Source organism: Aulostomus chinensis, chromosome 16, assembly GCF_037954235.1.
Source record: "Aulostomus chinensis isolate RoL2024-O1b breed Wild chromosome 16, RoL_Achi_v1.0, whole genome shotgun sequence".
NCBI classification, from domain to species: Eukaryota; Metazoa; Chordata; class Actinopteri; order Syngnathiformes; family Aulostomidae; genus Aulostomus; species Aulostomus chinensis.
Genome location: NC_141335.1, coordinates 12,520,293 through 12,663,077, shown reverse-complemented (window position 1 = coordinate 12,663,077; position 142,785 = coordinate 12,520,293). Strand labels below are relative to the sequence as shown.

At 41.5% G+C, this 142,785-nt stretch overlaps 8 protein-coding genes across 15 annotated transcripts in view; 6 read left to right on the top strand and 2 right to left on the bottom strand.

Moving 5' to 3' along the window:
- The window catches only part of got1 (glutamic-oxaloacetic transaminase 1, soluble), a 12,685-nt gene extending 7,397 nt beyond the window's left edge, over nt 1-5,288 (bottom strand). Inside the window, exons 1-2 of the mRNA XM_086181247.1 lie at nt 5,088-5,288; nt 667-711 (exon numbers count right to left, since the gene is read on the bottom strand). The gene's annotated coding sequence lies outside the window, so the exon portion shown is untranslated. The remainder of the gene's footprint in view (nt 1-666; nt 712-5,087) is intronic.
- On the top strand, nt 4,697-10,301 carry nkx2-3 (NK2 homeobox 3). 2 transcript variants are annotated; one of them, XM_086181248.1, is made up of 5 exons: nt 4,841-4,863; nt 6,289-6,401; nt 7,091-7,210; nt 7,651-8,223; nt 9,066-10,301. In XM_086181248.1, the coding sequence occupies exons 3-5, from the start codon at nt 7,177-7,179 to the stop codon at nt 9,689-9,691; spliced, it is 1,233 nt and encodes a 410-aa protein (XP_086037374.1). In that variant the 5' UTR covers nt 4,841-4,863; nt 6,289-6,401; nt 7,091-7,176; the 3' UTR covers nt 9,692-10,301. The 2 variants fall into 2 exon arrangements, with proteins under 2 accessions (XP_086037375.1, XP_086037374.1); XM_086181249.1 differs by lacking the exon at nt 7,091-7,210 and having other exon boundaries at nt 4,697-4,863; nt 7,893-8,223.
- A 2,316-nt stretch (nt 10,302-12,617) lies between these two features.
- On the top strand, nt 12,618-17,435 carry nkx3.3 (NK3 homeobox 3). Its single transcript, XM_086180339.1, has 2 exons — nt 12,618-13,074; nt 13,750-17,435. Exons 1-2 carry the CDS (start codon nt 12,858-12,860, stop codon nt 14,283-14,285), a joined length of 753 nt encoding a protein of 250 aa, XP_086036465.1. The 5' UTR covers nt 12,618-12,857; the 3' UTR covers nt 14,286-17,435.
- A 10,119-nt stretch (nt 17,436-27,554) lies between these two features.
- slc25a28 (solute carrier family 25 member 28) lies at nt 27,555-33,207 on the bottom strand. The gene is made up of 4 exons (XM_086180947.1): nt 32,668-33,207; nt 30,298-30,526; nt 29,647-29,703; nt 27,555-29,294 (listed from the first exon to the last, which is right to left on the bottom strand). Exons 1-4 carry the CDS (start codon nt 33,007-33,009, stop codon nt 28,726-28,728), a joined length of 1,197 nt encoding a protein of 398 aa, XP_086037073.1. The 5' UTR covers nt 33,010-33,207; the 3' UTR covers nt 27,555-28,725.
- A 4,532-nt stretch (nt 33,208-37,739) lies between these two features.
- On the top strand, nt 37,740-45,140 carry pyroxd2 (pyridine nucleotide-disulphide oxidoreductase domain 2). Of its 2 annotated transcripts, XM_086180321.1 has the most exons (16): nt 37,740-37,900; nt 38,419-38,438; nt 38,551-38,644; nt 39,126-39,199; nt 39,326-39,481; nt 39,975-40,128; nt 40,216-40,277; nt 40,349-40,446; nt 40,545-40,686; nt 40,781-40,915; nt 40,985-41,057; nt 42,802-42,955; nt 43,233-43,384; nt 43,977-44,083; nt 44,384-44,504; nt 44,681-45,140. In XM_086180321.1, exons 1-16 carry the CDS (start codon nt 37,777-37,779, stop codon nt 44,749-44,751), a joined length of 1,737 nt encoding a protein of 578 aa, XP_086036447.1. In that variant the 5' UTR covers nt 37,740-37,776; the 3' UTR covers nt 44,752-45,140. The 2 variants fall into 2 exon arrangements, with proteins under 2 accessions (XP_086036447.1, XP_086036448.1); XM_086180322.1 differs by lacking the exons at nt 39,975-40,128; nt 40,216-40,277.
- Nucleotides 45,141-46,309: 1,169 nt separating this feature from the next.
- Nucleotides 46,310-59,844, top strand: LOC147247530 (uncharacterized). Of its 4 annotated transcripts, none has more exons than XM_086181021.1 (16): nt 46,310-46,513; nt 50,554-50,636; nt 50,731-50,811; nt 50,910-50,966; nt 51,051-51,242; nt 52,835-52,948; nt 53,805-53,850; nt 54,015-54,105; nt 54,190-54,331; nt 54,420-54,524; nt 54,644-54,737; nt 54,862-54,895; nt 55,453-55,509; nt 56,137-56,239; nt 56,323-56,444; nt 56,589-59,844. In XM_086181021.1, the coding sequence occupies exons 1-16, from the start codon at nt 46,456-46,458 to the stop codon at nt 56,722-56,724; spliced, it is 1,515 nt and encodes a 504-aa protein (XP_086037147.1). In that variant the 5' UTR covers nt 46,310-46,455; the 3' UTR covers nt 56,725-59,844. The 4 variants fall into 4 exon arrangements, with proteins under 4 accessions (XP_086037147.1, XP_086037146.1, XP_086037145.1 ...); XM_086181020.1 differs by having other exon boundaries at nt 55,450-55,509; XM_086181019.1 differs by having other exon boundaries at nt 55,453-55,527; nt 56,589-59,843.
- A 4,154-nt stretch (nt 59,845-63,998) lies between these two features.
- Nucleotides 63,999-89,348, top strand: loxl4 (lysyl oxidase-like 4). Its single transcript, XM_086180518.1, has 15 exons — nt 63,999-64,052; nt 65,186-65,536; nt 67,402-67,676; nt 67,756-67,970; nt 78,255-78,293; nt 78,373-78,586; nt 78,688-78,865; nt 82,811-82,965; nt 83,051-83,218; nt 83,524-83,686; nt 83,770-84,013; nt 84,957-85,072; nt 85,350-85,486; nt 88,623-88,734; nt 88,819-89,348. Exons 2-15 carry the CDS (start codon nt 65,206-65,208, stop codon nt 88,887-88,889), a joined length of 2,418 nt encoding a protein of 805 aa, XP_086036644.1. The 5' UTR covers nt 63,999-64,052; nt 65,186-65,205; the 3' UTR covers nt 88,890-89,348.
- Nucleotides 89,349-106,438: 17,090 nt separating this feature from the next.
- On the top strand, nt 106,439-132,965 carry LOC147247528 (cartilage acidic protein 1-like). 3 transcript variants are annotated; one of them, XM_086180875.1, is made up of 15 exons: nt 106,439-106,517; nt 109,273-109,460; nt 110,321-110,517; nt 110,809-110,945; nt 113,730-113,886; nt 116,397-116,531; nt 117,042-117,184; nt 121,527-121,663; nt 123,336-123,418; nt 123,658-123,758; nt 123,833-124,001; nt 125,426-125,571; nt 126,184-126,226; nt 126,313-126,456; nt 126,734-132,965. In XM_086180875.1, the coding sequence occupies exons 2-15, from the start codon at nt 109,279-109,281 to the stop codon at nt 126,859-126,861; spliced, it is 1,902 nt and encodes a 633-aa protein (XP_086037001.1). In that variant the 5' UTR covers nt 106,439-106,517; nt 109,273-109,278; the 3' UTR covers nt 126,862-132,965. The 3 variants fall into 3 exon arrangements, with proteins under 3 accessions (XP_086037001.1, XP_086037003.1, XP_086037002.1); XM_086180877.1 differs by lacking the exon at nt 126,313-126,456; XM_086180876.1 differs by lacking the exon at nt 106,439-106,517 and having other exon boundaries at nt 109,136-109,460.
- Nucleotides 132,966-142,785: the final 9,820 nt, after the last annotated feature.

Genomic DNA, 142,785 nt, shown 5'->3' with positions numbered 1-142,785 from the left:
TAAACAATTGGAGGGATCCTGGAGGGTTGGTAGGGTGCCACATTTATTCTTTGTAACCTAGCAACCCAAATGTGGCCCTTACCAACATCCTAAGAAGGATATAAACACAAACAAAGGATGTGTTAACATTACACACCTCCCACACTTACAGAATATTACTCGATGACTACTGATACTGGTTATCAGAAAACACTGACTTATTCTTTTCTCCCAGATGTTACTCACTCTCCCCACACTTCTCAGCACCCCTCGTCATCTCCTCGCTTCATTTTGACAGTAGATGTTTTCATTCTTTCCGACCAGGTGAGGGTGTCTCGTATGTTAGCTATCACTGTCAGCCCTGCAATTATGGGATTTGAGCTCCCAGAACAAGGCTCAGGGGCCCCGGACAGGGTGTGATGTGTACGTACTGGGGAGGCCCTGGGGCCGAAGTGTGGGCTTGTGATGTGAAGTATGAGTCAGAGCAAGGAGACAGGAGTAGCCTCTGGCTAGAAAGTGCCCACAGGGAGTGTGTGTCAGGTCCAGATCAAGGAGCTAGTCAGCCAAACATTCACAGGCAACTGCTCACCATTTCCCTGACAATTGATCTGTGGAACATTTATTTTGGCGTCTACCTGTGTAACACAAATATGACAAATGGAGAAGTGCCAGCAAGGTTTCTCTTACCTGCGTTTCCATTTGCTTACAGGTTATCGTTGCTTCTGTGGGACTCTAAAAACACACAAAGGCACACATTCAGGCACAAGACAGACACATTCCAACAGTGGTATCAATGGAACACAAACACACACGCTTACACACACGCGAGCGTGCGCACATGCACGCACGCGCGCGCACACGCACACACACACACACACACACACACACACACACACACCAGCACATTCCAAGAGGGACATTGCAGCATTGCTCACATGTTGCAATGGCCTCTGTGGCTCTGGGTCAGGGAGCTGTGGTGAGTGACCACCTTTTTAGCTGCCCGCCTTGTTTGTTTTCTAAAGACAGTGTCATCAATTCTCTAACAAGCGACTAGACACAGCAACAACAAAGAGCGCAGGGCCTCCCGGTTTCTCCCTGTGCAGTCCCATGACTGACGGAGCATGCATGCAGTACCAGACATCAGCACATTGACTGCCTGTCTTCTGACAAGTGTATTTTGGTGTGTGTCTGTGCACGTCTATGTAAGCAGGCCTTTGTGTGCTGCATTTGAAACAGTGACAATCTGTGTTTGTTCCTGCAATAACTAATGATAAGATACCATACATGCAAATGTGTTTGTGTGTGTGTGTGTGTGTGTGTGCATCTGTGTACACAAAGAACCAAGAACAAAATATAGACATTAGTATTACTACCTGCAAGAATAAAAATTTCAAAAGTTGTTTGGAGCAGTGTATCTAAATAAATGCAAATTTAAAATGAAGATGTCCACGGATAGTATTATAATTACACGGAAAATGTAAATTCTCAGAAGTCCCATCAGTAGCACACCCCTGGACAAGAACTAATATCAGGCATGAAGATAAAAAGTGATTCTACATCTGAGATCCTGACAGAGTTTACACATTTGCCACTGACGAAAATCAACTTAAGGAATAAGTCAACATTTTTGGCACATATTTGCTTTCTGTCTGGGAGTCCGATGAGAAGATCAGTGCACTTGAAAGTGTTCTATCATGTTTGTTGTGCAATCTGTATCCAAAAAAGGACAACTTCACACGTGAAGACGATGCCTCAAGAGCAGAGCAACAGGGGAAACGAGTAAATTTAGGTGATGTTCATATGGAAAGCAGGTCCCTGTGAGAAGAGTTTCATCTGCCTAAGCCCAACCAAAAGCATGGATGCCATAGATATACAATGTATTTTGTATGGTCTGCTCAGCTTAACACAAAGATGGGAAACGTTACCTATTAGAGAATAACTGAGTAGAGACATTGGCCCTAGGATTGCAGCTGATGATTGTGCTTCATCTGCCGATTACTCTTGAGATGAATTCATGAGTCGTTTATGACATGTCAAGTAAAAGTGAAAATTGCACACGGTCATTTTCAAGAGCCCAAAGTGACATTTTCAAATCGTTACTTTTGTACACCCCACAGTCCAAAGGCTTTTTATTTCTGTCATAAATGACAAAAGCCACAAATCCTGATATTTCAGAATCTGGGACCAGCAAATGTTTGACATATTTGCAAGTAAAAAAGACACAAAACTGAATGAATTATCAAATTTTCAATTAATTTTCTGTCAATCTGCTAATCAGTTAAACATTTTGGTGCTTAATCGACATGGTTGTTTTGTGCCTAATCCTTCTGACAGACAGACAAACAAACAAACCAGACAGACACTGGTTAAACGGCAAACCTCCTTGACAGAGGTAATGACATGCTAATTACACGGCTAAAAACCTCAAATGGCATTTCTGATATTTAAGCTTTTTGAATTACAATACATTTCAGAGATCCAATGACATGACTCAAATAAATGTGTTGGGAAATTACTACTTTTACTTATAGGTCACTATTTGACAAGGAAACTACTTTCACTTAAGTGCAGATTTCCATCCATCTTCATGTAATAATAAAATCAACACCTACTAGGCCTGCCACCAAAGCTTCCAATAAATTACAACTTAAGTATAAAAATGACATGTTATGATTTTAAAGGGGATATAATGTTATCAGCCTTTACTGCTAACCTGGCCTTTACCCTGCAAGGCTGAAATAGATCAAGGTCCACAGTTCTGGTGCTCTGTTCTTATTGATGGATGCAGGCTTTTGGCTTACCTCCCCGGACCTCAGCTTTATACAAATATGCATGCGATGAAACAAAGACAGGAAGTGGAAGACTCATGTATGAATTGTTACCCTCACTGCCCATTTTTGTCAGCTACAATGGTTTACAAAAAAAGCAAGAAAAAAAAAAAAGATGGGTGACAAGAGATCTGACTAGATCTGTTGGAACTTGAAGTGAAGGCAATTTTTAATCAATTTTAAACAGGATATTATCTGGTTAATTGCATTTACATAGAGGCCAAAGGTCAGGGTCAAATATAGACAAGGATTCAGGACCGAGAAGAGGGCAGATGCCTGCTACCAATCGAAGGACAGTCTGTTCATTCTGCTTGCTAGCATGCAGCCTGACAATATCAAGGCGGAATATACATCATCTAAAACTTGATGTTTCTAACAGTCAACATTTTAAAAGGAACTGTATTTGGCAAAACAAACTGACACTTTGATAAAGACACCACTCTGGTTGCTGGAGACAAAGTAGCTTTTTCTCAGAAGAATGTTTGCATCTTGCAGCCAGAAGACTTCCAACAACATCGTTTTTTCCCCCCCAGAGAGCCATTAAAGACAAGAGCATGAGTCCTCCAGTCCCTCCAGTAGCAAGCTGAACTTCATTCAACCTTTTGATATTTTTAATACTATTTCACTCACACTGGCCAAGTAGAGCAGAACGAAGACTAGAGAGAGGATACCAAAGGTCTGCACATCCTCCTCTGTGAAAACCCGCCTCTCTCTGCGTGGTCTGTGTGGCAGCAGAGGATAAGCATATTTAGCTTGCATGTTTCCTCCTAAACTACACCGTAGATCATAGACATCACAACCCTTAAATCTCCCTGTTAGCGCTCATGTATACAAACACACACCTGCTGGGGCAAGGCCGTCTGGGAGAGAATTACAGCAGGCTAATTTATGGGACTCTAGGGAGGCCAAAGGGCAGGGGACCCAGACTGGCCTGACCTCACTTCCTCCTCTCATGGTCTTGTAGAACCTTCTAGATACACAGAAAAATGGCTTCACTCAAAAGCATTTTTCGAAATTAGATGTCTTTTTCAAGCCTCACAACAAACCCTAAGGGGTTATTCCAACGTGAACGTGAGCTTTCTTGTGGAATATTTCCGAGCTGAAAGGAAGTTAGAACAGGGTTTAGCTAAAAACCTTGTACCGGGCTCAGCTGTGGCCTCCTCATTTCCTCCAGTGAGAAGGTGCTGTCATCCGTCACTCGGCCCCAGGCAGGGGTACAATAGCACCGTCTAGGTTCAGGCTACTGACACCATCACATGTGCTGCTGATAAGACTCACCTTCCTGAGCCAGTTTGGTTCTTTGCCATAATTACTGATGGCCATGAAATAAAAGGAATTTACATTATGAGCTACATTCTGAAAAGTCCTTCAGCCCCACCACTTCCATATTGCAACATGCTGGAGAAAAGCATCCGATTAACCCGTCCTCACACTAAATATACAACAAGACTAATCACACACTTATCTAGTATTTTCCTAAAGTATTGTTATCCTGTACACTGTATCACAAACTTGTATTATTCATTTCTTCTTGAAACCAGTGTAAAACCTGTAAACATCTAGAGCCTTTGTTAAAAGATGCTAAGGTTCTGTAAAACTCTGTAAATTATAACACACACACACAAGTGTTGATGCTTTTTGAGTTTACATCAGCAGGAGCAGAGACCACAGCAGAAAGATGAATACAGTGATTAGAGGCATCAGACTTCCACCATGTATTCAGTATAAAGCTCTGGGGTACATACAGAATTTCTTTTTCTTTTTAGAGTGCATATAAGAGGGGGAAAGAACTAGTCACACTTCTGGCAAAAAAGAATTACTTTAAGGCATCAAACAATGTTCCTCGGCCTCAAAATGTCTAAATCGAGTGAACAAATTCTATCTCTGGCCTCAATGTAGAAAAAAAAAAAAGTGTTCGCTCTATCTGTCGATGGCCACTCCAGGGCTCCAGAGCTCAGGTGTCAGTGTCTTTAGAAAACACTCAAGGCTGCATCTCCAAGTGGATACTAGCATGCTAGCGTTACACCTGCTAGCCTCCTCCGCACTGCTTCAACAGGTTTGTCTGCCCAAGATATGAAGACGAGGAGGGAACAAGAATAAACTTGTTCAGCACCGCCTGGCAAGCCACCAACTTTAAAGTACTCACCAGAAAGTGAATTAAGAGAAAGGTGGAACTGTTGGATAGGGGAAAAGTATCAATATCCAATCAAAGCAACCACCGGTATAAACTTGTTGGGAGTGTTGCGGCCTGTGCTGACCTCTCAGCGGGACTGACCTTACCCAGCTCAGCTTATCACGGCTTCTCGCAGATGAAGATGATGTATTGGCAAGTCGCATTCAACGCTAAGCAGCTCCTTGACACTCTCCGGGAGTCTGGGTTTTGTTACAGGCAGGAAACAGATTCTTCCGCTCCGTAAACACGCTCCTCTGCTTGGCCACTGATGGCACGCGAAGACCATTGGTGGTGGCGGTCAGTTTAGCCCACGCGCTCGGTTTGCTCGGGGCTGCCAGCTAGCTGATTAGCCTAGCTTCCCCGGGAATGGATGGAATTTCCCATTAGGACGGAAATTTAGATTTTCATTGATAAATTCTTTTCTTGGAAGCAAGAGGCAGGAAGCTATAATCTTTTACAAAATGAGCTTTAATGTACCTACTTCAAAGTTAAAGCCTCGCTCATTCAAAAGTGTGTTTTTGTTCTGGTTCCCTTGCAGTTGAATATTTAAGCTTTTAGAATAATGGATGCGCACAAATGGAGATTAGAAAAAAAACTTTGCTCCTTTACAGTTGAAAAGTCTAATTCTTCTCCGCTATGAAAAAATCATTTTAAGTGGTATTCTCATGAGAAGGATTTGCAACATCACAAATATTTGGGAAGCTGCTCCTGTTCCAATATTCAGCATCCACACAAGGAGCCTCCAGGTCATAAACAGTGAAAATAGACTTCTAGAGAAGTAGACACCTTGACTCTCTTTAGAAAAATATTTGTATGTTCATGGCTTCTTAATATCTATGTATATATTTTAACTAGGTAGAGAAGTGGCAGCGTTCGTTAGGTTTTAATGTGGTACTTATATTTTTTTTCTCCAAAACCATTATTTTTAACCATAAAGCCTGGTATTTATGTTATCCTTTCTACCTCAACATGTGAGGGATCTTTTGACCAGTTTAGAACTATTTTCTTTTTTGCTGTTACGGGATTGTTGAGCCAAGACTTTAAACTCTTCCACTCAATAAACATGACAGAATAAATATTTAGGTCCCATCACAGCTCAAGACTAAATAAATTCCATAAAAAGTGCAAAATCACATTCAACGCCATGGGAATAAATCACCAGCCTGTTGAGTAAATCTTAATGTAAGCTGTTTCAAAACCAGGCACAAACACAAACGTCTACCATTTACCACTCCCATTTGTGTTTTTGCAGGAGCACATTTGGAATTGCTAAACCCTTGTGTACACTAATGTCTATTTTCTCTGCAGAACTAATTCCTCTCCCTGCTTTCCCCCACTCCACTTAAATGGTCCATTTTAAAGACACCGATCTCCAGAGGAGGGGAAGACGCTGGCCTAATCTAAACAGCGCCTTGTTGATGGTGAGCGGATGAGATTATGTCAGCATGCTCGCCTTTTCTTTCCACACGGTTTAGAGGCAATGGGCCTTTCCAGCCTGGCGCCTGCACTTGGCCACAGATAGGCCATCCGAAGACAGGTAGAGAGGTGTCCCCTTTCAGGATAGCTGCCCTTTGACACTCCAGTGACATTAATGACGAAAACAAAAATACTTTTTGCACGTTTCATTGTCTATTGAACATGAACTAAACTATGGGAGGTATTGGAAGAGAAAGATTTGTGAGAAGAGAACTGTCAAAACTCATCCAAACAGGTGGGTAGCCTGTCATTTTTATGAGAAATAGTATTATTTGTTATGATTTTTATTACAGATGTTGTTGATACATTTGTACTAATATCTTACCATAAAACAAAACCACCAATCAAAGAACTAAACTTTTTTTTATATATATATATTGTATTAATTGCTGTGAATTATATAATCCAACTGAGCAAAATCTTTTTTTTTTTCAAGTATTTTGCTCATGGCTATATTTCTCATTTTCCCTCAAAGATAGCCTGCTGACCTTATGTCTCGGGAAAGAATCGTGGAGGAGAAAAAAAGGGAAAAAATCAAACATTCTCAAAAGAAGGATATATAAATAAACGACATATGCCTAAAATATATTCTTTATACCACATCGGGATGACAGTTTTATCTCTTTTCCCACAGTTGCAGCGCACTATCTTATCCAAGGATTGCCGAGACAGGAAGCCGAGATACGTCTAATCTCAAATCCACAGCAGTGATGATGGCTAATGAGGAGTGGGATCATCCAAAAGTTAATACATGGTATATATATATATACTGTATATGTTTAAAAAAAGGGATAATGATTTAAATATTTCCCATCACATCAAGGGTTTTGCTGTAAGAGCCTTCTGGGTTGTAATCGAATATCATTTTAGACGATTTTTTTTTTGATTTGGGAAAAAAAAATGAATGCAAAGAAAACTTTCTTACCTTTTATCACTTACAATGGAGGGGAGTCAGCGGTGTCAATGCTGTTTAATAAATTAGGTTTTAAATTGTCTTCCTGACACACACCCATGAGCACGTAGACAGAGGGAGAGAGAGAAAGGCTGGACCTATCAATCCCTCCGGGACGTCCCTGAAAGGGAGAGGACAGCATCTTGGCTGACCCAGCTCTTTCTCTAGATAACTGAATAGAGCCAACCAAACAGGATCGACCTCCCTCCCTCTCTTTCTCTCTTTCACTCTCACCCTTCCAGTCATAGACGCACCACCAAGAGGAGAGGGATGTCTCAGCAGCCAGTCCTTCTTGGTCTGCGTGAAAAAGAAGCAGCGCGCGGCCATTCTTCACTTTTACGCACGGGGATTTCTGCTCTTCTTTTTTTCGACGAAGTGGTCCAGCTTTGGGCCCGCTGACTGTTTATCTGCCATTTCTCTGCTGGTGGACATAATGCTTCCCAGTCCGATTATAACCTCTTCATCTACGCCTTTCTCTGTGAAGGATATTCTGAAGTTGGAGCTGCAGCAACAATCCCAGCAGCAGCAGCTCCAGCTCATCTCCTGCCTCGGACTCTCCGGTGCGCTCTCCCAACCCGGACCTTTCCCCAGCAAGCCGTTCCGCTCTCATTCACCGCCCTCCTGCATGTTAGCTGGTCGGGATAGTCCAAGTCCTACAAGCTCCGGCCTCTCAGAGAGCGAGGAGAGGATGTCGTACCTCAGCACTCTGACGGTGCAGGACCGGCTGACGGATTCCGGTCTGCCGGTGGAGATGTTCAGCAGTCCGGCTCAGATCTCTGCAGATCTCCGGCTGGAGAGCGAGCAGGAAGATCCCAGTGAGTTCAATCATGACTGCGTTCATTCAGACGTGAGGGAGGAGGACGATGATACTGAAGCATATAAATAACTGCAAGTATATAATAGACCGTTCATATCTTGCAGCGATCTTTGCAACATTTTTAATTCACAGTGTTGCAGATAAGAGATGCAAAGTAAGAGAAGAGATGCATTTATAAAAGTGTAATCAAACAGCTCTATGCGGTTACGGTCATTTAAACCCTTGCTTGTTTTTTTTTAATGGATACATTAATATAGGTTCATTACAAAATAAATTCCTAAATTTTGCTTCAGAATGACAAAACAATAGATAACACTGAAAGAGAAGGTGCCACACCTTGGACAAAGCATCGTCTAATGTGCTCATTAAAATTACAGCTTGCAGGCTTTTAGATGTTTTATTTCTGTTATCTATTTTAAATCGATTTAAGGAAAGCATTGGGCATGTTTTTATTATGTCGTATTATTATATTACACCTTTTACATTAATAAATGGGACTAATCCAGGCACATCAGTGTGAGCTATACTAACAAACTTGCACTTGAAGGGAACTCGCCTGTTTTAATAAATCACATATCTTCTTTATTTACTACTTAGATTAAACTTGCTAAGGAGGAAATATTCTGATTATAAACTGAAAGCGAATTATTTAAAAAGTCGCTCATATAGGAGAATGCTCTTTAAGAGAGATGCATCGGAATTATTTTCGTCTCAGAAGAAAATCATTGAACGACAAAATAAGTGTGAAATAAATAGCGTTGATCATCAAAATCCTTTTTCACAATGGATAATTCCTTATTATTTCAGCAGTGGGTCATTCTTGTCTTGGTGTTTGTGCAGAGGGCTGCGGGTCTTTGCGGGGTGAACGCGAGGAAGCAGAGGAGAAGCCCGCCAGCAAACAGCAGAGGACAAGGAGGAAACCGCGCGTCCTCTTCTCCCAGGCTCAGGTGTTCGAACTGGAGCGGCGCTTCAAGCAGCAACGTTACCTGTCCGCCCCGGAGAGAGAACACCTAGCCAGCTCTCTCAAACTCACCTCCACCCAGGTCAAGATCTGGTTCCAGAACAGAAGGTACAAGTGCAAGAGGCAGCGGCAGGATAAAACCCTGGAGATGGCAGGTCACCACCACCACCACCACCACCCACCACCGCCCAGGAGGGTGGCTGTGCCGGTGCTGGTCCGGGACGGAAGGCCTTGTCTGACTGGATCCCAAAATTATAACACTTCTTACGCTCCAAACCCATACAGCTACAACGGCTATCCCGCCTACAGCTACGGCAACTCGGTGTATACTAACACTTACTCTTGTACTTACTCTAGTTTACCTGCTCTGCCGCCCAGTAACGCCGCTGCAAATGCGTTTATGAACGTGAATTTGGGAAATCTTGGTGCGCAGACGCAAAGTCCAGCAGGTCAAGCACCAGTTCCACCATGCCAGGGGACTCTACAGGGGATCAGAGCCTGGTAGTGCAGCTTTTACGCACAGCTTGGAGGATAAATGGACTCGAGCATGTATTACATGTAAGCACAATTAAAAAAAAAAAAAAACTAACAAAAAACAATACAAAAACTGTAGATTCAAGAAAATACAGACTGGCCTATAAGAAAAGCCTAAACATTGACTGACTGAAGTAGGTAATTTTATTCTCTGAGCCTTTAGAACACGTATTAAACTGCTGTTGGATGTTTGATTGTTGGACGGATTGTTGCCGATGAGCAAAGACTTCGTCATCTGACCACTGAAGTTGAAACATGCTGTAATACACATTGAAAATAAAACAGTATTGTATGTTCATGACAAATACATGCTTTTATCAACAGCCTGCTGAATTGCAGTAAGGTTTTGGTCCATTCCGTTTCCCTCATAAAATAAATCCCAATTGAAAAATAATGACCACAACTGCGATAATGCAGATTTAAAAGTATTAATATGTTCTTGCATTTAAAAAAAAAAAAACATGGTTTTAACATCTTATATGTTTGACTTGGATTTGGTCAGTACATATATAAAACTATTTTGTTGTTGTTTTTACGTGCAAGATAAGTTTTGCGAAAAAGTTAACCGTGTGTGTGTGTGTGTGTGTGTGTAAGTGATTTTTAACTGACTTAGAACAAAACACACATATGCATAAAATAAAGATCAATGTATTTCTTCCTGCCAATGCTCTTGGTGCTGTTTATGGCATTTTTAACATTCACATTATAAATTATTATTGTTAATAACAGATGAAAGCGAGCGAAACTAAAATAAATAAATCGGAGTCTTAATTTTCAAGCCGACGATGATTTCTAAAGCCAACGAAGCCTTTTCTTTCCTGTGAGAAAGCTCGGAGGGGACTTATGCTTGAGACGAGAACCAGAAACATGGAGAATGTAGAGGCGAGCTGATGTCCGGTCAGAGATGGACATTAACCAGACAGCCAGCGTCCTCGGGACCCACAGGGCGCATAAACTCACGGATCCGAGCATAATAAATACTGTTTATGCGTGGGGCTGACTTATACTTCCCATATACATAGATAGTGGTATAATAATAAAGACAATATTAATAAGAATAGAATTAAGTTGTTCATAGTACGTCGTTAATAAGTATAAAACACCCTTAAATCAGTCGCCTACTAGACGCTATTAGTTCCACGGTAATGGAGATGAATGCAAACATAAACAGGGTGTTTGTCTCGAGTGATAGGCTCCTCGCAGGCCACTTCCCCTGGCTACCGCTCTACCGGTGCAGGACATACCTGGTGTCAGCGCTAAGTGCTGCAGTCACTAGAGTAAATAGAGTTGGCGACAGCGCGGCGATGCCTGGGGACGCGGCCTGGACACGGCTGCTCTCTGACAGCCGCTGCATGAGATCGCTATCTGCCGCTTCCAAAGATAGCAGCTCATCGCAGCGCAAGCCGCGGAGTTTCCCTAAACAAAGTCTCCTATAGCAACCACTCAAGGAGCTCACAAGGCCCGGAAAGAGACGGAAAAGCTGCGCGGAGATGAGACGGTGGTAAATAAAGACTTTTACATTGTTGACCCTGGATGTGTTTAGCAGGAAAATTTAATACAGAGTTGATTGCGAACAAATACAAATGACCGGAAGCCAGTTGATCCCAAACTGTGATTTATCTGCTGTATGTTACGGTTGATTCTGATTCAACACATAGAAATGATGTGAAGGTATGCAGAGATTTAATGTAATCGATATTTCTGAATTTATGAGCGTTGAATTTAACGGAATGTTTCTGAATTTCTGAGTGTTGAATTCAGATGATGAATAATGGTGTGTAAAAATCGTGTGTGCGTGCGTGTGTTCATTCAGAAATCATGATCAAAACCATTTACAATAGCGTTTACGTTTAGTACGAACTGTGAAAATGTCCGGGGTTTTGCTGAATTTTTTTTTTCAATTTTGTCTGAGTGATAATGAAGATGAGTTCTCATTTTTGAACACGTTATAAGAGCTGCAATGCTCAAGATATCTTTTAAATCTGGAGAGAGTCGTCTGTTAAGGAAGTGGAAGAAAACAAAACACAGGGGAGGAGGATCAGGGAAGTGGTCTGTCCTTACGAACGAGGGTGTGTTGATTGTGTATGTGAGAAGAAAGTAACATTGGGTGAGGGGTGTTTTCTCTCTCTCTCTCTCTCTCTCTCTCTCTCTCTCTCTCTCGTTGTCTGTCTCTCTGTCTCTCTCACCTTTTTTTTTTAGGTTAGTCAGTTATTATTACCACACGGCGGCGCTACTTACTAGCAACTATCCTCACACTTATTAAATCTCAGTCACATTTCTGTCGTTGGCTATTACTTATTTATAGGTTGAAGCATTGAACGCTCGCTGATATTTAATCATTTTAAGTTTAAGGGTTGGGATGCAACAAGTATGACGAATTCAAAAGGTGTTTTGTTTCTTAAAAGTAAATAATGGATTAAAGCAAGTGTTGCTGATAAACGCGTGCGTAAACACTGAAGAGAAAGGTTAGATATAAATACAAGGTTTTATATAAAGGTTATATACTTAACTTTCCTTTTAACTCATATCAATTTAACAATATTTTCTGCGCAGACGGACATGGAAGGGATGATACTCATAATTCAGAGGGAAAACGTGCTTTTTGTTGCCTTTTACGCGCGTTTGGGAACGTTACGCACCTGGTTATGTCACTTAAATTTACATATAACTCATTACACATTAGCAGAGTTTTACTGGACTATTCACCGCGACCCCTAAAACGCTCTAATGCGCGATCAATATGGATTAATCCACAAGGTTGCCTGGACACTCCTCTGCTCGTATGCGCACTCGATCACACCCGTATGCAAAAGAGAGGGAACATAAAATGATAAAAAGAAAAAAAAAGTCATCAAACCACGTTGCAGAATCGGCCTGTGGAGCAACGGAGCGGGGCGGTGCGAAGGAGGAGGGAGAAACACCCTATCAAAAGTTATCTGGAGCTGCTGGTGCCGCTGCAACTGCTGCTCCTGAGATTATTGGAACAGACTTGACTTCTCGTATAAGCTGTTCATGAGCAGCGAGGACTCGCTGTCAAATCAGAGCAATTCAAGAGAGAGAGAAAATAGAACCCGCGCGTTCAATTTCTTGATGCCTGAAAATAAATGTGAGGCTACAGCCGCGCGCTTATTTCAGCCATGACATTACATTTTTCGTCTTTTTACATCGAGGACATCCTCACTGCCGGACGCGATTCACCGAGAAAAACTGGAACCCGGAATAAAGTCGACTTCAACATTTGTGCCGGGAATGGTGCAGCTCATGAGATCCGCATCAAGACCGAGAGACTTGAGCTCAGTGAGCCTGCCAGGAAGCTCCAAAACAGCGAGAGAGATGAGACAAAGCACCGAGGAGGTGAGCACTTTAATATCTTATGCGGAATTCATCTTCATATATGATGTTTTTCGATTTTTTTGTCCCTTTTTTTTTTTTTTACAACTGGCAACCCGAACAACGAATAAAGAACAAATTTATGATAAAATAAGAAACACAAGAAAATTAAACATTCGTAATAAAAATAGGCTTTGATCATATAATCAAGTGTCTGTTCTCATTTGGTTTTCCATCTTTTTTTTTAGATAAAGTCCGCTTTTAATTGACAACCCTCTTAATCTGTTATAAATAACATTATAATTCATCATATTCTTTAACGATTTTTGCTTTTTGTTGGTGGGCATGTAAATCTTGCCTTTAATTCGCCACAGAGATTTGAAACAAATTAAAAATCACAGCCCTTCCCCTGAGGAAGCTCATCCGGCTGGTTCGAGAGGGAAGTCAATCACGTATCAAGTAAGTAAAGTATCATTTTTTAAATGTGCTGGAGCCGTTTCCAGGTATTGCAGGGAATTACTGCAGTTGTACCAGTATAAATGTTCACATGAAGTCGTCTCAAGAATGTTTCTAGTTCTTTCTGTCAAATGTGTGTCAGCGAAAGAGAATGTTGACCAAAAGCAGCAGCTTGCTGACCTTTAATGGCCTTCTTCATAGACAATCAGCTGATCAATTATCAATACCAATCGTCTCTCCTAGACGGTGCACAGCAGCAAGCACATAATGTGGAGCGAGATAAAGAGGCTGATCAGATGGAGGAGAACGTGGAGGAGAGATACCGCAGCAAGGAGACTGTCAGCTGCTCCTCCAACGAGCGGCAGTTTAGGTCCGACACCTGCAAGAAGCGCTCCAGGGCGGCCTTCTCTCATGCGCAGGTGTACGAGCTGGAGCGTCGCTTCAGGGCGCAGCGGTACCTGTCAGGCCCCGAGCGGGTCGATCTGGCACATACGCTGAAACTCACAGAAACGCAAGTGAAGATCTGGTTTCAGAATCGGAGATATAAAACCAAACGACGCCAGATGGCCTCCGGCTTGGCGGGGTCAGGCTCCCCAAAGACAGCAGCCGTGACAGTGTTAGTGAGGGACGAGCAAAGACAATTCCATCACCAGGGGAACGGAGAACACCCCGCTGTGACTGTGCCGCTGTACCGGACCTACCAGGGGTTTTGCCCTTGCATGCACTGCTGCTGCCCCCCCTGGAGCTTTGTCAGCTTGTCCCCTGGAGGGATGCCATGAGGGCTCTAGGCGCAACTCACTCTGGAAATTACTTCACTTATAACAATTTACGGTACATTTCTGTAAAAATGATGGATCATGCACTTCAAGGGACGTTTATGGTACGAAAAAAGCCGATTCTTCCCCCAGAAAATAGAACATTTTCTATCGTGGGATTTGATTAACAAACTGGAGCATGTTTATATCAAACCCTGGCCTGAAGTTTGGGGTTTATAAAATATAAATGTCTCCGTGATTGCTTGACTTCTGGGATTTTGTGATTTATTAAGATGAATTCAAAGTCTTTCGTGAGGTATATTACGCATTATTTTGGAGGGGAAAAAAATCAATGGAATTCACTTCACATCAAACTAATACAGCTCTTCGGTGAATCCTTCCGTCGAGGGGATTACAAAGTTCGGTGTTATGGACAGTTTGAGGGAGGAGTTGATCTTTTTAATGGACTTTGTGGAAACTGCACTAAACTGAGGGGTGTTCCTGATGTCCTGTCCAACCCATTTTTTTTTTAGAAATTATGGTTAAGGTCATACAAGGAACACTCCTACAAATTACAACTTCTGAAAAGACCATTAAAATAGATGAAAACCTCTGTCAGTCTGTTATTAACATGTTAAACCTCACGATAAAACACATTTGAAACACATTTTTCCTCTTATTTGATCAAGACAAAAGCAATTGAAAAATATCTCATTTAGCTCTCCGAATGATCATATTCTATATTCAGCACAGTACAATATTACATGTTAAAGTCACAGAGCATTTGTAAATATTGCTGCATTTAACAGAAATATGCATGATCTAGCAGTATATGAACACATTTAGAAGAAATGCAAATATAAAGCAACTCTTGATATTAATTCTCGTCAGAACTTATATCTATATATGAGTTATATACATCTGACTGTCCGTATCTGTTCATTCTAAGATGCCAGACTTCTGAAATGATTCCAAGCACAATGAAAGACAATCTAAACGGTGCAGGTATATGGAAGCAGTGTGTTTTCTATAAAAAAAAAAAAAGATTGGAAAACACCCCCAAAAAACAAAAACCTTTGAATATAGAATTTATTTTCAAAAGTAGTTTGTTTCTGCATGAGTCAGAGAAGGTCAATAGACCGTAGAGAGTTGCTTCAGGCTTTACTGTCAAGATGACGCCTTCATCCTAAAGCACTTTGAGGAAAAACCAAAACTGATATAGGACAAATAAAAACATAATGCCAAAATGAGGTGACAACCACAACATGGCACATAACGGGCAGATAAGAAGCGTGTTTTCTATGTCTATGAATAAAACAATCTGCTTTGGCACCTAAGACAAGATCACCACGCTTCATTTATATCTAAACACAACTTCAGGCTAAGCGTTTGGCATCGTGAGCAACAGGTTTCTGGGAGGGAACATATCGCCCATCTGTCCTGTCATAAAGAACCAGGACACATTAAGTTTAACTATTATAATTATAATTCTTAAGGGTGTGTTAGTATCTTTAACAATGAAAGAGCTTTGGGTTTCTAGGTTTGTCACTTTTTGTCTGCCGTGACGCACCCAGTCTGTGATGTCATACTGATGTAAATATGCATAGTGAAAAGGTAACTGGAACACGCCCGATTCTTTTTGATTGCACGTTTTGAACTTTCTGTATTTCAGGTCTTATTTTTGTTATTTTCTTCACCTTGTTTTTCAGTTGTGATAAAATTGTATTCACTCTAAGACATTGCTGAGATCTGGGAACACAGACAGACAGAGCAGTTCGATGACCAGACAAGTTAAGAGAAGCAAAACATGACCGCACCTTCGCAGACAACCGTCTATGCGTGAAATTTAGGTATGAATCATCTTAATCTAGAATCAGCATCGCATCAACTTTATCATTTGGTACAGGATCAAATGAATTGCCTCAGATGTACTTTGAATTGACACACTATGATGAAATTCGAAACATGTGGAACTTATCAATTTATGGAACAAGCTCTTGTTGTTGTTTAGCGGGTAGGAAGTGTTAGCATACCTCTGTGAAAAGTCGTTATGATGCACTTTTCTCCAAAATGGTCCTCGCCTGCATTAATACAACAATAGCCGTGTTGAATATTTGTTACACAATCGCTTCAAATGAGGAGGAACTGTAATTTTACAATGAGATCCTGAATTTCTTTCCTGACTGGCAGCAGTGATTTGACTCAGCACCTCAAAACTTAATTTAATAAAACCAAACAAGACTAGAGGAGCTTTTACTAATCACGGATGACTTTGTAAGAGTGAATGGGGCGGATTACTACGGGATAAACAAGATCCTGAACCTGATCTATTTGATGACTTTTGACAGAGTTGTGCTAACACTTCCCACCCACTACCACTCATTGTGCTAAGCTAACTAGCAAGGGTTTCAGCTTGCTTGCAGTAAAGAGGGAAGAAGGGGATTCGTCTTCTTGACTGGCTCTGGAGAAGATGGACAACATGGGACTTACTCAAAAAGTTGGTGTGTTCCTTAATGACAACATTTACCAAATGTGACCTTGTTATTTGGTAGATGTCAATAACTGGACACTCTTTGATGGAGTTTAAAATCTTCTTTAATTCTATGGCACTATATTCACTGTCTACATTTTAGTTGAATCATACTGAATTCTGAATTCAAAATTGATCATTTTTGAAGCATTACTATTATGCCAGCAGTTGCACAAATAATTTCACAATCCCACTATGAGACTTCTGATATCTGATAGAAAAATGACGATTGAAACTACACTTAAATGCTTTCTTGAGATGAAATTAGAGGTAGATAGAAGAGAATAATTTCAGCCGGGTCAAACAGGGTTACTCACTGTGCTCCATTTATCAAAAGGACAAACATAACAAAATAAGAAACTTTTTTTTTTATCTCCATCACTAAAATAACACCAAAACACTCTTGAGTCGCAGCCATGAAAATGCTCAAACTGCTTTTTACTGGCGGGGAATGTGCCCCAGCCTGAAGCTCATTCAGTCGTCGAGCATTACTTGTTTAAATATGTAATACTCAAGTATGTAAACATTTTGACTTGTGCCTTATTTGTCTGCCTCTGTTTAAAAAGAGAATATAAATGGCAGCATGGCAGAAAAGTGTTCCTCTGCCTCTGTGAACAATTAAAAATCTTCACAAAACATTGAATAGCAGGGTTAAAAGGGATTAATGATAGCTGGTGGAAACAGGTAATTTCCTGTTGTCTTCTGCAGATTTCTAAGCTGAGAGGAATGTAGCAAGGGTGGGGCTGAGTGACAGTGCAGGAATGACAGTCCTCACCTAATCTACGCTTGGCTGCACTTGTAAAGATACACATCTTCTTGTGGAGAATTCCCATAGGGCTTCTAAGCTGTAATTACAAATGCATTTCCGCTGCATCTATTGTAACAAGAATCATTTTCTCAAGGGCCTTGTTGATTTATCATCTTCACATAATGACTGCTGGGCCACATGAGCAGATTTAAAGATTTAAAGAGGCTTTACAAAGCAATCCAAATCAGAGGCACCAACTGTTTTTCTTTTCGGGAAAGTGACTGTGCAGAGAAGCAGAGTGTGTTAATGTGTTGGCCCTCTGCAGACAGAGGGCAGGACTCAGGAAGGAGAGGGGTCATGGTTAATACCTCTGTTTAAAGTTGGGTGTCTCTTCACACACACACACACACACACACACACACACACACACACACACACACACGCACACACGCGCACGCACGCACGCGCACACACACAGAGACACACACACACACAGACGCACACACACACAGACAAAAACACACACACACATGTTCCAGAAACTATTAGCAGATAGCATCAGTACATTTAGGAATGTAAACATTTACAGTAAAGCAATGAGACATCATCTCTCCCCCTGGGGAAGACACATCCATCACAATCGAACCACAGCAGCCATCAGACGCATGCCCCCCCCCCCCCAAGGCATCACACCTTTGCGCACAATTTGAACCAATTCATGTAATTATCCCACATTGTTCTGTTGTGTCAGTTTGATGGACTACTGAAGCAGCATGGTGATCAAACATCCATAAACCAAAATATTTGAGGAGACATGATTCAAACGTCTCTTGACATTTAGTAACTAGACACACTCTTGTCACGTGATGCTGGTTCAGACTCAGCAGGATATTGTAGCGTCATGATACACTGCAAAAAACAGTCTTGCCAAAAAAATCAGTTCATGGTGCATCTCAGCAAGATGAAGGAGGCTGTTTTGACGACAATGTAGACTTGTTCTGACCAATCTCAAAAAGTGAAATAGATTAGTCATTGCAAACTAAAATGATGATAAAATGATTTATTAAATAATTATTCAGATTTGTGTCAAAGGAATACAAAAACATCCATCCATCGTCTTCCGCTTGTTCCTATTAAGCTCGCGGGGGGGCTGGAGCCTATCCCAGCAGCTACGGGCAAGAGGCGGGGTTCACACTGGACTGGTCGCCAGTCCACGGCAGGGCCAACACAAACAACCATTCACACTCACAGTGACATCTATGGTCAATTTAGAGTATCAATCAGCCTCGTCCCCTCTTGATGTCTTTGGACTGTGGGAGGAAGCTGGAGTACCAGAGAGAACCCACGCAGGCACGGGGAGAACATGGAGACTCCACACAGAAAGATCCCGTGCTCAAACCAGAACCCCAAACCACCACTGTGCTGCCCTTATTTCCACCAAACGTCTGGAAGCTGGAGTACCAGGAGAGAACCCACACAGGAACAGGGAGAACATGCAGACTCCACACAGAAAGATCCCCTGCCCGAGCCAGGACTCAAACCCTGCACCTTCTTGCTGTGAGGCGACAGCGCCAACCACTGCACCACCGTGCCGCCCGTCAAAGGAACACAAAACCATTTGGGGAAATACTGCTATTGCCCATCCACTTCAGAGCCATAAAAAGGATAGAGCCACTTCTCTCCCCTGTGCTGAATTAGGAAGCTGAGACCCACAGAGACCAGCTGACTGCTAGCTAGCTTAGCACAAAGAATGGTACTGGATGGGAAGTGTTAGCTTATCTCTGTCAAAAGTCATGAAAAAGTAAGATTAACCATGCTCGCTTTTAAAACTGACATAAGTCAGTGCTATTGTCTTTAAAATGCTACTTTGAGATGCTACTTGTTGAATGATTCTCTCTTCTATTGGAGCCTATCCCAGCGGCTATGGGTGAGAGGCGGGTTCACCCTGGACAGGTCACCAGTCCATCACAGGACCAACACATAGAGACAGACAACCATTCACTCTCACAGTCACACCTACGGTCAATTTAGAGTATCAATCAGCCTCGTCCCCTCTCAATGTCTTTGGACTGTGGGAGGAAGCCGGAGTACCAGAGAGAACCCACACAGGAACAGGGAGAACATGGAGACTCACACAGAAAGATCCCATGCCCGTGCCTTGGCTGGAACTTTCTCGCTATGAGGCGACAGTACTAACCACTACACGACCGTGCTGCCTGTTTTACACAGTAATTTTGAAAAATATACGCTGCAATTTTGTTTTAACAGTATTTAGTGCATGAAAAGAAAGGCAATGATTCCAGCTCTGTGTTTGTCGGAGCAGACGCCGGGGTCATGGAGAGGATTGGAATAGACTGAGAGATGAGCCCACCCACATCCTATAAACAGGTTCATCTTTAGGACGTAGCACAGATCTAGTCAGTGCTGTGTATGTGTGTGTGTGTGTGGGGGGGGGGGTATGTGTGTGTGTATCTCTTGGGATGCAGTGTTAGTTCAAGGTTAGGTCATATAGCTTGCTGTAGTCCTCCCCTGTAATATTTAACGGTTAATATTGGACCTGAAAGTCTTAGAAACAGAGGGAAAGGTACACAGATGGGCCACAAAATACTGGGAAGCTTTTAGGAGTTGAGATGACAAGCAGCCTTGGAAAAAATGCTTTCTGTTTCAGGAGTGGTGAGATGATTCTCCCAACCGGAGGTGTAGACCAGCAGGAGGAGGGCGAGGGGGCTAGTTTGAGAGGCCGTAAGTGGGGCCAGAGTAGTCCTTTTATCAGCCAGCTGATAGGGCTCGTCCGTGCTGCTCAATGTTCTCCTTGTCTCTGCTTATCACTTCTAATTAAAACATTTGGATTCCTGTTCTGTAGGAGTTTGTGTCTGTCTGAGCATGTGTGTGTGGGAGCCCTGAGAGCCGAGAGAGGAGTCAGAGGAAGGAAGAGTAGCAGCTTAGAAGGTCTCCGGTCCATCTATGGACAGAAGCGCTCCAAAATACTTATCCCTAACAAAGAGGCTTCTTCGGCAGATACAGTTGTATATTCTTTATCTGCTTTTTCTATGTTTATTTAACCCTCTTAAACCCACATGGGCAAAGTGGACATTTGTCATTGTCAATTTGGAGGTTATTTAAGTGTTATCAAGAGTTATCAAATAGAGAGCCCAGACTAATCTGATGCAAAAGTTATTTAAGTTTATTCTTTATTTTCCAGTTTTTCTTCTTCTTCTTCCTATAATTAAAGGTGATCATGCCAGTAACTTTAAACCCTGCTTTTGAGATATTGGATAAGGTCGCTAACAGCATTGCACATGTAGCTACCTTCATATTGGAACAGCTAGGAGCAGGAACAGGGAATGGCTACTCCAGATTGAATTCATTCCCAGTTAAGATTCTGGATCTGTTCATGGCCCATAATCCACCATCACTTGTACTTCCTGTCGTTTTTCTTGTAAAGTGTCCTTGGAAGGTGCTATGTAAGTTTTAATTATTACAATAATGTTCATGTGGGAGCAGCAGTGTGTAACAAATAAGTTTGTTAACCATTATAAAAAAAAAGGGCATTTAAAAAAAAAACCTCTTGATTTAAGTTAGTCTGTGGGATGGGAAATTGACACACTTTCCTCCATGTGTTCACACATTTTGGACGATGGAAGGAAAAGGGTCTGAAGGCTCTCGCAGATAAGGACACAAATATGACATATGAATGTTGACTGAGCTCCATATACTTGAGCATTAATACTTTTTTAGCCCTCTACTAGGGTGTTTGAAATGATAGTCTTCCTGGAGCCGACATAGGATAAAGGGACTGCGACTGACATGGTCTGCGCTGTACTTTGTCTTTTGACACCATTCAACTAACCAGACGTTGCATAAGAAGAGGAGTGTAATCTGGATGACCCCAACCTAAATCACAGCGAAACAAAAAAAAGGAAAAAAAAGCTATAGTTTAGGATAGGGATTTTGTATAATGTTCTCTGCCGGACAAACACAACCCAACATATTTCTGGATGTGTTTTGAAATATCCAGGACAACTTAAAAACACGGCATTACCATTAAATTATTCAATGCCAAAATAAAAAAAATTAACAAAATAAAAAGTACATCTTCAGCATAAATCACTGCTGATGCTGTTTCTAAAGTTCTTTTAGACAAGTGCATAATGATAGCTTTTGAATGGGAGTGAATAATGCGCGAATGGTTGCCAGTCTCAGCCAGACCAGTTAGAGCTGACTGGAGCTTGAGGGCATCGCCGATAAGCTTATTTGACAGAAAGGAAAGACAGCTTTCTTTTCAAGATCAAGTTCAAAGGGCAGGAGTGTCCCTGACTGCACCTGTGTTGCTCTTACACACACACACACACACACACACACACACACACACACACACACACACACACACACACACACACACACACACACACAAGGACAGTGTGTTTTTGAAATCCGAGTGTGTGTTTTCAATTGCACACGCGCGGGGTATGCACGGGAGGTGTGTGTTTGTGTCTTGAATTGCGATGGCGGTTGTCTGAAGTGTTTCTGAGGAGAGTTGATGACCTCGCTTACCTTTTTAAAGAATTTGTCACAACATGGGAGACGGAGGGAAGGGTAGTGGAGAGAAAGTGCCGGACACCTGCGTTCATCCATAACAATCCTGTAGTTCAGCAGACCCTGCCAAGGCTTCCATCCTGAAGGCCCAAGGCAATTTAAGTGTCTGCATATGTGTGTGTTTGTGTGTGTTTCTGTGTGTGTGTGAGTGTATGGGTGTGTGTCTTTGATCATGTGGCAGAGAGTGTTTTTCCAAACGTGATCATTCCTCACTGAGCACACTCCTTCCTGAGTCCTTTTCTTTTTTTTTCTTTTTTTAAATTTTCACATTTTGGCTTAATCTCCCGATGAGAATAGCAGCGCCCCCTCCTCTCCCCATCCCCCTGACTCTGGCCCATTAGCGATGGCATTTCATTATAAACACTTGGATTTATCGAGGAGCTTTCTATTCACAGCAAGTCTCGCATGATATTCTTTGATTGCACAAGAAGCGAGACAGCTCCTGTTTCTCACACACACATGCAGGATTACAACAAATCATACCGCTCACATTCAAAGCTCTGTGTGTGTGTGTGTGTGTGTGTGTGTGTGTGTGTGTGTGTGTGTGTGTGTGTGTGTGTGTGTGTTAATGATGGTCATGTATCCTTGGTGGTGGTAGGAAGAATCTCTCCTCCCTAATTTGTTCTTTTAAGTGATGACAGAAGCTGCATCTCCCCCACACCCTAATTCTACTCAGCACAGTGCTTTGGAGAAATTCAAGCTACAACTGGCGCAGTCAGCTTGAATCTTTGTTATTTTAGAATTTTGGCCGTCATCCTAAATTCACATTTTGTTCTGGTTCATATTTTAGTCAGATACTTCCGTCATCATTAGAGTCAATATCAATGCGTGACTACTTGTAAGGATTTGACCGGCAAAATTTTTCCACTTTTCTTTAATTCAAACTATCTCAATCAGCTGTTATGGTTTTTTTTTTATAACAAATAGATATTCTCAGTTAAAACTCATCAAAACTTAAAAGACTTCATAATGAAGGTTTGGCTGTGTCAAAACCCAGTTTGAACACTTGATTCTACGCCTATTTTATAACTTTTAACAAATTACATTTAAAAGGAGGAAGCCTGCATGTTCAGAAACCACAACCATAAGTAAAAAAAAACCTGACAGTCAAAGAAGTTGCTCACAGAAACTGTTCTGAAAAGGGCAGATGCTGTCTGAAATTGTTGGCAGATGATTTGCAGGGATGAACCATCTGTTTATTAGCATCTATTGTGGGCTGACTTCAACCAATCATGTCATCAAACTGATGGAGAAGCTGAATCCAGTTAGTAGAAGAATGAAAACAGCTTTTCCACAGAGAACAGCCTTAAGTATTATTCTTTGATTGTCTTTAAAAGAAATACTCCCCAGTTTTGATTTATCTGATGCCATAGTAGCATCTATGCTAACTTATTAGGAGCTGCACTTATTGTTTGTTATTTCACCTAAACCCCGCCCCTATCTCCTCAAAGGACACAGATGGGTCAGAATCACCAGCAGTTCTGACACAAGACCTTAGCAGCTGCTAATTTAAGGTTACCTGAGTCAGGGTTCGCGTTCAAAAAGTGGAATGGAGTAGAGTGGCGAAGCAATGAGCCTTCATATTAAATCAAATACCAAAACAATGAATGTTAAAACTTGGATGTGTCTAAAGACGACAGCATGAAGCTAGCTGTGGTGATGTGAAGTGGACTTTCGTGGCCTAATGTTAGCTTTGCACTTCTAGCGCTTGCATATACTCAACTAGAATTAAAGTAGTGTTCATTGGTAAATTTGATCCTGATGAACAAAATATGTGAGTCTCATCAACTTTTGATCACAACAGAGCTTATTATGGGCGCTAATTCAAAATCCATTGAACATCTTAATTGGCTTGGAGATGCTGACTTCTGGTTGGACTACAAAAATACCTCACCACTACAGCACTCTATACTGCTTCAGCATCACTTCAGCAAAACACTTAAATACAATTTATATCAAATTGCATCAATTCAATAAGCACTTTGCCAACTCAACAAAATCGGAGACACTACTGCGATTGATAGTGACTGTATTCCTCTTGTCTGCAGAACTATATAGGATCAGGTTTTGCTCTTGTCTGCCTGCTCTCTCTCCTCTCCTCAGCAGCAGCCACAGAAATTACAACCTCCTCCTTCATCTGGCCAACATCACAGCCTCTAGGTGTGTGTGTGTGTGTGTGTGTGTGTGTGTGTGTGTGTGTGTGTGTGTGTAGCACAGGGAACTAGATGAAGGGCCAGTACACCTAATCTGTTAGCTGCTGGCATGGAGAGAGAAGAGTGGACATTAAACTTGTATCAATCTGTAATTCATGCTGAGTGGTCCAGTCATGAGCTCCTTCATACATGAAGAGAGATGTGACAAGGAGAGTCAGAGATATGTAGACAGGGCCATGTTTCCAAAACATGGTCTTACACCAGGACCAGACCGGAAACAAGTCTCTAGAACTAGTTCAACTCTGGAGGAAGCAGCTGAACTGAACCAATTTGATTAGACTGATTATATTAAATACAGCGCAGGTACAACGACGATGCAGTGGTTAGCGCTGTTGCCTCACAGCAAAACTGTTCTGGGTTTGAATCTAGTGGTTGAATGGGGCCTCCATGGGTGGAGTTTTAATGTGCCTGCCTTTTCTGCATTTGACCTCTGTGTTCAAGGGTTTAAACCATTCAGCATTCAAGGATCTCTGCAGAAGCATTTACTCTAGAGGGAAAGACACATTCAACAGCTGTAGAGAACATGAGAACATGTCACCACTGAAAAACTCCAGTATGTGATGGTGCAGCCTTGAGATGTTGTTCAAGTCAAAAGCTACTTAGTGAACTTATGAACGTTTTATCACATACATTGCTTGAGCTGTCACAGAACTCAGGCTAGATAAATGATACAGACCTCTCCTCCTCCTTTTCTGCATGTGAACTGAAGAAATTCAGAGCAAGCAGACTCACCCTTCACCCTAAACCTAATCATCTCAACTGACTGCCTGACCCTAACCTTGACCCTAAACCAGGGGTGGGCAACCATGTTCCATGGAGGGCCTTGTGTATGCAGGTTTTCCTTCCAACCAAACACTTTAACAGCTGATTCCACTGATTAACACACCTTCAGCCACAGAAGAGTGTTAATCAGTGGAATCACCTGTTAAAGTGTTTGGTTGGAAGGAAAACCTGCAATCACACGGCCCTCCATGGCACATGGTTGCCCACCCCTGCCCTAAACCTAACCAGAGCCTAATTCTAACCTCAACCTTAAAACCAAGTCTTGACCTTCAAACGGCCCTTTAAAGATGTGATGACCGGCTAAAATGTCCTCACTTTCCAAAAATGTCCTCACTCTATTTATGTATTATTATGTGTTTGTGTATTCTTGTCCTCAATATGTAGCAAGTACAAGAACACACACACACACAGACACACACACACCTACCCTGTCACACCCAGTTTAATTACAAATGTTTTGTTCTATCAAAACAGGTCAATATGTTTAGCTGGCCTGATATGACCTTTTGAACTTTAGGGTACTTAATTCAAAACACATCCGAGGTCATATACGATTTAATTGAACACTGATTATAAAGACATATTTAGAAAGTGCACGTTTTCTGTTGGCATCTGTCTTTGAAACTGGTTATGACAGTTCAATGTGGGTCAAATATTTGATTGTTGTTCGTCATTACCTTTAATGACTCTGAAGATCTCTTTCATAGGTGGAGATAATGTTCACTTCTGAGAATTATGACAACAAACATAGGAAATATTAAAAAAAACCTGACATTTTGACTGATATTACATTGTGTTCATTCACTATATCAGAATCAATTATCACACTCAATCACATTTCAATTAAAAAATATATTGAACGTAATTGTGGGATTTATTGCAAAGATGTTTTCTGAAGTTTATAGAACACCGTCAGCAGGCTAGGATATCTCTGTGGCACCACAGTACTTCATTTAGAATAGTACTTTTACACATATTTCGCAAATATTGTTTGAATATTGGACAATTGCACTAAGCCATATTACAATCTTATTTAATTGCTCACCCCCATATTGATGTATACAGTACAGAATACCATCTGATATTGTTTTGTAGATTCCATCTTTGTTGTGGAAATCAGTGTTAAACTGCAAAAACTCCAGAGTTCTCTGATTCTGAAATATCAGCTAAAAATCAGTTGCAAGAGTGTCGCATTTCTTGTTACCATGAATTATCAAACGTGTGATTTTCCATACAATTGGTTACAAAGACATGTACAGCATATCTCCATCCACAGATTATCATCATCTGCTTATCTTGTTTCAGGGTTGCGCGCGGGGATGGGGTGGGGGGGTGGAGGCGACCCATAGCTCATGCAACTGTCCCAGCTGTCATCACGCAAGAGGCGGTGGCCATTGCAGGGACTCACATGAACCAGACAACCACTCTCGGGCATTTGAGAGTGACGTGTTAACCTAACCGGCATGTTCTTGGCATGAAAACATGCCATCTCCGCACAGAAGTACTTTAGCCCTTGCGTCGAACCCAGAACCTTCTTGGTTTGAGGAAACAGTGCTAACCACCGTAACACCCATCACATGTGTATTGTACAGATAGTTTATCAAAAAAGGAGCTCTGTTTAAGTCTGCATGGTGGTGCAGTGGTCAGCACTGTTGCCTCACAGCAAGAAGGTTCAGGGTTTGAGTCCCGGCTCGGGCACGGGATCTTTCTGTGTGGAGTTTGTGGGTTCTCCCTGTGCCTGTGTGGGTTCTCTCTGGTACTGCAGCTTCCTCCCACAGTCCAAAGACATGCAATTGGGACTAGGCTGATTGATACTCTAAATTGACCGTAGGTGTGACTGTGAGTGTGAATGGTTGTCTGTCTATGTGATGGACTGGCAACCTGCCCAGGGTGAACCCTGCCTTGCCTGAAAGCTGCTGGGATAGGCTCCAGCCCCCCCATGACCCTTAATCAGGATAAGCGGACTACAATGGATGGATGGATGGAGATGTGTATATCGTGGCTGTTTCTTTCCCTGATGTCACCAAGGTACCATCATAAGTGATGAGACAAAATTAACAAATTGTGTATACAACCCAACACGATCTACACGGGTGTTGACACCTGTTAAGAAATCATTACTTTGACTGGTTCCAAACATCATTCCTGCAGACTTCATCACGCATCATTTGCTGAAGTCTGCGGCTTCTCTCTCAGCTTGGTGTCCATTATATCAACTTTTACTTTCATTCTTGAGGGTCAGAGTTGAGATCTGCACCTGTGCTGAAGACTAAACAACTGTACCTGCCTTCAAATCACAACAAATGAAACTCGACCACCCACCCCCACGCACACAAACACGCACCACCAGATGTGACTTGAAGGGGCTCTTTTTAGACGATCGGGGAACATGCATATTCACGAAGAAATACATCGAAGTTGGCTAACGTCATGTTGGAGGCAGTGAGTGGGAGTCCTCGCTGCTCCATCTTTATTCGATGAGTGCAATTCAGCGTTGGAAACAATCAGACATCAACCTGTAAGAATGACAGCTTCCACTGGACGCGAACACAAGTACAGTGTCAATTTTTCTGGTATACTGAACTCCTGATAAAACTAATTTTCTTTGGAAAAGAGAATTTAAATAACCGCCATCCCTCAAGATTGAGCAGTGAAATGTCACGTAAATGGTTAGTGCATGGGAGAACAAGAAAACTTCAGAAAAAAAAGGGGATCGCTCAATCGGATCCATGGCCTTTGGAAATTGTGGAATCAATATCTCATCATCAACACATATTGGTTAATAAAAATATACATGGGAGGGATTCACTTAAATAACCACATTTGCATAATTCTTATAGATTTCAATTAAATAGTGACTGTTTAATCAACTCAGCAATTTAATATTTTGTATTACGAGGAAAAATCTGATTTTGGGCCAATTTTTTCTCTCTCCAGAGAATTAGAGCAATATGCCAGTTTTTACTTTTAGAAAGATAAAACAAAGTACTTGAATTGTCTGAATAATGTCATAATGGAAAAAAATCTGACTTTTATCTTTAAACTCAGAATTCAAGTAAAAAAAAAAAAAAAAAAATGACCCTAATGCTCTTCCAAAGATTATGAATGGTTAAAATATGTTGAAACTGTAGATTTAGGCAGACAAAACTTTGCATCAGGGACTGGAGAATGTCTAATATTGAGACACCAAAAAGAAAGTTTAATATCAATGGGAGAAAATTCTGTTTAAAAAAATTATTAAAAAGGAGGAGGTCTGTATCAGGAGCCAGTTCACATTTTTATTTGCAATCTTGAGGTAAGGCTGGGTTGAAAATAAGACTTCTGAAACAACCTGGCTACTGCCCTCTGCTGACTACTTTTCCAGCAGTGTATCTTGAATTTTAATCTCCAGTTAAACTAGTTCTAACACTGTATAAATGTTGCCCTGTAGTAGGGAGAAAAAAAAACAGATCAAATCATCACTAGTGTTGAAATGGTGTGGCAGGAACTTCAACTAAAACTGTCGTTCTTATCTGCTGTGTCTGAAAGGAGTGGAACAGCTGAGGTGGGACTCTATGTGCGTTTTTGACTTCATATTAGAGGAACCGTCTACATCTAAGACTCCATTTGCTGTGCCCTCCTCTTCTTGTGCTGGTGCTGGGTGAGTCCATATTTAAAGAACTCATACACGGACCAGCTGATGGCTGTGGAGGGCATCTGGTAGATGACCCTGGCCTGGACTCCCTTGAAGAAGCCCTGCTGGCCGCCCAGCCTGTACACTGTCCGAAAGGCATGGGCCAAGCCTGAGATATGTCTGTGGGCTCCTTGGCCTTGGCCCTGACCGGGACCTTGGCCAGACGACAGGGAGCTGTGGGTGAGAGACTCCTGGGTGTTGAGCAGGGTCTTGCAGACATCCAGAGGTGTGGTGGCTGCAGCTGCGATGGCCCCGGCCAAAGCTCCCGACAACATGTGAGACGTGGGATTGTACTGTCTGTGGGGGTTGAGCAGCTCCTGAAGGTACTCGTAAGTCATAAAGTGGAGTGCTTGGAAGGGCACGTTCATGGTCAGCTGGGTGGTGTAGCTGCGGTAGAATGCTGCGGGGCCCTCTCGCTGCCACACGGCGCGTACACAGTCCAAGACGCCGCGGTAGGGGGAATTATACATCTGCATGCGCTGCTTCACAACTAGGGACACATCGGCGGGTGATGAAGTCAAAATATATCCATGGGTTTGAAGGTGATATAGACAGAAAGAAAGGAATTAGTCTGAGGTGCAAAATGCTTGAAGCCTCACAAACATACAGTATGATGTAAAACACTTCAATAGCAGGCAGCTGCTCCACGCCAACAGCTGCACACAGCGGCTGGGACCAATGTCCTTCTACTGACATGTCTGGGCAGGTGCACAGAGGGCAGCTGTGAGGTGTCACCATGTGGCATGAAGGCCACCTTATACAGATACTTGGCCAGATGTAGCACCTGCACTGAAAGTAGCCACTTTTAAATTCTATTTTGTGATATAAAAGGTTACACTCACCTTCAGCTGGATTCATGACTGCATCATGAAGCAGTGTGGCCACACAACCGGCTGCTCCTGAAATTAACACATCTCAGAAATTACTACACACAGAATAACATAGAATTAAAAGAAAAGGGGAAGAATCTTTTGACGTCATCGCAGCTAAAGACGTCATGCTAAAAAGACCAAAACAGCATATTAGCAGAACTGAGCAGGTTGCACAGATGTGCACCTGACTGGTATCAGGAGGCCAAAATTAAGCAAGCAGAGACACCTTGTGGACGTCATAGTTAATTGCATCTTTGAGAGAGAAGTGCTTTAAAAGACAGAAGAGAGCAGTTTAGATGGGAGAAAGAGGACTTACCCAGCCTCCCACTACACTGGAAAAGAGAGAAGACAAAGAGTAGGGAGTACATGGAATAAGGAAAGGTTTGGTCGTCAGCGGATTCCAAATTGTGGTAGAATCTTCTGACTGTAGCCGAGGTCACTTAGGTGGATTCAAACATGAGTTCACAAAAGTGAGCTAGAGATCTACAACAGTTCCCGTCTCATCTGAGAAGACAGATATATCTGTGGTGCTACCTAATAGTGACGTCAAAATTAAGCCGCCAATTCATTTCATGAATCGTAACACATAACTGCCTTTGTGTATATGCATGTTCATGGTACCATTAGCCACATGACTGTTAGCCCCTGGGTGGATGACATCACTCAGAGTCTTTTTGAGTTTTTCGTAGCTGGCAAAATAGAGAGCATGAGCAGGTCCTGCCCCGATAGCGGTCGCATTCAGCCCCCTCATCGGCCGCCAAATGCCCTCTGTGGCTACAATTCGGCGGAGGGCATCCATCACGTTCCGGTAGCGGGCCGCAGGGTCGGGCTGGAGGCTCTGCATTCTTGTCTGGAAAAGAGGAAGAGGTTGAAAAATGGTTGAGTTCAAAGTCAACACAGCTCTTGTGTCCCACCCCGTAAGGTTTGTCAGATCAAATGTTATTAGAGATAAGAGCAAAGGTGAAAGATTTGGACTACAAGTTGAAATACATGAAGCCCATAAATCAACAGAAGTTATAGCTTTTGTCACAATTAAAGCAAAGAATAACAGTAGTGAAAAGGATCCTGATGGAGTAGAGTGTCAATAAGGGTTCAAATAAAGGAAGTGGGGTGTGTGAGGTGTGTGTTGGTGTACATGCATATTTGAATAGGAGGAAGTGTGAAATTACAAGTTCCAAGGTCACAAGTGGACACAGCTTATTTACGCTTTTCCCTTTGACCCTGAAGCACACCTTTCTCTCTTCCTTTTAACACACACACACACACACAGATAATTACAGATTACGTAAAGTGCAAGGAATCAGAGGTTGAGTCTGCTGTTATTTGATGTGGGTTGACTGAGGACTGTGTGCGCGCAGTGACATATATAAAACTTCCAGCTGAATGGACAAACGCACGCCCCGTTGTGTGTGCATGCAGTGCTCTAGCAATGAATAAACATGGCCTCAAGTTACTCTATACTGTAGCGATTTAACAGTGAAACGGCAACTTGCATCAAGTTACAGGACATAAACTCATCATTAGCACTTCTCTGCAGATATGAGGAAAACCTGTATGTTTCCCATTGGTACTCATTCATTCATAGCTGTTCAAAGGTCTTGCAGCTTTTGCACAGCGCCATGTTTTTGACCGCTTTGGTCAATGTAAACACAGAGTCCACCATTCTTTGTTAAAAAAAACAACAACAAAAAAACCCCACAAAACTCAGAAGACTTCATTCAGTGAGTGGAAATTCCATTCAATGTTGACAGAATAACAAATGCGACACACTTTTAAATCCACGCCTAATTGCTGGGATTTAGGACATATTATGGTAGAATCACACCCACTTCTTCTAAACTATAATTACAACAGTCTCTGAAATACAGGATGGAAAGCAGAGGAACTCGACAGGACAAATATTTGGAATGCATATTAGATGAATTTCAATTTTCGTGGATGCGTTTCTTAGCTTATCTGGTTGGTTACATGTGCTTCATTTAATTTTGCTGAGTCATAATGCCCAGGATTTCCTGCAGCTCACACAGGGAGACGGTGATATGAATTGAGCAGTAACACAGACACAACACAAAACAAAATGAAGCTCTCCAAACATTGATCCAGATTCAGGATTTTGCAGGCTGCATGACTACAGGTGGAGGAGACATGGATGAAGCCTGGGCACATGAGCAGCTTTTCAGTCTGACATGGACAGCTGTCTCTTCTAATCTCATTGTCATTGGTCCCATCTCTCTGGCCCTGAGCCCTGGCATTATTCAATAAGTTCAACAGGTCATGCTCCCTCTCCTATTTGTATTAGGTCATGCATAACAAATAAGAGCACATGATAGGAAGCAGCTCAGTGTAATTGCATGACTCACATGTGATTGAAAGAACTTTGGCGATTAGCTATGCAGTGTATCCTTTCAGAAATAGGCCCACTTTCCAACAACTCCATATGCTGTATTTTAAGACATGAGCTCCAGTGGGAGCTTAGTTGTCTTAAAACTATAGTGTTTCGTGGTAAAAGTGGCAGACGTGGTACTACTACATACAACCTACCAACTGCTTTGATTATACACAGACTTTATCTGAGTCTGTGTTGACGGAGTTGCGTCATAACTTTTTACTCATACCAACTACTTATTTGGCGTCCACTGTCAGCTCCCTATAAACACGTTATAAAAAATGGTTTTACAACATTTAACCATTTACAATTTGGTAGCAAACTGGTATTTTTTTCAACAGAAAATGGCCCAGTAGGCGCCTGTTTGACCTAGCAAAAGGTTACTATAACTAGCAGCTAGCTCACGTTGTTGAACTTATGATAGCATGCTAACAAGTTAGCGATGCGCTAACTGACCTTGTCCTCACAGTCGTCAGCCCTGATGTGTGTTTATGGTGGCGATAAGGCTAATAAGCCATGCTAACAGACACGTTGGCCCTTATTGTAGGAGTATGCTCATTGAATAAACATGGTGCATCAGCGTGTTCGCCATCGAGCTAAGCTACCTTGACACAGTCGATGGGGAACATGAGGCAGTGCTCCATGATCCCAGCAACAGCTCCAGCCAACATGTGGGTGCGAGTGGAAGCTCCCTGGGGTAAACACTCATAGTCCGGTTCAGAATCATCGGTTCGATCTTGTGCACAACGGATACAATCTACAGTCGGTAGCTCGGTCTCGCCTCCTATTCGGGGTGTCAGACTTCCGACAATACTTTCAGAAACTCCCAAGAATCTGCCCCCCAACCATCGAACTTCTGCCCCGGCAGATGCACCAGCAACCCCGGGATCATTGCCTGTAGTCTCCGCTGTCATCCGACGCCTCCTCACAAATCCATCTGCTTCCATGAAAATCCACTTAAGATGGCAAGTCCTCCAACACGGAATCTTGTAGTTTTACGGTGGATAGTATCACATTACAGTTGGGTGGTTGTGCAGCTACTTGTCTGCCACACCATTCCCTCCCCGCTTCTCCTCTTCCCCTCCCCAGCCAGATAGATGGAAGAGCCACGGTTCAGGGGGAGGCCGAGGCGGACAGCACGCACCAAGCCCCAAAACAGGCCGCTACGAAGAAACCCACGCTGATTGGTTACTTTAGCTAAGTCCTAGACAAGCTATTGGATTCTGGACATATCAATCCATGACGTCACACATTGATTTGCGGTGTGCTGTTTGGAAACCTCCAGTACAATTACACATGGAACTCTTATTTCTCTGTTGTCCTCAAGTCGTCGCTCACTTTGAAAGTCCCCGGATATCTGCATATCCACACAAACCATTCTATGTTTTCATTTACAATCTACAGTATTGTTTTAATGCTATAGCAAAACCGGAAGTAGCTTTCCGAGACAGCCATGCCTTCTACTGCACATGCGTGACTCATATCCAGCCTTGGGAAGTGAATCTGGAAACGCGGTGTTTGACCCCGGGGCAATGCTTGTGTATGCGTATGAAGGGATTAGCAAGTCGCCCCTTTGTCTCTGTGGTATCTCTTTTAACCGTTATCATCAACTTTAATCTCAAAATCCAGATAGCCCATCTAAGTTGACAACACACCAAGCTGCTAAATTTGATGAACATTCCCTATCTCTGTCCTGGAGTTTTTAGTTTTATGTTAGAAACCAGAAGTGTAACATATATTACCCTAAAATTTTTAATGTGTGAATTCAGCCTTCCCAACTGGGTCCACGCGGTTTCAGGGGAGGTTTGGTGAATGGAGATTAAAGAATATTATTTATCAAAGGATGTTATGTAGCACATAAGAGATACTGTGGTTTTGGAACAATTTTACAGTTTTTCTTCATTTCCAATCCACAGAGACTTCTAAATGACACAGGGCAGCTCATTAAGCTGTATTAAGTGACTGCGCGATAATTTAAAACACCAATAAAGGTTTGCTTCGATAGATAGTGGAATGTTTCTATAAGTAATTGAAGGAGGGGTGACAAGATTCAAGGATTAAAGGAATCTTTATTATCCCCGAGGGGTAATTTGGTCTGCAGCAGCTTCACACTCCAACAGTCATACCTAACAACAATGACAGCACAACATAGTGAAAAACTAGCTAAGGAACCAAACAAAAAAAAAAAAAAATAGCAGCAAAGGCCAGCAATGAATAAAAGTAAATCTACATATGAAGCAGGGCAATGGCAGCAGGGACAAAAGAGTTTTTAAAATCTGTTTGTCCTGCATTTTGGCAGGACAAACCTCCACCCTGACGGAAGCATCAGGAACTCATGAGCCAGAGGGTGGCTCTGAATCCACCGGACTGAAGGGGGTTTGCAAAGGACTCTGGATTGATAGAGGGCAGAGACATCCTTTAGGTTGATGCCTGCAATTTTTTCACATTGATCAACAATTCCCTGCAGTCTGTTTCTATTTTTTAGTGAAAGAGAACCGTATCGACAAATAAAACAGAGTGTTAAAAGGGATTCAATAAACCATGAGTGAAACATTTTCATAAAAATACTGTCAACATTAAAAATTACGCAGCTTTCGATAAAAATACAAGCGCTTGATGAGCCTTCTTGCACACGGCGTCAACATGAAGCTCAGAGGACAGCTTGTTGTCCAAGTGAGTGCAGAGATCTTTATAATTGTCAACCCTCTCCACGACTCGATTGTCAAAGCTGACAGGACATCTGACGGATTCTTCCACAAGTCAGTTATCATTTCTTTTGTTTTATTTGAACTGATGCTTAAAAAAGAAGATTTACACCACTCATTGAAATCATTCACTCCAGGTCCATGATCAGGATCGTCACTGCTCAGCAAGGACACAATAACTGAATCGTCTGCAAATTTCAGGATATTTCGACCGATGTGTTGACAGCGGCACTCATTTGTATATTAAACAAATAGTAGAGGAGAAAGGACGCAGCCCTGGGGGGATCCAGTGGAAGAGATGAGAGCGTATGACAGAATGTGGCTGGATGCAGTTAAAAAGCAGATGAAAAATCAATGAATAAAAGTCGAGCAAAGGACCCGGCTCCCTCAAGGTGGGTTAAAACCAAGTTCAGCAGAGTGCCTGAAGATGCCTGCACATGTCCTCCGGTCAACGAACACCACAAACCACACAACAAACACTCAAAAAAATGTCCCTGCAGTCAAATTTTACCACTCTGTTTTATGCTGCACATACTTATTGACCATAAATACCACATATTGCACATAGACATGTTTCACACAAGCACACTCAGATAATTAATGCAATTATTTTGCTGTATTCACTGACTTTTTCTTCAAAGTCTGGCTCTCTGTTTTTAGAAATTAAAATCAGAATATAATTGGCAGCACGGTGGTGCAGTGGTCGCCTCGGAAAATTAGTATTTCTGTTTGTTATACCTCACTTTGATAAACAATTTGTAAAGACAAAAGTACTGTAGATGTCTTTAGTAATGTCACAATTAGAAAATAACTTTCCAGGCTTTCTAGTACTTTAAGTCTGTTGGCCCTGTGATGGACTGGCGACCTGTCCAGGTGACCTGTCCAGGTGACCTGTCCAGGGTGAACCCCGCCTCTCGCCTGTAGCTGCTGGCATAGGCTCCAGCCCCCCCCCCCCCCCCCCCAGCAACCCTTAACAGGATAAGCGGAAGAAAATGGATGGAAGGATGGAAAATTAGTATTTCTGTTTGTTATACCTCACTTTGGTAAACAATTTGTAAAGGCAAAAGTACTGTCGATGTCTTTAGTAATGTCACAATTAGAAAATAACTTTCCAGACTTTCAAGTACTTAATTTCAACACGTCAGTTGATGTTTTAATAATTATGACAGCTGAGATATGTCAGTTCACCGTCTCCAAGTCTTCATAGTGAATCTCTGCCAGCTAGAAAAGAAGACCTTTTTTCTCCAGAAAATGAGGTAATTGTGTTTTGGTGTGGCCCTGTTCTACTATAATTGAATTTACCCCTTTATTACCTGGGAGAGCCTTCGAGGGCTGCAGTGTTGAATTTCTGCCGACAAAGGGGAATGAAGTGTTAATTTCTGCTTACAAGAACAAAATCTCCTGCTTCTGATCTAGTTATGCTTGATGAGTTGTTCTCCGCAGACGTTCCTTCAAGGAAAACCAAGCGTGCAGCATATCAGGATGCTTTCTCTTCCCTGAAACTGATGCCGCTCTAATACACTAAGGGAGCAGCGCGGCGGGTCTGGTGGGAAACCCTAGATCACCTCAACACCTAATTTTATTCCCTCAGCCATGGGAGTGCAGGGTCCATGTAAACCAGAGGAATTGTTTTACACTGTCGAAGCAAAACAAGAGTCAAAAATTCTCATTATATGGAAAACATGAGAATATAACTTGCTTACGTGTTCCTGTGTGTGTGTCTGTGTGTGTGAAAGAGAGAGAGAGAAAGTGAGAGAGAGAGATCCTGCTTCCGCAGATCCTAGCAGCCAATCTGGCTCAGGCACACCGATCTAGGGCCTCTATACCTTATTAATGTCTGCTAAGTGAAGCACTGCGCCGGGGAAGTATTCCGTCTTAAGAGCTCATCTTGAAACTCTTAGCAGGGCCCTTACTATGAGATAACATTAGCCAAGTTAAGAGAGAATGTCTTCAACTTTTTGATTCTCATTTCTCCACATGTAAATATACGTGAGGAAAAAAGCTTCATGGCGAACAGATGTGGAATCTATATATTGCATAACACTGTTGTCACATTCATACAAATTTTATTTGTCAATTTTCAGATGTATCCATTCATATGTTTAAGCCATGTGATTTCCAAAATGTGTAGAGTCCTAAAGAGATGTTGAATTCCTCTATGATTTTAAATTAATATAATGATTTAATAATTAAGTCATAAATTGGTGTCTCTTATGGTGGTGGCAGTGCTAGACTGGAGAAGTAAATGATGCCGTAAGAGCGCTTACTGAATTAAATAGCAAACTTGCGCCGCCAAGTGGTCAGTTGGAAAATGACAAACTGGTTTGCTGCAGGCTGGAAAAAAAAAAAGGTTGACATGGAGTCGACAAATTGGAAAAGTTCGAATCTGAAGTGTTTTGCCCCTCTGTTTATCCTCAAGTGTAATTATTCATTAGATAGATAGATAGATAGATAGATAGATAGATACTTATTATCAGTGAAATTATAGAGCATTCTTTCCTGCTTTGATAATAGAAATTGACAAATATATACACCATTGCCAAAGCTACGAGAAAACATGTTTGCCTAAATGATAAAAATGTGAACTTTTTACATTTCCAAACACTTTTCTTTATCTCTTAGGAATTGATATATTTAGTCTCTCATACATTTGCTTAATTAAATGAATTACTTCACTGAATAACTTCATGTTGTTCAATGTTCTTATTCCAGTTATATCTTTTTAGAATAAAATCACGGGTAAATGGTCACTGCTTTGGTCATTTACGAATGTCATATTTGGTAATTTATGAAACAGACCCATAACCAGCATGACCTTAGACATCACACACACACACACACACACACACGTATATAATTTAAATGTATTCTTTCTTGACACGTGTCACCCAGCTCTCTGCCCCCGGTGTTCATTTTTTACGGGTTGGGTGTTGATTGTCCGATCTACTTGACGCAGCTCTAACCACCGAAGGGGGAGGGATCGTTGTAGTTTTGCTCAGGATTCCTGACATGGCTGCAGCGGTGTGGACTGACCGAGGCCGGAGGGCTGTGACTGCCGCTGGGACAGCGGCCAGATGCAGATTCAAACACACCGCTACAAAATCCCAGTATGACGCACTGGTCATCGGTGGAGGTGAGATCTGGGAATACACAAGCGCTCTATGTTGATTCAGCCAAGAAGGGCTGAGCAAGATGTGATGCAATTTGTTAGTCAACTATGCTGAAATGATCACTAAGACTCTGTTGCTCTCTTTGTAACATTCGACCGGAGAGAAGTTATATTGGTCTTTTGTGTTGTTGTTGTTTTGTTCTGCGTTCAAGTGGTTCGCTGGATGATTTATGTCTGACTCGTTCAACTTTGGACTCACTGAAATTACTGCAGCGCTCCTGCTGCTTACACAAGATATTGATATTCTGTCACATGCATGTACAGGCAACATTCACACAACTACTTCATGCTGCGTATTTTATACTGTGATTGAGAAAACAATTGTAGCTCCATCTGCTTGTGATAGTGGGAGCAAAGGAGTGATACTAGTGACTTCTACTTGCAGCTTGACTCTGAGCTTCTGACAAAGAAAAACACAGTTTTAGAAACGATAATAGTAATGAAATATTATTATACCATCTATCCGTTCTGTTTTGTTGCAGGACACAACGGACTGGTGGCAGTGAGTTCAGACTTTTTTCCTTCCTTACGCCTTTGCTGTCGGTCTGATAATTCATGATTCCAGCAAAGGCTCTGTTGTGTGTCTGTGTGTTTGTGTGTGTGTGCTTATAAAGGCCGCCTATCTTCAGAAGGGGGGAGTCAAGACAGCAGTGTTGGAGCGCAGACACCTCCTGGGGGGAGCAGCTGTGTCAGAGGAGCTTTTCCCTGGTAGGGTGGTTAATGGCAGGGGGGCCATCCTGGCTCAAAGCAAACCTTGCAGAGCTGCGGAGATACATTTTACCACCATCTAAGATTAGAAGTGATATCACCTGACATCCTAGTAGCTACTGCCATGCAGTTACTGCTGTGTTTTGAGGTCCTTACTGGCCAAACTGGAGTGAACTCAGCGGTTGAATTTCATTTTGTATTTTTTTTACATCGCCGTTACAGTTTTTTTTTTTTAAGTTTCCTTTCTAAAAGTGTTGGTCTGTTTTGTTGCATTCTATTTTGCATCCCCTAGAAATGAACTTGCATGTGTTTTGACCTGCCAGCTCAAAGCCACCATTGTAACGAACAGAAAGGTTTTAAAGGGATTGAATTACTATTGAATGGTTATTACAATTTCTTGTCTTTCTATTGTCGTTTCCTGTATTGAGATGTGTGGTGTGAAGCTTCATTATGTACAATAATATTACTTCCCCATTTGCAGGTTTCCACTTCTCCAGATGCTCCTACTTGCTCAGTTTGTTGCGACCCCATATATATGCAGACCTGGAGCTCCAGGTAAATGCTTCCTAATGCTGAGTGCAAACAAAAACGTTGTGCTAACTTGCGTTCTTGTATCAGCGCCAGCGAGACTGATGTTTTTGTTGTTGCTCTTAACTAGCCAGGGGTATCTTTGTATTTCAGAAACATGGGCTTAAGGTGTATATGAGGGACCCCCATGCTTTCACTCCCATGTTGGAGGAGGGGCTAAAAGGGGCCCCGCCAAGGTCTCTCACCCTGGGCTCAGATCTGACCATGAACCAGAGGGAGATTGGCAAGTTTTCACAGAAGGATGCTGAGGTGATTGATGCATTAAATATGATTTTACACTCATGGACTTATCCTCTTGTAGTAGTGTTACTGAACTGATTTTCCATCTTTTTTCATACAATTCCAATTCCTATGGTTTTGGAAAACCTGGAAAAATAATGGAATTTGAAAAGAATGATTTCCAGGACTGTAAAAGTTAAAAAAAAGAAGTAAAATAAAGCCAGAAAATGTAAGACAAGTTACAGAAATTTGCATTATGAACACCTGAACATTAGAGATCAGCTGGGAAAGTTCTCATTTGGTTCATGTCAATTAACTTGCATACATGTTTGTATCAGACCACATGCTTAGTCCATTCATTTTAGTTAAATATATGCTGGTAAGTTTTGAGATGCAATCAGAGTTTTTAGACTATTTGATCATGAAATTACATTTTAAAGGTAGGAAAAACCCTAGAAATTTAAAGATTTAAAATGTGCATGAACCCTGATATTCTCACCCCAATTTGTTGACATCTACCCAGGCCTTTTCAAGTTTTGTTTTGCACCTTGAGAAGCTAGCAGGGGCGATCCACCCACTTCTGGATGCCCCTCCTGTGGATATTCCAGGTGTTACATCGGGGCCAGTGAGGAAGAGGCTGGCCGCTCTTAAAACACTGATGCCTGTTGTCAAATGCGGTGTGTTGGCTCCTGAAACACACATGCCTACATTCTTATTTTTTATCTTGGTAGACTTAAGTAATGATGTAATTTTTTTATTAAAAGGTCTGAAACTAGGCAGAAACATTCCAGACTTTTATGAGATTATAACCGCTCCAATAATGAAGGTTTGTAAAGCTGATACAATATTTATGTTGTTTTTTTTTTATGGCAAGAACTACAACTTTTGTCATTTTAGATCCTAAATCGGTGGTTTGAGTCAGAACCCCTGAGAGCAACGCTGGCTACCGATGCCGTGATCGGAGCGATGACCAGTCCCAATAACCCTGGTAGCGGGTGAGACGCATTCAGGCAACAATATCTAAGATTTGACTCCACAGAATCTTAACAACAACCCTGCCCCTAAAAGTCAGACGTTATTGTCCCATTTGAAGGTATGTGCTCTTGCACCATGTGATGGGAGAGCTGGAGAAGGAGAAGGGAGCGTGGGGTTATGTTGAAGGGGGAATGGGAGGTGTGTCTAAGGCTATTGCTAGTGCTGCTGAATCCTACGGTGCTGACATTTTCACTGAGAAGGTAAAGTGGTTTTAACTTACTACGTCAAGGCATGGATGACTACATCTCTCATTGGTGTAGCTGGTTAATTAAAATCATGTCTTCCTATGCGCAGGATGTAGGTCAAGTCCTGGTTGGATCAGATAATGCTACCCGGGGGGTGGTGCTGAAGGATGGTACAGAGATCCACAGTAAAATTGTTCTGTCAAATGCTACCCCATACGTCACCTTTAAACACCTCACGCCACAGGTAATAATGATGAAATTCAATGCATCACCACTGCACCAGAAGTGTTCTAACATCCTGTTGTCTTTGTAGGATGCCCTTCCTCCGGAGTTCTTCAGAGCTGTAGATCAGATAGATTACACCTCACCGGTCACAAAGATCAACGGTAAACCTCCTTTGGATCCGTCCCACTGATCTCGCATCAAGATCTCGTACCAAAGATTTATTTTCAGTTATTTGGATAGTTATTTTATCTACTGAAAATAAATAAAAATGCTAAGATGCATTTTCTACAAGTTATTATTTTTGGGAAGAGAGCAGTGGATTCAGAGAGAACAAGCCACCTTAAATCTATCAAGATTCACGTAGTCGTATGTCATGTGAGTGAGAACCTGGAAATCAATTCCAGATGTTATTATGTAACTGGATAAATATAACACACTTCTTTATAATGACATTTTACGTCTTTTTCTATTTTCTATGGGTTTTTTTTTTATTCAAAATTCTATTTTTTTTTCAATAGACTCTAAATCATGTAAGTCAGAGACGCCTGAATCAATACCAGATAATATTACTTAACTGAAAAAAAAGGACACATTTTTTTCTCTTGATTTTTATAATGCAGAGCTATGTAATCTTTAAAAATGTCCAAAAAGGTATCACCATTAAAAAAAAAAAAAATCCACAATCAAAAACATTTTGTCTCCCTAGAAATATTTCCAAACTTTTACAGACGAATCGTTCTATCTCTCTGTTAAAAAAATGGGGGGAACAAAATGTGGATTGGTTTTGTGATACACATCTGCCCTGTAAACAAGGTCATGCTTGGCTTGGGCTCCATCCCGTTTCATGGTGTCTGGTGCAAGTATATCTTCTAACCTTTTAAATCACAGAGGTCTGGTTTTGTCATATCGAATTACGATTGCAGCCGCAAAGTAATGAGAAGGTGCAAGACAGTGAATGAAAGCACAAAGGCACAAAAATATGAATTGTATCAAGAAGGATCAGTTCTTTAGTCCTCCACCTCTGAGATAGTCTATTATTACAGCCAGAGAAGATTAGATTACAGCACATTTTTATGGATTTTAAACTTTGGGTTATTGCAAAGCTGTAATGCAGACAATGAAAGGATGATTGTAAGAGTCCTTTGGCTTTCTGTATGTTTCCACTGCCAGCACCCTGCTTGGCAATTACAGTAGAGATTTTGCTGCAGAGATTTATTCTAAGTGTCTTTCCTTTCATCTTTGAAGCTTATTTCTCAACAGATTGATAGTAGTTTTCGTCATTTTGCTGCGTTTTTGGCAATACTTAAAGTGTTCGAGTGCAGTAACTTGGAGGAAGCCGTAAAACCAGGTTGTCTGCGATTTAGCTGAGCACAGTGAATGGTATTGAGTGAGAACTGTAAGCATACCTCTGATCTATACTCATCGAATAGATCAGGTCCAGAATCCTGGTTTGTCCACAAGTAATTCTCCTCATCCCCTCAGTCTTTTTGGAGGAAAATACCATTTTAAAGAAAAGTATGCTTACATTTTCCACCACACTAGTGTGCTAAGCTAAGTAGCTATCAGCTGATCTGGGTGGGTCTCAGCTCCCTAACGCAGCACAGACGAAGGGTATCTATCTCTTGTCTGGCTCTGGGGAGTACAAAATATAACAATATTTCACAAAAAGTTGGTGCGGTTCTTTAAAATCAGCTACCAAAAAATACAAATTTATATTAAAAAAAAGCACAGTCTTTTGTGTAATAATAATAAGAATACTTTATTTATTAAATAAGAAAAAAACTAAAATGAAAGTAGATAAATATTAGCATTCATATAAGACAATTACAAAAAAATATATACATGAAGTATGAAAAAATAAGTAATGTGTAAACTCTGTTTTTATCTATCACTTTTTTCAAACAGTGGCAGTAGACAAGCTTCCAAACTTCCTGGCAGCTCCGACACCAGATGGTAAACCTGGACCTCATCATCAGTGCTCCATTCATCTGAACTGTGAGAGTGTGGAAGTACTGGAAGCGGCTTACAAAGAAGCCATGAATGGACGCCCCTCAGCAAGGCACATATATCTCTACAGTCTACTATATATATGCGCATTTTAACACACAAAATGTTCTCTTAATTCCACATAAAATGAGATTATAGGAGATTTTGCACAAGTTCTTATTCAGGAACTATTTATAGTGCCAAGCATGTAGAAATGATGAAATGGTACCATTGATTAGTAGATCCTACAGGATTAACAAGTAAATATGTATATAAACAAGCATCTTATCTCTCAAACTGCACCTTTGCTTTCCATCATCTTATTGTTTTTTGCCCTCTCTTCCCCTCAGACCCATGCTGGAAATGACCATACCTTCTGTCTTGGATGCCACGTTGGCTCCCCCTGGCTGTCATGTGGTATCACTGTTTACCCAGTTCACCCCCTACCATATAGAGGGCAGGGAGTGGACTGACCTGGACAGAGAGGCCTTTGCAGACACTGGTAAGAAACATTGGTTAAGCACACTGTGATCGAGAGCTTCTCGTTGGTCAAAAAATTTGGCAAAAGTCTTTATCTCTACACATATTCATTAAATAGAGTAATGAACACTCATTTATCAGTTCATTGGTCAGCCATATAGAGGGGAAGAAAAATATTTGGAACACCAACATGCTATGCACTTCCAACATCTGTCATTTCTTCCTCTGTTTAAAGTTTTTGGGGTTGTATTTCCTCATTTGAATCCAGGGTCTAGGGTAAGAGGATGTTTCTCCTTGCACCAGTTTTAAAGCCCCTTGTGGCAGATTGTGATTTTGAATTATATAGATAAAATTTGAGCTACCTGGACAGTTCAACAGCACAAATTACAGCCTCCAAAATAACCATCAAAATAAATAAACACCTCTCACAAGCAGATCCAGTAAAAACTGAACATTGTCATCCTCATGAAGGACAGATTTGTATTGTATCCTGTATGCAAACACAGCGTTAACCCTTGCATTGTGTCCTGATGTTTAGCTAATAATACGTGTGTGTGTGTGCGTGTGCGTGTGTGTGTGTGTGTGTGTGTGTGTCGGCCTATCTGCTGCTTTAGCATTCGACTGGGTGGAGCAATATGCCCCTGGATTTAAGAAGTCAGTGGTGGGCAGAGACATCCTGGTGCCGCAGGACCTGGAGAGGATCTTCGGGCTCACCGGAGGGGTACACACTGTAGAACTGAGCAGGGAATTGAATATTGAAACACCACAGATTTGAGTGGCACTGGATGAGGAAGTAATTTGCATCCTCTGCAATGTCCCTTATGTCTCTGTCAAATCAGGGGTAAACAGTTGCATCAGCAAGAAATGTTAGCAGAGTTTTACCGCAACCCAAGACACTAAGTCAAAGTTCACATCTGCTGTGCAAAATAATACAAAGAAACTGTTTTTATTTATGACAATATAGATATTATGAGATTGACAAAAGATTTTTAAAAAATGTGATCTCTCATCTTTGCTTTAGAATATCTTCCATGGATCAATGTCACTGGACCAGCTTTACCTAGCACGACCTTTGCCTTCCCTCTCAGATTACCGTACACCAATCAAAGGGCTGTATCTCTGTGGCAGTGGCAGTCATCCAGGTACGTGTTTAATGCAGAACCCCTTGGTCAACATAAAATTGGGAATGTGATTGTGTTGTGTTAGAGAAGCACTTGAACCTTTGAACTTCTTGTGGAACTTCATCCGAAGTTTTTGGAGATAAATGAATGACATCAGGTGGTGAGATCATAGACCTATACTTGCCTGCTTTTTTTAGGTGGAGGTGTAATGGGGTCTCCAGGCTGGAACGCTGCCCTTACTGCCATGGATGACCTGAAACGACGCTAAAAATGTAGCCTCCTCCCGTCTGATCTTTTTAAATTCTTCTAAGCAATAATAATACTTTCAACATTGACTGGAAATTTCTGATCAGCTGTCTCAACAGCAAGCTGCAAACTGTAAACACAAAAGTTTTTTTTGTTTTAAGAAAAAGATTGATTAATAAATGACACATCAGAAAATGATTTACAGGGACAGACTGAGTAAAAATCTTTGTCCATCCCAGAAGTTCACTAAAGGAAAAAGGAGCACATCTTTTTTTTACTGTACAGTACAATACTTCCACACGAGAATCAGGTGTAGCACTGCTTTGATGTTAAACTGAAGAAAAGCAATGATTTCACAATATGAATGTCTTTTTTTGAAATATTTGTCTATATGCAAGGAATAATGATTTATATGACTTTGTACGAATAAAGTTTCACACAAAAGTGTAAAGTCTCTTTCCCACAATGTACAGTGATTGATTTGGCACTCATGTAATTAATATTAAGTGACGGAAAGGTAGTTTATTTAAAACAAAAGAAAGCGTCACTTTTATGTCCTTTACAAAGACTTTAATGTTGCAGCTGGAACATTAGTAGTAGTAGTAGTCAGTAGTTGTTATAAACAAGTAATCATCATGCTTTGCTTTTTGTCTGTAAGGCTAAATTTAGGCAGAAAAAAATCTGAGCGCTGAAAAATGTTTTACAAAAGGCCATTTCATGAATAATGCCCAATGTTTCTTGATTTTTGTATCGTAAACATATATAGGGTAGTTGCTTAATTAAGATATGGCGTACTGTGGAAGAGTTGTCTAGCCAACCAAAACAAAACAACGCATAATTTGATCGCATAATTTGAAAGGGGTTTGTCTGGGCAGCTAATAATGGCATTTAAGATAGTTAGAATATAACCACATTAGTAGCTTGAATAATAATTCTGGACATAATATTTGTGACAATCCCAAACAGTTATTTCTACAAAAAAAATACAAAATGTGTCTGAAAGAAAATTAATGTTTAAAAAAAGTATACAAGTTCCTTCTTTAGTTATAATAATAATAATAATAAAAAATAACATTAGCTAAACCCTAGCACAGTGGTGCAGTGGTTAGCACTGTCCCCTCACAGCAAGAAGGTTGCCGGTTCGAGCCCCCGCTTGATCATGGGGTCTTTCTGTGTGGAGTTTGCATGTTCTCCCTGTGCCCACATGGGTTCTCTCTGGGTACTCTGGCTTCCTCCCACAGTCCAAAGACATGCAAATGAAGACGAGGCTGATTGAATAAGGATAAGCTGTAGAAAATGAATGGATGAAACCCTATTTGTTTTGATATTGAGATACTTATTTTTCCCAGTGTTATGCGGTATGTTTGTTTTGGGTTTGATAATACTTTTCATGAATAATGGATATTACAGAGTGTTTCATTACCAACAGTATAATGCTGATCATATTAATGTCAATATTTATTTGAGGCAAGTCGATAATAAGTAAATAAGAAGTGCTGATAAGCGCTGAGGAACCCTCCAATGAAGTTGTACTATCCCTTTAAGACGCAGCTCAGGAGTGAGCGAACGTCGGCTCTGCGTTCGACGCTCAGGAAGTGGACGAAACCACCTCTGAGATTCCCGCAGATTCGATAGCGATAGTCCAAATGTTACTAATGTCTTCTCAATCCTGACCTAAATATTCGCTTACATATTTTTGGTGAGATATTCGGGACGATAATGCTGGATGGTTGCGCTCATGAAATTCACCAGAGACATTTGTCGGCTGCTTGGACTTGGGAGCGGTAAGAAACGTCCCACTTTCAAAAAAAAAAAAAAGTTTCTTAACTCGAGATAAATCGACACCGTTAACTGTTTATAAAGCCCGTGTGGTAATCAAACTTAAGACAATATCTGACTTGCCGTCTGTTTGACGCTGGTTGTGAGGATAATATCTGTTGGTGAAGTTGGGGTTCTTGGTCGGACAATGAAAGTTCCCCTCCCTGGCTTGCATTACTTCCAAGTTAGCACAGTCGGTGCCATAAAGTTGTTGTGAAGCTGCCTAAAACTCACCCGCACACCTCCGATTCATGAAACAAAAAGTAGTTGCATATAAGTGCCTGATATTGCTTTTGGATGATACTTTGTTAGAGTAAGAGTTGAACATTGATTCCCGGTGCATGATGGTATGTTAACAATGCCTCAAATAGGTGGTAAAAGCCCTGTAGCCCAGTCTGTTAAGCGGTGCACACATTTTTGCAAAAGTCAGTGCCTTTAAACATGTCATGCGCCGACACTTTGTTCCGCTTCTTGGTTCTCTCTGCAGCAGTAGTTTCCTTTCGTGTTCCAAGCTAACAGGCAAGCTACTTTAATGTGCTAACCAAGTCAGCTTCGTTCACTGCGGTGTTTGACAATACGTCCGCAAAGCAACTGCATGTATCCAATACAGATGAAATAAAACCGTCTGTTTTTAATTACTGATAAAAAAAAGTTCAGTCTTAGTTCAACTATGCTCATTACAATCAGGGAAGATACATTGACTTCTACTATTTTGAATGAAAAATTGGCAAATCTTTGGCTTGATTTTAAGCTCTGTGGCAGTTTTACACTCTTAAAAGTTTCATTTTATGAAAAAAGAAACCAGTTCGATGCAATTTTGTCAGTTTCATCTCTTGAGTTGATGTTTCAGCACAGCTTTTTTTTGTTGTTCCTCTCAAAGCAGATTTATAAGATAAGACTCAAACCACAACTTTCAGATTTGCTAATAAGGTACTGAGATTTAGCAATGAATAAAGAAGTCTTTCTATATTTGATAGTTTTGTGTAAGCTGGTCTGTCCCACAAAATTATCAATGTTTAATACTGAAATTCACTACCAAAAGAAAAAAAAACAAAACAGAACAACAGTGTCCTATACTTGAAATCCTGGAACCACTGAATGTTTGGCATTTTTAGTTGAACAATGGCTGGAATTATAATTGTATTTTCAATGAATTTCTCCTTAGTTGACTTCAGGTTTTGGTGGTGGTAGTTCAGTGTTGGCTCAGTTCTCTTCCAGGACCGAAAAGTTCAGTTAATTGGAGTTTCGAAATGACTTGGGGGTGTGAAAGTGAATTGTCGTCTGTCTCTATAAGTACATGAACCCTGTGATTGACTAGTGACCGATCCAGTTACTCAAAATGTACTCGAATTGCAATGTGATCTCAGATCTTAGTCTAACTGAGATACGGTGTCCTACAAAGTAAGGGAAAGATTTGTGTTTGGTGCAGATTCTGACAGCAATCACCCCCGTTACAATTTCAATCTGGTTGCTGTATTAAATTGTGTATTATAATCCCATTAAATATTAGGCATCACATCAGAATTGCAATCAGATATTGTAAAAATAGTTATTCTGCCCTGATCTGGGATGAACTCTGCCCCTGGCTCAATTTCAACTGGGATTGTATATACAGGATAAACACAATAGATAATGAATGAATATATAATCAGGGTTTGGACGCCAGTGGCGTCAGGCTAATCAACACATTCTTGTCCTTTTTTTTTGTCACAGATCATTCATGCCAAAACAGACATAACCACATCCACAACAGTTGTACTTGCAGCTGTGCACTTGCTGGAATACTTGGAATATTTCTTGGAATACTGGTGATTTATTGAGGAACAGCTCACCACCAGTGACTCTGGTCTTAAGATGAATTGTTTTAGATTCCTTTCTCCCTCTCCTCTGTTTCCTCTTTTGATGAGCGACAAAGAGAAAGAGCTGCAAATCTGATTTCATGCTATAATTTCCAGTCCATGATACGGGGCTGTATTTGCATTCCTGTGGAAAGAGCTCACCTTTCATCGGAACACTAATTCTCTCCTTAGCGGGGAGAAACAGAAACTCTTTTGTTGCTTTTGTCCACCCATCTTGGATCCTTTTTACTCGTTCAAAGAACAACATTCCATGAAAATAAAGTTAACTCAGTTAATAGGTTGGAGCTTTAGTGCTTGTGTCTTGACCTTGGAGCCACAGTTGAAATTCCATCCACTTTTTGACTTTTTTTTAAAAAAAATTTTGGAGACCAGAAATCCTTTCCATGGCAGGCCGAAGGGTAGCCTCTTGATTAAAGTCAGTCATACAAGAAATGCAATGAAACCTAGTGGCAGCGAGAGAGCTTATAAGTGTCTTGCGAATGACAGCGTGAGTCAGAGAGTGAGTTCGAATGTGTCACTTCTTAGGAGAGCTTTGCTGAACAAATGGAAATCTGACACCACATCAGTTCCCACATGGTCCAGTGTTTTGCTTCCTTTTGTCTTGTCACTGGTCTGCTTCTATTGCTCCTAAATCAACTACAGGGTTGTGGTTGGTTTTGATGTATATAGGACACACACACACACACACACACACGCACACACATCTGAGTTTCTGAGAAAAAGCTGCTGTTCCATGTGAGGCTCACAGCAGTGAAAAAGTTAAGAGTAAACATTCCTGTCAGTACTGAATAAATCTCACGGAGCAGTTTTCTGTTCTGTGAATGTTTTTGTTTCAGCTTTTTTGGCTATTTTGTTCATGAGAAACCATTACATCATCTCCGTTGTCCCCACCCTCTGTCATTTAATTTTTTTAACATTTTTTTAAAAAAAATTTTTGGTTCTGAAAAATCATAGTTGGGCCAGAATATGAATGAATTTGGAAGAAGGCACACATGTCTACTTGACATCCAGGCAGCCAGTATTTGTTCTGGTCTTCATGTTAGCTCCTGTGAATCCTGGATGTTCAGGCACGTCTCTCTGACACGTAGAATATTATTTAAAGTCATGTTAAACATTACTTTTGGGGCTTTTTAAATGAATTCTTGCCGCCCGTGTTTTGTCTGTGAAAGACAAGGAGGCAAATAAATGTTGTGTCATCAGATCTGACGATTAAGTCGCCCATCTCTAATTTCATTGGCATTCAGCTCTACCAACTTTATGAGTTGTTCCCCAGGCAATGAAATTTGATTTGAGATGTTTTGGGTCGGATGGGTTGCAAAGCTAAACATGACAGTTAAAAACTAGAAGGTTGAGAGAACAGGATGTGAATGTGAATGATGACTTGTTCTGCAGATGCCTATTTTTTTTGTTTTTTGTTTTTTGTCCTGATAAGAACTCTTCAAACAGACAGCGTACCGTATCTGCCACCACATATGCAGTGAGTGAGCCATGTGTCTCCTTATATGGCGCTTACATGACAACGGCCGTCTAGATTACAGGGCTGCAAAATTCAGAGATTATTCAAAGTTGGAAACCTTAACGTGGGGTTATACAGTTGGCAGGGTTCATATGGTCATGAAAAATCCTGGAAAAGTAACGTAGTTTGAAAAGAGCAAATTCGAAGTCCGGAAAAGTATTTGAAAAATGTCAAAGTCCAAAATCTTTGGAAAACCATGGAAATTCGCTTCACAAATGTATGAATACTAGAGCACATGTGGTTCAGCTAAAATCAACTGACATAAATTGTTTACCGTTGTAAATTCTGAAAGGGAATTTAAGTTTATTTTTAAAACTGATGTAGAGAGTTTATGGTCGTGATGATTTTTCTCAAAGGTATGGAAAAGCTCAAGTTGCTAATATCCTGTGCATTTGAAGAATTCACAGTGTACGTTTAAACACAGTTAGTATAAATTATACAAAATTTCCAGTGTATTCCTTTTTAATTCCCATTGATTCCCATGGAAAGTTTCTATCCCTTTTTCAAAAATAAAGAGATACAAATTTCCGAGATTCCTGGGCTTAACTTCTCATGAAAAGGTTCCAGAAATTTGCTGGAAACTTTCCACCCCTTGACAGCTATAGAAGTCATTAATACACTTTCCACACAGGCCCTCCAGTCCAGCAGCAGGAGGAACAGATGGACTTCGGTGCCGTGACCCCTGACCCCAATGATGATGCCACTTTATCACAGGTAAACAAATGGTGTCAGACTGACAGGGCATTGCCAGGACCTTGAGGGTGAAGGTATAAGGTACAATTGTGTGCGTGTGTGTGTGTGTGTTCAGGATGCGTTAAATGGAGAGGAGGATCTGAGCGAGGAGGAGAAGGCCAAACGGAGGGCAGAGCGACGCAGAGCCAAGAGGAAAGTGAGTGCACGGAATCTCTTAAAGATCATACTTCTATTTGAAATCTTACACTCACTGAAATCATTCATTCAATGTGTAAATCATGGAATCTTTTTCAGCGCCGTCGAAAACGCAAGAAGCAGGAGCAGGTGAAACAGAATGAAAGCGCTGAACAGGTAAGTCCCATCCTGTCCGGGAGTGTGTTCTAAGTCAGATTTTCTATGTGAATGGCCGAATGTTTACATGTTGCAACTCATTAGGACGATGAGGATGGAGGTGCCGAGTCTGAACTGGATGAGAGCGAGTCAGAAGCAGAGGTTAATGCTGAAGGGGAGAAACAGATGCAAAATGAAGAGGAAAAGGATGTGAAATCAGACACCTCGCACAAGTACGCTACCTCTCCAGTCGTGGCTTCCTTGAAAGAGCATCAGAAGACCTTATCAGCTGAAGAGGTGAGGCCAACACAATGCCACAACCCCGTTGCTTTCTTCATTGTGACCCATCAGCACATTTAGATTTCAGCCAAATGTCACGATAGCTGTTAATCAGAGAGAAACGCACGGTATCTGATAGAATGAAAAAATTCAACGTTCCCACAATCCCTGAACAAATCAGGTGGAACATACAATGCTGTTTGGAAAACTAAGCTTGAATTGGAGATATTTCATCAGCTCTTACTCTGTCTCACTCAGAAATCCTTAAAAACCCGTTGTAGATCCCACAAAATAAAAACATACAATTCCACACTTGATGGACTCAACTTAGGCCAACAAACACATGAAACAAACTATGTTAGCTACCTTGCCATGATAGTTTTTTTAATAGCTTCCACGCCAAGAAACCTAGAACGGTCATAAAATTGTTTTTTTTTTTTTTTCTTTTTCCTTTTCCTTTCTCTCCTGACAAACGACTGCAACATGGATAGAATTCCAGCACTGTCTGCTTTCTGCCTGGTCACTTATCCACAAATCTAACTTTTCACCTGATAGATGTTGCTCTGTAGGTCCGATAGAGATACGCACTCTTTCTCGAGAATCTGCGTCACAGTTGGCGAGCTCCAGATGGCTCATTAATTAGTTCTGAGGAGTTCCTCTCTTTGTTAAAACTGAAGTCTGCTCAGTGGCACCCTGTAGGGATGATGGCATCAACCCCAAGCCGAGCTGATTCTACTGGAGGGAAAATCTGCTCTCCACATGTCCCTACGAATACCAACGGGGCAGTTCTCTCTTGATTTAATTAAGATGTTTCGACCCCTCGTGTCGGAGCTTAATGGACCAGTCTGGTTGCATTTGCTGGTCTTAGCCACAAAAATTCCCGCTCAGTAACAAGATGACTTTTACATAATTCATTGGTTCCATCCTGCTGGCACATACTGTACCTGGAGAAATAAAAAAAATATTAATTTTATAAAGTATCCAAATGTTGTTTTCCATTTATTTTGATAATGTACGTAATTTTTAAGTGATAGATTTAGGATGTTTTTTTTGTTTTTTTTTATTAACAATTAGTTATTCGATTTCCTTGACCATGACAAAATGATTGGGAACCACTGTTGTTCTTATCTAACCTCGTCGTAATCTTTGGTAAATACAACATCTGCAAGTGTAAATTAAAAAAATAAAAAGGAGATGTATCATATTTGTTTACCAAAGATTATGAGCTTCACAAAAAGTAAGACCAGGACTTTAGACTGTTGGTGTTTCTATGGTGTGTGTTTCACAACAGTTGCGCCCTAAGAAAGCCCAAATCCAGGCCTGGACGACACATGGTTGGACTCTCACCAACGGTTCAGTGGGGTCACACACCAGTCAGAAATGGTGCATTTTTCTGGAAGATTTAATCAGGAAACATTGTCAGACATTTCACGCTTTAGACAAAGGATTGCAAGCTGAAATGACGAGCTCAGGCTTCCGTTTCCTGATCTTAAAACATGAATTAAATCTTCAGGAAATTCAAAACTTCTGATTGGTGGTGTGATCCTATTGAACCGTATGTGAAAACTTGTCTGGACTCTCATCAGTGCTTCTCTATCTTGGACCCGCAGGAGCCAGAGTGGGATGTGAGCAGTGCCTTCTTCACAAATGCTGCTAGCCATATCAAACCCAAAGCGCCATGTCGCAAGTCCAAAGAGAACAAGGAGAATGAGGCCAGGAGAGAGGTTGGTAGATTTCTTGCACATTCTGGCATATCAGCTGGTGTCCTGACTTGCTGCAGCAGTGAGTACCTCTGGCAGGTCCAAAGTCTGAGGTGTGGAAACTAGACTTTGGACTAGTCTAGCCTTTATTTAAAAGAGTGTGTTTTGACCTAAGCTGTACATTGAAGCTTAGTGTTGATAGCTTGAATTACGCCAGCACAATCGTTCAAGCCAAGACCTGAAAAATGTCCCAGCGGCGTCCCTGTTGAGCAGCAGACCCATCATGGAAATGTGCCAACTGCTGAAACATAGTTTTGACCGCGCATATAAAAGCGTATTTGGCCAAACAGAGTTAACTGTCAGGTGGAGAGACTTTTTTTGATTTGGACATTATCACCTACTGCAAACTATTGTGAAGGAAGGACAATGTGCATCAGCTGGGGGACAATTCAGAATACTGATTGTGGTATTCTGGTGCCTAAAATAAGAAACCAAACATGGAAGTATGACTCTTACTTTAGCCCTGGATCAGTTGGATGAATGATAGACATAAAACTACATCTACATTATTCCCAGAGTCGGAGTGAGTAATCTACTACTTTGAGTAGTTCTCATAATAGTTGGAGTGAGGCAAAGCACTTCTGCTTGAAAGAAGTAGCTGAGTGAATAAATGATGACTACATTGATACAATTGGTAGAATACATGTTGCATTTCCCCCCCAAAAAATACATGGTAGAACCATCAATGAAGCCTTTTTAATTATTTAAAAATCCCATATTTCCGTATTACATGCATACATACTTGCTGTGTTTGCCTCCTTTTTTCATCACGATCACACATACAGCTGCCAATCTGAACCAATGACAAATTTCTTCACAGACAAATGGAACTGACACCGTCACTAAGAAGAGTGCGTCACTGACAGGTAAACAGAGATGAGCTTTAACAGGGAACGTGAACTTTGTTGATTCAGTATCCTTCAGCAGATGACCATCCATTCCTTTGGACAAACATGTCGTTGTGCAGCGCCTCAGTCGGGTGACTAACTTGCCTGAGAATTATTAACAAGCATTTAAATTTTTCCTCTAGAAAAAGGGATCAAGCTTGTGCAGGAGGGGCAGTACTTACAAGCAGTCAGTATGTTTACAGAAGCCATCAAATGTGATCCAAAGGATTACAGGTAATCATAACTTGTCGATCACAAAGATAAAACAGACACGCACATGGTTCACTTTTTCATTTGTCCAAACCAACTTCCCTGCAGGTTCTTTGGGAATCGTTCTTATTGCTATTACTGCTTGGAGCAGTACCCTCAGGCGCTGGCAGATGCTGAACGCTCCATTCAGCTGGCCCCAGACTGGCCTAAAGGACACTTCCGCAAGGGCAGTGCTCTCATGGGCATGAAGGTACTCGCACTACCGTGGTAGTGGTTGCAGAAGAATCCTGTTGAAAGCTTCACACAGCCCTCTTGACTTGTGTTTGTGTGTGATCTAGCGGTACAGTGAGGCTGAGAAAGCAATGGAGCAGGTGCTTAAACTGGACAAAGACTGTGAGGAGGCGGTCAACGACCTCTTTAACTGCAAAGTGCTGCAACTTATGGTAAATGGACACAAAGTGACTGTTAGCATGATAGCAGTAAAGACCACTGAAGTGAGCAAAAACATTCTTCCTGTGTTGTGTTCTGTTGTAATTGCGTGTTTCCTGTATTCGTGCATCAGGAACATGGTTTTGAGGAGGTGCAAAGTGTACTACTGCTAGAGAAGTTCTCGTCCGTCCAGGCTGTTCTGTCATCGTGCTTTGACGCTGCCCGAGGTGAGGTCCCACGCGTATCATCAGTTGTATCTGAAAATCATAAAGCCAAGACGATTTCATTTTCTGTATACCAAGTCATTTGAGCCTTTTTTTGGGGGGGGGGGCGGGGGGGGTTTCCTTGCAGCTGGGAGCCAAGAGCAGTCAGCTGTGCAACCTGGGTAGGTGACACGCTCTAAGTTTGCCGCTCGAGGTTGTTTATTGTATCAATGCATTTTACAGCACCGTGTAAAATTTACAAGCTTTACAGAGGTTTTTAAATTAATTCCTTCATTAGCATCTAAAAAAATATGCATTTTAGATCCCCCAAAATTCCATCTGCAAGTAGTGAAATATTCCTAACAGATATTTTATGCTGAAGCCATTTAGTCCAGCGAATGTTTAAACAATTACAGCAAAGCGATACTGAGGGAAAAAACAAGTCATGAATTGTATCCTAACGCACAGTTACTAAAGTTGTACGAGGCACAGCTGTATTAACTAAGCTACTGCGCGACCGTGTACCTAGGAGAGTTGGCGCTGTTTCGTTTTTTTTGTTCTGTTTTTGATTGAAACTTGTTCCGTTAACTGAAGTTCAGATGTAGCGAACCTGTAAATGACATTTTTCTAAAAGCATCTTTTTTTTTTTTTTTTTTTTTTTTTAGAAGTGCATACAACCTTTGGACAGTGTGTTTTTATTTCTGCCAGTCTCATTCACTTTTTGTCTTTCCCTCAGAAGCCCCTGTCCATCTCTCTGGGTGGGAAATGTGACGACGGAGCTCACTGACAAACACCTGTGGGACCTTTTTAAAATGTACACCTCCGGTTCAGTACTGAGCTTTTTCAGCGTGTCCGATTTTTACTACATGATTATTGTAGCTACAAAAACAAAACAAAACAAATGGTGATGACGATATTAACATGATATCGTTAGAAAATTTGAAGCAAGAAGTATTCTACCAGGCAAATAAATCTATCACCCTGTTTATGATAGCATCTAGATTTTATATACAGTATTCAGCATATGGTTCAACTGAGAAAACTCTAATTTGGTCATATTCATTTACCAAAATACATATTCATTTTGTGTTTTTTTTTTGTATTAATTGTAGTTAGGTATACGTTCAAAATATGTACACAGGTGTTTTAGAGACTATATAGTCATGAAAATGTGGCTGTTAATTTTTTAACAATATTCGATTTTCTTTTGAACTCTTTCAGTTATCAGTACAGGTATTTAGTGGCACCGTCTGTCTAGTATAATATTAGATGAATTTATTTGATCCACGAAGGTATAAAACTGTTTTTCCTAATTCAATAGATTGATTGAGGCTGGAGTTTTTATTTAGTCCGTTTACACTAGTAACATGAATGTAACCAAGCAGGCTGACGGCTCCTCTGATAGGTTGCATCCGTATTGCAGGTACGGTGAGATCGAGAGTATCCGTGTGCTGCACGAGAGATTCTGTGCCTTCGTCAATTTCAAGAATGCAAACATGGCGGCCCGTGCCATGGAGAAACTAAACGTGAGTGCTGATTGGTTGGTCTCCCACAGTCAACGCGAACAGTTCTGCGTTCCTAACAGCTGCATACGTGCTTCTTCCACCAGGGATATTGTATTGAGAACACGCGTCTTGTGGTGCGCTATCCTGACCGTCGCACTCAGAGGGTCCTTCCTATTCCACTGAAGACCTGTCTCGCTATCACGCAGCAGGCAGGTGTCGCTGCTGGGTAAGATGCTGTTCTCTGGAATATTCTTTAATCACTTACGTCGTCCAATTCATAATCTGTTCCATAGTCAAATTGTCACCATCAGTGTAAACATAGCTGTTGACATCAGCGTTTTTAAACTTAGTAAGCCTTTCCTCTGTCTAGACCTCGACGGCGCGGCCCCGTAAATGGAGACGAGTGTTACTTCTGGAGAACCACAGGCTGCCATTTTGGAGACAAGTGTCGCTACAAACACATTCCTGATCAGAGAGGCAAGGACAGGAAGCCCTGGCAGCCGTGAGCAGGAACCCGGGATGCACGGACTGAGCTGAAGGAACAAAAAAGGAGTGGAGTAGCTGGCTCAGAGGCAGCACTCAGGTTGTCAGGCAGGGGTAATCAAACATGTGGCGCCATGGACTGGGAGTATGAAGATTTTCACTCCATCATCAGAGGAATACAGTGAAAGTGTTTTTGCTTGGAATGAAAAGCTTCATATTCACAGCAGGTCCTGACACGTGCAGATCTCATCTTGCTGTAAACGATTCAAACTCACAGGCCTCCAGCACACCAATGGAAAATGGTTTAGGACCCCCCCCCCCACACACACACACACACATTTTTTTAAAAAGTCACATTCTTTCTACAGTAAGGATGTTCTCTGTGATAATCATGGGAACTTTCCTTCTGCCTGGTTAGAACGTAGAGCAACCTTGTCTACACTTGACACAGTCTTGTGTACACCTGATGGCCAGTTTACCCACAATCCACCACCTCTGGCATCTCTCTGCAGTTTAGACCCCTACTCATCATATCCTGTGCCAAGCAGGATGCCCATCAGACCAAAGACTTACTTGACATTTCAGTACCTCGGTTGTCCAGATGTGTGTGTTCTCTCTTAGCCAGTTACCCACAACGCCACACCCTCATACTGCGCTATTTAGCCTTCTACTGTCGATATTTACATAGAAATAAGAATTAAACTTAAGGGACTGCAAAATTGGATTAGGTCCACATTTGACCAGATCAGTTTATCGGCTGCTCATGTGTTATGTGAAATATTGAATACGTATTAGATCACGATCCTTCATAAGTACAATATAGAGGAAGTAATACAACATGACAGCATCTACCATTTCATGATTTTGAGGCCATACATGTTGTATTGGACAGCACCATGTGTCAGGTATAACATTTTTCAGTATTTGCTCCCTGTCTTTTAGCTAATAGGAGATAGTAAAGACAGTGATGTGTGTACCAGTGGGAAAAGAGGCCTCCATAGCATTAGAATGGATCTGACACATTCTAGATACCTTTGCATTGTAGAGCTTCATCTATGTTTAGAGTTCTTTCTGTACACAAGTACTGCCCCTGAGGCAGAATGTTAACTTAGTCGTACTTTAACCTTAAAGTGTTTTTTGCCTTTCAAATAGGTGTCTTGAGGTCCCCCAGTTTTAGTTTTTTGTTTTTTGCTCTATCTACATCACTTCTTTGCTACTCCAGTGTGGAGGAAGACTTCTATTTAGCTTGACCCCAACGGCAAAACTGCCCAAAAAAAGTCTGTTAACAAACTCAAGCGCATCCTCTAGTGTAATCCACGTCTCGATCCAGCTGTACGCTGAGTGATCCACCAACACTTTGACTTGAGCTAAAAACAACATATAACACTTCTGGTTTTGTGCCACTGCGAATGAGCGTGGACGAGCAGGAGCAGGCTGGTTCAGCTGGTTTTGCTCCGGGATACCTCAAACAAGCAACAAACTGGAAATACCATAGCTTGTTTTTAGTTTGTTTGTGCAAAACCATCTCTCTCCGGTCGTATGCTGAGTAATCCACAGTTATGCTGTTTTTTTTGTTTGTTTGTTTTTTCCGCTTTAGTCACAAAGAAGCAATGAAGGAAGGAACAACTTTTTTTTGTAAAAAGGCAAAAAACACATTTTGGTTAAAGAATTGCTGTAAATACAGGATAGTGCCTTAGGGGGGAAAAAAAAAAAAAATCATGCCCCGCATGTGCACCCACACATTTCATGTGTGTAAGATGATGCACTTGCAGATCTTTCAAGAAGTGGTTTCTTACTGCAGGAGTTTCCGTGTCAGTATTTCATTGAACCAAAGAATTTTTTTCATCGGACTGCTCTGCACTAAAACAGCCTTGTGATTTCATGCCATTACAGTAGTGCATTAAAATGGGCCTGTATCATCATTATATCAATAGACAAGAATGACAGCGACAGGATCTGGTTAGAGTCTACACTACGTTCACTAGTGAACTGTGCTCAGCATGGTGACAGTATTTATTTTCCTATTTATGTCTATGATTGTTTTCTGTTTCTTTTTTTCTTTCCTTTTTTTTTTTTTTACAATATAATTTGCGGACTGATCTCAGCATTTTAATTTTACTAGTCTGGTCTTTTTGCCTTTTTCACTTTAGGTTAAAGAAATGCCTTTTCTACAAAACACTTGTCTCGTGTGTGTGTGTGTGTGAGAGAGTGAGTGAAAGAGAGTATGAGTAAGAGCCGTTTTACAGACACAGTCATTCTGCACTTCTGTTTATCATGTATTCGTTTCTGCCTTACAACAAAATGGCGTGAAAAAGGAATTGGAAGCCAAAAGCTGCACTTGATTTAACAAAATTGGTCGTTCCTTTGTGTAGTTGTGCTTTAATGCATTTAATATGTAGATTTACAAAATGCATCTTTTAATTCGATCTTAGACTTATTCTAAAGTTGGACAGGACCTTGGGTTTATTGCTAGCTGTCTGGTATATTTTTAGTCTTTTTTTGTTTGTTTTTTAATCCTGTTTCAATTGGTTTCAGGAGAATACATTTCTAATTATGATGCACACATTAGTAACATGAGCACTGCAATCTTGTTAATCTTCCAAATATTTTGTATTATTGTTACTGCACTGCAATAAAGAGTCTTTTGTATTTAATAAATGTATTTGAACCTCCTACTTCTCCATCTCAATGAGTCTCGGGAAGGTGCTTGAGGTATGCAGATGCAATGAGGGTTTAATTTTTTTGCCTCCACAAGGGGGCAATGTTGTACATGCAAAGTTTATTGCGGTACGTGTCCTCAAGTCAACCAGTCCATACTATACAAATCCTTTTTTTCCCCGCTCAAATCCAGATTGCTGTTGAACTCATTCCTAACACAGGGAGCACAATGGTCTTGTGGCCAGCATAAAAGATGCAGCGGGAGATCTGGAATCACCCTGGACTCTGATCAGACCAGCACGTGTGAGGAAAAGACAGCTATTCTGCCACAAATGGCATTCGAAAGAATCTAGATTCCACCTGTGCAAGATGCAGAAAAATTAACTCAATTTCAGGCAAAAACCTTAATGCTCTGCATCCCCGGCCCTATAAAAGTAGACCAGAATACCTAACCGAAGTATTCAAGAATACATGAAATGCTGTAAACGCCTGGATGTGGTCGCTTTTGAAAGGTAGCACACAGTTGTTTTTGCTCCAGTAGTGCTACTCTACTACTTTAAATGATACTGTTTGGAGTAATAAAAGTTTAAAACTGTGAAAAAAGTGAGTTCTGCCTTGACATTATTTTTCTCAAGTACTGCAATGTAGAAAACAGTTTGAAAATCATCAGTTATGAAAACGTGTCCAGCTCATATTCTTTATGAATCAAGTTACCTACACACGTGCTGTGTATGTTTGTGGAAAGCCAAAATGAGAAAAGCAGCTCTGCAGGTACAGCGGATGGACAAAGCGGCCACGCTCGTTCATTGCATCATGGGAGATGTAGGATCCAGTAAAATTAGAGAGGGTGAGCTGCTCTGATTTCATGCTCTATGTGACAGTCCAATATGAAACTGGTGGAGCACCACTTTCCAACTGCACTGAACTTTTCTAAAGAGTCATTTTATTATTTTTTATTTTCGTTGGTTAAATTGAAGTGTGTGAATACTTGTGAGATTGAAGCCTGCCACTTGTCCACCGCGAGCGTGAAATGTGGTGCGGGTAATGAATTCACGATTTCAGGGTGCATCTTCTACGAATAATTAAGCTCCACATACCGACAGTTGCAGGGAGGTTACAAACACTGGTCGTACCATATATTTTACCTCCAGAATACACTTGATTTAAAAGTCTAATTAGTCCCCTTTTTATGTGTGCATTTACAAGGATATAAATGCTTGTTAAAGAACAAAAATTGTTTTTGTCTTGTATTCATATCAAATCAGACAGAATGAGGAGGTGTCATCCTGCAGAGGCAATGAGGAGATCTTTTTTTAAAGTTGAGACACATCGACAATCAAACTATTTCCTGTGGGCCAGCCAGCCAGATACATTTACAACTGAAAATTACTGACTGTCCGTCACAAATATAACTGCATGTACAGTCAAAAGTAGAGTAAATGGCTGCCAGTCATGGCTGCCATCAGCTTGTGTCTGGGAGACTGAATGTTTTTGTTTTTGTTTTTTTTGGAAAAAAAAGAAAAGAAAAAGAAAAAGGTCGTTGCCCCATTCTGGGACAATTAGCGATGCTAATTTGGGTTTAGTTTTTTGTTTTACTGGGCAAAAGTGAAGAGTGAAGTACAATACATTTCTTTTTATAGTTTTCTGTCCTGTCATGTGCAACAGTGAACAATTTATCTAGAAAATGACAGCGTACGCATGCAAAAAAAAGGGAAATACATAGCTTTTATACATTTTTATTTTTGCCTTATCTGAAAGTGAAGTTAAATATGGTCTCTGATGCTTCATCTGATGAATTCTGCAACATAATCTCAGTAAAGTCAGCGCTTCAAAAATCAGTAGAAAAGAAGTCAAGGCATTCTGAGAGCCTGAGGAGTAGGCCGCGGGGGCCAACATAAGGAGGTGCTGTCATTTGAAAAGGCACTTGTTTATTGTTGGAGAGCATGTATTTATTTCATGCCTCCACAGATTGTGGGTAAGGGCAGAGCCAGCTCGGTTGGTGTAATTAGAGAGGTGGAGAGAGCGAGCGCTCCGCCACAGAGAGCTGCTTCACTCAGACACTCGGCCTTGTGAGTCGTGGGAGAGCCGTGGAACCCACTCTCACTGGCACCCACACCCACCGAGATGTTCAATATTGGCACACAGGCTCAAACACCTGTCTACTCCGGATGAATTAGTCTGTTATGCAGCGTCAGGTATCAAGGAAGGACGTCACACAGCAATGATTTTACCCTTAGTAACCCATTTTTGCACCTCTCCTTCTTTTCCGATGACCTCGGAGATCCCTCTGATTTGGCCTCGCTAATATGGGGTCTGCTCTTCCTGTTCGGGTTTAGCAGTCAGGGAGGGACCACCATCCAACCGCTCAGTCACACCATCATTGCTGCACACAAACATCTCAATTACAGCACACACAAAGACACTCGTATGATTCTTCATTTCATTTCGCTGGAAATCCTCATATGACTTTTTACGGTTGCGGTGGATTCTGCAGTCCGCACCTCCTCTGTCATAATTTGAATCTTTTACATCTATGAATAAACTGTGCCGCTTTAAAAAAAAAAAAGAAAAAAAGGTCCCTACTGAGGTTTACTTGAAACCTGAAATACAGTTGATCAACACAACACCCCGAGGCCAACATTTCCATGGAGCTAATTTAGTCACAAATCTTCTTGAATTACTCAAAAAATAAATAAACAGCTTTCAAACATGAATTAAAAATTAAAAAGGCTTTGGGGTCATATAAATGGGATTGAGCCCTGAGGTGACCCCTGCCAGGAAGCCACAAACAGGACCTTTCATTCATTTTTTTTTATATGAACCTAGTGATGAGTCAATTCTTTATTCCTACTATACCACGATGATATGTTTGACAGTAATCCTGGGCAGGGGTGGGATGTCAGATTCTCATCAGTCACGTTTACCATGGCTACGGTGAGGCTGAACCTATTTTAAAGTCTGTGGTTTGTGGCCATCTCAACAAGGAAATATCTACCCTGTGGTGTAGGGAGCTTCTTTAAGACACTTGAAACTTGCTGTTTGAATCTATTCTGGAAGCGAGACCTTCCTGTTGGTCACATTTACACACGTTCGCCCTGCTCTTGTGTAACGCGCTTTGCATCGGCTTGTGTAAAGCATCAGTAGCCAATCAGAGGGGAGGGCGAGAAAATAATCAGGAAAATGCACTTGATAGAATAAACTGAAGGCGCTGAACTCACGATACCAGTTCCAGAGGGAGGGAAAATCATAGGTTGGAAGAAAGAACAAAGCCTACTTTTATAGGATTTTGCAAACGTTCTCATAAGTATGGTGTGTACTTGTGGGTCAGCTCGACAACAGACTAAAGTTCATTAGACACCTGTTACTGATTCAATTTAACTTTACCCGCCTCCGCCTCCTGGCAAGCTTTGATTTTAACATCTTCATATTTTAAGTCAATCTCAAAATAAAATTTAGCAGAACTCTTTCATGGGCCTGAGCGCGCCATTATTTTGATTTCAGCAACTTTTGTGTCCATTCAGTGGGTTTAGGACACTCAGTTGTTCGCCTGTCGTCCCAGTATTCATGAGCTAGGGGAGAAACAATCTCTTGACGTACGTCTGGCTCCAGAACCGAAGGTGGCAATATGCCCCCTTGCAGCTGGTTCCAAACAGACCTTTCTCCCAGTTCACCTTGCGTGTCACATACCACACCGGTTAGTTAGCGACGTCTAACCAACAGTTAGCTGTTGACTGTTTGACCTCCTAGTTAAATACCACAGCAAGACATGCAGAACATGAACAGAACACCAGGCCAATCTGGAGCTAATTGAAGCGTACACACAACGGAATAAACTGGTCAGTGCTTGACTTTGAAAAGTACGACAGTAGCCGGACAAATCTAGGAAAAAAGGTTAGTCTTGACTACATCTGTTGGCATTCTCTGTCCCCTTCCACTTTTTGAGTCCCCCTTGCTGCATGACATGTCAACAAGCCAGCTTTCTTGTGACATTTGCATCCGAAAATTAGAGCAGGCCAGATTGTTGTTGTTTTTTTGTTTTTTTTTTAGGAATAATGAATGTGAATATAAACAAGTTTCCAGCATAGCACGTAGCCCTGACTGTAGCACTCAGGGCACCATCGCTGCATCTGCATGAAATATAATCAAGCCATTGTGTTTTTTTGGGTGAGCCAAACAGAGGTAGCTGAATACGCCAAGACTAACATGTTTAAGTGTCTTAAAAGCCCAGTTTTAGTCACACTAACACACTAAATTAACTTTTTCATACTGAATAATTGTACACGTGTTTTGTACGTTTATTGAATTTTGTAGCTACTGTAGGTTTTCTCATGCATCTGTCTCATTCATTTCCCTGTAGCTACTAATAACTTTCATCTATACGTAGTAATACAGTTGAAAAAAGACAGACAGTCAAAATCTCCGGTGAAGGGATGAGTGTTGGAACATTATCATCAGTTTACAATCTATTAAACCAGCTTTAAGCTTAATCATCATCATCACGTATGAGGCGGAGAGCCCTGAAGAGAACTTACAGAACAGTCAGAGTGAGGGAGGGAGGCAGGGAGGGATGAAAGGAGAAGGAGGGAAGAAGGGAGGATTGACTGAGGAGAGCTTTTAGTAGTCACACTCCTTCAGTCAGTCACTCTCACCAAGCCAGTGACGTCCACCACTGCAAGCATTTGCTGCCTGCCAGGTGAGTGAACCCTCACATCACCTCTTCCTTAGACTCACGAGAACAGACTGGACTGTATTGCTCAGATTACAGTGTTGTCACATTTTGCTTTCCTGCATCTACAGAGGTTTTACACTTGAAAATATTTGAATTATTAATTCTGACAAGACTGTGCTAATTGAAGAGTGCATTTTAAATCAGTTAACAAGTGCTACTATAATTACTCATGAATACAATTCCTATCCCACGTTACTTATTTTAAAAACGAACCTGCATCCCATTTCTATGTGAACAAGTGAAAATTGACAGGAAGTACAAATAAAAGTTTCATATGGGATGTGGGCAGTTTTTTTCTAGGATTGCTGAGTCAACTCAGTTGTCAATGATTTCACCTGAAATCAAAGTTTTCAAGAGACGTATTTGCAGTTTTTATATGTTGGAATACTGTTCGGATTGAATGAGTTGGGCTCCATTTTTCATTTCATTTCAGTCTGCACAGTCTGTTGGCGTGTTCTTGGTTAGTTCCTTTATAATTTCATTGTGCGGGTGTGTAAACAGGTTTTGCATCCAGTGTTATCCTGTGGCCTGCAGAGATTTAATGTTCCTGCCGTCTCAATGGGCACTTGTTCACCTCCACTCTGTCTGGTTTAGTGGCCTTAAGGGATGCCTATTCACGTGGATTGCGATACAAAAGTTCACCGCTGTATCTCTAATTATATGTTTGTGTGTTTGACAAGAGTGAAAATGGTTCATTTTATGTGTTTTGGCTTCAATTGCATTGCTGTAAGATTGATGGGCTTGTAAAGCAAGATATCAGCTCAACAGATCTGTTCTTGCACACCAGTTCTTCATAACGCCTTTCGCCGCCTACCTGCAGCTGAGTTACTACCTGGAAAGTTTGCCCGGACGATGTCACTGTTGGTTCGTTTCATGAGCAGCAGGTTGCTGTTTTTGATGATGACTTTCGCTTGAGATAAAGCTGATGATAGATACGTCTCCTGACAGGCATATTCGCCTGCAGCTTTGAACTGACACGCTTGTAAAACGTATTCACTGGTCAATTGAACATAAATGAGTGAAAGTAATAAGACACGGCTTGCTTTAATGAGGGTAGTAAAAACGTGAATCATACAGTGTTTAACCTTTAACTCCAGACCCCCGCCCCTCCGTAACCATGGCCCGCACCCTCAGCTGCCTCCTCCTCCTCCCCTCCTTGCTGCTGCTGCTGCTGCTGCTGCTGTCTTTCTCCGGTCCCGCTCGTGCCGAACCTCGGAGGACGTCACAGCGCAGGGCCCCGCGTGCACCTGCCGCAAAGGTGCGTCTAGCGGGAAATTTTGCCGGAAGAGAACCGAACGAAGGGCGCGTGGAAGTGCTGCACAACAACACTTGGGGAACAGTGTGTGACGACGAAGTGGACATCAAGCTGGCCAACGTGGTGTGTCGTGAACTGGGCTTCCAGGGTGGTATCACGTGGGCGCACAGTGCCAAATATGGAGAAGGACAGGGTGAGAGCTCTTCCTGTACTACTACAACTACTACTAGACTACAGTGTACAACTACTACCAGACTACAGTGTACAACTACTACTAGACTACAGTGAGCGTAGTATTCCTAGGTGCTACTGGGTAAAGCTCATCTATCACGGGCATTTGGAAGCTCAAATCTGTCTGTAAATGCACAAAAAAATACAAATGTAGCCTTGATATTCGTGCTATTCCAGCTGTAGTAAGTGTTAATTTTTTTTTAAATAATCCACCCATCATCTTCCACTTAATCCTGTTAAGGGTCACGGGGGGGCTGGAGCCTATCCCAGCGTCAACAGGCGAGAGGCAGACAGGTTGCCAGTCCATCGCAGGGCCAACATACATAGACAAACAATCATTCACACCTACGGTCAATTTAGAGTATCAATCAGCCTCATCCCCAATTGCATGTCTTTGGACTGTGGGAGGAAGCTGGAGTACCTGGAGAGAACCCACACAGGAAGGGGAGAACATGGCGACTTCACACAGAAAGATCCCCGTGCCCGAGCCGGGACTCGAACCCAAAACCTTCTTGCTTGGAGGCGACAGTGCTAACCACTGCACCACCGTGCAGCCTTTTAAATAGCTATAAATTATAATGCTTTATATGTGATTGTGTACGGAGCCCTGGAGTGGTCACAAAGATGTGGCCATAAGAAAAACGTTGTCCCATTTTTTTGGTTCCCTCATGGGCACAAAATGCCAAAATTTGACAAATTCTTGACTGATCAAAGTGGGAACAAGTTATTTTGTGGCCACAAAATACATGGTCCTAAATTAATATTGCAGCAACAAGATCATGGTCACAAAGCGAGGGAACAAAGTTGACATCTCCTGGCCATAGATTTATGAATTGGGATTAAGTCGTTTCTCCTTGTCACAAGTTACTTGATTTGTGGGTACAAGTTATATCTCATGTCCACAAATTGAGCAAATTTTGGGAGCAAGGTAAATCTGGCAGCCACCTACTATTGAAAGCGTCAGAAAACGTTTTATCCATTGGCCATTCAATATTTTTTGGTCTCATCAATTATGACATAAAAAGTATGATATTTTGAACTTCTCACCTCACAGTCGCAACTATTAACTTCAAAACTTTGACTTAACGCTGAGAAACATTTTATTATCAAATTAAGTTTTTATCTTATTTTAATTCTGTTACTGGTGGCAGTGGGCCTCCATACTGGTAGGCTAAACCAGTACTCATCAATACTATTATGAAGGCCCGCATAACTGCCAACAAATGTCTGGTGACTCGCTACTGAGCATCCGAGTTTTTGTTATGTTCTTTGCCCTCAGTGGCAAGGCAAAATGTTTGTAGTTTTCTAGCCAGGCCGCCATGTTACACCAGTTTTACTCAACCTGCCTTCTCCAAAACATGCCACAACTGCCCTAAACAACAGACTACGTGCAAATCTTCATGAACAGACCCCCAATTAAGACATCCAAAATAACTACCATCATAAAGTAACAAAGATAACTCGTGGCGGGATTGGAGCCTACGTCTCGTTAAGGTCGCCTAGCAGGCTGGAGGAGCAAATAAATGGGCCGAAAAGGGGCATTTGTTCTAGAATAATGACAGCATTGGCTTGCCAGAGTTGTGCAACACTTGCTGTGGTTTATGGACATTCTTTACTGCTGCTTTTAAATCCAAATTAAAGAGAAGGTTGAGTGGATTCATGAAGCAGGATCTACTGCACCCTGCCTTGTAAAATACTGCGTATCCACTGTTGTACATGCCGCTAAGGTGCAGCCCGGTTATTAAATGTCAAGTGTTATTTAGGAACCATGCCTGTCTATTGAACAATCAATGAAAATGAAGCGATGACCTGTTTTTCTGTTTAAAGGCCCTATATGGATGGACAATGTACGATGTGACGGCTCCGAGAGGTCCTTGAAGGACTGCAAGCACAACGGCTGGGGAGTGAATGACTGTAAACACTCAGAAGACTTGGGAGTGGTGTGCACGTCTGAGCGCAGCAACACCAATTCCATTAGGCCAAACAGTAGTCCAGCATCCCAGTGGCAAGGCCAGATAGCCACCCGCAGGCACCCAGGATACAACTATTATGGAAACGGGCATTACTACGAGGTCCCCAGGACCCACCGCCATCATTACCAGGTAGAGCAGCATCCTTCCGATACATGACTGGTGGCGGAAGTGGAAAGTTGTTGTAATGTTGATCTTTACTTCCTCTCAGCGTCACAGTAAAGTCCAAATCGAGGAGGTGCGTCTAAGGCCCATCCTCATGGCTACCAAGAAGAAGAATCTGGTCTCAGAGGGTGTGGTGGAAGTGAGGCATGCTGGGAGATGGAGGCAGGTCTGTGACCTGGGTTGGAGTCTCAACAGCAGCCGGGTTGTGTGCGGGATGCTTGGATTTCCTGACGCTACTCAGCACAACGTCAGAACCTATAAGTGAGTTTGAGTCTTTTTTTTCCCTTTCAGAACACTAAATATGCATGAGATCAAAAACATCACACTCCGCTATTCCTCTTATTAGCTGAATGAAAACAAACAGCATCCCACAAATGGACACCATGTGCTTGTTTAGTTTATCCAGGCTTATCTTCCTCCTCCAGCTGCCTTCTCTCCTGCATTCTCCTCCTCTCGCCATCCTCCAGAGGATGATAAAGGGATCTCTGTCCTCTGCCTCCTTCACATCTTTCTTCAATTCTCTCTCTGGGCAAATCACCTTTGCTCACCTCATTGCCTCTCCCTCTCCCTCTCTCTCCTCGATACCATCTCCAGCTAGACAAAAAGCTCCTGCTCTTAATTTTAGATTCGCGTGCCGAGTTGTAATATCACCATTGATCGTGCTTTAACCGTCTCATCGATATGGTGGCGTGAGACCGAGGCAGCTATTGAAGAGCAGGATAAGGGCTTTTGGGAAGTGATATGTCTTATTGACAGGAAAGCATCTGCAGGGTTTACATCCTCTTTGAGTTTTTGTGTTTCTGGGTAAAACAGGGCTGGTTATGCTTTAAAATTTCTTTGAAAATATAGTACTTGAGTTTTTCTACTTGTATCAAAGCAGTACTCAGTTTTCATGAGGGAATATTTACTTCCACCAAGGGGGTAATGATTTCATTGGTGTTTGTTTGTTAGTCTTAGGTTGAAAATCACCTAATGGTGGAGGGGTGTTGCATTTATCAATGAAAAACCCATTACATTTTAGGGGCAGATCCGTTCAACGTAACGGAAAATGTTTTTTGTTTTTTTAAAAAAATTTTTTATTTAATGTCAGGTTTGGTTTAGTTTTCCTTGGTGGAGGTATGCATTCTCGGGGGAGGGGGGCTTTCTAGATTTTATACCTCCATGCAGGTGACAGCCCTGGGTTTCTTCAAATTTAAACATCCCATTGGGCTCAAAGATGAACTGAAAAGACCTGGAAGGTCAAAGGTCAGAGGTTACTGTCACCTCATTGGAATGTTATATCTATTCCATGGTCGTTGACAGAATATCCCAGGAGTGCTTGGAGGGATTTCTTTCAAACTTGCTACAAATGTTTACTTGGACTTAAGGATGGTCAAAGGTCAAGGTCGCTGACTTCATGGAAGCATACATGGTATTTCTAGTTCAGCAAACAAACAGTATTCGGTTTGTCTTAGGACAAATAAGCCAAACAAGAACTTTTCTAAATAAAACTTACATCAAAACAGGAACAACAGCATTTATCTTTTTTTAAAGTATGAAGCATCAAACATTCAGTCTTCACTTTTGGGACATTTTTTTGTTACCAAGGGCTTAAAAAATTCAGCCTTTTGTGGCTCAGCATGCCTAAATGCGTCATCTTTACTTTTTGATACAAATATGCACTTCCTGTCCTCCTACAGAACATAACTGACTGTGGTTTTTTGCTGCTCTAAACCCAAAGGGGGAGGGGGGGGGGGGGGGGGACCACACCTTAGCAGACAGTTACTCCAGTGTTGGTGAGAGAATGTAAAAATGTCTGACCATTGGCTCTCCTCAGTGGAACACAGACCCAGTTGGATCTTGCTCCTCGAGAGCTGCTAGCTAGGTGATTCATGGTTGGCTGAGGTTGGTCTGACTCAATGCGCAGCAGACCGCAACATCTGCTCTCTACTGTAGGTGCAAGATTCCCCTTGCTGCTGAAAATCTGCCGCTCTTGGAGATGGAAACCGATTTGTTTTATAGACTTTTTATTGGCTTTCTGTCTTCTCTGCACGGACCGAGAATAAAGCTACCTCAGCTGAACTCTGCTGTTGAGAAAAGAGCGATGCCATTACCTGATTCTGATGCCAGTGGAGGGCATCATAAAGTGTTAAATGTTAGCAATTAAAGTTGATACTCAGCCAGTCCAGGATCAGTTATTAGTACACTGCAGGTGTGATGCCTTTCATTTTCCATAACAGTGGGCACTAAATGCAAGAGTGGGGGATGGGGAAAATAAGTAATAGTAGGTTTGCATGGCTGCAGCAAAATAGATTTGGCTGCTCACCAAACAGAGATGGAGGACAGCTGTTGTAGCTTGAAAGGCTTTGACTAAAGCCTGCAGGGAAGCTGCTCACTGGCAGTCTCAGTGTAGGGTTGGGCACTGCTCACATTTTAATCCGTATCAGAGCTGTTCCTTGGAATTAGGTACCGGTACTCGTGCTTTCAGACTATCAGACACAGTGTACTCCTCAGATTTTAGATATTTTTTTGACAAGGTTCTTCTTCAGATTAGAAGTTTTGGCAGAACAATTTTGCATTATGCATTACCAATATTACAAAGACAAGCGGAATAACCTCGCTTGAGACTGATCTCAGGTCACCATCAGCCCAATTGCCCATCCTTAACCACGACAAAGTGGATAAGGGTGTTTATCTACCACATCGGCTTCTGACAGCTTTTGGAAAATACAGTATTGTGTGTGTACATTTTAAGCCTCTAGTACAGAATGTCCATGGTCTTGTTTTTCTGTCCTGGCTATGACCTGTTGTTTTGTAACCTAAGGCGCCGTAAAGGTTTGAACCACCATGATGCGTTTGTTTCCAAATCTGCGCCTGTTTTCTATCTGTAGAGATGAACACAGTGTTGGTTCTTTCCCAATGTGTTTTTGACCTCAAACTGCCTGGAGGTGGAAAGGGGTTGACAAGCGTTAGACTTGTAAATGCCAGTGATATACTCAAGTTATTTGAGGATATTTACCTTTCCAAAATCAGGATAAAATCTAATCTGTATTATGGGATGTTTAATTACAGCAGGCAGTAACAACAAGAGGAATGCTTAGAATGCTGTTTATGTCTGAACTGATTGTAAGGAGTGCACTCTGACTTAAATTAACACAAACTGTAATCACAAACCCAACTGTCAGAAGTTGTGAGGGTATGGAAACTACACGTTTAAAAACTGAAATGCATTTCTTCACGGACCGCTCGATATTTCATGTCTTGTCTGATGTACCGCATTTTCAAAACATTTTTACTGTTCAGGCATCCCAAAAAGTTGGGACATGGGCAATTTAAGGCTAGCGAGGAGCAAAAATATTGAAATGATAAGGTGATTTGAAACCGGTGATGTCAACAGGTGCTTGTAATCAGCATCCAGTGAAGGCCGTGTCCTGCAGGAGCAAACGCGGCCAGAGAATAAACAATTTGCTATCAAATGCCTGAAAGAAAAAAAAAAATCCCTCCAAAATCAGTTGCAATTTTTGATACAATGCTCCTGAGAGAAAGATAAGGGATAAGGAGATTCCAAATCTATAGTATGTAACCGTGTCAAAAGATTCAAGGAAATCAGGAGGAATGTCAGTGAGTAACACCAGTGATCTGATCTATGATCAGACAACATTGAGAGCTGTCATTTATCTCTGGCTGATGTAATCAGCTCAGGATTACTCTTTGCAAACTTTTGTCATACAGGAATCCACAAATACAAGTTAAAATCTTACTGCACAAAAAGGAACCATCATTTTAAATGTGTCCTGAATCACCCTCAACCTGTCTGGGTTTGGAAGAATCTGGAATAGACCATCGCAAAGTGGAAAGATGTGGTCAGATGAATCAGTGTTTCAGGTCTTTTTTGGTCAAAATGGACACCGTGTGCTTGGAGCAGAGATGAAAAGAACCATCCAGACTGTCACCAGTCCTAAGTCTGTCATGGTGTGGCGTTGTGGCAGTGCCCTTGGCGACAGTAACCTGCACTTCTGTGATGGCACCATTATTGCTGAGAGTCTTTGGAGCAACTGATGTTTCCTTCAAGATAAAATCTTTACTTGGGACACCAGAGCATTTACAAGACAATGCAAAACCACATATTGTAAAAGTTACATGGACATGGCTGCGGACTGGGCTTGACTGCGTTTCTGACCTGTCCCTTAGAAGAATGTGAGGCATGTTATGAAACGTAAAGTATAATGCAACTATGATGATCCTGTACTTTTTGATTGTTAGCTGGATTGCACAAAAACTGTCCAAACAGGATGGGGAGGTATAGAATGGACCAAAGAAGATATATTTGTTTGTTTTTTCAAACAATGACATACTGCTTCTAGTGGATTGACAAGATCCATCTCAATTTTGGCCAGAAACTCCTCGGTGATGGGTTACTGTGAAGACTGAGTTTTTGTCTCACGACCATTTAGGATATTTTGCCATAGAACTGGAAATTTTATTAACCGGACTCCGCATGATCAGATCTTTTTCAAATTTAATCTGATGCTAAATTGAAGTCATAGTCACACACCACCTGGTGGTTACAGGAAGTAAGCCTGATGTAACAAACATCATTGGATCGGCATCAAAATTACGTGTGTTATCTTCATTTGATGAATAGCAACATATTATGTAAGTGTGTGTGTGTTCTAATGTGCCACCTAGTGGACACAGGAAGTCGTAGCTGCTGTTAGTCTGCTCCTTCATTTAAGATCCAAACTGCACCAATGTCTCACTCTACAGAACAGCCTCACACTCGGACGTGCACGGGGGTGTAAGGATTAGGATTGGCTTGATAACATGTGTCATCTCAGTATACCATCTAGTTTCACGTGAAATCCAGGTGCAGTATAATGTTATAATAGCTGTGTTCATTTTTAATTTTATAGTCTTTAAATTTTTCAAATTTGCTTTTGTTCAAAAAGCGAGTGTAGTCACCCAGAAACTATGTGAGGGACAGTTTTCATGTAACATCTGCTGCTGAAGCAGGAGCCAGAAAAGCTCAGGGTTGTATAGCAGGGTTTGACCAAATTTAGTCAGTGACACGCCCCCATGTTCCTCCACCTTGCTCGGAGTCTCTGGGTCCATTCTTAGAAATCCTGGACCCTGCCATGTCTCTCAGCTGCCTGTGTCTCTTGGATGAGACTCTGAAGATGCGGTAATTACAGGTCGGTCAGGGCTGAGGCTCTCCGGGGTTTCTGCTGAGAGTGAAAAAACACCCTCAATTATAGTTGTGTGTGTGAGAGACTCAGCCAGAGCTGGCACAGAAGAAGGAGGAGGAGGAGGACAAGGAGACAGAGAGAAGGAATGAGCAGTAGCAGTCGGAGGAGTTTCACTGGCTAATGTGAAATATGTCCAATTACAGTGGAGCACGGCGCTGTGTCAGCAGCTGTCCATCTCTCCCAGTAGTGATTTAAGGACTGAAACTGGTATTTTATGTTTAATAATATTTTAGCTGATTTTTATTTTTATGATGTAGGTATCATTTTCAGGCCTTTGAGTGATATTTTATATGAGTGATTCTGCTTTTCCTGTCTGATCTTCCTCATTGACCTTCTCTCTAATTTATTTTCCCGTCATTCATTCATTCATGCTGGCTGCTCTTTTTGTAGTTCTGAACTGACCGTGGATGCCAGCTTTCTCAACCAAGTAGAAGCGGTGATTTTTATCAGCGTATCCTGCTCTGCACTGCAATAATATTTAGCTATTATTTCACATGCAAGATCCTCGGATACCCAAAGAAGGGCAAAATTAATACCCAATTAAAACTGGTGTTACTTTCATCTCGGCCTTTTTATTTTTTTTTGAGGAATATTCCGATGACTTCTTGATGTCTTCTGAAAAAACTATTTTCAAATATCCTGTATAAATAGTAGTATAAATCTATCATGACAGCTTACAGTACATTTTGCGCTAATATAAAAGGCAGATTTGAAAATAGTACCATGAAAACACTTTGTACTTTTGGCTGTTTAATATGGACCATCATTGAATTACAACACAAATAGAGTAGCATAGCGCAGCGGCACGGTGGTGCAGTGGTGAGCACTGTCGCCTCACAGCAAGAAGGTTCCTGGTTCAAGCCCCGGCTTGGGCACAGGATCTTTCTGTGTGGAGTCTCCATGTTCTCCCTGTTCCTGTGTGGGTTCTCTCTGGTACTCCAGCTTCCTCCCACAGTCCAAAGATATCAAGAAGGAACGAGGCTGATTGATACTCTAAATTGACCGTAGATGTGACTGTGAGTGTGAATGGTTGTTTGTCTCTATGTGTTGGCCCTGTGATGGACTGGTGACCCATCCAGGGTGAACCCTCCCTCACGCCTGAAGGCTGCTGGGATAGGCTCCAGCCCCCCCATGACCCTTAGCAGGATAAGCTGTAGAAAATGGATGAATGGATAGAGCAGCACAGGGATGAAAGAAGTTAGCATGTCCATGTGTTCCTTTAGCCAAAAGCTAAATATATATATATATACAATTTTTATATTGGGTTATAGATAATTACATTTTAAAAAAGCTGTTCAGCAAACTAGACTCCGTTAAAAAAACAACAACTTTACTATTGAGACATGTGACTTCTACATCACCACAACTAAGCTTTTGTGTTTCCTCAAACTTAAGCTTGTTGACTTTTAATGTCCTGGACAACCTCTGTAGTCTTGCAGCCACTTGTTAGCTTTTTAGTGTTTATAAGACATAAAAATATCACAAGCGTGCTATTTTATGACATTGATCCAAACGTCAGAATATCTTTAGCTAGTGTGAATCACAGACATTATTTAAGGCATTTAACCAATGTTCAACAATGCTGACTTATTTCTAGGTTTTGAGACTCATTCCTGAGCTAGTTCCTTGAGTTGGAAGAAATAAATTCTAGTGAAAATGCAAACACCAATATTTGTAAGATTCATAATCCAGTTCCCTGGAAATACAGAAACGCTTTAAAACTGTCTGGTCTTCTGTAAGTGTGACTGGCACGACTTTGTGTGATATACAGTGTAAAGTGCATCTTTTTTTTTGTGGACATTTTGGGAAAATCTTCCAGATACGTTCAAAGAATACATTACAGATGAAAGAACGAAACTCTAAAACGGAGGGTAAGTCTCTCTAAGCTTCAAAAACTTGTTTTGTGCCACTGGAAAACAACCGCAGTTTACAACAAACAAGGTCTTGTGGGGAAAAAAACAGCTCAAAATATGCTCTTATAGAAGAATGCAAATAGACTGTTGCTGCATGCTGAGATACCGAAGAGGTATTTGAAAAATCTAGTGATTCCAAACCGGTGTTTAAATATAGAATATGCTATTTAAGATTAGCAGCAGGAGAAAGCACGAGCTGACGCCTGCCTGATGAAACCCAAACAGTGATGTAATATTTGTATGTTAACAGGCGGGTGGGACTCCCTGTCATTAACCTTTCATCTCTAGTCTACACAGTGGCGTTTGCTGCTCTCACGCATTATATGCATGAACAGATCAGTGTGTCTCAGCATCCTGATGTGACATCTAACATCAGCTAAGAGTGATTTGAAACGGCGGACCTGAGGGAATCATTTATGGCCTGTGTAGTCGTCTTGTTAGTGTCTGTAGAGGGAAAATGGTTAGCTGATTGGTCTGTGGTGAGGTCACAAACAAGTCACAGACATGTTTGCCTGTGTTTGTGTGTGTGTGTGTGTGTGTGTGTGTGTGTGTGTGTGCGCGCGCGCACGCACGCACTTCTCTGGATGACATGTTAGTGCAGAGCCACATGGTAGACACATTTAAGATGTTTTACAAGACTCGCTGTGTTAAATTCTATACAATGCGTCAGTTTACAGACTGTCCCGTGACATCACACTCTTTTGCTCTATTTAGCTGCCATGCACGTGAATTAAATGTTGCCTTTATAGGATTTTTCTGCCTCATCAAGTGAAGTGTTTGATATAGTCCTGAATGGTAGCAAGCAGTTACTAAGTTCTTTTACAGATGTTCATAAATTACTCTGAGCTTTCCAGAGCTACATTTATGATGCCAATGGGCCTCAGCAACCAGCTAAAAGTCCATTTGAGCAGTTTGGTCTAAAAATAGCACCTACAATTTGCCTCTATTTGCTAAATAAAAAGTATACCTGTTATCCAAAAGTCCTTTTCATTCCTTAGAAATGAAGAATATTTCTCTGAAAGGGTTATTTATGTTTTTAAGTAGAGAGTGAGGGAGTTATTTTGTGATTTTGGAAAGCGTACAGTCAGCAGCCAATGACTTCACGCACCCATCTACATACCTCCGTGTCAATTCCAGCATCCTCAGTTTGTTTTTAAGGTTTGTGCTTTAACTTTTTACGGGAATAACTGCAGTTTCATGTCTGGCATACAAATATTTACCTGCCTTTGCATTCATCCGCTTACACTTTGATGTGTTTGTTTCTTTAAACTGCCGGAGAATGTTTTAGTGAGATATTTTTGCCATGTGTCAGTCGCCACAAAAAAAAAAGAGAAAAAAAAAAGAATGACAAATAGAAACCATTCAACACTCGTGACGCTTAGAGGAGTGTGTGTTTTCCACTATGCAAGGTTTTTTTAATGGAAAGTGGCAGTACTGGTTTCAAGGTTAGAGAAATGAATGCGCGATGGGGGGGTCGAAGGTTTGAAGTGCCCCCGCGACATTAGCATGACAGATCAGCCTGTGGTTGTGCTAAATAGGGGTAACTGGAGCTGTAACTAAATATGGACTTTCATACATTTGCATTGTGGTTTTGGCTCACAGCTTTGGTCTGGTTAATTTGCACATTTCTGGCTCGGAGGTAGAGAGGTCGTCTGGTAATCAAAGGGTTGCTGGTTCGTTCCTCACTTCCCACGGTGACTGTGTTGAAGTATCTTTGAGCAAGATTCTGAACCCCTGATTACTCCAGGCCCTCCACCCATGAGTGCATGGTAGCCTCATCCGTCACTATGTGTGTAAATGGGTGAATGAGGCAACACTGTGGAGCTCTTTGAGTATCCAGAATAACAGTAGATGATCCTTCCATTTGACTAAAAGAAAAACACGCCCGATCAATCAATTTGGGAGTGTTTTTTTTATCTATTCATCTCTGTTTTTGGCTGAGCGTTTTCCGTGTGACTGACATGAATGTCTGGGATGTTTGGAGGACGTTCTGGCTTGGCCTTTGTGGTGCGTCTCCCAAGCGAACACAAAGCTTTGTTCTCCACCGCTCTCGCGACTCAGACAACCGACTTGGCGCATAAATCTCAAATTGGTTCTGGCATGTCTCGGACGTGCAGCTCAGCACAGTGCCAGAGTTTTTGTTTGTACATCATGCTTGGTCAAACTCTGTTTTACCAGAAATGTTGTACATCACTGATGCTGAATGGCAAATTCCTTTTTTTTTTTTTTTTTTTTTTTTAGCTTCGTGGGTTTGGAGATTAACATTCAAAATATCATGTTTTTTTCTTTAAATTCTTTTTTGTTGGTTTAAAAGGTTATTTAGATAAAATTATCCTGGAGTACTTTCCAGTTTTGAACTTTGAATGTGCAGTACAGTTGCTTTATATCTTAAGAACATATATACTGTACCACCACTTTATCAGAACATCAAATAACAGGCAGCAAACATTCCAAATATAAATATAGACTAATCCTGCTAAAATCTTCTTTTGTTCCTGAGAAAATCATAATGCAGCATTCTTGTTATTTTCAGCTAAAATGAAAGATATAATTCTCTAAAATCATTGCAAAAATGTTCGGTGGTTAATGTTTTAAAATGTTTACCCACGTTCGTAGGACGTTATTATTTCAAGCAGGGAGGTTCGGAGAGAATTTTTTTTTGTAAAAATGTTTTAATTTTACCAGAAAAAAGTCACACTTATTTCCAGTTACCGTATTGTCTCAAAATAATTAACACATCACCTTGGGAAACATCTGAAAACAATGAGGTAATTCAGATGTTTTTTTTGTTGTTGTTTTTTTTTAAGAAAGGCTGACATGAACTGAGTAATTAGAAGTGCAGCTGACACACTATTTCTGTAACACTTTGACTCAGGATTTGAAATCCAATATTTCTAGAACATTTAAAAAAAAAAATCCTTCAATGTTTGAGATTGAAACATTTTCATTAGAAATGAAATGCATTGTAGATGAGTACTGAATTCTTGCTAAAACTTTCTATAGCAGCTATCACCAACAATATACCTTAAAACTATTTATATAGATGTACACTCAACGCCCTAACCACAGCTTACCCTGGTTTTATATGCGGACGTTATGTTTGTTATGATTCCTTTTTTGATAAATCCATCATCTGAGCTGTATTTGTGTCCAGGTACCCAATTATATCACTTGTTTTATAATAAGCAAGTCTATGTGTACGTGTCCGTGCCACCATTGACTCTCTCTTGTGTGGCCAGGTTGATATAAAACAAACAGCAGATGCTTCAGTATATCTTACAGGTGCTATTTTATTACGTAAGGATTTGGTCACCCAGGTCACCTCACAGGGTGATCTGGCTGTAACCTCAGTAAATACACACAGCTGACCGAAGCAAAATTCATCTCTTTTCTTTGTTGCTCTACAGGAAAATATGGGACACCAAGATTGCAGATCCTTCAACAAGGTAATAAACTCATCCTCGCGTTTCTCTACATTGCTGTGATACTGCCAGACCTCACGACTGTCTGCCTCTGCCCATCTAGACTCAGCGTTATGGCAAAGAAGAAGGGATTCTGGGTAGAAAAAGTTCACTGTCGAGGCAGCGAGAACAGCCTGTCTGAGTGTCATGCTCAGCTGTCAATCCCCCGTAGTCCCACCCCCTGTAAGAATGGGAGGCACGCTGTGGTCAAATGTGTGCCAGGACCTCAGTTTGCAAGGATTTCATCAGGGAGACCCCAAGCCCCCTACCCTGTTGTGGTAAGACAGAACAAATCCTCAGAAGAGATTCTCACTGTAAAGTGTAGTAGTGTGTGTGTGTGTGTGTGAGTGTGTGTGAGACATCACTATTTTCTGTGCAGCCTGTGCGTCTGAAGGCCGGACCCAGGCTCGGGGAAGGTCGTGTGGAGGTGCTCCGTGATGGAAAGTGGGGGACTATCGTGGACCACATGTGGGACAGGACTGCAGCTAGTGTGGTGTGCAGAGAACTGGGCTTTGGGACGGCCAAGGATGCGCTGCAAGGGGCCTTCATGGGTCAAGGTAAGACAGACAGAGCACTGAGCAAAGATGCAGGCTGGAGTATCTGCTGAAGTGGTTGTTTTGAACGTGTTTATCGTGCTTCATGGTATTTCAGAGAAAACAGGGCGACTTTACTTAAATGCTCCACCCGTCTGCACCGACTGATCAGGTAACGTCTTTCTGTCTGTCTGCTACCTTTCTAAGCTCCAAACGCGTTGATTGCGGAACATCCTGCTGTGATTATATGCATCCTGTGCCAAAACTACCAGCTGCCCAAACTAAAAAAAAAAAGAAAAAGAAAAAAATAGTAATACTGAAAGCCTCAGTGGTTTGCATTAGAGTTTGGTAACAAATATCACACACAACATCTTGCTAGCTTCAAACAAGTGTTTCATTCACTGGCTGAGTGCTGTGGTCTTTTCCCTTCGATTTCATATTTCTGGCTGTGATGACACAGATATTCAGACTGTATCCAGCTGCGCCCGCGGCGTCCCCACCCTTATGAGATGTGAGAATGGTCTCCCCAGGCCTCAGGCTAGGGTGTAGTCTCTAATCAGGCTGATCAAGATAAAATGTGGGAATCTGCTGGTTTCGCTGTCCACTCGACCACACTGAGGGTTTACTGTTTGTTAGTCCCTTCTACCTTTAAACCTCTTTAATTGGGTTTTCTCTTGATGACGTCTTTTATGGTGCTTTTGATGAATCTAGCAGAAGTAAAATCTTGTATAGCAAAAGCTTCTGTGCATGCTCTGACATATGCTAAACCCTCTTTTAGTCTGTTTTCAGTTGGACTCAAGACTCAAGACTTGACTGGAGTTGCAAAACTGAGGACATGAGACTTACTCTACAAAGACTGACTAAAGACTCTCTTCTAGAAATAAAAACTTATAAATTTAAGGATTTCTTGTTGACTTTGATCGTAAGAGCAGCAGCGTGCAAGGTCTGCAGGTGAAAAATTAGCAACACAACCAACACAACATCCATCTGTCACTACAGAACCCACAAAGAAAAGAACCCGTGTGTTTTTGTTTATCTTATAATCTTATCTTATTTAAATTGGACATAGATATCTGAAATGTATTTCGTATGATGTGCTTGCTTCAAGCAAACCATGGTAATTTGAGACCTGCATATGACTTGGTCCCGTCTCCACAATCAGCTCCCTCACTCATCGGGTCGGAGTTTAATTGTCAGGGATTTGCTAAAAAGTGCTTTGCATTCGAGTTAAGTTTTCTTACCCAAAAATCTGCATTTGTCCACATGTGCACATGTCCATGTGTCAGCATGTATTTATTTTGCATGTGTGTTTGTTATAAAATCAGTCACAAAATTATAACATTAAGATGTGGCTCATTTTGCTTTGGCAAATGTCAGGGTTCCCCTTCTACTTTTACCTCATTTTATTCTTGTCTCACTCCTGGAAATGCAAGTTTCCTGTATAATGTTTCCTTAAAGGGTTACCACACACACACACCCACAGACACACAAACACGTGCACGCACACGCGCACACACACACACACACACACATACACATTCACATATTCTTGCATTCTCTCAGTGCAAGACAGACACCTGCATGTTTCCACATTCACAAATTAGAGTAGCTGTTACTATCCTTTTTGGGACTTGTAAATGAGAGTTTTTTTTTTTCATTTATATACATTCCCAAGCTCGTTTTACCCTAATTGTAACCATGACAACGGAATGCCTAAACCTAACACACACATAATTCTCACCCCAACAATTAAACCGAGTCTTTACCCTCAAACACCCATTTAAAGTTGCGGCTTTGTGGTTTTTGGACCTCACAAAATGTTAAATGAGGCCACACACACACACACACACACAAACGTATGCATGCGCACGCACACACACACGCACAAACACACAGGTCTCCTGCCTTCCGTCTGCCTCTGTCTTACATGTTCACAGGCGTTGCAGGATGATTGGACTTCAAAGCTGTCTCACAGCTTCCTCTCTATAACATGCAGCCTGTTAGACATTTTACTATGACATATAATTTTCCATGCACCGACAGCCACATAAACACAGGCCTATATGTCACCAGAGGAGGCCTAAATTAGAATCTCTGATAAAATAAAATCACGACAAAAGTATGCTTTAAATGTAATTTACTTTCTTTTTGCATGCAAAATCATCTTGTTTTGCACAGAAAGAATATATGATATCATACTGCATAACATTCACTTCTCTACAAACTCTGCAGTATTTCTATCAAATGTTTCAGCAACAAGACCTCACAGGAGAGTGCAGGCTTATTTCTGATGATCAAATGTGATAAAGGATACGCTTGACTGTACGCGTGACAGTGGCAGACACACACAACTCAGCCTGGCTCCCAATGTGTCTCACCAAACATAATCTTAGCACGTGGCTGAGAAACATAGAAACACAATCTGATGGCATAAAAGTTGCCAATAGATTTTTGTTTGGCACATGAAAAGTTGGTGATAATAAACACAGACAAATGCCACATTAATATGTGTGTATGCGTGTGCGCGCGCGTTTGTGTGTGTGTGTAATTTCAGAAAGGGAAAGAAAGATGGTTCCCATGCAACCACTAAACCAACTAGTTGTGCTATTCTCAACAAGAATTTGACAGATGTGACTGTGTTTCCATTTGTTTTTAACCTGTCAAAATGTCCTCTTGCAATTATGCTGTTTCTTTTAAATGAAACGATCACATTAAGCCTCCATATTGCTTTATTTTCATATTTATGTTGTCGTTCATTTGCAAAATTGATGAGTGAAAGTGAAGACAGAATTCAAAGCTACACACACACACACACTCCATCTGCCAACCATCTAAATCCCATCACCATTAAATTTATTATCACCATCAGCCACTTAAATTACAGGGAAACCGTTTCTATTTCTCGACCAAAATTGTTATTTTACTGTGTAATTGTACCCGTCAAGTTGTGTATACATATAGTTTACTATACATACATGAGGGAGTAAAGCACCCTAAATGCTTGTGTGTATGTTAAGTGTGTGTGTGGCCAGTTTCTAGGAATTCAGCTGCGGGGTTGTATTTTTTTCGTGGATTTCCCAAACTAAGATTTAAATACAGCATGTCACCGTTCATTTTGAAGATCCCTCAAGAGGGCCCCTTGTTTGTCTTACGAACTGAAACGGTGGGATCTTGGCTGTAGCCGGGGGCCTTTACCATTCATGTACAGGCACGAGTGGTTTGGAGATGTGTGTTTTTTGTAAGTTTGAACCCACGCATGGTGACCAGTATGGAACCAGGCCTACAATCTACCAAAACCAACACAGAGACAGGCTGAGTTAAGCTACAATCTAGTCTTTGACATTTCAACCATCATCTTTCGGGTTTTCTCTTCCCTTCCCTCATTTTTGTGTGGATTTGGTTGTTTATTTCTATGCTAGCTCATTTCCAAGTTTACAGTTTGTCTCATGTTTTAAGAAAACACTGCAGCCATGGTTTGCCCTGCGTTTTCATGTGCCATCATTATGGCATCGGTCCTCTCCGCAGTGTTCTGTGGTGTTTAGAGATTATCTGGGTTTAAACGGCACATGAATTGAGCTTGTTTGTTCACTCGGGGTGGTGGATGAAACATACTGTTGTGGTTTGTTTTCTGAAAGAAACAGAACTTTGGTAATGAGGTGTGACAGATCCCCAAAGTAGATTGCGGTGTTACTGCTGCTTAGCCTGCAAGGAACATTTTGTCATGACGGATAGGAACTCCAGCAATGTTGAAGGTACAGAAGCAAATGCATGAATGGGAAAGCCATGTATGCACTTTTGTCAAAAGTTTGTCCACATTATGTGAAATGCTGCCCTTCAGTTATGTCCATGCTCCTGTTTTTTTTGTTTTTTTTTAAGCATTTTACTGCCCTGTTTTGACCAGTACTAGAAGAATGCTTCCAAACTCCATTAAAAAATTCCTAAAATCCACAACATCTCCTCCCTCTCCAGGTTCAGGACCTATCCACATCAACAGCGTCCAGTGTTTGGGGACAGAGCGCTCCATCCTCGACTGCCACTTCCAAGAAGTCCAACCGTGGACGTTCAAACACAGCCAGGACGCATCAGTTCGCTGTTACGTCCCTAAAACCGGCATCGAGAACACGGTATAAAAGCACACCGTTGTAGTGTTTTTATATGTCAGCTTCAGATAACCACACACTCAGTGAATTTGATCTGGTGGGTTTCCAGGTGCGACTTGCCGGTGGCAGAGTTTCATCAGAGGGCCGCGTGGAGGTGCTGATGGAGTTTGGGGGTCGTAAGCGCTGGGGCTCAATCTGCAGCGAGAACTGGGGCATCAATGAGGCCATGGTGGTCTGCAGGCAGCTGGGTTTGGGCTTCGCTGCTAGTGCACATCAGGTAATGATCCACACAACTGGAGCTCTGTCAGTGAATGCAGGTGATTCAGTAAAAAAGTTTTCTGAAAGTTGGATCATCAGTTTTGAGATGAAGTGACAAATGAACCTCCCCCTTCTAGCGATTAATGTCAGATTCCTGTCCGATTTGTCAAAATAGTGTTGGACCTATTGACCAGAAATAAAACAGATGAACTGCAGGAGGTCAATCCATAGTCACAGCCTCTCAGGTCACTCTGATGGACATGAGCAATGACAAAAATCCCTCTGACACCGTCCATGTTCTCTGACCCCACCCCCTGCTTTCAGGAGACCTGGTACTGGGCCGGTGACCCAAATGCAGCTGAAGTGATTCTCAGTGGAACTCACTGTGTTGGCACGGAGTTTTCAATTCAACAGTGTCGGCATAACAACCACGTACATTGTCCTCGAGGGGGTGGAACCAGGGCTGCCGGGGTCACCTGCTCAGACAGTAAGTCCATCCGTCTTCCATCTTCTCCTCTTGTATCAGAAGCTTTTTTTTTTCTTAAATACTAACATAATATCTCACAACAGCGGCTCCTGACCTTGTTGTGGATGCCCAGCTAGTCCAGGAGACAGCCTACCTGGAAGACAGACCCCTCCATCTGCTGACCTGTGCCAACGAGGAGAACTGTCTGTCCTCCTCCGCGGCCAGGATGAACTGGCCCTATGGCCATAGACGACTGCTGCGTTTCTCCTCGCGCATCATGAACTTGGGCCGTTCCGATTTCAGACCTAAAGCGTCAAGGGAGAGCTGGACATGGCACCAGTGTCACAGGTAGATGGTCTTTATTATGTTGCTTTGGTATAGGTGGACTGCAGAGCGGAAAGAACCATTTCAGTACTTACTATATGTGGGGTGTTGTGGTTTTACATGTGGTCATTCTAAGTGTTTTTTTAATGGGGTGGGGAACTTTGGTGGTTTGTGGAAGGTGCCTGAGCCTGCCGAAAATATTCCATTCGATCCCTGTTGCTGTGGCAATTTTTCCTGCGTTCATGACATGACCACCCTAGCAATTAGTATTTAATGTAATTACCACCAGGAAAGAAAACATGTAGAAGTGTGATGACTCTGCCAGCACACATCAGCAGGTGATGCAACACCAGAGCTGTTGTGTGTCAACAGCTTTTTTTTTTTTGTAAGTTAGCTTTAAATAAATGACATGTTTTTCTCCTGGGTCTAGTCTGAACACATTCCACACTCACTCGCTCAGTTGGGTTCTTATTAGATGACGAGAGCACTTTGAAACATGTCACGATAGAAAAAGGAGCCATTTGAAGCCCACAGCGGCATTGGATGTGTGTGAGATGTGTCACAGTGAGTTATGGGTGGCCTGAAACAGTGTTGTCATCTCTCCAGATTCATTAGCCGCCCAGCAGCACGTGTCCATGGAAATGGCGGTTGAAGCGATCCATTTACCACAGGTTTGCGTGTGATACAAAGGACAGGGCAGGCCACGCACGGTCAGGCCTGCCACAGTTTGTTACAACAACACATCAGAGCTGTGGATGTGTGTTTGAAAGCCCTTCATTCACCGAGAATGAGTAAACAGCGCTTAAACAAGCTTCTGTGAGAGGTGTTACGGTGACACCCATGCTCATGTTCAAGTGGTGAGGTCATTAGGCTACATGCCATAGGGAAGCAGTGTTCATTAAGTGTAAATGCACACACACACGCGCACACACTCTCACCTGGACTTTCCCCTCTGTCGTGTCTGCAGGCACTACCACAGCATCGAGGTTTTCACTCATTACGACCTGCTGACTCTGAATGGAACCAGGGTTGCAGAAGGACATAAGGCCAGTTTCTGTCTGGAGGACACATACTGCCCTGAAGGTGATGTTCGCCGCCATTCACGACTCCCAAAATATATTACTTGCCATAAGTGACAGGAAATTAATATCAATATTTCAGCCGTTTAGAGGTTGGGGTTAATGTTTGTGGTTACGGATGAAATAGCTCATTAGTAAAAGCAGCCTTTGTTTGCTGTGAAATGCCATCGAGGAACCTAAAGGATTGCTAAGCATTTAATGAGCTTCCATGATCTGACTTTTTTGTTGTTGTTGTTGTTTTTTTTGTGGTGTGTGTGTGTGTGTGTGTGTTTTTATATTAGGACTCCAGAAGCGCTTCTCTTGTTACAACATGGGCGACCAGGGTATCTCTGTAGGCTGCTGGGATACCTATCGCCACGATATCGACTGTCAGTGGATCGACGTGACAGACGTTCGGCCAGGAGACTATATCTTTCAGGTCAGAAACACTTAAGTTCTCTAACTCCTCCATTCTGGCAGATTTAATTTGAACTCTAACCTTTTTTAACCCTGGGTAAAAGAACTGGTCATGCGAAAAGAATGTTGAAGTGCTATAAAACTGCATTCTTTCTATTGGCCAGCAGAGGGCGATTTTTGGTTGCAAAAAGACCAGATGATGGTGACCAAAATGTCAAACTCTTCAAAATAAAAGCCCAGGAAAGGATTGGGGAAGAACGAGGTGGCTGAAATCACAAGTTATAATGTCTAAACTTTAAAGAATTAATTTGAAATTTTTGGACACATGTTTATTTCACTCATTTTTATTTGAGAAGCAATTCCAGCCGGCAAAAAAAAAACAAAACGTTCGAACAACACAGGTTAACAGTACCTACAAGTTGTACTGACATTTTAAAGAATTTTTAATCAGTCTAAAGAACATTTGAGGATGCTGATGTTTTATTCTTATTCTAGTTAAATGAAAAATGATATATGTTGAGACTGCAACATTCTGACATGTTTATGATGTTGGTGGTTTTACAAATGAACGTCTATAAACTGCCTCAACAACATCCGCAAAATGTTCTTTAAATGTTGCAGTTAAAACTGCATCTTTCAGGGAAAACATAAGTAATATTGCAGTATTTTTTTTGTCTCCGTCGTGTGGCAGTGACAGAAGCTGGACAACCGCTGACACGTCATAATGTCTGACTTAGCCAAAGCTGCTATTGTTGTTGCAACTGTAAAATGGTCAGTGATTAGTTTTCATAAACCCCTATGAAATGACTCTTTTCACCATCAGAACATGATCCTTTTGGTCCGTTAAGATTGGGATCATTAAGAAGAGCTGCGAATTTAAGCTATTTATCCACATTCAAGTTAGCAGACGGCTAACAGGCTGTCTGGTACGTATGCTCTGATCATAGAACAGAGCAGAACATTTTGAGAACGAACAAAAAAAAAAAAATCTTGCACAGTGCAATGAAGTATTCCCTGATTTGTAGCTGCGATTTCATTTCCATTCATGTTCCCGCAAGGAAGCTAACATGCATGTTTAGGAAGATTTAGTAAATAATGAAAACTTCCTCTTGGCGGGTTGCGGTTTCCGTCTATTTCAGTAAACACCCCCCCGCCAATCCCCCGCCAGTCCACCTCAACCATCCTCTCTGTCTGTCATTATTGTAACTCCGGTCAATCGGTCAAGTCACTGTGGCTTCTAGAGCAAAACACATCAAGGACTCCGTCTCCTATTATCCTCCATTTCAATTTCAGACAAGCCATCCCACCAATGTATGCAGCGGTCCACAGATCTTCACACGCTGCCAATTACCCCCCCGACTGTGGGAGACTGGTTACAGTGTGTCTGATAATTACTGCTGTTTGTCAGAGAAGTCACACTCAATCTTTGTAATTACACTTCTCTATTGAAGAAAGGTTTATTTAATTTACTTGTAATAGAACCGACAGACACACATTTACATAAGACTGGTGTAATTATAAAGTGGCCCATTGCTACTGTGGAGGCGGAAAGAAAGAATAAATGATAGAGCAGGAGTTAAAATAAATGAGAGAGAGAGAATTTGAATTGGAGGTTGAAAGGTCAAGGGCATTTCAGGACAGGAGCATAATAGGGACCAACCAGATTTAACTGAGAGAAAAACAGACTCAGCCAAGCAGAGATTTCCAGCATCGTTTTCTGTGTTTCGCGAGTAGAGACCATGCTTGACTCCTCTCATCTGGAGCTTAACACAAGCCGTCCCCCTGGAAGCACCCAGTGGTCATGAGTAGCACCTTCTCCCATTAGAGGCGGTTCATTTGGCCCTGAGGGATCCCTCCTACCCCGTTTTTACCTGTATAACCACTTTCCATCTACGCAACACATACTGTTACAAACACACCTCCAACACTAATTTACTCCGAAAAATTAAGAGACCGTTACTGAGTAGCCAATGGTTTTTCCCCCATTTCTGTGCTGTTTGCCGTCTTCATCCCTGTAAGTGTTTGTAACCTGTAATTAAAGAGGGTGTAGCAGTTTACAGAGCAGCTATTTGAGTAAATGGCTTCTTGGTTCTCAGTATTATCACCAGAGCAGATTAAGAGAATGGTTGTATCAGCAGTTACAGTGTTGCTCTGCAAATAACAGACTCTTACTCCGGTGTCAGGCTGGGATCCAGACACGTAAACACGCTTATGCATAACGACTCTGTTGCAGAACAGTGTTCATTTTTAATTTAGTCTAACTTGTGTGTTGAATATCTTTGTCAGTGTCAATCCTATTTCGTCATCCATGTCCTGTTTATGTTGAGTCACGTTTTAGTTGATTAAAAGTCTGAGAACTGCACTCTTTTCTTCGTCGAAGATAACTGTGTCATTGCAGTCGGGGAAAACTGTTGCCATTTTAATCTGGTTTTAATCCCAAACCGTTGACATTCAAGTCTAGTTTTAGTCAACAAAAACTTGGGACACCTCAAGTGATGAAACTGTTGGGACTTTATTTTTGGCTGTAAAAAATTTATTTTTCTATAGTTTTAGTGATAAAATAAATGTACTGTGCCTATTTTTGCAGTTTGTCAACAGAATCAACACTGTTGTGGAGTTAAGATCAGTGCCATTATTGTCAGTATCTGGGTCTGCAGTTGGGTGCCACTATGTTCTATGAACATCAGTTGTAAAGCTGCAGAAACTCTTAGCCGGCCTGCTATGTTTGTTGATGTGGGCAGCTTTCTCTTTGTTGCATGCTCTCACACAAGTAATAAATATTTTAACAGTGGGATTTCCTTAAAGATCTACAAGCATATTTTGCGTATTATGGTAAAAAAAAAAAAAAAGGGTTTTCCACAAGTTATTCCGTCCTCACGCTCAGCTGTACACTCCGACCATTCCAAGTTCATGATAGAATTACTGTATGGAAAAGCCATCCAGCTTTTTATAGATGAATTGGGGGATTGACTATAAAAACAATACCAGCCACGAGTGCTGTTTAATAACAGGCCCTCTAACAGTTTTCCTTCCAACTGCTCTTTATTTCAAATGACTTTCTCAGTGCAGACCTAGAAGAGGCTTTCCTTGTTTTGCAACCTGGACATATGATACAAGTTACACTTTCAAAAGTCAGCAGGGATGGTTTGCTTTTTCAGGTGGAAGTCAACCCGTCGATGGACATGGCTGAGTCTGACTTTATGAACAACGTCATGAGATGTCGGTGCAAGTACGATGGCCACAGAGCTTTCATGTATGGATGTCACGCAGGTGAGAGCACAACACCCTTTTCCTCAAGTTCTCCTCATTCATGCTCGACTCGCTCACTTTTTTTCTCCCCCCCCCCCCTTTAAGGAGACGCATACAGCGCAGAGACTGAAGACCTGTTTGAACACCAGAGGCAAATCACCAACAACTTTGTGTAGCATCTCATGGCCTGACACAAAGGCCTTCAAGTGGGGCCCAGACACTACTTAGGGTTGTCTAAGGTTGATGGCCCCAGGCCCTTGGGACCTTAGGACCCACAACAGTACATAACAGGCAAGATGGCACTTGTCCATCTCCTGACAGATGTGGATAAAATATTCAAAAACGCATCACAGAAGCAACCATCGCTGAGACTCCGACTAGATCAACACAAGTGGACTGGTGCTCAACAAGTTTTACAGTATATACCAGTTTGTTTTTGTGAATGTGGACTACTTTGTTAGTTTTTCAAAGCATTTAGGCATGAAAGAATTCACTATAATCGATCTGACACTTAGACATTGGGGATGCCAGTGCTGTTGGATATTCCCAGTGTCGACAAAATAAAAATCAAGATAATTAAATAGAATAATTGGTTTAAAAAGACACACACAGACACACACAGACACACACACACAGATCATCACAGATTTGTGCTCTTAGAATAATTGGCTTTTGTGTGCATTATTTTATCCAGATTCTTTACTTATTGGATTAACTGCAACTGTTTAATTATGCTTTACATTACTTCAATATTGGTGCTCCATATAAATACTGTATGTTATTATATTAACCTCACTATGTTTCAGGTGAACAGTGCTGTACACAGCATCTTGTAATTGTTTTTGTTTTTGTTTTTGATAGTTAATTTGGTATTTTATTACCTTAGATTTAACAAAATAATTGTTTTATAAAAGTGTAGTTTTACTTCTCATCTAGAATAGGTAAGAAGACTTAAAGGAATGCCAACTTTTTTGGAAATCCTCCCTTTGTCTGTCTTCTCCAGAGCCAGACAAGAAGATAAATACGCTTCTCTCCTCTGTGCTGCATTAAGGAGCCACAGTGACCAGCCGGCCGCAAGTTAGCTTAGCACAATGAATGGTAGTGGATGGGAAGTGCTAGCATACGTCGATCAAAAGTCTTAATGTTACAGCCATGATTAGTAACAGAAGTCAACCTTCTAGTCATCCACAAACATATAGTCTTGCTGAAGTGACAATCAACCCTTTCAGGGTTAACGTGAAATCGCTGGACCCACTCAGGAAAGTAGTTCCGGCTATATTTCTGATTCTGAAATTATAATAACTTCTCATTTAAAATGTACTTTAGTGCAGCTTTTATGCACAACTGTCACTACAATAATGCAGGCAAAGGCTGTTTTGCAGAATATGATTAATTTTGCTAAAAGTACGCGAACACTTCCCATGCATTTTCATTGTGCTAAGCTAACTGGCTGTCAGCTTGTTCCCTGGATCTCAGGTCCCTAATGCTCTTCTTGACTGTCTTTTTATGAGGATGGATAATAATTGTATTTCTCCAAAATGTTGGTGTGTTTCTTTAAAATGGTTTTTATGGAACAAAGCACTTTATGTTTTTAACATCAGTATTTTAGTATTACCCCCTACGTTTTTTTGTTTTAATCAGTTACCAAATTGACTATTTAGGATGTTTATCCAAAAACAAAGGGATGCTTTATTGTTTACATGTCAGAAATATAAGGTCGATGTTTTCATATACAATGTACTATTTATACTGTAACTTTATTTATTCATGGAATTCACACGTACCCAGTATGCTCTGTAAAGAGTTGGTTAGCCAGACGTTAACTTTAATTACAAGACTTTTGAGTACATATAAAAAGCCTTTTAATTATGTCTGTTAGGGTTAGACTCAAGGTTACGGTTAAGGCTACATAGCATCTGCTTGAAAATGAAACACTATGGAATTGTTGCCTCAAGAGAGAGAAAGAGAGAGAGAGAGAGAGAGAGAGAAAATATGTATTTACATTTTTTTAGAAGCTACAAGACTGATTCTGAGAAGCTTAGTCGAGGTTGATGGAGAAAAAGATTAGGAAAGTAAAATGGAAAGGAATTAAGTCTGACTAGTTCTGATACACTTCTTTTTTTCTTTTTTTTTACTCCCAGAACTGCGTGTTTGTAGGCAGCTATACTGAGACCACAAGCTCGCATTTTACACTTCCCAGTAAGAACAACTCTGTTGTCAAGGAGAGAAAATCAACTCCGTGAGTCTTTTCTCCGACACTTTCGGCATCTTTGCTGAATCAGTGACTCTTAAGTCACTTTTAAGATCCTCGTCAAACAATGATGCAACTCCTTTTCTTTACAACATGAAATTTAATCCTGCTGTTTTACGCCATTAATGCATTTGATGTGTTCGGCTTATTGTCCTCGGCGGTTAAAGATGTTTTTTTTTTCTTAAGGACTGTTTTCAAGGCATGTTGTGGAAAGGACACGTCACTCTTAGAGACGACTTAATGAATTCCTTCAGCAGTCTTTCTCCAGGGGCGGTCGGTGATGAGGGATTGGAACAAATTGTAGCTTTGAAAAAAAAAAAAAAATTACATAAGCATTCACACCTGCATTTTGAAAGCCAATTTTTGGAGAATTAGAATTGAAAGACTTGTAAGGAATGTTTGCTGATGTGCTTATGTACAGTTGTTTTGACACATGATTATGTTATTTAAAGTTGTGCCCCATTCTGTATCATCAGTTCACATTCATCAATACTGCATAGCGTTGGGATACATTTTCAATGGCCAGTTCTGCTTTAATCTGTCTGTCAAGCTGAGAGTGTGAGCTCCAGGGTGCTTATGTACTATCATATTCATAGAAAGCTGTGCTCTCAGGGACCTCATCAAAAGTGTAAAAAAAGAAAAAAGAAAAAAAAAGAAAGGACATTTCACGATGTGATTTTCGTTGCTTTTAACTGTGAAGCATACTGACACCTAATGAACCGCCGCTGGTTTTTTGTTTTTGTTTTTGTTTTTGTCAGTCGGCTTACAAAAATGAATCTGTACCCTCTTTTTAAAATTTTTTTTTTTTTTTTTAAAGCATGAAGGCGCAGAGTTTAGTTACGCTCGTCCTTGAAGAAACTCTGGGATAACTGTGGATAGACACTGGCTGAGGCAAATTTCAGTGAGAAGAACAAATCACAAACCATTCATTCATCATTACTGTGAATCAATAAAACTTCATCACACTCTAAGCCGTCCTCTGCTTCCTGCCTCCTCCTTGTTAATGCTGTGGAATATTTTCTGATGAAAAAGGAGCTCAAACCAAATGTTTTCTCAGAAACACAATCGATGCTGCACAGATACTGTACGGACACTTTCCTTCCACCTGAGTGAAGAACTGCTCAGACCTGAGTTATGGCTTTTAGACACAAAATCTGAACAATTGTTATCTCCTATTTCCTCCTTCGATGGATATTTCTACTGATAGAGCTCAAATACGTTGTTTTTACTTTTGCAGTATCTCCCGGTCTATGTTCTCTGCTGCCTCGCTGTCTTCAGTTACTTTTAGAAGCAGCTCCCTGTTGTCATCAGTCCAAGCACAGCATTGCTGTTCTCCATGCAGTATTTTCTCCAAATAATAAAAAAAACAGCAACAAAAACCCCAAAAACTGAGAAGACAATCCACTTCCTTGCATCACCTTCACGCACATATCCAGTGTAGAGGAATGTGATGTGCATTTTCCAGACTGAAATAGTGCCAAAAAGCATGCGTGGACTGAGATAGTTCTTATTTGAAAACAAAACCATTTTACTGTGGATATGTTTTCCAAAAATTGCTAAGCCAAAGTCAACCCTTTCATGCTGTTAGTTTCTACATCTAAATCCTTTTCAAACATCGCTCTCCTCATGAGAGCCATGGAGTAGCTAAAACCACGAAAAAGTGTATCAAACCTGCTTGAGGTGAAGAGAATTAATCAACGATGTCTGGAAAAGAAATTTACTCTTAACAAAAGTCGGATTTGATCACAGCTGAAAAATCCACCCAGAAAGAAAACAGAGGCGCTGTGAAGTGGTCAGCAGAGAAGATGAAAGAGCTGCTGAGCAAACACAGAAGGAGAACATCAAAGTGGAGCACCTGGTTTCACAGGATGGGCTCACACACCTTCAGTAGCCTTCCACATCCAGCATTGTAAATATGTGCAAGAATTCTGTTTACCCCAAGAGAGTAATCTTTCTTTTTCCCATAAAAAAAGGTTTCAGTTCCCAGTTAACTTCTAGGAAAAGAGCAACACTTGGGTCACTGGCATTCACTCGTTCGTTTTAAGAGAACTCGTACGTCATATGGATATTGCGCATGTGCTTGTCAAGATGAACTGGAATAGTGGAGAGAAAAAGAAATTTGAGAGACAGAACTGCTCATAAACACTCAGCAGTGCCGTTCTCATTTTATCCTCACGGGCCCACTTCCTGTTTGCAGCCGATGTTTTTATTCAGGAGGCCCCCTGCAACCCCGCCCTGACCTGATGGGGACCACAAACAACCCCACAATGGAGACTGTGTGTACTCTGTGAATGACAGACCTGTCCATACAAGCTTCAAGGAATCCCCCCCCCCCCTTTCACCCTGTCAAATGGCTGTCATCTCTTTTGGAAGCAGTGTTCCATGGACCATGAGGCAGACAGACACGGGGAGGCGATTTAGTGATGAAACATCAGATTGTTGAGGAGGAATGTCTTTACTGAGAAATGTCTGGCAACACTTTGTGCTGCTTTGAGACAAAAAAAAAAAAATTGAAGGTGATTCCAGGTCAGGTTTCACCTCCAACGATGTTCAATTGATCAATCAGACTTAATTCGAATGGCACTTTACCTAAAATTTGCACGACAATAAAGAAAGAAATGAAATGAACAAACAATACCCGAACCCCTTTGTGTTCTGGATTAAATCACTGACATATTAAAAACAGGACTTGAGTAAACGCAATGAGGATACAAATAAAAAAAAGAAATAGAAAGAAAAAGAAAAAATTGAGAAAATATTTTTTGTTGTGAAACGGTACTAAAAGAGAGAGTAAAAAACACAGGTTAGAGGAAAAAAATATCCAAATCAATATGTATGAAAGAGGGAAGAAGAAGCAAAGTCATTGGAATCAGAATTAAAAGGAAGAAACTAGTTTTTATATAAAATCATAAAATTAGCATAAAAAAGGCTGACATGTAGAATTCAACAGCAATTTCGACAGGTAAAATACACAACATTCAATTTAAACCTACGTTAAAAAGGTAGATCTGAAGTTTGTGTTGAAAAATTGTATTCTCTGCGTCTCTTGCAATTATTTTATTTTGACGTGTTTCCATGTGGATCATAAATGGGCCACCTGATGATGAATAAATCAGAGCCTAACTCACCACATGGAACTGTTAATATTTACTGGTAAAGGGATGCTCTCCTCAGTAATATATGTCCCATCCTGCAGAGACAAAAACACATTAAGAGACACATTCAATTTCCATGTCTGGACCATTAGGGAAGTAATAGACAGTGAGATGTAATGACTTACAGAGCATGTTTGTGAATTAGTGAAATAATCTAACTCCGTATTGTTTGCCTGTGAGTGAAAGTGTCATTATGTGTATGCATGTGCTCGCTCACGTACACCCCCCAACCCCCCATCCCCTCCTCCTCTCCCCTGCAAGGTTTACTGCAAAACAGCCCTGTGAGAGAGTACACATGCTCTGCCCAGTCTCCGTACTGCACCCTGACAATTACTGCTATATATACTACCCCAAATGAGAGCCATGAACCGGCGTGATTATAGGGTGGAGCAGAAGAGATGTGGGAGGGGGGGGGGGGGGGGGGACCGGTGAAGAAATGGGTTGAGTAGAGAGAAAGAGACAGAGAGAGAGAGAGAGAGAGAGAGAGAGAGAGAGAGAGAGAGAGAGAGAGAGAGAGAGAGAAGGGAGACAGGCAATACATGAGGATGTGACTAAAGTCTGCTGTTAATTGTATCGTGTTTCATAAATCACAGTGTTTCATGGCAGCTTACATTTTAGCCTCTTTTTTGAAATAGTGAATGATTAAATTAAAGGGCTGAGATGAGCATGCAAGAATGAGATGCATCCTGTAGACTTTTATGTGTGTATGTGTGTGAGTGTGTGTGTGTGTGTGTGTGTGTGCGTAAGAATTCAAGACGATGACCTCTGTCTGGATGTTTCACCTCGATAAATTACACAGAAGAGTTTTAGATGCCAGGAAATGTTGTGTGGCTGGACCAAGGGTAAAGAAGTGCTGCCCTCTTCTGGAGGTGAGGAGAACCAAACGAATGGACTGTGATTGAACAACAATTCCTCACTGGGTTTACATGGACTCTACCCTTCCAGTAATTGTCAGAATAATAGACCCATTGAGTTTAAATGCCTCATGTAACCATCTCAGATTGACTTTAAACCTTTGTTAACCTGTTCAATGGCGAGTTATTAACTATGTATAAAAGCTCAATCTGGTCATTCTCTCTTTTTGGAATAAATATATTCTCTCCCTCTCTGTGTTTACCTAACGTAGGTGAAGGGAGTGAAAAATACCTGGTGGGACCTACAACATTTTTGCATCAGACCATATGAGATTAAAAATTCAGTGGTTGAAAGACAGGAGTTCTTCAGTTAAACAGAAATACCAGTATTGTTACTGCAAACAACCTCAAAATTATATTGACAGCCACTTATTTCTCTGGCAGGCATGTTACCATGGTTACGAAAGCCGAAATCTCTTTGAGCAAATCAGAATGTTCTGTTTAAACTGTTTGGGGCATGTAATCACACATTTCATCCAACCACTTCATTTAATTTCCATTTAAATGATTAAAGCAATAGCTCACCCACAAATGGTATGTTGCCTCGGACATTTTCTCTCCCGTATTTCTGCAAATAATGGCAAACAACAGCAAAACTGCGAAAAAAACCCTCAACTGTGTATAATTTACACTTTCTGTATCCGACTTTATGCTTCGTAATCCACATTTTGATCTGAGCTAAAAACCAACTAACTAGAACCAGTTTATTTATACCTATATGGACTCATTTATGACCTTTCTTATTCTGTGTTTTCCTTAGTTTCAAGGTTGTTTTCCTGTTTTATTTTTGAAACTCACCCCCTCGTGTATCTGTTCTTCCTGTCATTGTCTTTTTTAAAGTGAATCACTTGTCGTCCATTGATCAGACCTCAACAGTTACAGCCTTGCGCCCAGTTTTTCTCACGCTCTCACACCTGTTTCTTGTTGTGTCATGAGTGGTGTCTGTATTTAAGTTTGTCATGTCTGTATTTTTTTGTCTGCAAGTCCAGCTTTCATCTGACTTTCATCAAGTCCTAATTGCTTCCCTATGTCTTTGTTGGCTCCAGTTCCACCACGCACCTGATATGTAAGGATGGATAAAGAAGGTGTGGATTAAATGGAATGGCGTCCTTCAGAGTTTGTTGACTAACATTTTGGACTTTTTTTGTTTTATTCTGTTGTCGTTATCAGATGTCAGTCAGCATTGTCTTAAAGCTAACTGTACACAACTGGCTCCTTCTGGATTCTGGAGCCATTAAGAAGTGATGCAGAAGGGAAAAACATCTTGGTGAGCTCAAGATGCCTATTTGTGAACAAATAAGAGAAAAAAAAGTATATATTTTGGTGAAATATCACTTTAAATTGAAGAAATGCCCGTGTGAATGCAGCGAGATCTTTTTATATAGTAGAAGAAAAGAGTAAGTTGAGATACAGGTGCTAGACAGGTGATAAGGCTGTGAGAAGTGTTAATGTTGACACAAATATCATAGTAGACAGTAACAGCCCCCATACTTCCATTCATCTCTCTCTTCTTCCCTACGACTGTCCACCACTGATCATGTCACTTGAGCTGAGTGACAGCTGCTGTCAGTCTAAGAGCTGCCCTGAGCCGTCACCTAAGTCCTCCTGCCTAAAAAAGTGACAGCACACATCCAAATACTGATTTATAACCCAGGAAGTAATTGCGCAGTAGAAATACCCACATGTGATGTATTGAATGGCTGGATATAAAAGATGCTTGGGCCCCGGTGATGAGCCATTTACTAAATAGACCTTATTGAGTCATGCTACTGGGGGAAAAGTCTTGAGCGGAGAGGCGACTGTTCTCTTCATCCACCCTACATGTGTGGAATCCATCCCTGTGGGGGGAAAAGCAGCAAGATCACATTAACCATGGACCAGTTTTCATCGTACAGAAACCCACGCTCCGCCTCACTCCAGCGGCTCGCATAATTGGAAGCATCTTGGCATGAAGATAGAGTCAAGGTGGCATATCAATGGGCTCGCACTCCAAGGGCATGCAGATAAGAAAAGACTGCTTCTCTTAACAGGACGTGTCCATGATAAGGTCACTGGCCCTCCCTAAGAAGGCAGAGGACTCGCTGTTGACTCACATACAAATAACTGGCGCTGATCAGTGGTGTGGAGCCTCGCAGGGCGATTTGCTCTCAGTGGCGCTCAAGCTTAACACCAACAAGCAAACTGTTTTGTCAGCGAGCCTCACTTTCATTACTTATGCATGTATGGCAACAGAGGATCTTCCAGTCTCTCTTGTATCCAAGATGTCTCTCTTGAATCCTTTAAACCCCGTGTGTAAGCAGCAGTTGTAGTCTGTGAGCCAAAGCCACCACGATATCGTCAGGGGCAGTTTTTTCAGACTTGACAAACCTTTTCAGCAAATTCAGCGGAGTGTCCCTTTATCTCGAACATTTCTCCAATTGCTATGATATCAAATGCTTGTAAAATCAGATAATCTGGTATTCACTCCAGCACACAGTCTGGACTGTGTCACCTGGAGAGCAACAAGTCGTCTTAAAGCTAAATAAGATGCTTGTTATGACATTTTCAGCATGGACCAGCTAGTTTTAGGTATAAAAATAGTCTGTAAGGTTTGAGAAAAGATGGTGGTTTGGGTTTGAATAAACACTGATTGAATGAAAATGAGAACCCAGTACAGGGCAGCAAGGTGGTGCAGTGGTTAGCACTGTCGCCTCACAGCAAGAAGGTTCCGGGCTCGGGTCCCAGCTCGGGCATGAGATCTTTCTGTGTGAGTCTCCATGTTCTCCTTGTACCTGCGTGGGTTCTCTCTGGTACTCCAGCTTCCTCCCACAGTCCAAAGACATCAAGAGGGGACGAGGCTGATTGATACTCTAAATTGACTGTAGGTGTGACTGTGAGTGTGAATGGTTGTCTGTCTCTATGTGTTGGCCCTGAGATGGACTGGTGACCTGTCCAGGGTGAACCCCGCCTCTCGCCCGAAGGCCGCTGAGATAGGCTCCAGCCCCCCGCAACCCTTAACAGGATAAGTGGTCGAAAATGGATGGATGGATGGGAACCTGCTGCAGTTGTATGGTATGTCAGAAAAACAGAATGAAATTCTGTCAGAGTAGCCATTAGACAGTAGTACACAACCAAGCAACCAACCCAGCTAGAGCTGTACTCTGCCATATTTCGATTTAACCGTGTGATTCCTCAGATTTTACATTAAAATATTACAGAGAATGTCATTTTGATCAAGTTTGACCAGGTTTAACCAAACATGAAACAGCCTTCAGCTTCTCTGTGTGTTACAAGTGTGGTGTCACATGGTCTTGCTCGCTCTGTCTTTTTTACATTTACACCTTAATCTCTCACTTAGATCATGAAATCCGGCAGTAGTTGATTCAGCACATCAGTACAAGTAAATTCAGTATCCAACCCTAGAATTTGCTGCTGTGGGTTACATCAATAGATCAAAATAATTCTTTTTTAAATGACAGTTTCCTTGCAATTATTCTGAAAATAATTTTATAGCTCATACCAACATTGGTCCAGTTCTCAGTTAAACATTTAGTCTGATACATTATCATTTTACAATGAAATGGGCAGTTGCTCTTCCTCCTCCTGCCTATTTGTTCTGTCGCAGCTTAGCATCCTCCATCGCCCTGCTGCTTCCCGTCCTGCAACAGTATCCCCCCTCGCTCTAGAAGGTGGGAGAAGAGCAAGACGTCTCCGCCTCTGCACAAATAAAACTGTTTGCCAAGCCGCATTAACCCGCATCCTTATCGCCTTTCTGACTTGAGACATTTTATGAGCAGGAGCTGCCGGCCCCCTCGCACTCCTCAACAAGACGAGCCATGCTTTATGCACTGCTGCATTCCTCACACTCCATTATTATTTAACAGCATGTACACAACAAAAGGTCATAGTTTGGACTGCAATTCATCACATCTCATTATATGATGTATATGTGTGATGTAGCTTTAAGATGAAGTTGCAGGGAAGTTAGTTGTGACCTAGTTGGAGCGGAGTGGTTACTCTTTAGCGCAGACAAACGCCGAGTAGCATGGCTGTCTTTGAAAAGGTATTCCTGCTTATTTAAGAGAGAACCCGCCGCCTGCCAGGAATATTTGAGATGTTTTATTACAGGTGTTTGAAACACTGAGGCTCTTTTACAGAAAAAGCAGAAAAGAAGAGTTGTAAATGAATATAAGACATAAAAGAAATTTAAGGCAATTGCTCTGTACTGCTTTTAAAAAGCTGTCCAATAATGTAAAAATGTCTAATTTTATATGAGGTGTGTTGTGTAGCTTTTCATTTTATATTTCTAAGCTCATTTTGGTCTAATGGCTTTTGCTTTTCAGGACACATCCATCAACTTGTATTCAATGAACACTGCCCTGACTTAACTACAGCATTAGTATATGCAAAAGCTCATAATTATGCTGTGGCTTCAGCCCCTTGTGGTTTCTATAGCAGTAACTTAATTCTGCTCCACTAATCATAATAATTATAGATATTACAGTAGCCTGGGTAATTACTGTAGAGCGCTAGCTTCTATCCTTTAATGGATGCTTAAACAAACAGATTTCAGATAAGTTTGGGATGAAAACTAATTTACGGTCTCAGAGGGGAGATCAATCAGGTGAAGGGGTTGGGGTTGGGAGGGTATAATTGGGTGGAGTCCGGTAATTAATACAGAATGCGGTAATGCAGAGATGGAGCCCGGCTCTTCTCCCCCCCCCCCCCCCCCCCCATCTCTGCATCCCATTCATTCCAACATCCCTGCTTCTCTCTGTGCCACATTATTTATCTGCGCTGTCACACCATTGTTGTGATTATGGATGTCATGCACCCGTAAAGCGCTCCTCGATCAATAGGCCTGAAATTAAACCAAAAAATGAATTTCCGCAGCCACATGCACTCCTGAGCAGGAATTACCTTGCAGGGGAACGGCTGATTACTGAGCAGAGAGCAACAGTAATACAAGAGGAGGATGGAGCATGACTGAGGCTGGCAGCATTGGAGGGAGCACAGTCAGTGAGATGGCACTTTTTACACCAGAGAACATATGGTAAATGATCACTTCTACCAACTCAACAAAATTTTTATGGATCAAATTGAGAATATCTGTACTTTGAAAAAAAAAATTGCAGCTCTAAGAGAGGTTTTGTGTAGCATTCACAGCTAAATGGCTCAGATGTCTCGTATCTGGGCTGTTTGTGATGACACAGGCCAGCTTAGGAGATGATGTAGTCATTTCTCCCAGGCTGAGATCAATACGCCATTAGGCATGAGATGAAACAGCGCTCATTACTCTTATCATCAGGTAATGAAGAGTGCAGCAACACAACAAACATGTCAGGTAAAGGAGAAAGTTTACAAGGTTTTTTTGGACACTTTTCTTAGAAATGTATGCAGGTTTCCCAGAAATAAAAAAGATGTTTTCAAAAATGCTCATATGCAGGCTGTGAATGGCTTCGTAGTTGAAGGTTTTATTGGAAGTAAGAGGCATAATATTGTTTTATATTTAGCGTGCATTCAATACTGGATGCACTTGCTGAAGCGCAGATTCTTTTAAAATCCTCCTTACAAACAAGGCTGCCTCCCAGCATCATCCCCTTCACATCCTCCACCAAAGATGGACACACACTTTTGTTTCTCATTTGTTTCCCCTTGTCCCTCATTTGGTATCGATTTGCTATTAATGCTAGAGCATCACAGGGGGAGGATGACAGGGGCCGAGGTGGCTGCTACTGCTTGACAGGCTTCTTCATCTCCGAACAGGAAGTTTAGTTTACATCATCCATGGGGCGGGAACTGCCATTGGGAGACCTGAGGGCTAATGGGCTGGATTTATGCTCTTCTCTCCTCCTCCTCCCCTCAGTGTGGAGCAGCTGAGGGCACCGATGTGGGGCCTTTTAGTATCCTTATGATGAAGATTTACTCACGGAAGACTTCGATTCAAAAGAAGTGTAAGAAATGACGGTGAAATGTTTAATTACATTCAAGGATTTCAATGAATTTATAGAACCCACTCAAGTCATTTCTTTCCTTTCCGCTGCTAACTTGACACATACAGACAAATTTCATTCATCACTCCTCGAAAGAACCTGATGCAGGGCAATAACAGCAGTTTGGGTTTTTCAAATCAATTTGACAAATCCTCTGAGAACTGAACACCAGTCTTAGAGCAAATAATGACCTGACACGGAGTATTAGCAGATAAAATGGAAGCATGCGACTCACAGCTTCTGGGTTTGAGAGGAAACAACATGTTGTGTCACTTGTGATACTGCGGAGAGATGTCGATAAAGGTTAGCATTTCAAAAAACACAGAGGACAGGGATACCTGGGAGCTGAGCACCAGGACGATGTCAGCCTTCAGCTCTCAGCAGCTACTTGTGAAAGTGATGAAAACATCATGTGACTTCATGCCCTGCTTTTAGTTTGACTCAAGGCCAGACAAGGGAGTTGATTCTGTATTCATGAACAATATTTATCTTTTATGAATGTATTTGATTCCTCTTTGTCTCATTCTCTCCCTCCTCATGCCATTTATCTCACATCTACCAGAGTAGCGCGGTGACTCAACTCATTCCCAACTATTTATTCGCTTTATTTCCTGAGATCGGCTATAAAAAAACAAACACTATTAAGCTGGCCAATCAATACAAAAACATCAGCGCTCTTAGCTTCCCCTCTCTCTGTAAAATAGATTTATATCTTCTACTAGTGTAACATAAATCACATATTCATACATTAAATTAAAAATGTGATTGATAGCAAAGCAGGGAGTGTGCAAAAAAACTTCACAGTGTTAAAAAACAAGCATTTGTCACAGACTGTGGAGGGTGAGGAAAAAACAAACATTGTTTCTCGCATGTAATTCTTCACAGTCTTGAGTTGTTGGTGCTTCGAGAAAGAGGGAAGTGACAAACAATTACTGTAGTGTTGAAAAGAGAGAGTGAAGCAACTTGTGGATCCAGGAGCTGATTTGCAAATAATCCAAGCCCTTTTAATGGTTTGAATTATGCAGTTGAATATGCAACACATATCAATAACATCGGGGCATTTGGCATTTAACGTCCCTGAACAGGGTGATGGCGGAAAAGTATTTAGTATTCAGGTAATGTACTTAAGTACAATGTTGAGGGAACTGTACTTTTTTTCTATTTCAGAACTTTGTACTTTTACTCCTCTGCATTCACTGATTTGCAAAGATTTGACGTTAAAAATGTAGCAAAACCCATGTAAAATATTTACTTTTACTTTAGATATTTAAGTAAATACGTCATCAAATACATCTCTGCTTTTACTGCAGCAGCAGAATTTTTAATGGGGACTCTTACTGGGGTGCTATTTTCTCTGGGTATTTCTACTTTCAGTAAAGAACCGTGTACTTCCTCTGCAGCTGTAACGTGGTTATACGGCATGACAAACACGTTTCTCACAATAAAGGTAACTTTTTTCAGCAGACACTGTATTATAGTCAATCGAGGTCATGGTCGCAGGAACTGACCGACACTTTTCAGAACATGGAACTTTTTCAGAGACATTGTAATACAAAAGAAGTAGGGCAGTTAAGACTTGCATTACATCAGAGGAGACAGTGGCTGTGGGGATAGCTCACAGGCTACCGCTGAGTCCAGGAGACATTGGTCTTGACTTTAAAAAGGAGCTGGTTAGTTTCTAGTCTCTATCCTCTTTATGTCAGTCTGCAAGGCGAATGTGCGTGCGTGTGTGTGTGTGTGTGTGTGTGTGTGTGTGTGTGTGTGTGTGTGTGTGTGTGGAGAAACATGTGCATTCATGGAGTGACATTTAACGGGATAAATACAGATTGTGTCATGCATTACAGGACCCAGTGGTTATGGGACCATTCCAGAAGAGAGAGGCAGAGAAATATAGCAGCATCCATCAGGTCGTCCAGAGTGGAAAAGGTGTAGGAACAGAGAGGGAACGGGGGCTGGAGGTTGGGGGACTGCCAAGGACATTTAAGAGAGCTGTCAGGAGGAGTCTGATGTATGAAGGACCCTGTTGGCTAAACCTATATCCCAGTGTGTGTGTGTGTGTGTGAGTGTGTGTGTGTGTGAGTGTGTGTGTGTGTGTGTGTAGGGGAGCAGTTGCACTAACTCATGGTGTAACATATGCGCTAACACACTGGAGGCTTCAGCACTGTGAGTAGTTTCAGTTGAAAGATCTGAGCTGGAGCTCATCCACACAGAAAATCAAATGTTTTCAATCTAAGCGTGACATGCAACTGTGAAAGAAAAGGCTGTAACAGGGTCAACAATAACAACAGTTCAGCCGCATAAAGCTGCACAATTTCCGGGAAAAGAAATTATGAGCTGTAGTTCAGTTTGAATTTATATTTTGAGAGAAATTCTCGACTCTTCGTTAAAAAAAGATTTCCTCTAAACATATGACTTAGCTAAAAGATGTGTTGAGGGCGATTCACCTCGCGCTCATCTTGGCAGCTGTTTTTTTAAAAAAATTTAGTCTTTGACTTCTGTTTAATGTCCTTGTTTGTATTTCTTGTATTAACAGTAGCTGATATTAAGCCATCCTCATCCGGTTTTTATTTACTCAACTTGCAGTTCATTGAAAATCTGAGCATTTTAGTCTCTTCATGGTCAAAGAAAACTATTTTTGTCCAGTTTTAGTGGATGAAATCTGTTGAGATTTTAGTTTGAGTCAATTTAAATTGACTTAGAATTCTTTGTGGTTAGCCTTCACGGTTCTCCTCGGGTTTTTGGTTTTTTTTGGCTTGATGAGTTCGATTCAGCCTTCGGACTAAAATTTGTTGATTGGCTAACTAAAATATGCTTTATTTTAATCACATTTTAGTAATTTGATTATTGTTTTTTTTTCTATTCTGGTTTTATTCATCGAAATGTTAAAAAGGCTATCCAGGTTTCAATGACAAAAAAACATGAGTTTTCTCTGACAAGTCCCCCAGTTTCATGAAAGTATCATATTATATTTCTGGATTTCCCTTGTGATGAAACACTGACTATCCACACGGAGACATGGATTGTTTTGAGTCGAACGATCACTTGATTTCAAATTGCAGAAGCAGCTTCACTTTACATTTTGAACAGAAAACACTGACTTGCTCTCCCTGAGCTCCATCAGGGCCAGCAGCAGCGGCAGCGGCAGCGGCAGCGGCAGCGGCAGCGGCAGCGGCAGCGGCAGTAAACCAGGAAAAAAGCTGCAGGCCTGTTAGCCAGAAGTTAACGCCAGGCAACCCTGCCAGCTGAACGCAGCATGGGGACCATTACTAAAGCTTAATGATATGAGAAGCGTTCTCCTATCCTCCCTAGAGAGGATTCATCAAGATGCCTTAGCACTATATGTCTTTCACCGGGCCTTAAAAAGGAAAGGGGGACGTTATTTCATGGCATAGTAAGAGCAAGAGTCCCGCCCCTCCCTTCACCACTGTTCTCTCCCTGAGCTTCATACATCCCTCATCCTCTGTTAAAGAAGCTCTATTTTAAGATCATTGCGTTTAAGGACAAAGAAGAGGGGGCGCAACCTTGAGTGAGGGTTGAAGTAGGGTGGTGAGCGCCGCTGCGTAGAGCTGCTGGAGTAGACAGTCACAACATACAACAGCTTGTTTGGGGTTTGCCTGGGGGGGGGATACAACTCCCTCAAAGTCACTCTAGACTCTGTCAGCGAGACTGTTGATTCATGCCTGTTTGTCCTCTCATAAATAAAACTTGGGTGAGAGACTGTAGATCAGCCAGTAAATAGCTAGAAGTATCATGTGCTGTCAAGCCCGGAGGCGTCGCTCTCTTTTTCGCTTCACATTTTGTGATCAGGCCAAAGAACAGTGTAAATCAAACAGTGCAACAGGAGAGCTAAACAATACAAGCTGTGTTGACTTTGGGTCTTTAACTTAATTTTATAGCCTGCATCCAATATGCAGTAATCCTAACATGGAAAGGCTGACATTTCTGAGTATTAGCATTGTTTGAGTCACAGGCGCCTGCCTGGGGATTTACACCCGTAGATCACGGACAATAACAGTAAAGACAGAGGAGCGCTGCTTTATGACTTCAGCACTTTCAGTTTGAAGTCTTCCAGCACCAGTGAGTTTAAATTATGGTGGGAGACGTCCTTGGGATGTGAACATCTCATTTCAGTAGGTGCTTGCGCGCGCACGCGCACACACACACACACACACACACACACACACACACACACACACACACACTCACACACACACACAGAGCTCATTTCATTGGGGGTCTCAGGGAGGCTGGACTCAGTGGAGCATGACATAAGAATTATACATCTGGCAGCAGTAAACCTGCAAAATCTCTCTCTCTCTATCTCTCCCCCCCCCCCCACACACACACACTTGTGATTGTTGTAAGACAGAATACTAACTTTTTTGCTCATCACTCTGCAGAATTATTTTTTTGCCTCATTGCTATCGTTGCTTAAAACTCAGCTGTGATGCTGTCTCTACCTCCTTTTTATTCCTCATAAAGCGGGGAGACGGGCCTCTGGTTCTGCTTAGATAACATAACACAGGCAGCTTGAGGAGTTTTATTTGTAAGTGTAATTACTTTCCTTTCCTGCCGTCAGGTCATTGATACATCAAACTCTAAACCTAGAATGAGTTTTTTTATTTGATTCACAAGTGTATTCCATTTTAGAATTGAAAATTTTACTTAATGGTGTAAGTACAGAATTATATATTACAAACTGCAGTGTGGTCAAAGGGGGTCAGAGTGAAGGCATGGGGTGACCGCCTCAAAAATAAATAAACAAACAAACAAACAATCCTTGCTAGTGCAATTCCCAACCCTGCAGGGAAACACCTGCTCATGAGGACAGTTGAATGATGAGCAAAGATAACTTTTGTTGTCATGGTTACATTTTTTTTATTCTTTAATATCAGGTGGCATTTTAGATAGAATATATGAGCCTGACATCTAACTCACAGTGTGCTGTTGTTGGGAGAAAAAAAACACAAAAATTAAAGGGATTTAAATAGTTGGTGGACCTTGTTGACAAATAATTGGATAAATGTGACAATTGAAATTATTTTTCTCATGGTTGAAGAATAAATGTGTATCAGTCCAGACACACACACTGATTGAAACAACAGAAAAGTTAAAAAGCCGCATAACAATAAAGACGCGAAGTATCCTGTGTATATGGACACAACAGTCTGAGCATCCCAAAGGAAGCTCCGCATCCCAGCTGTGCCCTGCTGCTGTGAACACCTGGGGATACGCCCACTCACCGGCTCCTTCCTCTCTCATTGGCTGTCTGCTTAAATATTCATAAAACCGCACGCTGATTGGCTCAAATCAGACACAAGTAATTTCATAAAGCAAATCGTTTGGAAGTTGTGTAAAGGGAATAAGTGGGCAAAAAACCCCTGAGATAACCGCGGGAACCGCAGCGCAATTAACCGCTGACAGCTGCACTCTTACCGGCTAACTCGCTGACGGTCGCCGGAGGTTTTTTTTTTTTTTTTTTAAATCGGAGTTTGCGAGCTTCCCTGCATCTGTGAGTACCTGAGCTGTGCTGCTGCCGCTGCTGCTGCTTCCCCCGGCGCTCCGCTGGGATCTGCTGCTGCTGCTGCTGCTGCTGCTGCTGCTGCAGAGATAAGCGACAGAAAGTTGAACTCTGCTCTGATTTTAACGCAGATTTCATCTTTGAGAATCATTTTAAAGTATTCAGACGCTTGTTTGACTTGTATCGGCAACTGATAAAGTGCTGCTTCTTAAGTGTTTACTGATATGATCGCATTGGTAGTCGTGAAATGATCCTTTTCCTTGTAAATTGTTGCATTTCTGTTAGGGTTTTTTTTTTGGTGTAATTTTTTGTATCTTTTATCCTGACTGCAATTTTAATAGTTGTACAATTTAGGAACAAGTATAAAAGTGCAAATATTAATTTTTTAGGGTAACTTTAAATGTGTGCCTTAGACAATTTCACGACACACGCAGGCAGTATGGACATGTCCAATATATTTATATTTTCTGTCAAACGGCTATTTTTGGTACTCTATCTGACTATGAATGACGCTTTATTGTTTATATTGGGTATTTATGGAATGCTCCATGTATTTTTTAGGTGAATATGCTGCTTACTGGAATGGTTTGCTGCCAAATGAAGTTCTGATGTGTTTGACTTTGCAAGGGGAAAAAAGTAATTTATCATACGTGGATTTACAAGGGCATAACTTCTTACAACTATTGTCTTTATTCCAAATCGGCCCCCATCATATGTTGGATTTCCTCACTATTGTTGTGTGCAGCCTGAAGCTTTTTTGAAGTTGTGTGTCTCTGCTGACGTGTGGTGTTTTATTATCTTAACTGGCCAATGAAGGATGAATTAATGGTAATTGTTGATTGCTGAGAGGGAAGTCTGTGGGTCTAGTCCAGCACTTTTTTTCCTCTGTGTGTGTGTGTGTGTGCGTGCGTGTGTGTGCGTGTGTGTCTTCTGCAGTGGGGGTGTCCTTCACAGGGAAGAGCTCCTGGAAGCGTGTTTTGAAACTGAAGATGTTGCTGGCTCTTTGTCGCAGTGTTATCAGGATGAGAGCTGAACGCTCCAGGAAGCAGATGCTGATGTTGCACGATGTGGTAATGGCTTCTTAATGCCAATATAAAGACGCCAATTGAAAACACTTGTACGCTTCAAACGACAAATTCATGGTCCTATTACAAATTACAGTAAGGCCTGTGTGGTGCTTCTTCTTAAGTTTGATGTCCTAAAACTTGAGTGAGTGCAGCAAAACTGATTTCTTGCACCTGTGTAAGTCCTGCATAACTTTACTGGAGGTGCTGTGGTTGTGGAGTTTTACTGCGGTGAGATGAGTCTACTGGATGTCCTTGACTGGATAATGTAATAAGCCTACCCCACCATTTTATCATGCTGGTCCCCGATGATTTTAGGCACTCATCTTTCTTTTGAATGCCTCTCTTTCCTACAAGGCATTCCTTGGTAATATCCTTCACGTGTTTCCAGGATGTTCTTGTATTAATATACGCCCTGCTGTCCTGGAAAGGTGTCATGAAGTTGTTGTTGTTGTTGTTTTAAATAATTCATCCTCTGATTGTGTGCATCTTTGTGGAAAAAGAAAATATTAAAGATTGTACCAGCACCTTTTCCACCTCATTTTTAGGTTCGCTTCTCCTATCTGAGCGAGACTGTAAAGCTGCCCTCTGCGCTGCTCAGCTCATTTGTCATTAGAGCCGGCGCTAATGGGGAGAAACTGCCTCATCTTGAGCTCCTAGTGTTGTTAATTAACCCTCCTCGCTAACAGCCACATTGCAACCAGCTTCCAAAAGCCTGCCAGCATCATCGTCACAGCACCTTCCTCCGGCGTTTATATTGTCAGCGGAGGTGCTTCCTCTCCCTCCCGATATGCTGTTGAGAGTATTACTCACACAGCAATGCGGGTTTATCTTAAATTGAATTGTTATGAGAGATGTTAAAAAGCCATTAATCACCTGGACACTCGCAGCAGAATGTGCAGCAGGGTAGACGCAGAGATGAGAGCGGAATTACAGAGGGAATAGGGAGGACTACGGTGAAGGCTGGCTTCATAAATCCAGCAGCTGAGCAAATCAAGGTGTCAGCTTGTAAACGGCTTTTAGAGTGTGTGTGTAAAGTTTTGCAGCGCTGTTCATGATGATGTTTTATTTCAGCCGTAAGGAGGTGACCTTCCTCGTTCCTTTCTTCTCTCAGGGATGTTTCACTTTTCTCCTTTGAGAAAGGCTGCCTACACGTCACAAGTCGATGGGATCAATTCCTCTGTGTTCACCTTTTATCTACTGACCACTAAAAGGACGCTTATACATCACACTCCTTTTATCCAAAAAAGATTTGCCAATTTAGAGCCGCTGGCTGTCTGGGTGGAATCAGAGCCTCGGGTGTGTTATGTTGGGTCATAATGTGTTCACTTGCTGCTCCACGTATAGATTTTCTGTCCTGTAATTCCTCAGCCTGTCTGCATGTGATGGGTTGTTCAGATCTAACCCTGCAGAGCGCTGCTGATTGCAGTGGTATATCTTCATCTTTATGTCTGAGTCCAGCAGAACACTCTGCCAACGATGTTTGGCTCACAATGGATTTGCAGAATTACCAACACGGGTGTGTGTTGCAGCTTAGTTCTTATATTTGATTCTCATTTGCCTGAAGTGCCGGGATGAATGTGTGCTGTAATTCAGTCGAGGAGTATTTTGTCATCCTTTCATTCACTTCCTCAAATAACTGCCGCACTTCATGAGATACTCCCTGTTGATTCTCCCTGCAGGTTAGGATGTTGTGGTTAGTTCTGGTTCTGGCTGCGTTCTCCTCGGCTCAGCGGTCAGAACCCATGTTCTCAGCTATCACCAAGGCCGTCCTTCCTCCTGACTACGACAACAACCCGACCCAGCTCAACTACGGCGTGGCTGTCACAGATGTAGACGGAGACGGAGACCTGGAGATGTTTGTAGCTGGGTAGAATAACCTAAAGTTCCTTTGTACATCATTAGAATAATGAATTATCTCCTCTGTGATATTAAACTCTGTGTTGGAAGATAAAATGTAGTGCATCACTTTCACTAAAGTTGACGAGTGATGTGAGGATGCTCTCAGGCTCCCTCATCTGTTGATTGACCATTGACGAGAGCAGTTTTGGCAAGCTCGTCTCTTTCCGGTGAAGCAGCAATGAATTTCTAAATGCTTCACAGAAAATAGATGGATCGAAATGACCCTGCTTCATAAATGCCATTTTAGCGAGACATCCTATTCAGCAGGTATTCTGTGCGCCACAAAACCTCCCAGAGGATCATTTTACTGGCGATTAGAAAGATTTTATTACAGAGCGTCTTGGTGTTTAATATACTGACTTTTTTAACCTTCAGTTCTAAATTATATCATGGTTACGTTCATCTTTTTGTGTTCTGGTGACACTAGGGGAGTTCCAGAATACACAATCAAGGTGTGACACATTCACATGATATTTAGTGAAAATGTATGCAACATCTGCATCATTCTAGGTACTGTTAATTGATTCTTTTATGTTTCATATATAATTTAATAAAAAGCAGGGCAAAGGTAAGTCGTTCAACATAGAAGCCAAAGGTTTTTTTTCTTTTAATTTAATTTTTCTATGTTACTCAGGTGGAGAAATTAAGGTTTTAGTGGACAAAGCTATCAAGTTATAGGAGTTTATTTACAAAAAAAAAAATCCATGTTATTTGTACGCATTTTAAAGTCTGCATGGAATTTTGTGAATATACAAATGAAGCCACAAGCATTGTTTGCTACCACGAATAAAAGGCATCAAAACTCTTGACTTTGCTCCCTGTTGACAGGTATAATGGCCCCAACCTGGTCCTCAAGTACGACAAGCAGAGGAAGAGGCTGGTCAACATAGCTGTAGACAATCGCAGCTCCCCGTTCTACGCCTTGAGAGACCGACAAGGCAACGCCATCGGAGTGACAGCGTGTGACATCGACGGAGACGGTCGGGAGGAGATTTATGTGCTTAACTCCAATAACGCCTTCTCTGGTACAGTACAAGCTCCTTATGTACAAGGAAACTACATGTGTACAGTACACATACACCTCCATACTTACACAAGTGAATTTTCAGATATTGAGTTTATCCCATCAGAGTCTTTATGCAGCTATTAATCAACCTGAGAGATATAGAGCACACGCTGCCAACATTACAACACCTCGTCTCTAGCATTTCTGCAGAAACTCCACTTCACTGCACTCACGGTTCTTGTGTTGCATTATACCTCTCCTCTCCCCTCTCCTCGCAATCTTCCTCCTCTCCTGAACTCTCTGCATCAAGGTCGGGCCACATATTCCGACAAACTGTTCAAGTTCCGTAATGGACGCTTTGAAGATCTGCTGAATGATGACATTAACGAACACAGAGATGTAGCCAACCGTATGGCTGGGCGCTCAGTGGCCTGTGTGGATAGAAAGGTATTACGCACATGTGCGCAAACACACACAAAGATTTGAACCACACAGACTCCCCAGAGTGTCTTCTGTATACATGCATGGGTGCTTCTGTTTGTTTACCAGTGATAACTCATGCCCTGCCTACGCCGCCCTTCTCAGCATGTGCTATGACAGTTAATTTGGGGGGAATGGTGTGCCATTTTCTCTCCTCTGTCCATCGCAGCAGTGTAATTACAGAAGCCAGGGCTCGTTTGTTTTATAGAACATCGTACGAGGCGATGAGTGATGACTGCACACTACTGCTTTCTGCCGCTAGCGTTTTCTCGCTTTTTCTTTCAGTCCTTTTTTCATTGTTTCACCCTTTTTTCCACCTTCTGCACTCTCTTTTTTTCTGACTGACTTACTCACACTTTGTCTCTTATCTCGCTCTCATTTCCAATCTGGATACAGGATAAAGAAGGTAATAGCAGGCGGGGACAGTAGCGATTACAACAGATTTGATTTTTTCAAGCACCGTCCCATCTCACTGAGCACTGATAGGTTGTGCTGCTGCCAAACTGATTGGAAAGATATCTACTTTTAATGGCATAATGCTTTTGAAGTGAGCCAAAGCTCTGATGTGTATTCTTCCATGGGTTGTTCTGCGGAGAGGAGGAGAATGCATTTCCCTCATGCTGAACGTATTTTATTAAACCACATTCAGAAGCCAAAAACTGATCCGCATGTCTGTTACGGGTGAAGTAACTAATGCATTTAGTCTTGTTTACTTATAAATAAAGTACTATCATTTAGAGGGATGTTTGGTCTCCTTGAAAGTGACATGTCATCATTAGTCTCACCCAAACTGATAGAGGTGGCATATTGAAATCACACTGAGCTGATGGATGGGCTTTGCACTGGCAGGCAGCCTGGAGGTGTGAGTGTTTCTCTTAGAAGTGTATTTTAAAGGGCAAATGAGTAGAAAAAGAATGAGACAACTATTTAAAAAGAAATCCAGATGTCAACTTGCTATTCTTAGAAGCAGTTCCCATCAGCCATTGCTGTGAAAGCTGACGTAAAGGCCACAAAGTTACAAATCCCCACACCAATATGCACTTTTCAGACATGCATGACCCACTAGTGCCAGTTCCACTGACAGAAATTAGCCTTGGGTAAAGACTTATTGAAAAATCATTGACTTTTAAGAGTGTTAAGTAACTGCCAGTGGCCTTCATTCTCTGTTTGTCAAGTAGTGTGTGTGTGTGTGTGTGTGTGTGTGTGTGTGTGTGTGTGTGTGTGTGTGTGTGTGTGTGTGTGCGTGTGTATAAGGGAGTGCAACCTACTCCTCCCTCCTCAGTAAGCTGAAATGTGACGCTCAACAACATCAGCAGACCCATTTACTCTCCATGTCTGGTAAAAATACAGTGACACAAATGGTGCATGTATGAGCACGCGTGGGCTTTATCATACGTGCATTTGTTTGTATTGATTCAATCATGTTGGCCCTGGTGGGAAAGCTCATTGGAATCAAGTGTGTAGTCTATTATTGCGGTTCCATCAGTGAGTTTGTGTCTGCAGGGACTCGGACTGATAATGGAGTGTGAAATTAATCTCCAAAGGGAGGCAGCGGGAGGGGTGGGGAATGTTGGGAAAGAGGGGGCATGGGGTAGGAAACAGGGTAAAGGGAGATAAAGGAGAAAGAGGCAGTTTGGTGTTGAAAAGGTGAAACTTTGCATCTGTGCCCATCTTCTTTATCACCTACAGTCCATGCAGCAAAAAAACCTGATGTGACTAACTGTGGTGCGGACTTGTAAGAAACCCAAGAGCTCCATGTGTAGCATCCTGAAGCTGTAAATACCTGAGCCTCTGTAGAAAGCCACAATAGCATGTGGAGGAATTTATCAACAGGTGGTTTTGGTCAAAGGGTTTCATGACAATAAGGAACTGAGAGAAATGACATCGGCACTAAATGTGTTATTAACATGTTGCAGTACTGCATGGACATTGTCAGTGCAAATGATTTTTATTCTCTTTTACAATTCAACAAGGTACCATGGTGAGCGCTGGATGGGTGGTGGCTGCAATAAACACTTTGCAGCATTTTTACAGCACTAATGTTTTGATCCTTAACCAAACGAGACCTTAACTGTATAGAGCAGCACAGGAATGAATCCTTGGACCCCCAAAATAAGTTAACATTGTTGAATGTCCACTTCCCTTGCTTCAAAATCAATGGGTTTTCAGTTAAATACCCGAATGTCAGTGATTCGCATGATCTTGTGATTTATAAATGTTTAGCCAAAGTAGAATCATTCGAAGAGCTCATTTTCTGCAATGATCAAAAGTGAAGTCCCTTTGGTTTTTGCTCGAGGGGAAACCATGAACATGCTAACTTTCTGTTGGACTACAAAAATACATCATCCCTGCAGAACTTTATTGACACATCATATCGCAGTATTTTCCAATAGTGAATTTCAATTCAGGAAACAGCTGACAGATATTAAGTATGAAATATACACAAAATTTTAACAGATGTTTTGCCATCACCTTGTGTAGTGGTTTTTACAAGCTGTGGTCATTTTATGTGCTCCTGAAAATGCTAGTTTTCAACAACATGAATACCATAAAGAAAATAGCCGTTGACATCCAATTTATTCACAGAAATCGCAATCAAGTGGCTGAATACAACAATTACATGTGTTTTCTGTTGTAATTGGACTGAATAAATCCTGCACGTGCTCTGCTAAATCATCACTTATCTTTACATGTGGTTAATTTTTGGCTCTGCTCTGATCGTGTACTAAGTTTAACCCATGCTTCCTCCAGGGTACAGGCCGCTATGCTGTCTACATAGCTAACTATGCTAGCGGTACCGTGGGTCCTCATGCACTCATAGAGATGGACGAGACTGCCAGTGACCTCTCACAGGGTGTCATTGTCCTCTCCAATGTGGCGGAGCAGGCCGGCGTCAGCAAGTTCACCGGTAGGTGTGAGAGTCTTTGTGTATGTGTGCTTGCTGGACCCTCCGTGTGATTTATACAGACATGTGCAAGGGAGTATGTGCTTGTGTAAGATGTAGTGCAGCCTGAGTGTGAAAGAGAGATGGAAGTGGTATGAAAGAAAAGCAAGAGAAAGACTGCATGATGAGTAGTAGTGGTAGGAGAGGGCTGGTCGTCTCTTTTGGAACTGTCAGCTGTTTACTCCTGACAAAGTCACAGGGAAGCTGAGTGAAAGGACAACAGAAACGAACGGTGTGTCTGAGCGGCTCATCAGACCAGAGATAGCATTAATCATGTATCCTGACAGGGTCTAAGTTACACTTTTTAGTGTCATGAGATAACTTTTGTCGTTAATTTGGCGCTATATAAATAAAACTGACTTGATTTGACTTGACTTTTGGTTTTGGTAATGCTTAGCCTGTATCAGATGAAGCGTGTCAGAAGAAGTGAACTGGTTTGGTGAGTTAAATGAACCGTTTTTACTGGTGAACCTATATATATGAACTCGTAGAAATACAATGCATGCCAGTCAAAGTTGACAATTGGGCACCCAGGAGTCATTATTGTTGGGTTGGCATCTGTACAGACAAAACTGGGAAACTGGATGGAGGGATGTGTCCTGGTCACTGCAGGAGTGCATTTACTGTTGCCTGGTACATCTGTTTTGGGAGGAAGGGAACTGGGGAAATAGTCTGATCCTCTCCTCATCGCCAGATGATGACTCAACGTGTAATGGGGGAAGCATACTGTAGTCCATGTTGCTCACCAAAGCAGGAAAGGAGGCGGAGGAACAACCAGGATAGCTTGGAAGGGTGAACTGGCAATGTTCAGTTGACTGACAGGAGGATGTCCTGATATTATTGGTTGAATTTTGTTGGTACATGTTTATGTAAGTATTCATTATTTTTTGCTCCAAAAGAAGAAAGAAATATAAGATATTCAAAGAAAATACAAAGATATGTATAAAGATATGTATATATATTTATATATCTATAGTTGAGTAAATGAACAAGTGTCTAATGATCTGAATTAAAAGAGAAAAAAGGTGTTTTTCATCACTACTCTGCAACTATCCATCCATCCATCCATCAATACATTTTCTCCTGCTTATCCTGTTAAGGGTCATGGGGGGGCTGGAGCCTATCCCAGCAGCCTTCAGGCGAGAGGCAGGGTTCACCCTGGACAGGTCGCCAGTCCATCTCAGGGCCAACACATAGAGACAGACAACCGTTCACACTCACAGTCACACCTACAGTCAATTTAGAGTATCAATCAGCCTCGTCCCCTCTTGATGTCTTTGGACTGTGGGATTGAGCCAGGATACCCAGAAAGAACCCAAGCAGGCACGGGGAGAACATTCAGACTCCACACAGAAAGATCCCATGCTCGTGCCGGGACTCGAACCCGGAACCTTCTTGCTGTGAGGCAACAGTGCTAACCACTGCACCACCGTGCCGCCCTACTCTGCAACTATCATGTTGATATTTTGATGTATATATTTCATGCAAAATGCACATTTCTGATATACATTATTCCAAATACAATAGCATAGAATCTTCTAAGCTTCTATTTTTGTCACATTGACCTTTTATTCCTTTATATTTTCATATTAGGAAACTAATAGACCTCTTCTTTCCTGATGTCCTTTTTGAGTCGCCGTTTAAATGCTTTTGCGACAGAAGAGATTAACCTTGACTATGATTTTTTTTTTTTTTTACTCCTTTCCTTACTTGAATAAAGACCTCATAGCATGTGATTGATACCTGCTTTGGCACTGACGAGGAGCAATAAAAAATGAGCGATTTCACAGTGATTATTTGTCTCAGAGACCATCATCAGTATTACAGTGCTGCCTCTAAGATGCTTTATAGTATGCAGTCATTGAAAAGTCCTTCATGTTGTCCAAGTAAGTTTGGGGAATAGGTGATGACTTTGTAGCTGAGCGTAGCAAAATCAATCTCCATCATCCTTCATCGTGCAGGATGTCATTTGATCCACCAGGGGAGCAGAATGAGCCAGGCCGAAATTGTGGTGAATGATATACGGTAGATGGCTTTTTCATCAAACTGCCGTTAATCAGAGCAGAGGGCCAGTCACTAGCGTTGTATATCTAATGGCTACACATCCTCTTCAACGCCATAATTAGACTGCTGCTTTTAGACGAGACACTTCAGCAAGACACTTCACTTTCTGAAATGTCATTGAGAATTTTTTAAGAGGCAGAAAGATCTTTTCGTATAGGTGAAAATTACCATTGGTTAATGCAAAAAGACTGTCAGCATGTTTGCACTCAGGTGTGTGTTTGCCCAGCACAGTCGGGGTCTGTGTCAGCAAAAAGACGGGCCCCGCTTAGAGGAAATGGTCTGGAAAGTCAGTAATGATCTCTGGCCCTTCACTTTTGTTATAGAGGCTGATTGCTGTCCTTGTGTTCATCTCTGTTGCTTCAGGTTGTCCATCGTCTTAGCTACTGAGTCTGTGGTCTCCATCTGTGCAGGTGGGCGAGGTGTGGTTGTGGGACCGATTGTGAGTCAAACCTTTTCTGATGTGTTTTGCGACAATGAGTATGGACCCAACTTCCTGTTCAAGAACAACGGAGATGGAACCTTTACGGATGTGGCGCAACAAGCTGGTAAGAGTTTAAAGATGTCTTCCAATTATGTTTCAGCACAGGAAAAAAAATGGTCTGGCTTGCTTTGAATGATTGGAATAATACATTTTCCTGTATTCCACAAAAAAGAAATACAAAAACCAATTACTCTGATAAAAAGAATCCCTTGAACTGATATCTGGAAAACCCCAAATCTATTAACATGCAAATAATGTTCATTTCAAAAGGTAACTGCTGGATAGAAGATGTCTGCCGCTTCAGTTAAATGTCAATTCCCAGTGTTTGTGCACTGGTGGCTTGAAGTTTTCACTTTTGATTTGTGTAAAATGCATACCAGACGATGACTGGCTAAAAACAAGGAGAGGTCCTCCTTGTAAAAGACGGCGATAACAACCTTGTCAAACCAGAAGAACTAACTAACGAATTAACTAACTAACTAATGGACTAAAAAACGAGCTAAATAACATCACATTCCACAGTGTAGCTCAAACATTAAATTGTATATTTAAGTGCACCATCATGTCATTTTAGGAGTTGAGGACCCAATGCAGCATGGCAGAGGTGTAGCTCTTGCAGACTTCAACCGTGATGGGAAGACAGACATTGTGTACGGAAACTGGAACGGACCTCACCGTCTATATATGCAGCTGAACAACCGCAAGCAAAAGTTCAAGGTTGGTCATTTTGGAGGTCAGATTTCTGGGTGTTCAGCACTGTTACCTGCAAATGTCAATCCTGTCGTATTGTGTCCTGTCCTGTCCTGTCCTGTCCTGTCCTGTCTGTTTAGTGTTGTATTGTATCTTATCTTTCCGTATCGTAACGTATTGTAATAGTTTGATAAACCTCCGTTTGGATTAGCCTGTATGTCCCAGGATGCTAGTTTGTGGAATGAGTTTTATTTCAAACCACAACTGCACATAAGCACATTCCTCTTTGACTCTCTGCCAACAGCTGTGGGACATGGATTTAACTGATTTTCTTGATTTGAAAGTTACAGGACAAATTGTGAGACACAGTGACCCTGATTCTGACAAATCTCTCACTGTCACTTGACAGGTTTTATTAGCATCCTGAGCTACTGCAGAGAAAACAAACACACATTGTAGGCAGCGTTTAGGCGAGAATGTCGATGTTCAAACCTTTCATCTATGGGTGTTTTATCTGGATGAAACCTTCAATTTGCCAACCAAAGTTGTTGGCCATAGACACTGACCAGCATGACTGCTGGCAAGTGCCGAGGCAGCTGTCCCTGCCTGACAACATCTCATATTTAACCAGTACAGAGACATTCCAGCTAGCGGCAAACCTCAACTTTATTCGCCCACGAAAAAGGCTATTCTTGGTTGCGTAACATCAGCGTCGACTACTCGGTTGGTTAACCACACAGATTCTTTATTAGAGATAAAAGGAGTGATAGAGAGTATCATATATTTTAGCGATATATTCATATATCTGCCCTCGACACAGTTGAACAGCAGCTTGAACTTTTGCATTCATAAACACAATTTTTGATGTCATTAACAACACTTTTGTTGTCAGAAACCAAACGTTTTCCATCTGCAAATACTTTTCCATTTGTTAACCCAAACTTTTGATGTCAGGAACAAAACTTTTGCAAACAATTTTTGCTTTTGTAAACAAAATTTTTGATATCATACACAAAAAGTTGGTGTGTAAGACGAAACTTTTCCATTGTAAACAAAGCTTTTGGATTTACAAGAAACATTTAGGATTTGCATGAATATATGTATATATATATATATTTGTTTTTTAAATTTCAGATTCATTTTACTTGCAGAATACCTAAAGCAATGTCAGTAAGTTTACTCTAAAATAACTTTTCTTGGAACTGTAGATCCTAATTAGACTGATAAAGTTCACTTTGTGACTAATGATTTCTGCATCAAAGGATCAGTTCCTGATTTAGGAGGGCTCGAGAGACACATTTTTGGTTCTCTCTTCTTCTAAATTCCAGACAGAATCAATGTCAAGTGAGCCAGCTGCACCACAACAGTTCATCCCACCTATGAATGCTCATCTTTTGTGCTCGATTAGAAATTGAGTGTCGTTTAAAAATGGCCAGGTGGTGATTTACTCCATCAGCGATTCTATAGACAGCTGCTGTGAGGCAGCCAGCAGTGCGCATGAGTTTGTTTACTTTGTTAAAGAGCAGCAGGGACAGAGCCGAGCTCGGCTGCGTTTAAATTAGCCGAGGTGCTCGGTGATCTATCTGTCAGCACCTGCGACCGCATCCTTTACCAAAGAGATAAACGTCACAGGAGACATCTTTATAGGGGTCACATAAGGGGTTAACGTGTGATGCTTAACCCAGAGATAGTTCCATCAGTGTGACACACACACCCTCACACTCACGCACACACACACAGAGTCACGAACACAGACACATACGCATGCGCGCCAACAGACGCGCGTGCGCGCACACACACACAAGCACGCACACACACACACACACACACACACACACACACACACACACACACACAGAAGACAAATTAGAGTAGCAGCCCACTGTTTTTTTCAACCAAGATTGTTAAATCACAAGCCCAAAACATATTTAAGACCCCTTTCCCCCACACAAGCTGACACTCCTCTGAGCCGTGTTGACCTTTGGCATGCATAATGAAGCTGTTGTATCACTCCAGTAAACCGCTAATTAAATTGGGCTGAAACAGCAGCTTGCTGGGGTAGTGGAAAGTGCAGATTAGGCCTGTTTGTGCTTTAATTAAAATCTATCGGCAAGGTTTTTTCTTTGCATTAGGTTTAACACATGCGTGCGCGCGCACACACGCACACACACGCACACACACGCACACACACGCACACACACACACATTGCTGTTGTAATAATGAATATCAGGACACAAAAAAGTGATGATTTGAGGAAGTAGCTACTAATTTTTTGAATGTTTTTGCCAACATTTAGAGCTTTTTCCATACAATTCAAACAATCACAATCAGTGCCATGAAAATAAATACGATATCAAATACTGATAGCTGAAAATATAATTTAAGCACAACCATTTTTTTACGCACTCAAAAAACAAAAACAGAGAACAGCCATTTCTAAACGTGTTGAACTTTAAATAAAAATATGAATGAAATTATTTTTTAAAAAATGAATGTATTTTCATAATTATATAACACTATATGAGTTATACAGTTCATTGATTTTTTTTTTATAAATCGGTCACTTTTTGGAATATTCTTTGACTGAAAGAGTATTTTTGTAAGCAAAAGCTTTTGTGTTTTTTTTTAATATTTGTTATGAAAATGGGTAAATATTTTTAAAAAGCTGCAGTAGATTGAAGATACCCTCCATTTTAAGTTCTATCACATCATCAAATACATTTTCCTTTTTTCCAAATCTCTGTGCTTCATATTTGCTGGTGAAGGGTCTCATCCCTCCATCCATCCATCCATCTACTGCTCCTGGTAATGATGATGCTGATGCAGGATTGTCCCTCCCTCATGGCCTCACTTGGCCATCCCCTCTCCTTCACCTAAGATGCAGAAGGTCACTGTGGGCGCCCCTCCCCTGCAGCTTTATGAGCCTTATAATTAAAACAGGGAGTAAATAGTGGAAGGAGTGAAGGGCTGCTCTATAACTCTTTCCCGACTTATCACCGCGTCAGTGAAGCGCGGAAATATCTGTTACTTTCTCGTGCAAAAACTCCTCTGCTGAGGAGACTTTTTTTCGGGGTGTGAGAGCTGCAGTTTCTGACGCTGGGGGATGTAAAAAGGGTCTTTGTTCTTATCGTAGGGCTTCAGATGAGATTTATTCAGAGTGACACACAGTGAGGGAGTCAGCAGATGACAGATCGCTGTTGGACTCAGGGACTGGACGATGTGGGATTAGACCTCAAGGTTATGATGGAGGCTGACTGGGCTCACACTTTCTATCTATATATGTTCATGTGAATGCACAACAAATGTTGTTGTTACACACTGCCCATCCCAGATAACACTTTTTTTTCCTTTGGCTTTTCTCCTTTGAGGACCCCTCCCCCCCAACCAAAGTATAGATATTAGCCTCTCTTAATGCAACAGTTTGTGGTGCAGTTAGAGGCGCAGCTGAGAAAAGAAAAGTGTCCATCATGTTCTCATTTAAGACAAAAAAAACTCTTAGGAAAGCAAATGCAGCTAAAGATGCATCTGATTATTATACCATGACACTAAAATCAGAGTTTAATTTAGTGCAGTGCAAGTGGTTTGAGAGGCGGGGCCATTGGTTGTGTGATGTCATTTTGATCTCAGTTATTCTGTTTTCTGAGACCCCAGACCCCCCTAGACCCCTGACTTAAAAACTTTGTGCTGCACTTCCTCGAGACTCGATTTGTCGAGATGATCGGGTCAGAGGCTGACAGACAGTTTCCCCTCTTTTGTGGATATCCAAATGCCGCTGTATCTCTGTCATAGTTGGATTCTGTTACTGTAAAATTAAGGTCAGGATGGAATGTCGCCCCTCTCAGGGCACTGAGCTGTTTGTGTGAAAATAAAAACACGCAACGTCACATCATGGCAAGATAACGAAGTGAGCCAACACAAACTAAATTTCTCAAGCAGCCAGAATATGAGAGCGTTAGTTCTTTGTAGATCAGATGGAGGTTATATTTAAGTAAATGAAGAGTTTTGTGATATTGAAATACAGGTGAGGAAAATTTATGTCTCCGCCATCCTTTAAACCATAATTACGTTCGTGCAATTTGCAATAACACAAAAAGAAAAGGGTGTTACATAATTTTATGCTTGGCGTGAATTAATCAGAAAACTCATCAGTAGTGAACAAGCAGCAGAGATTATAACTTCCACATGTATGAATGAATCAGTTCTGCTTTAAGAAGTTTGTTGTAATTGATTCCATCTGCCGCCGAATCTATTTGAAATTACTCAACAAAATACTTTTCCAAGTTTTTTGTGTTCCCTCCTTGTTTTAGCTTACATTTATGTTGTACATGTGCTGATGTGTGTTGTTGTATTGCGGTGTTTGTCTTTCAGGACATAGCCTCCCAGAAGTTTTCGATGCCGTCGCCAGTTCGCACTATTATTGCAGCAGACTTTGACAATGACAACGAGTTGGAGGTCTTCTTCAATAACATCGCCTACAGGGGCCCCTCTGCCAACAGACTCTTTCGGTACGCGCTCAGGAATAACACAAGATACACACACACACACACACACATCACAGAAGTAGAACAGTAGTTTTTAATACCATGATGATCATGAGCTTAATGGACTACTCATGTGTCATTAATTAATATTCCCCATTGGGCCTGGAGGCTGAGAAGAATATATAATTCCCAGCCAGGGATACTTATCTAGTCTGGCATTCCGCCTTCTCCTCCATACATGAATGAATCCTACCTCTACAGTTCTCGGCCTCTTTTTGACTCACGCTTTAGCCTCCTCTTTTGATAATATTAATTAACTCTGATACATATCGTTTCTTAGAAACTTAAATAGAAGAGTAAACAAATCCTTTCTCAATGAAAAATCTGATCTGGCATGTTTTTCTGAACTGGAAGCAAAAGTCATGATGAATGTTGCCATGAGCCAGTGAATCAATTCAAACTGAATATCAATAATCAGTTGAAGCTCCAGGGATTTCCTGACATACCAGGTCACTGAAGGAGAATTTGTCTTTCCGGACACGGGGGCGCTGTGACAGGGGTCACTGCTCTATGATCAGAGTCGCTCTGCCTTTTATCTGTTATGAAGATGAATCAGCTAATTTAACTCTGCTCACTGGCACTGAAAAAACAAGCTCTGACTATTGTACCCTGGCTAATTAATTCAACACAACTAATCAATATTTAGCTGAGGTGAGGAGTTTTAGCAACCATCAGCACACTGGCACACAGCGAAATGAAATTATAACGAAAGGAAAGTTGGAAATATAAGTGCTTTGTCGACGACGGTAAACAAAAGCAACAGTAGAGTAGGAAGTAAAAAATAGTGTCTGGGATGAGAGACGCTAATTTTTTAATCAAAAACAACAAATATGCTAACAGAGATGACAACTACAGTCAGATAAAACATAAAAAACCATCATCATTGACCTAATATGAATCATAGATTTATAATATTACAAAATACATGTATAAAGACTACATTAAACACGTATGTTCTGATGTGATACAAGATTCTCATGTTTGTTTGTTTTTATTTATATATTGCATTACAGTCAAAGTGTGCCTTTCACAGTGACCTTGATATTTGACCACTAGAGTCTTTCCCCCGCTGGCATTCTCTTATGATGTCATGAGAGTGTGAAGTGTTAGTAACTTCCTAGTTCATCCTTGAGTCCTTGAGAAAAGTCAGCAAAGAAAAATGAGAATGGAAATGATAGGTATGAACAACCAAAAACAGGATACGTGTCACTGGCGTGGAGGCATGACCACGCAGGTGTGTATGGAGCCCGTGACCATAGTCATGGAGAAAGATTATTTTCTTGAAGAAGATATACCTCATCCCTCCCACTTTCATTAATTTATGGCCAACATGATATAACTTGTTCCCTCAGAATTGGTGGCTAAAAGATAAGATGACCCCCCCCCCCCCCCCCGTGATTAATAACCTGTCCCCATGCTTTGATTAATGAGGGGAAAAAACAAGCTGCATTGGGTGGCCATAAGTTAATCAGGTTTTTTATTTGGTGGCAACAATTTTTTTTCGATGGACACTCCATATATGAGTGCGCTGTTAAAAAATTTGTGCGAGTGCCTAAGTATATTGTTGTGGTGAGGCTGGTGTACTTGAAGTGGTTGTGGTTTAGTAATGACAGAGAACATGTGGTTGCTCTGGCAGGGTGAGCAGGAGAGAGCACGGAGACCCCCAGATAGAAGAGCTGAATGTTGGTGAGGCATCAGAGCCTGACGGACGAGGAACCGGTGAGTGTGAAGGAACAGATGTCTGAAACAAACCTGCTGATCATACATGCTCCCAGTAGATGGCACCAGAGCTCCACTGGGGATTTGAGTCTCCATGTGCTTCACTAAGAGAAGAGTCTCCTTCCACCTAATTATCTGGTGTAACATCATGTCCACATCCCAGCTCAGGAGGATAATTAATGTAATTCAAGTTGTCTCCTAAAGTGTTTAGTTGCATCATTACTGTGATGGATCTGCAGGAGCTGTAGTTACAGACTTTGATGGGGACGGGCGTCTGGAGCTGCTGGTGTCTCACGGTGAAAGTGCAGCTCAGCCACTGTCTGTCTACAAAGTCAACCTTGTGAGTTTCTGACACATTGATAGTTTGTCTCTCTCAGTAAGTCGCTGAATCTCAACCCATCCTGTCTCCCTCAGGGCACTACCAACCAATGGCTGCGAGTGATTCCTCGCACCAAGTTTGGTGCTTTTGCCCGCGGAGCCAAAGTGGTGGTGTACACCAAAAAGAGTGGGCCTCACACACGCATCATTGACGGTGGGTCCGGGTACCTGTGTGAGATGGAGCCTGTCGCCCACTTTGGTCTTGGTAAGTGAATGACAGGAAGGCATCGAACATGCTGATGTAGTTAAACTTAAACGCTGCATATTCTGATTGATTTCATCACCAGGTATGACATAGAACACACAACTGATTGGTGAGCTCTTTTTTCTTCTCACACAAAGAAAACATTGATCATGGAGGAGGGACAAAAAAAAACACTCACTGCCCCCGCAAAATACACAGATCCCAATACAGTCAGTCAGGAATAGACAGAATAAGAATAGTTCGAGAAGCAACTTCATGTGGAAAGCATTGCCTTAATTCCTGTAGCCTGATTAGACACCCATGGGAGAGGTCTCTGGGAGAGAGCTAGATGGGCGAAAGGGGAGCGATGGGGGACAGGTGCTGTAATTGGACGGGGGCCTGGATTGTGACAAACTGTCTCTGTGTGTCTGAATGCCGTCCCAGGATAGATAGCTGGTGAACATCCAGGTCTTGCAGCCCACCCACCACTGCTCCCCGGTCCTTTATCAGGACTACACAAGCCCAGAACAACTCTGGAGGCCCATTATCATGCCTGATTACTCATAACACACATAAACCTTCTGCAACAGCGCGGCTTCAGAACAGACCTACACACTCACTAGACTTCTGCTGGACCTGAGAGATAAACACCCTACCACTAACTGACAGGCAGTCATGTAGGAGCAAAACAGGTGGAATCTTAGTTGGCTCTCAGGCAGCAGCACACCTGCTGAGTAGATGGTTGTCTGGCAGGATTATTCCACATCTGTTTACATTAGACATGCCACTTTAATTAAGGACTGTGGAGGCTGTCTGAAGAGGGAGATCTCTCTATGCCTGATTAAAATATTTAATGGAGGGAAGAGGCGAGAGCCACTCCGTCTCTGGTGGCACGTTATATTATGTCACTTAGCATTTAGCATTAATACGTAGAAAATGCACTATTAATAAATTAGAATTACATGTTTGTCTACTTGTTAAAAACTTGATCGTCCACAGCTGTGTCATGAATTGTAAACTTCATTACACAAATATAATGTTAAGATGGTAAGACACGACTGATACAGTAAATAAAAAAAAGCTTCCAAATCAGAGAAGCTGTTTTTGTTGACAAGTACTGTTGCCTAATAAACACTGAAACATTGTGTTTTGTTTGATAGTTTTGTTTAATACTGTTTTCTCTATGGGATAGCTGCATTGCTCCTGGTGCAGAGCTCAGGAGAGTGATAGCTGCGGAGAGTATCGGTTGGGCGCTGTGGTACAGCTGGCAGCGCCTTCGCTCTACAGTAGCTCACTATCACCTCTTGAGGGACAAGGTGGTTCCACCAGATGAGATTAACCGTGTTAGCTCGTGCGGAGAAAGCTCGATGAGCCTAATCCGGGACAACTGTGTTTAAGCAACTTGTCGAAACATGAAAGTGTTTCTTTGTGTTTTTGCTGACTAGGTAAAGATGTGGCCACCAACGTGGAGGTGTACTGGCCAGACGGACGCTCAGTGGCCCGACCCCTGGAGCCATCAGAGATCAACTCTGTGCTGGAGATCCATTATCCAAGAGATGAGGAAGAAGTCACCCCTACCACCAAAATAGAGGTGCTCATTCTTGATATAAAAATTCTGAGCTGCTAACTGAGGAGTCTAAATTGTCATGTTTATTGCCCTCAGTGGTAACATCAAAATTCTCATTTCACTGTACTCATAGAAATGGGCTGAAAGTACCGCATTGACCTTCAGTAGTGGGAAGTCCTACACCTACTACAGATTCAGTCCTATTTAGCATAAATTCTCTTTTTTTTATTTAATACATTAGAGAAAATGCCTTTCTTTTTATTTGGGGCTTTGATGACGGCGGAGCGGTCTCATCTCCTAAATCTGCTCTGTTTGGCTGACACGAGTAGAAGATTTACACTAACATTGCTCTTGGAATGTTGTTTTTATGCTAGTCTGTCTGTACATATGTGCCATTCTTCTTAAAGTGATAACACCTTTAAGAAATGTATTCGATTTGGTCCACGTACATCAAGGATGAACTGAAATGAATTCGCCGGTCGAGGGTTAAGGTCGCTGTGACAGGCACACTTCACGGAGGCATACATTCTAGTTTCTTTGGATTTTGCTTCTCCAGATGGAGGCACCTGCATTCACTTGTTTCACAATGTTTTCCCTTCAATTGTTATGCCAAGAGCTTTATCCTGTGTCTTGCAGTGTGGTCATGGGTTTACGCTGAATGAAAATGGCCGTTGCACTGGTAGGTTAAAACATTTTTATATATGAATCACCTCCTCTGTTTGTGACATCTTTAAGAGAAGTGTCTTTGGCTCCTGTTTCCCTCAGATAAAGATGAGTGTACCCAGTTCCCCTCTGTGTGCCCCTCTGACCGCCCCATCTGCACCAACACATATGGCAGTTATAAGTGTCGCTCTAAGAGGAGATGCAACCAGGGCTTTGAGCCCAGCGATGATGGCTCGGCCTGTGTGGGTGAGTGGTCCTGGCAGAGTGAGGGTAGCTGGATTACCAAGATCAGGAGAACAAAGGAAGTGCTGCCAGAGAATGAGATGTCTTAAGCTGCTTTAATGACTCTGGTTTTGGAGTAAAGGCTTAGAGGTGCTAACATTCCTTGGAGCGTGTCCCCTCTCTGCTCCCGACTGTCCTGCATGACTAACTAACTCCCTCATGTGAACCAGTTTTCTTGTAGCCGTAAAGACAGATGTTGGCTAACGTCTCCCTTCCCTCTGTCTTGGCTTTCTCTCTGCAGCCCAGGTGGCTTACTTTGGGGGGACGCGGTCTTCTGGGGAGCGCAAGTGGTCAGGCCTTTCTTTCTGGCTGTTATCCATCTCTGTGCTACAGCTCATCTCAACACATCTCCAGAATGGACTACTGTAGCTACTTCACCCCCTTCTCCACTGCTTGGATGAGGATGTACAGAAACTCTTCTTTCACTGAGACATCCACTCCTCCTTCGCTTCATCCTAGAGTTTTATGGATCCGTGATATCAGTCATTTCCCCCCTCACTGCTGCTATGTGTCACCTCTTGGCTCCCGGCCCCCTCTGGACTATAAAGAAATTCACAGGGAGCATGCTCGCTGGGAGCTACAGGGTTCAGAACTAACTGTGTCACACCCGCAGAGCCCTCACGTCATCACCTGGCACTTATCTTAGCAGGACCTGAACTGAGGCCAAGTCAATAAGTGGCGCTGCAGCGTATAAACCACTGCACAGATCTACTGGCTCCATAGAACACATTCATTAGAGACACGCTGAGGCCCCATCTGTATCTCCACAATGCTGCTATGTTAATCCTTACAATGCCACTCTCTTTCTAAGTACAGGCTTGCTGGGAGGCTGAGAAACACCAGGTTTCCAAGCTTTAGGTTCTGTGATTGTGTGTGTGTGTGTGTGTGTGTGTGTGTGTGTGTGTGTGTGTGTGTGTGTGTGTGTGTGTGTGTGTGTGTGTGTGTGTGTGTGTGTGTGAGAGAGAGAGAGAGAGTGTGTGAGTGAGTATGTGTGTTAGTACCGCACCCAAAGAGGCAGTGGGATAGTGGAACATATGCCAGACCATCTGTCTCAGATGGCAGGTTACATTTTGTCGCCCATGAATAATACGACAGCACCGTGAAGAAGAGGAGGCACGAGGAAATGTAGTTTCAATTATGTTATGAGCTGAATTAATCTTAATTGAAAACAGTTTTTCAATCATTTGCTGCATAATCAAACTTAGAATTCTTGAATCGATCATTGATTGCTGACACGAAATTACAAGGACAGAGAGATAAACCACAATTTCCTAAAAATTGACCGATGCTGTAATCCACTCATTTTCAGTTCATATTAATCCACCAGTTACAGACTGACAGGGGTCCATGTTCATCACAGTGAGAGACCAAATGTTAGCCAATGGAACAACGTGCTGCACCGATGAGGTCTGATGGTTTTTACTAAATAATAGATGTGTACGGCACAATAATCTACAGCTGAAAATATTCTGCAGCAAAATGTCCGATCACAATTGTGATCCAACGTGAAGTTTATTTGTTTGGGTATTTCCCGTTGTTTTAGTGAATCAACAGACCAGTTTGTTGTAAGTGACAGATAGCAATGGAATACAAATAACTATTTCTTTCGCATAAATATGATAATTTGTAAAGCAACAAATGTAAGGTATTGAGTAAAATAGTCAGGGCTGGATAAGAACTAACTAGTTTCTTAAGTACTATCTGTTACATTTCATCATGAATGGGTTTTGGTACCTTCAGACTTAATTACAAAGTATAAAATTAAAAGCTCTTTTCATTTATGGGTGAACCAACCTTTTTTTTTTTGTATTTAACAGGATTGAGTGAGAATCATATCACAAAACATATTCTCAAAGTTATTAATATTAAATCGGCTCTACACCATCATTTTCTTATTTCTAATATTCCACCAACTTGCTGATGAACATGTTGGAACATTTAGCAGCTGAAAAATAATATTTCTCTACAGAGTTGTCGAGAGCAAAAACAGGCAAAAAGAAGGGGAGAATGTTAAAACGTGTATTCTTACTCATCAGTGACACGTTTACACAGATGGGAGTCTAAATGAATGATATAATGTTGCTCTTTGAGTGCTGGATGTGAGATTTAATAAATGTTGCCATAGTAACTTAAAAGATCATAATATCTCTGTCCTAGGTTCACATGTAGATTCTGCTGCCCCCAAGTGGCCAAAAGAAGCTGCTCTAATGCAGGTTTCAATAATGATGATTTGACAAGCTTCACGGTTAATAGAACGCTTATCTCGATTTCACCGCTCGCCCTCATGTTTCCCCTGACTTTACTTAAAAAGCAAATAATTTAGGAATGTTCTGGAATACTTTTGAGACAAATCTTTCTAGATTTAACAAATAAGTAAATAAATATGAAACAGGCATTAAAAATATTATTCCCACAAGCTTTTGAATGTTTTTGATAAATACATCCCAAAAAAGATGATGCCATTACAAGCTGTTGTGAACAGCTTACCTTGTAATTGCGTTTTAAAAGTTGTCATCTCAAACTCACGAGGCAATTACCATGATATCGCAAGATAATTACGCTTATCTTCTCGTAAAAGCAGGATAATTTATCTTGTTATTTCTTGAAAAGAGCTTTTGTTTTGTCAGGATAATGAGATTCTTAACTCGATATCTCAAGATGATGAGATAATAACTTGTTATCTTGAGATAATTAACTTAAAATGCAATAACTTGCTTGTGATTTCAAGATTGGAGAATAAAAAAAAATCCTTTCAAGCACAGCCGTTCCCAGCTTTTGTATGAAATAAAGAAACCATTGTCTTTTATATCGTGCTGACAGCACTTTGACTGACAGATTTTGCGTCTAAAGTATTCAACGTTTGAGCATCAGTTCTCCTCAGAGAACCCAGACATCCCCGAGCAGTAACACAACTCCTGTCTCATCAAGTGTTAGACAATGATTACTCTCCTAGCAGGGGATCAATTCATCTAGTGTTGGCTAGAATTCCACTGAAGTCCTCCAGACGAGTGTGTGTGTGTGTGTGTGTGTGTGTGTGTGTGTGTGTGTGTGTGTGTGTGTGTGATTCATAGATTCTCCCTATTCATCCACTGAGGCAAGTGTTACATATTTTTGGACATTTCTGTTAAAAACCTCATACATTCCTTTTAAGATAGCGCACCAAATGCAGCCCCTTGACATCAGTCCCTGGGTCGGCTAACGAGCTGGACCCAAACCACAGATGCCACCTGCAAATATTAAACTGTTCAGCTGTGATTTATAAGACTGAATTTATTTCTCTCAGAGACATTTTGAAAGAAAACTAAGGAGCATCAGAGCATGAAAATCTAATAAACAAACGATGATGGAGGTGTCAAAGCAAATTAAAATTACACACCACGGATCTTTGTTGGATCAACACTGACCATGTTGTCACGCTCTCCCTCTGAGCCAAAGAGGCAGTGAGAGTGAGATTAGGAGTCACTTTATATATTTGCTCACATTTTCAGGTTCATCTGAGGTTGCCATGAAGATGTTATAGCAAGTACAGCTTGGAACATTGTTTGAAACACACTTTTGTATTGCTTTAGACTGTTTGCATGAACGAGATCCCCAAGTGTTGATCAAAATTGCACGTTTTAAGACAAACATAGCAGTGTTTTTAAGATTCTCATCCTCTTCCTTTGTCTCCATCGCCCATGGCTGTGTGAATGTGTATACTTTTGTATGTAGAAATAGGTTGTTAAGACAGCAGTGCTCCTACAAGAAGTTGATGGTTATGTAATGATTCTTAACATTTACTGGAATATGTAATTTTACATACTGTGCAGAGTACTTGAATATGAAGGTTACTCCCTGATTCTGCCCAGTTAAGCTGAATGAGTTGTGTTAAACTAAATGTTAAAAGAATGTGGCGATGGAGTGCTTCAATAATTTTTAGATTTATCTAGAGAATTCTTCAGTAAATGGTGATTAAAAAATAATGAGTGACATCAATAAATAGAAGAACAGAAAAGCCTAAATTAAGGTGGGCTAGAGCAAATTCATTCTGTGATCCCTGAATTGTCTAATGTACCCAAAGAGTGTCATTGAAAGATGTCCAACATCCTGTACACTCTGTGTGTGTGTGTGTCTGTGTATGTGTGTGCGTGTGTGTGTGCGTGTGTGTGTGTGTGGCCACTGCATTCTCTGTGTCGCAGAGGTTCCAGCTGTGTTTCTCTCCGCTGAAATGAACTGCTAGTGGAGGTGTTCCTGTGCAAAATAAAGCCTGGAACACAATGATCTATGTGTATTTCAGGGGAATATGGATTTGTGTGGGTGTGCGTGCGTGCATGCGTGTGACCAGCCACGCATTGCGTGGGGGAATCTGATCCATGTGGAAAAACAGATCTGCATGCCTTTTTTTGTGCATCAGATCACCAATCACAAACAGCAACTGCAAAACACACACATGCCACATTAGGCAAAAAAAATCACGGTGGCTCAGATATGGAAGGATATGTTCAGAAAATATTTGTTCTGCTGGGAGATGACCAGAAGTGAATTTGTGAACGAAAATGGGAACGGAAGGAGACAAGCCATATGAATCTGAATGTATACGCCATAATGGATTTTTGTTTTAAAGCAGCACCCAGAGAAAATAATTATTTTCCCGCTTTACTTTCTCAAACTTGGCTTGTTGTCGACAACAACTGCGCTCGCTTCTCTGTTCTTTGGGAGTGTAGCCTAGCCGTGTGCACACTTGTTCCCTGTATCAGGCCAGGTACTCAATTCAGTGTTAGAATTTGATCCTTTAGATCTGAAACCATTTGGAAAGTGTACAAGAGTTACAAGATAGAATTATTTATCACCGTTCAATTTAGCAGAAGGCTAACAGGAAGTAGCTTGGCCAGAGTAAGTCTCCATTGAACATGCTCAACTCCATCTACTGTGAAATGCAGAGACTTTTCTCCTGCAGCGATGAGCTTTATGGGAGTTGTGAGAAATGTACGCGTTGCACTATGAATTCAGTCATTACATTTTTCATTACGTATTTAAACTATTTCCACGTATGTATTGGAAGAAGAGCAGAAAACAACATATTCGCACACTTCAAAGATTATTCCTGTTCACTGTTAATTTTACAATATTGAATAATGAAATCTATGAAAACATCATTCAAATGATCTGACAGGTGTAAAAGCAACAATTTAGCCAGACTACAACTTGAGTGAGTACAAACATAACCTTAGCAGCAGTCCCTAATTGCAGAGAAAATATTGTGGTTACAGCAGGTCTGGGAGGTCAGTCTTTAAACTGTAAATGGTGTTTTCGTACTTTTCTGTTTCAAGTAAGCTTGAAAGACTTACATGCACATATTGCTATGATTTATTCGCTTTACAGAACTGTACAAGTGTTGAAAGTTTTAATGTTGTTTCGCATGCAACTCTGTCAGAAGGGAATCGCTTTTGTCGTTGCCGCCGGCTGGTAATGAGCTAGTCTGTAGCAGCAGACACACAATAAATTCTGTCACAATTAAAGAAGGTGATCAACGGAGACATTTTAACTGCAACCACACGCTTCCCGCCTCGCACGCTTCTCATCGTGTTTTGATTGTAGCATTCTGGGCTAAACCTGGGGGAGGTCCAGCAGCAAGCGCAACACAAGAACTGTCAATCAAACTGAGGTTAAATAAACCAAAAGGATGCTCATGCCAAAGCCAACAGGTCAGGCGGTGTTACAGAGGGGGAAAAAATTGATTGAAAGGAGGGTCTCCAAGACCTGGCTAAGCACAATAAATCAAGTGTGGCCACACAAACCTTGCAGTTTCCACCATGTTTGACCTTGTTGGCTCTTCAAAGAGCATCTTGGCACCTTGTTTTTCACGGTGGAAATTTTCAAAACAAATTCAAATGCACACATTCAAACAAACTACCAGTGTGGGAGTGTTTTGAAGGGAGCGGTAGCACTGAGTCTTTATGTCTGTCGCGTCCCATATGATATGGTTAAATGAACAATCAGAACTTACCCTGATCTTCAGTTTGAATAGATAAATGTTTGTCTGGCAGGTGACGGGGCAGCCAGAGATTTCATGCCATGATGAACTGCCAGACTTTAATTTTCTTTGACTGAACTCCTGATGTTTGTTTGTTTTTTTTTAGTTTTTTTTTTTAGAGGGACACTGTTATATAATTCATATGTGAAATAAATGTGTGTATTTATATGTGATTCCAGACACAGAAGAGTTTGGATAGCTGCAGGTCTGCCTGGCTTTTCTCTGATGCCAGGAGCTGCTCCTGAGCGGCTCCATGTTTGATGCATGCAAGAGCACTATTGTAAACTTCACTATAATGACTGCACTGCATTTGCCAAGCACTGCTGCCAGGCTAAATATTTTTGGAACACTAAGGCAGTGGTAGTATGGGGATTTTTTTTCTCTTTTTTTTGTCATTTGTGGGAATAAACATTTCAACCAATCAATACTCAAAAGGGACTATTTTTTTCATTCTGCCCTGTCCTTTACCCAGACAGAAAATAACCATGAAAACACCATCTTTTACTCATTTAGAGAGCAGAAAGGGTGTAGTGGAAGAAAAGAAGAGTTTTGCAGCTGAAAAGTGACTCGGTGCAACAGCTTAACAGCAGAAAGGAGGTTTGTAGAGAGGGAGCGATAGAGGGGCTTGTTAGCGTGCGAGTGACCTTTATTCCCCGCAGGTGTTGAGATGTTTCCTCACTCCTCTGCTGTCTTTGACTAAATATCAGCTCACTCTCAGCACTCTGATCTTCAGTAAGCTTCACTATCTGCCAGACTGTTATCACTCATTTTTGGCCTTATGAACAGGCTATGATGGATTTACTGTACCTCTTACACACACACACACACACACACACACACACACACACACACACACACACACACACACACACACACACACACACACACACCCAGCGCACGCCTGTGTTACTATCTTCATGGGGTCCTGCAATCATGTTGATATTTTCTGTCAATATTCTAATTTCTGCTATTTTTTTTTAAGTTCTAAAAATATCATCTGGCATGATATGATATTTATCAATAAGGCTTTCAGTTTTTATTCTAACTTTATACCAACTCGGCAATGGAACACATCCCAGTGCTAGATCACTCAGTCCGTTGGGCAGGGGTGGTAAATGGCTGAAACAACTGACACTCAGTGATGACATCAGAATATGGATGTTTTCTGCAGTTTAAATAAACACAGCAAAACTAAATGAACCCTAATTCTAACCCCAATCTCTCCAAGTACCTAACCCCTTCACCTTACCCAGCTCTGCCTCTACTGAAATTTATATGTATAATCTTTTTTACATAAATACAGGAAAAGGAGGGGTGTATTATCCAAGCATCTGACCCCCACACCTAACCAAGATCTGATTCTAGCCCAACCTGAAAACCAATTCTTTATTCTCCAAAAGTCATATAATGAGGTGGGGCCTATAAAATCACATCAGACCCACAAGAACAGTGGGCTCTCAGTTGTCAGACCCCACAAAATATTGAAACGGGAATACTTGAACACACATGCATGCATGGGTGCCCACACACACACACACACACACACACACACACACACACACACACACACACACACACACACACACACACACACACACACACACACAGCAGTGCCAACTTAAACAGGGATACATCAAGAAACCTCAGTCAGATTTACTGCTAGAGTGTATGATATGCAACCGGGGGTTGGGGGGAGTTAATGAGGGGGTCCGCAGGTTATATTCTCCAAGTCTGAGACTGACAGTTGGAAGCCAATGGAAGAAATATGCATATTTCTCTGTCAGACCTACCACCCCTGAATTTGAGGACCATTTGAATTTTAGGTCTTGAAAGTGGGTGCATTCTTTGAATGGGTGGACATGTTGGGTCTCACTTCTTCATAAGGTGGTTTTGTTAAGTTTCATTTTTCAAATGTAGGCTAGAATTACCGAGGAGCTGTAGGAACTTAATGTGGCTATAATGGAGTACATAGTGGTGCGTTAAGCATATATGTCCCTCAGGAGTTGATAGAGGCCAAGAAAACACAGCCAACAGAGAATGAATGCTGGTGAACGGTCACATGACTTCAAATAAATGATAATTCATCCTTAACTGCTGGATGTGTAAATAACCATCTGCTTGCCAACAAATTCAACTTGTCAACTTCAAAGGTAACAGTGTGTCAGTGTTGTGTTCACAAGGTTTTTTTCTGTTTCCCCTGAGTGCACAGCAAAAAAAAAAAATCAATTCATGCATAATAAGGCTTCTCAGAACTACAAATGTATGTGTCTGCATGCATGTGTGCACATTGACATACTAATTCAGCGTCTTGCTGGTCTCACAAGAAATATGCTGTAAACTAAACAACATTTACATAGTAGTGCCCTGGGCTAGCAATGTGATGGCTGTGTGTTTAGATGCATTGTAATTAGCCATTACTTTACGCTGACTCATAACCTGTTGTCTGGAGAACCTGTTTGTCTGAGATCGCTCTAACATAGACAAGAGTTTCAGACAAGAGGAATGAATAAACATGTTGCAACTGTATGTGCATTGTGTCACAGACTAAACAAAAATCAAAAGTAGAGACAGAAGATGTGGTTTTATTCCAACAAATAGTCATTCTGAGGAAGTGGGTGGTTTACACCAATGTAGTGTGTGTGTGTGTGTGTGTGTGTGTGTGTGTGTGTGTGTTCTTGTACTTGCTACATTTTGAGGACTAGAATATATATAATAACCAACAGAGTGAGGACATTTTTGGAAAGTGAGGACATTTTAGCCGGTCCTCACTTCTTCAAAGGGCCGTTTGAGGGTCAAGACTTGATTTGATTTTAGGGTCGAGGTTAGAATTAGGCTCTGGTTAGGTTTAGGGTCAAGGTTAGGGTCAGGCAGTCAGTTGAGATGGTTGGGTTTAGGGTGAGGGGCTAGGGAACGTATTACGTTTATGAAAATCCTTACAAAGATATAAGTACAAGGAGGTGTGTGCGTACGCTTGTGTGTGGCAGGACTACCTCATATCAAGGTGTCAGTGTGTTTGCACTGACCATAATGATTCTGCCAGGCAATCCCCCCCCACCACCATTCTCAACACTCCTTTAAGAACATCGTTCCCCCTCTTATTTACTCAGTCGGGCTGCCATGGCAACTAGCAGTGTTTTGGAGATAGCTTGTTTAGGGAATGTGTGTCAAGGGACAGATGAGCGAACACATGGGACCCTTTCTTTTTCTGCAGGCACCTGAGCAGAGAGGATGTCAAACGGGGGGGGATTGAAGGGAAAACCAAAGGGCAGTAAGTCCACATGTAGAGTAGGAGCACATTGCTATAGCACCTGACCTTTTAACAATGAAATGTTTATGATGTTATGCTTGATATATTATGAAACTGAGCCCATCTTTCATGAATCTGTTGCATGAAATTTAAACTATATTTCAGTCAAAAAAACTACAGTTTGGCCTCTGATTTCTCACTGTAAGTCATCTTAAAGTGAAAGTTTTCCTCTTGCATCCAGAATGCTGAAAAAGCTAGCCATATATTTTCAGATAATGACGATTGACAACCAACAACACAACAAAAAAAGTCAAACCCTCAAAAGCGTTGTCCCAGACAATTCAAATCTGGTTTATCCGGCTGTATGCTCAGCAATCCACAAACGCTTTGATAAGAGCTAAAACAAACATCGTAAAAACTTCTGGTTCATGAGCAAGTTCAAATTAACACTCCATCTGGTCGTGCTTGTTCATGCTTGAACCAGAAGTTTTCTATTTCACGTTTAGGCTCAAATCAACTATAGTTTGTGGATTATTGAGCACACAGATGGATAAAGATGTGGATCATACCAGATGATGCAATAAATGAACATTTTGGGCAGTTGCCCTCTTGTTTGGAGTTGGTTTTCATTAGCTTCAAGTTTAATATGAATACATCTGGCTCTTTCTTCATTCTTGAGTGACAAAGAAATGATGCGAGAGGGGTGGAAAAAAAAGTCTATGTGTGATCAAAACACCTAACTATTGATACTTGAAAGACAAATCACACTTAGCGGTTGGAGTACCGCTTTAAATGTTGAAAACTGTCAAGATGAGTCTATAGAAATTTATGATTAAATTATCACCTTGTTAAAAACAGCTGCCAGATTAGATTAGCAGACAAATAGCTCATTTAAAATGATCAAACATTTTTTTTAGAGCAGCAGGACAAATCCATCTGTGCACATAATAACTTTAAATGTCACTTACAAGACCAGAAGAGGGCAGTCATGTGCAATATAAAGATAAACTGGCATGTGTCTCTTCAGATAAAGTTTTTATTGTCTCTATCTCATTATATCTCATGTGTCTGTGTGTTTGTGTGTTCTTGTGCAGTTTGCTTGTAAAAAAAAAAAAAAAAGAGGAAGGTGTAATGGCCTGTTGATTGAGTGGGTCCAGAGGAGAGGGTGTAAATCCTTCTATCAGACACTTACTCAATACTCTCTCACCCTCCAACAACAAGATTCAGCTGCTTTTGCTCATCCTAGTTGGATTAAGTCCAACGCCGTGCTGGTCTGGGCTACTTCATACAACGATGGCGTTCTTCTCAGATTAGTAGCAGTTTACGTCCTGCAAATAGCCACGCGGTGAGCCTGCAAACAGAGCTGACATGGATTGTAACTCAACTTCAAAGGGAGAGGCTGCTTCGTGTGGTTGGAGTGATAAAACTGCCCTTCAATGTGAGAATGTTAATGATCAGGGCTGTGCTGCTTTTCATGGAGGAATATATATAGAGAGCCAAGTGAGAGCGTGTGAAATAGCCTAAGCGGGTGAATGGGTGTCGATGGTTTTTTTTTACAATAAAGGACCCATAAAATAGTAGTTAAATACTTAACATAGTGATAGATGACAGAATGGGATGAATGTATTAGAGGAGACAGCCAGCCATGGACAAGCTGAGCAGTTAATGTAGGTTTGGAGTGTGTGACCACAGCCGCTGAAGAACAGAGACCGTGTGAAAGTGAGGCCCGCCAAGCTGTGTGCAGGGCTGCTTCACACAGCCACTCAGGGGAAATTATGAATCAGATTGTTTTCGACACTAACGCTAGAATTCAGACTCATAGAGAAGCATAGCAAAAGAGGGGCATGGAAAGAATCACAGAGGATTTATGATGTCTGAGCCCTCCTGTGAGAGGACCTTTCCTTTGACAGGCAGGGATATACTTCTTCAATCTGTCTCCCTGCTGACACCAATGTGCAACAGACACATACATGCCCCCCTTAACCCTTCACTTTCCCTGTGTTGTTCTTCAAATGCCCTGTCTTTAAATTTGCAGCAGTGATGCAGCTCAGCGCAACTGGCGAGAGCATGGGAAGGACACTAAGAGGAAAAGAAATAGGAGGGGAAAAAGAGAGGGATACCTCCGGTCCCAAGAGCTTCAGGGACTCCCGTGCTGTGGAAAATGTATGCTCGTCTTCTCTTCATCCTCCTCTGGAGAGCCCAGTTTCCAGGAAGTGTAGGGGTTAAGCATACACAGTTTAGCGCTGACCTCTAACCTCTGATTAGCCTAGCGTAGCCGCTAAGTGGTTCTCTGTGACTCCACTCAGGCTGCCAGCTTCTCTGGCAATTTTCACACAGTAGTAGCCGGCAAGATGTGTTTCATTTGTCATGAATATTCAAGTCTTTATCACGAATGTACATGTTGACACTAACAGTTCTGCTTCTTCACATGAATGATTGAAGGTGAAACCCCAACTTGTTTGTGTGATTTCAAAGCTTGGCTATACCGTAGTGTTATTTCTGCCTCTTCTCCCACAGTTGACCCATTTGTGACCTGTTCTTTTCCCTCGTCATGCCTGATATTAGAAAAGTTTAATCATTGCTGGGAGACATACAAAGAGGATTAACATTCCTGGGTCTCCTACACTCAGACGTTGCCCTTCTCCCTCCCGCTGCTCCTGTTTGGTCTCTCACCTCCTCTTTTTCCATCTAACCCACTTTCTCATTCTTTTTCTTGTCACATTCATAATTCTTTCATCATTCTTTTAGGAGTCAGCAATGAAATATCTCACTGAACACTGTTTAATATCATCTAGTTATTGTTACTGTATGTAAAAGTACTTCTGGACAGGAGTAGTGCTGCGATCAAAAAAAACTGCAGTTGCACTGACCTCATCAGTTTTGATGCTGCCATACCAGCTTTGCTTCCTTTGTTTGTTTGCATCTGTGCAGGATATGAGCACACTGTGTTTGTGCTGGACATTTAAACTGCCATTACAGCACTGGCCTTAAGGCTGAAGACTGTGTGTGTGTGAGAGTGTGTGCGTGTGTGTGTGTGTGTGTGTGTGTGTGTGTGTGTGGTGGTGTGGGGGCTCCCTGGTGCCTCATCCTCTCTAATATATACAGGATGTGCATGCTGCATGAATGGAGTATCTTACTGTACACGCCACTGTCTGCACAGGCAATTACATTGAGGCTTTACCGTATTTTACATTAGCTTAAAGAGAGCTTAGTGTGTCTACATTATAACTGATCAAGCCTAACCTCTTCGCTACATTGCGCACAGATTTACTTTGCCTCAAATCCACAGAATGCTGAAACTTCAATTTATAACGTGAGATAAGATGCAACAGAGCAGCTCCCGCTGGCTCTTATCAGGTGTAATTGGCTCTCAGGCTGGGTGTGGCTCATACTCCCTTTTCACACACACACTGTCCAACTATTTAACAGTGGAATGAGCAGAAAAATTGAAATATGAAACTGATGAGTTGCACCAGATGTTCATTTTATCCAACAGAAAAATGAAATGGAAGTCACATCATGTTTAATTAAGGATGCATTATAATGTTGGCAGCTATTGGTCACTTTTTAAAAATGTATGGTTATGGTGGCTGGTATTTTTATTGTCCCATTTTTGCTCAAGTCTCTTCTTTTTTTGCTCATCATCAAACAATGAATGATGAGAAAATAAGGTGGTAAATATAAGATGGATTAACTTTCACAAATGTTTTGGAAAAAAAAAACGGAAAAAAATCTTACTCTTAAATTCCCAATGCTTGCATTTTTTTAGTTTATAAAAAATGTGAATATCATATAAAACTTGTTTTTACAGAGATAATATAGACTGGTAAATATATGCCCAAATTGGCTGTCAAATACTGGCATTTGAGCAAAAACAAGATACAATATTCTGCATCTCTAGTTTTAATGTACATCAGTGTGAAATATGTTTAAAACTAACAGTTGGATCCAGGAATAGAAAGAAAGAAAAGAAAGAAGCATCTTGGTAGTCCACTTAGAAATTCCACTTGTGTATTTTCTCGTGTGCGGGCTACAACTGCCAGCTGTAGAGCAGGCTTGTATTCCCAGAGTTTGTTTGATGTATGATGCTATCTGCTGCAGGTCGTGTTGTCTCCAGACTGATGAGTAGTCAGCCTGAGGCGATACAGTAGAAGCTCGCCCAGCCTTTGAAGTCAGCCATCATTACTCAGGACCATGTTTCAGCTTTCCTACATCATGCCTCAAGTTTACAATGATATTTCGCCCAAAAAGTGTACTTTGCCTTTCAAGTACTCACTAATAGGTGTCAGGAGCTCATAAAAGTGTGCGCTTCCCCTCCTGCATCACTTCTTTGTGACTCCCAGAAGGCAGACAGAGCAAACCGTGTATATGTGAAGTATCACATTCAGGATTTTTTGATTTGTAAATGTATATCTAGTCACTCTTAACACTGAAGTATTTGCACTGGTACTTCACATGCGGCTAAAATCCAATGCTATACAGGTGGCTCAAACACAACATAAAGCTCCTGTAGTGCTCCTGAACTCTACGAACAGTTTGAACTCTGGCATTATTAATGTGAGTGTAGCGCTGCAGCAGCACCGCATGAGATATTACAGTATTAGGGTGTTAATTGCTTTTGGTGTTTGATGGAAACATTGCTTTAATTCAAAATTGCCCATTTAATAAGTGTTAAATGTAACTTACTGGCCATGGTGTTTGGTTCACATCATTTCCATGACCACCAGCGCCTAGTGGAAATGGCCGATGTCATCCTGCAGGAATCCACTCGCATCAACACGCTTTTTGTTACTAAAGCTAGCGAATGTTATATGTTCAAACACCTTGTTTAAAAAGCTGTGGAACACAATTTGACAGACGTAAAACTGTAATAGGATTTCACCCAAAGAAAAGTTTGTTTTGGAATGCACGGATAGACCGTATAAGAAAGGCATGGTTTACCCTTATAATATCATGATCTCTAAATTAGTGGATATTCATGTTGACTGTCGTTGAGTTCATTTTGAGCCTCAAACAAGTGTTTATGGTGTTTTGCTTCGGTCCCTCTTCATCTCTTTGGGACGTTCATAGAAAACATTTCTCTGTAACACTCCACAAAGATAAACCATTAAATTATAAGACAAAAATTCAACATTCATTGGTAGTTTGCCAAAACTTTGCCATGCTTTCATGTCTTAGTGGTCGAGGCTACAGTATATATTCCTCATAACACACAACTTACACTAAAAGTGAATGTACACATATGTTCTGATGTTCATCATGAATTCTATCCTCATGTAAACGTGCAATTAATTCATGTCTTATTTTTCATCTGATTTCTGAGCTCAATAAAATCTGAAGAAAGAACCAAAAAATACAATTTATTTTGGAATTAAGTGGCGTTTCAGCTCATCAAGGTAACTGGATGCACCGAATCCAGTATGTAGCCTGCATACTAAGAAAGTGCGCGAGGTCAAGTCTGGTCAAGTGTGGCTTTTCTTCTAGCCAAAAGTATTGTGGTGAGTGTTTTGGGTAAGGAAGTGTTAAACGGTGAAATAGCTGTGTCATCAGCGTTATCTCTTATACGCCACAATCTGACCCCTCTCTCTCTCTGCCTCAGCAGCTTTCATCAGTCATAGAGCTATTCCTCTCAGCCTATCATCAGCTGTCATTAGTGCTTGGAGAGGCCCTGCTCTTACTCACACACACACACACACACACACACACACACACACACACACACACACACACACACACACACACACACACGCACACACGCACGCACGCGCACGCACACTTTTCCTCAAGGTTAAGCCTTAATGTTTCAAAAAAGTAGTTCATCCTTGATCTATTTATTTGGAGGACAACTTTATTTTCTGATGTTTTTGCGACATCTCTCTTGTTTGTCCTCTGTTAATGAGAAAGAACCTTAACCCTGAAACCCAACGCACGCCCTAATTGATTACCATTTGTCATTGACCATGACCGGTCATAACACACAAACACATACATGTCTGATACCGTATCTTCTCACAAGGCATTTCATGTTGACAGGCAGCCAATAAAGCCATCATCTCGTAGAGCGACAGCATGAATGATTGCAACCGTTCTGTTTCTGTCTTACTGAACACACACATCCGTCTGCCCGCTTGTTTGACTTTGACAACGACGTGACCCACTTTTTTACTATTAAGGTCGACCTTATCATTCCAGCCTTTTTCATGCCCTCCACCCTATTTGCAGCGTTGGAAAATATACTGTTCCCGTTCAAATAACTCTAAAGTAGGTATTTCTAATCCTTGGAAAAAATGTACTAGAGAGCTCTCTTCAAACATTTGGCTTGGCTACTAAAACATGAGTGGTTACATGTGCTGCCCTTCACTTAAATACACGAGACATTAAATGCCACTCAGAGATGTTACTTTTTGGCTGCTGATCTACATTTTATACTAAAGAATTCCAGACAATGGAGAGAGGGATATTTATAATTCAAGAGGTGTAAGTTAGTTTAAACTTATTCATTTGGGGCTCCGGTTCAGGCCGGTGTGACTGAGCCTCTGTTGTTGTTGTGAAAATGTGTTGGTGTTTGTTTTGGCGAGGGAGAAACCTGTAGAAGTCTATTCTTAGACTTTCAAAAATTAAATCAGGCAGTTCCAAGCAGCTGGCTTTGAATCCGTGACTGTGTCATGTTTAGAGTCTTGTAAACAAGCCTGTATATTCAAGTGTGACCATGAGGTTAATTACAAGTACATGTATGTACATGTACGTGAACTGACCCCTGACTAACTAACTAACTGTTTATCTCCAGATGAGCCAGCGCAGCACAGTTTGAGCGTTGTGTGATAAGTTTGGCATAGGAAGCCAGTGATTTGTTGACTTATCCCTCAACGTCAACAGTGCTGCCAGCTGTGGGTCTCCAGTCAGAGAAATGAAGAGGGAGAAGAGAAGAACTTGACTGGACCGCAGAGCAGTTTCAAGCTGTGAACTTAGTTAATACTACTGCAAGCTGAGGATACAAAAATACACGGTTAATCCTCCACTTGTGGTAGGCTAT

What these genes read in the sequence shown, in the direction of transcription:
- nkx2-3 (XM_086181248.1), top strand. Translation starts at nt 7,177, where the DNA reads ATGAGGAGTGGGATCATCCAAAAGTTAATACATG. An exon ending in CATCCAAAAGTTAATACATG is followed by an intron (nt 7,211 to 7,650) that starts GTATATATATAT and finishes TCACCCTTCCAG; the next exon opens with TCATAGACGCACCACCAAGA. An exon ending in GAGCGAGCAGGAAGATCCCA is followed by an intron (nt 8,224 to 9,065) that starts GTGAGTTCAATC and finishes GTGTTTGTGCAG; the next exon opens with AGGGCTGCGGGTCTTTGCGG.
- nkx3.3 (XM_086180339.1), top strand. Translation starts at nt 12,858, where the DNA reads ATGACATTACATTTTTCGTCTTTTTACATCGAGGACATCCTCACTGCC. An exon ending in TGAGACAAAGCACCGAGGAG is followed by an intron (nt 13,075 to 13,749) that starts GTGAGCACTTTA and finishes CGTCTCTCCTAG; the next exon opens with ACGGTGCACAGCAGCAAGCA.
- slc25a28 (XM_086180947.1), bottom strand. Translation starts at nt 33,009, where the DNA reads ATGGAAGCAGATGGATTTGTGAGGAGGCGTCGGATGACAGCGGAGACT. An exon ending in TAACAGTCATGTGGCTAATG is followed by an intron (nt 29,704 to 30,297) that starts GTACCATGAACA and finishes TGTTAATTTCAG; the next exon opens with GAGCAGCCGGTTGTGTGGCC. An exon ending in AGTCATGAATCCAGCTGAAG is followed by an intron (nt 29,295 to 29,646) that starts GTGAGTGTAACC and finishes ATGTGTCCCTAG; the next exon opens with TTGTGAAGCAGCGCATGCAG.
- pyroxd2 (XM_086180321.1), top strand. Translation starts at nt 37,777, where the DNA reads ATGGCTGCAGCGGTGTGGACTGACCGAGGCCGGAGGGCTGTGACTGCC. An exon ending in CGCACTGGTCATCGGTGGAG is followed by an intron (nt 37,901 to 38,418) that starts GTGAGATCTGGG and finishes GTTTTGTTGCAG; the next exon opens with GACACAACGGACTGGTGGCA. An exon ending in GATGCCTGTTGTCAAATGCG is followed by an intron (nt 40,129 to 40,215) that starts GTGTGTTGGCTC and finishes TTTTATTAAAAG; the next exon opens with GTCTGAAACTAGGCAGAAAC.
- LOC147247530 (XM_086181018.1), top strand. Translation starts at nt 46,456, where the DNA reads ATGGTTGCGCTCATGAAATTCACCAGAGACATTTGTCGGCTGCTTGGA. An exon ending in AGAATGAGGCCAGGAGAGAG is followed by an intron (nt 52,949 to 53,804) that starts GTTGGTAGATTT and finishes ATTTCTTCACAG; the next exon opens with ACAAATGGAACTGACACCGT. An exon ending in GTGCTTTGACGCTGCCCGAG is followed by an intron (nt 54,738 to 54,861) that starts GTGAGGTCCCAC and finishes GTTTCCTTGCAG; the next exon opens with CTGGGAGCCAAGAGCAGTCA.
- loxl4 (XM_086180518.1), top strand. Translation starts at nt 65,206, where the DNA reads ATGGCCCGCACCCTCAGCTGCCTCCTCCTCCTCCCCTCCTTGCTGCTG. An exon ending in CAAATATGGAGAAGGACAGG is followed by an intron (nt 65,537 to 67,401) that starts GTGAGAGCTCTT and finishes TTCTGTTTAAAG; the next exon opens with GCCCTATATGGATGGACAAT. An exon ending in CAGGAGACTATATCTTTCAG is followed by an intron (nt 85,487 to 88,622) that starts GTCAGAAACACT and finishes TTGCTTTTTCAG; the next exon opens with GTGGAAGTCAACCCGTCGAT.
- LOC147247528 (XM_086180875.1), top strand. Translation starts at nt 109,279, where the DNA reads ATGTTGTGGTTAGTTCTGGTTCTGGCTGCGTTCTCCTCGGCTCAGCGG. An exon ending in GGATGTGGCGCAACAAGCTG is followed by an intron (nt 116,532 to 117,041) that starts GTAAGAGTTTAA and finishes ATGTCATTTTAG; the next exon opens with GAGTTGAGGACCCAATGCAG. An exon ending in TGTCGCCCACTTTGGTCTTG is followed by an intron (nt 124,002 to 125,425) that starts GTAAGTGAATGA and finishes TTTGCTGACTAG; the next exon opens with GTAAAGATGTGGCCACCAAC.